At 40.0% G+C, this 122,533-nt stretch overlaps 5 protein-coding genes across 10 annotated transcripts; 2 read left to right on the forward strand and 3 right to left on the reverse strand.

Moving 5' to 3' along the window:
* Window positions 1-1,896: 1,896 nt before the first annotated feature.
* On the reverse strand, window positions 1,897-20,079 carry HSPA4 (heat shock protein family A (Hsp70) member 4). The gene is made up of 19 exons (XM_068960230.1): window positions 19,685-20,079; window positions 15,603-15,660; window positions 13,789-13,929; window positions 12,944-13,066; window positions 12,371-12,470; window positions 11,791-11,924; window positions 9,660-9,904; window positions 9,174-9,250; window positions 8,722-8,873; window positions 7,551-7,657; window positions 7,063-7,196; window positions 6,410-6,591; window positions 5,914-6,003; window positions 5,257-5,409; window positions 4,592-4,717; window positions 3,475-3,582; window positions 2,997-3,116; window positions 2,418-2,579; window positions 1,897-2,157 (listed from the first exon to the last, which is right to left on the reverse strand). The coding sequence occupies exons 1-19, from the start codon at window positions 19,789-19,791 to the stop codon at window positions 1,951-1,953; spliced, it is 2,526 nt and encodes an 841-aa protein (XP_068816331.1). The 5' UTR covers window positions 19,792-20,079; the 3' UTR covers window positions 1,897-1,950.
* A 15,677-nt stretch (window positions 20,080-35,756) lies between these two features.
* On the forward strand, window positions 35,757-50,592 carry ZCCHC10 (zinc finger CCHC-type containing 10). Its single transcript, XM_068959957.1, has 4 exons — window positions 35,757-35,969; window positions 40,487-40,648; window positions 45,077-45,118; window positions 48,751-50,592. Exons 1-4 carry the CDS (start codon window positions 35,824-35,826, stop codon window positions 49,016-49,018), a joined length of 618 nt encoding a protein of 205 aa, XP_068816058.1. The 5' UTR covers window positions 35,757-35,823; the 3' UTR covers window positions 49,019-50,592.
* A 4,697-nt stretch (window positions 50,593-55,289) lies between these two features.
* Window positions 55,290-114,053, forward strand: AFF4 (ALF transcription elongation factor 4). 6 transcript variants are annotated; one of them, XM_068959953.1, is made up of 23 exons: window positions 55,290-55,308; window positions 73,308-73,462; window positions 76,474-76,600; window positions 79,399-80,190; window positions 81,555-81,599; window positions 82,600-82,686; window positions 89,749-89,785; window positions 91,406-91,454; window positions 92,843-92,863; window positions 93,439-93,493; window positions 94,577-94,614; window positions 94,967-95,129; window positions 95,327-96,244; window positions 98,597-98,685; window positions 100,113-100,350; window positions 102,218-102,315; window positions 103,859-103,922; window positions 104,070-104,206; window positions 104,617-104,688; window positions 105,912-106,005; window positions 107,150-107,193; window positions 107,853-108,076; window positions 108,669-114,053. In XM_068959953.1, the coding sequence occupies exons 3-23, from the start codon at window positions 76,478-76,480 to the stop codon at window positions 108,785-108,787; spliced, it is 3,507 nt and encodes a 1,168-aa protein (XP_068816054.1). In that variant the 5' UTR covers window positions 55,290-55,308; window positions 73,308-73,462; window positions 76,474-76,477; the 3' UTR covers window positions 108,788-114,053. The 6 variants fall into 6 exon arrangements, with proteins under 6 accessions (XP_068816054.1, XP_068816056.1, XP_068816052.1 ...); XM_068959951.1 differs by lacking the exon at window positions 55,290-55,308 and adding an exon at window positions 55,574-55,722; XM_068959956.1 differs by lacking the exon at window positions 55,290-55,308 and adding an exon at window positions 55,574-55,722 and having other exon boundaries at window positions 107,856-108,076.
* Window positions 114,054-114,714: 661 nt separating this feature from the next.
* Window positions 114,715-118,214, reverse strand: LEAP2 (liver enriched antimicrobial peptide 2). The gene is made up of 4 exons (XM_009678910.2): window positions 118,028-118,214; window positions 116,592-116,768; window positions 116,023-116,162; window positions 114,715-115,004 (listed from the first exon to the last, which is right to left on the reverse strand). The coding sequence occupies exons 2-4, from the start codon at window positions 116,676-116,678 to the stop codon at window positions 114,968-114,970; spliced, it is 264 nt and encodes an 87-aa protein (XP_009677205.1). The 5' UTR covers window positions 116,679-116,768; window positions 118,028-118,214; the 3' UTR covers window positions 114,715-114,967.
* A 2,254-nt stretch (window positions 118,215-120,468) lies between these two features.
* UQCRQ (ubiquinol-cytochrome c reductase complex III subunit VII) lies at window positions 120,469-121,542 on the reverse strand. The gene is made up of 2 exons (XM_068959959.1): window positions 121,260-121,542; window positions 120,469-120,692 (listed from the first exon to the last, which is right to left on the reverse strand). The coding sequence occupies exons 1-2, from the start codon at window positions 121,411-121,413 to the stop codon at window positions 120,598-120,600; spliced, it is 249 nt and encodes an 82-aa protein (XP_068816060.1). The 5' UTR covers window positions 121,414-121,542; the 3' UTR covers window positions 120,469-120,597.
* Between the last annotated feature and the right edge of the window lie 991 nt (window positions 121,543-122,533).

Consider the following 122,533-nt stretch of genomic DNA (forward strand, 5'->3'; position numbering starts at 1 on the left):
TTTTTTGGTCACGGCATCAGCACGATTGAAGCACATTTCGCCACTCTGGAAGCACAGGCCGGGGCTCAGCCTGCCTTTAACAGCTGTGCCTTTTTTCTAACATAGCATTTCCTTTTTAATCACTAAGCTAGCCTGAAAAGCAGCCCAAAAAGGAAGAAATACTACCCTTTTCTTCCCTCAGGAGCTGGAAGTAAAGACATACCAAAAATAGTCGTAGCCTGTTTGCTAATCTTCAACTGTGGGTCACTTTATAGCTTTTAAACAATACTAAGATTTAGACCTACATCAAACTGGATAAGGGAAGGGAGAAGCCAGCACTGACATTGCAGGAGGGGAAGATCAGAAATGCTCAAATGGCAACAGAAACAGTCTCACCAGAGCAAAACTATTTCCATGCTCGAGGAGGATGCACTTGCTCAGACGGTCAAGATGAAGAACACCTCAAGTGTAAGTATTTACAAGTATAAAAGTTCAGACTACTCTGCAGAGTTCAGGGTTCGCACGCTAGGAGCACAAAGTGCCACCATGCTACCCATTTCCCCTTTGAAAAGCCCTTACCAGACAAGTAAGCTTAGCAAGTCAAAGAGCCCTTTCTCCCCAGAATCTATGAGCTCTTCTTCTATAAAAATGGTTTTGAATAAGCTTCCTCAGACCACAACTTCTCTTCACAGCAAGAAAAGTCTTCCTGCTGGGGGAAAACAAGCTCTTAGTTCTAGCAGAGCTGTAAGTCTTTGTACCTTCGATAGCAGAAGGACAAAGCTTTTACATCTACCCCAATACAAGTTTCTTTTCATTATAATCAACAGTTTAAAAAGGTAATCCAGTAGAATCCAGTGCATTTATTTCTTGTAATATCTGAAGGGGTGTTTCAACTTTGGATTTGAATACATACAAATTAACGGTTGCAAGTTTAATGACAATCAATACTAGAAGCAAATCACTGTATAAAGCTCATAGAAAAATGCCAAAATTGGTGGTGTTTTTTTTTGGTTGGAAAAAATACTAAGCATTCCAAATGAAGGCCTCGTGGAAGCAAGCATACCCCCCCCCCCCCAAAAAAAAAAAAAAAAGTTAGGAACTAGTCAGAGTCATCCATCAGTGTAGGCAGCTGGGATACAAGTCTTCATTCTGTCTACAAATAGCTATTTAACTAGAGACAAGTTTACATGGTCTGATCAGCTGGGGAGTTTGCCAGGAATACACATTTCCATATCTAAGAGCACATTCATAGTCTGATCTGTAAGAGTATACAGTTGCTATTCTACATATCAGATAAATGAATTTCATTGTGGGCTCACTGTCCATGATATGAGGACATCAGCTAATGAATACATGTACTGGTAATACTACCTATTACTTTGCATACCTCGTGTAGCAATTAATTGCTCAAGTGCAGATAAAATATTGTCAACTCAGCCCAGGTCAAAATAAATCTCAAGTAGTGTGTTAACAACAGAACAAGGGCTAGATTAAGATAAGCAAATGAAAGACTATACTCCAGGCTCCCAAAAGAGCAATCCCCCCCCCCCCCATTATCTCTTCACTTCCTTAATATTAATAGACACTAGGAACACTGTTGCTATAATCCACAAGAGAAAGTGAATGAAACAACTGTGGCAAGTTAGACTTTATAAGGTTTTCTGCTGTCTCACTTCTTTAGAACAAGACTGACTCAGCATGGAGATGATTAAAAACAGAGGATCAGCTTATGGCTGTTTCTGTAGGTCTAGTAAGAATACCCGAAACTTCTAAATACAATCATTATGGCATGAGATGCAGCTTATTTGACCAAGTAGTTAGCTATCTAGGTGTTCTGACATTGACCAAGCTTCTCCAGAAACTACTGAGAGCCCTGTGGTATTCACTGGCTTCAGTTTGTATTCAGAACATACAAAGTTGACAACTTAAAGCTTTATTGTAGTTTGCAGTAATATAAACAAGTTCTAAAATTTAGTCAATGTCCATTTCAGGAAGCTTCTTTTCTGTAGCTGTTGGGGCAGCTGCAGCAGTGCTCTCTTCAGCAGTCTGGGACCCACTGTTGGCATCTCCCTGGCCTTCTACTGGTCCGTTCAGTTCAGTTGGTTTCTGCTCCTCCTTTGGGAGTTCAACCTTGGGTTTTGGTTTTGTGACTATAGGATTACAAGTACTGGTCAATTCCTAGAAAACACAGGAACAAAAGTATTAGAGATGTTTCATCTATCAACAGTTGTACAGCTGTATCAACCTGCTGATCATATTCGCCTTTGACTATACCAGCTAGATGTTCCAATCTGAGTGTTGACGTTTGACCAATACATGTTTAACAGATTAATACCCAAGCACTGCCCTTGTACTACCAATTTGTCACCTCATAGCACAAAAGCAACTAGACTGTGAAATACTCTCAGAAATGTAGTAAAATACTTAGAAAGACTTACTTTAATCTTAGCTTGTATATCTTTAGCTTTTATAACTGGGTCCAAAGTAAGACTTCTCTTGTTTTGAAGATTGAGTTTGTTATTCATCCACTCCATGGCTTCATTTGCACTCTTCTCCACTTTTGCTACATCTGCTTCCTCTAGATGGTCATACTGTTCATCCTGAAACAGCCAAAGTAGTAGTAGCTGTGCAAATATTTGTTTTGCATATCTAAACTGCTTATTTCTTCATTCAAACTTTACCTTGAAAAATACTAAAAACAGCAGTTCCATTTACCCAGAAAGCTATTTTTGTTAGCAGAGCAGTTAAGCAGGTCTCCCACAGCTCTGTAATCAGACAGAGAACTGAAGTTCTACTCCTGCAGCAGTTTTCCCTCCATGAGGGAAACAAGATCTGATTAAAAGCGGACTATCAGATTTTCAAACTAACATCCATTTCTAAGACGGTAAACACTGAGAATTTAGAAACTAACCAGGAGGTTGCCACCAGCCTTCTGTTGAAAGGAGCTTATTTAAAAAAATTCCAAAACAGGTTTGCAACAATTCCTTGCATTTGCCAGAAATTAAGTGTGAAAATACCTTTGCTTTAAAGGCATGAACAATTTTCATGTACTGTTGAATTTGTTTCCCCAAGTCCTCAAATGCTTTTGGTCTTTCCTCAGATTCTTGAAATCTTGCCTGAATAGGCTGACCCAGAGTCTGAAACAAAGTATAACAGATATCAAAAAACAGCCAGCATCAAGTGGAAAAAAAAAAAAACAACAAACCAACCAACCAACCACACAGTCAGCCGCAAGTTCTGACAGTATAGACAAGCATTTCCAAGCTTTTTGGAAGTTGCATTCTTCCCTCCCCTTACAGGAAAAGGGGTCTCAGTCTCCTTCAGCCTGCTTTGTATTGTTACAAGCTTATTAGAAATTTGCTCCTTACATACTTAATAAGCAGGTTAATTAGTTTATCAGTGCTGATCTGGAACAGTAGCAACTAAGCTAGCTCCCCACTTGAATGAAGCTCTCTAGAATCAGTAAATTCCTACAGGAATTTAAGAACCACTTACCTTCAATTCTGTTAATTTATCAATGTAAATTTGTTTGGGTTGGTCTTCACCATCTTCATAAAGCCAATTTTCTGTATCTTCCAGCTTCAGTGTGAAACTACTTCTATCCTGAAGCAATCCATACAAGATAAATACTTAGTTCTATTGGATAATTCTATTAGATGGTATTAAATGATGCTGGGACTCTTACGAAAGGTTACATTTTTAGAGCGTGAAGAACTTTCTGCTTTTAATGACCAAAAAAAAAGTTTAAGACAGAACAATGTGTTCTTTCAGTCTAGCTTCCTGGGAAACTAGGCCTAAGAAAGAGCCATCTATGACACTGAGTCTTCAAATAAGCCTTCTGTCAGACAGTACAAGCCTACCTTACTGCTTTGCCTGTTTGCTTCATTACTATACGAGCAAGTCTGAGGATAGAGTGAAACCTATCTTTAGCAAAGGTGCCATGAATCTCACTTCACTTCTAATTTAGTTCTGACATAAGGTATCTAGGCACCAAAGACACCTTGCTGGCAAAGCTCTCCTAATAGTCAGTGAAGACTCTCCAGTCAGAGTTGAGAGGGTGATTCATCTGATTAAATGTAGTCATCTACTTTAGGATGATATTAACTACACACCAAGTTCATCCAGCACTCCAGGGAAAGCCAATTAGTAATAGTAAGCGTCCTTCCTTGTTCAAATACAGGCGCCACATCTAGTCAGATGAATCCCACCTAGTATTTTCCTAAGTTGGGTTGCTCTTTGAATTTTATCATAACCGGTCTAAGCACTGACAAAGTGGCAAAGTCAAACAGGTCTCCTCAAAAAGATTGCTCAAGTGCTCAGTCTCTTTCAGTAAGAAAAGGTATTCTCTGTTAACAACTTCAGCTGCTACAACTGTTTTGGGAAAGGACCCACCCACAATGTATCCTGGATACCATCCAATTTTACTTAGTCCACATTTGCAATGTTATCTTCATAACCAGATAGGTTAAAGAGATATTTTTTCAAATTTAAAGTTTGAAAGTATAGTCTAAGCATTTAACAAATCTATCTGACAAAGGTCAAAGGTCCACTAAAATATGACTATTCATTGCAACAAAAAGTATTAGAAGACAATCAAGCTAGTAATACTTACATCCTCGGTTACGAATTTCTCATAAATACCACAGAGTTTGTCTCTCATATCATACACATACTCCTCCACTGCATTCTTGGCATCATTCCTCTCCTTCTCTAGCTTATCCTGCATTATCATTTTACCCTGTGAACAAGTTCTCAAATTAGTCAACCAAAAAGCTAATTGTTTTATGTTTATGTACCAGGATACCTGGTACCTGATACCTTAGCTAAAAGGCTTAAATTTGGCTTAAGATTTTGGAAAAGAGTGATTTTAGAGAACCATTCTAAACAGAGAACATGAGTAAAAGCTAATTTCAGTTTGCTATTAGGTCTTTACTATGTTTCACCATCTGCCCCAGCTGAGGAATCGTCCACCGTAGTGGCCACCAAGCAGCTCGTAACTGCAACAAATTGTGGAAATAACCACCCCGTTAACTAGCTTTCTTGTGTTCTGCAGTTGCAAAGCACATCTTCAATGAAAAGTTACAGCATTCACTTAACAGGATAATACATTTGAGCTTTGTGGGATACTGCTGTCCACCTTGGAGGAAAAAATTGCTTGTGTTTCCTTTTCATCTTTCCTTGCCCACCCTTGACAATTAACCACGCTTAGTGAACAGCAGAGTTTCTGGAGCTCTGCTAATGACATTTTTGACTTAGGCAAACAAAGCATAAGTTTACCTCATTCTCAATGAATAAGTTCAGCATATCTTTCCCTATCTGCCACACCAACTGATTCTCAATGGGAAGGTCCACTGTAGTAGTCTTTACTTTAGCCTTCTTGGCTTGAGGTGGTTGATCCACTTTCTTGTCTTTTGCGTCAGCCTGAGAAGTCTGTGTTAAGGAAATATACTCAAAGTAAAAACAGCATCACCAGTCAGCTCAAGCTGAGTATTCAAGACTGATAATAAGGAAAGTATTAGTGAATTAGTGCACTGGTTCTTATGTCAACATCCTGACTATATACCACCGTTCTGACACCTAGCTGCCAAAAAGGTCAGGAATACACGCATCTTCTGGCCTTTTCTGAGCATGACTGCTACATTCATGAGGGTGCTGGTGTTTACAGTAGAAGACTTTTCCTCATATTTAAGTTATTGAAGACTAAATTATTTCTGCCATGAACAGGCGAGTTCGCCAATTTTATCAGGTATTAAGTCACTTGACAGGTCTGCACCAATTTATGCCATTTATGTATTTTTAAGCTCTACACAACACAAAGCATATTTAAATAAAAGTTTAGCTTCCAGAGCTATGACAAAGGCAGTGGATGGGCTCACACACTGTATGTTTTCTTTTATCCTTCAGATAGCAGTCTTTCAAATACAGTCACGTTACCTCCATTTCTTCAGACTCGGCCTTATTCTCAGACTGGGCCTGCTGCTGTTCTTCAGTCTTCTGTTGCTCCTCCTGGTCTACCTGCATTTTCTGAAATTCACAAAAAAAAATCCAATTTGCCACTTTCTTTAAACAAAGTATATGCAGATCACTGTTTCAATCCCTAGGCTGATCACTGTACTTGCATTTACTGCTTTTCAGATACAAAGAAACAGAATGAAAACTGAAGTAGTCTTAAGTGATAAATCGTAAGCTTCAGTCTTTGCTCAGACAATAACAGATCACTCCTAGCCTGATGAGGAATTTCATCTATATTTCAGTCCTAGTTTCAGAAGATACTTGAGTAGTGTACAGCGGTTGTACTTTTTTTTTGTTTTTTTAAGTTTATTCACATGCCTACCTAGTCCTTCCATAAGTTTCAAAACCTGACAAGAACTTGGCCAATTACACTTAACCATTAAAGCAATTTTCCATGTAGCAAACAAAAGTTTATTACCTCTTCCTCTTTTGCATGCTGGTCTGTTTCCATAGGTTCTTCATTCTCATCAGATTTATGAACTTCCACTAAAGATGCACTTGAAACACTGAAGATACCATGGATATTGACTCTAACTTTGACTTTCACTTTTGAGCTGGATCCATCTGTTTGAGGTGTGACCTTCTGAACCAAGAAGTGAGCTAAAAATATATATACACTGTTTTGATTAATGTAATCAGTGAACGTAAAGTAAATCCTGAATATTGCTATTGAACAGATCATTATAATGCATGCAGAGGATATTAAATCCTATTCAAAGGCAAACAGTTTGATTTTTCAGTAAATAATGCTAGGATGCACGGTTGTCAGGATTTTCCCATATCTAAAACACGTTGCAAAAGCTGGTGTTAATGGTATAACACTAATTGGTAAAAGACTGCACAATTTTGAGCGTGCCCCTTCTAGGCTCACTTAAACATTGGGATTCTCTTTATTTGGACTATCCGTACATAAACTTTATGTTACTCCCCTTTTACTGTAGACCCATGACTTAGGAAACCTGTCCTACAGCATTTGTGGTAGGTTGCACTTTCTAGACTATATAATTAGAAGTCCCAAGGGACATACAAGACTATTAATAATGTCTAAAAATACAGAATGGCCTTAACTACCTATAGCAGGATCTGGGTAAGGCAATTCCTTGGGAGAACTGTAGTACGCCTCAAGAGTAAAAGGTTCCTTTCTGTAGAACGTGAGGACCTTGGAAAATGGAGCAGCATGATTCTTGGGAAAGACCTCACAGTCACTGTAAGACAGAACAGAACACTTGTCTTCAGATGTTTAGTATGTCAGATGATACAAGATGAACACAGAACATTCCTAGATAAAGCTTTTCCTTAAGATACAGCAGTAAGTGAGAAAAAAAAAAAACCCAGTGTTTCCTAATCTATGTTCATAAGAACAGCAGCAATATAGAAAGTAAGACGTTCTTAACTGTTGCCCTTGTTTCGGCTTTTTACTGTCACTAACTTAAGACAATCAAACTATCAGAATTTGAATTTTTAAATGGGTATTGTTCCAACAACTCTATCTACTTATCTGCAGTTAGTTTTAAGCTGTACGTAACTACGCAGAAGTCTGAATACCAGCAACTTTTTACCTTAACCCTTCCTCTGCTGGTGAATTCCATCGTAACGAAATGGGATATGGTATCAAGTCTGTGATAGAAAATTCTCTCACTTTGAAAGCCGGGGATAAAATAGCACACTGAAAGAGCAGAAGTAATTTGTATTATAGAAACTGAAACTTTAGGTAAACAGTAATTCAATTCAACAAGCAGTTTTTTAGCTGTAGGTTTACTCTAGAGTAAAGGAGTCTAACAACTGATGGACTCAGGAACTGCACAGTAAGCATCAAAAGTTTATATGAACCCTTCCTTTCATGAAGCTGTAATCATCTGTTCACTCTGAATAGTGAAATGCACAAGTTCTAATCTAGAATCATTTTGTTGTTCCATTTGCTATGGTTAGGCTATTCACAGTTGCTTTTTGGTGCTAACACAGAAATAAGAAAACCCCAATTGAGTTTACTTTTAAGAGTAACATAGTACTAGTTGGGTTTTTTTGCATATCATTAAACAAAACTCCCTTTCCCAAGCAGATTCTAGCAGCTAGTTTGTATCACTGACTGAACAGAGCTCTAAGCACGTATTAAACATTTGAAAAAATAAAATAAGGTAACGAGCAAAATTAAGGTGCCTTCAAAAGATGTTACAGCTAAGAACTATGCAGAATATTTACCGCAGCTCAAGCCTTTACATCCATCATTCAGTGATTTGGATTCCAGGTCAGGACATAAGATTTCTATTAGCAAGCTTGTATGGCTTGGATTGATTCTAATGCTTTATCAATATTTCATTGTTATCCATGTCATTAGCAACTGCCATTGGACAAGTTTATCAGTAGTCCTATAATACCCTGTTTTACTGTTTAGCCTAGACAAAGGAGCCTGGAGGTAAAAGTCTCATCACATGAATGTTCTCAGACTACTAGTTTCCAGTTACAGTAGAAGCAGAGCACACACTTCACTGTAACAAATTATACTGATGCACTAATTTGGCTTAGACAAAGAGCACAAAGGAATTACTTGAAAGCTAGCCATTCCTATTCTTCCAACCACTTTCCTGAAGTTTATTCAAATCAGTTCTCTGATACACACGAGGTACTCTTCTCGTTACTTGATACTGTGGACTTCAGCTCAAACGTTAATGGATTTCAACAAGAGTATTCACAGCTAAAACACAGTGGCACTTTATTTTTCCCCCCCCTTACCTGCAGGGCACAGCCTCGTGCAACAGCCTCATCTGCATTCAACGTTGTACTGACTTCTTTGCCAAAAAATTTACTGATCTTCTCTTTTACAGCAGGGATTCTTGTGGTACCACCAACTATTTCTACTGCATAAATATCCTCCTTCTTTAACTCTAGGAAGGAGTCAGACATATTAGTTTTTATGGATTGAAGTTTTCAGTTTTAAGTGCACATGCTAACAATATATACCAGACCAAACATTAAGCTTGTTCTCCAATTTAAGATTCTGAACAATAAGGAATTCAGATCTTAGCTTGTGTGAAAAAGTTTAAGAAAGCTTGTAACTGCTAAGCAAGAAAAAGTTAACTGTACTAGTCAGTCTGCTAAAGTTTTGTCAACATCCAAGGAAAGTTTGCGCTAAGGATGGGTTTTCTCTTTTCTGCATACAGAGTACAGAATGCATATACACTTACTGGCTTGTTCCAGTACACTGCGAAGGGGTGGTTCTACTCTTGAAAGGAGACCATCACACATCTCTAAAAATTTGCTTCTGTTGGAGGAAGCCATAAATAAAGCTAGAGCCTACCATAAGTAAGTTAAAACTGCAAATACAACAGAGCACCAAAACAGGACGAGTGCAGTTTTAGCTACTGAGTACTGCAGTGCTTTCTCTCTCCAATCCTAGTTTTACATTTATGCAGCAATGTTCTCTCAAACTTGGCTCCAGTAGTCCAGGCATCCTTACAACACCCACTGCCCTTCCTCCAAAGTTAAGAGCACTAACCAGTTTCTAAACATCATCATTTTGAGCAGTACCCCCTCCACAAGTTCTTCTTACATTTCCCTCCCCCCTCTAGTCCTAAGCACCTCTATTTAATACCAAGTTTCTTTCCTGACTGAAGTGACTTAAATGAAGTGGATTCTAAAGTTTATCTTTATGAAAGAAGCATGAACATTACCTGTTCATTGTTCCAGAGACATCTATGTCATTCATGAAGCATTCTATGTTCATTGGGAGATCAGAGGCATTAGCACTCATCAATTTTTTCAGTTTTTCACATTCCTGGTACAGCCTCAACAATGCACGAATCTTTGACTTGATGTCTAGTTTATATTTCTTTCCAAATTCTTCACAAAAGTATTCAACTAACATCTCATCAAACTTCCTGCCTCCAAGTGTTGTGTCAAATGATGTAGCAAGAACCTTAAAAAAATTCAATTCTTCAGTAATAGCACAGTTTGACATTACTTCAGTGAAACCTATTAGTGGCTAATATCAAACCACTTCTTTCAACATACATTCTAGCTTTAAATCAAAGTTCCGTATAGAGGTATCACAACATTACTACAGAGGAAGAATTATATTGGAGCAGCCACAATAGGAAAAAAAAAAAAAGAAATCCCATAGAGAGAAGTTTTATTCTGTTCTTGCCATTCCCAGTAAGAAAGTGTCTTCTGATGAACCTTGTCTAGAATTCTAACCCATCCCCAAAGCTAGGTCCTACACCCATCTTTCACATATCACTGATAGTACTGGCAAGAATTAAAGCTATTCTCTTATATTTCAAGGCAACCTAAGTAGCAATTACCCCATGTTTACCAACATCTGATCTTTTATGTGAATGGCAACTACAGTAACAGTTATACAGAACCAAAAGGATATCTGACTTTTTGAAAAGCCTATGGAATTTAAACCCTGATTATCTTACGCCTTTTGTAGCTGGTGTTAGAGATAGGTTATGTTCAGAACACTGTTGGAGCAGAAGAACCAACTTTAGCCAATTCCAGTAGCTACATAAACCTCTCCTCACTTCATGAATGATTTTTTCTTCTGCAGTGTATATGCATTCCAGCTGCATGCTCCAATTCTTAACAATTTGCTATCCCAAATGCTAAAGAGTAACTTTGGGCACCTAGTATTCTAGTACTTAGAGAACTCTTAAAAAAAAAAGTTTAAGACGACTTGGCTAGGCTTAGCAACACAACCTGTTCAATAACGTGTTATAAGCAGACCACCAGTGTTTCCAAACTGCCTAGCCAGTGTCAGTTTGAATCATATCCCAGTTTAATATTTGATGCCTCATAAAGGATGAAACATGCTTACACTAAGCTAAAAATAAAACAAGAGAATAAGTGTGTTTAACTCTTGCAAATAGGTGTTCATTTTTGATGAAGAAATTATCTGTAAAGAAAATCTGTAGTCTATCTGAACTGACCCTCTTTCACCACATTACAAGTTTGATTTTTGTTAGAAGTCAGTGAAGTACCATATTATTCTCAATGCCTTTTCAGACTAGGTTTGGTTTCCACACTGCTTGTGGAGGACTAGATGGCAAGGCACTTAATGTTCAACACTGCACAGCAGCACTTCTATTATTCAATACTTCTATGGTTTCAATAAAGAGTTTTAAAAAAAATTTTGGGAAATAACCTAGGCTAAGTTTCCTCATAGGAGCAAACAGAACTACAACAAAACTAAGGTTTTCAGGACTTCTGCTTTCTCTTCATTTCACTAACTTAGTGTTTTAAATTTGTTTCTTCAGCTAATCAAATAAGAGAAATTACAGTTAGAATTTTTGCAGTTCTGGTAACTGGCAAAAAGCTAAACAAGCAATTCTAGTAGTTGCTGGAAAAGAACAGTACTCTGGCAACTTACGCTTAGAAATTTAATATAACTTCCTTAACTGCCTTTCATAGGTTAAAGTAATTAAGAATGCCTTAAGACTCTTACACGAGTACCATAGTGAGCGGTAAAACGTTTGTCTCTTATACCGTTCTAGGAATCCCTGCTTTAATGCCTTTTTCTGAGCAGCGTCCAGATAGAGGTCATAGTTTCTTTAATGGAGAATTATTAGTTTTCGCCACAAGTTTGCTGATTAAGGCATATTTGTTTCTTCTACATATCACTAAAGCTCTCCAGTTCTCAGCCCTACTTTTAAATCCAGACCAAATTGAAATCTAAAAAAATTAGAAATTGAGCTGCCCGTGCACACTCGTGTACAGATGGGCAAGCTTGCCTGTTGTAGTCCATGTACGTACTGATGAATATTTTTAATTATAATTGAAAGAGATGCATAAAAGGTTGTTTACTTTCAGTTTTCCTTTGTTGAATGCGCAAACAGAAACTTGATATGCAGAATGCCCCATATCCACAAAAACAACATTTCTTGGCTTCTCTTCTAAGGCAGGCAGGTCTTGCTTATAGATTCCATATGCAAGGGCAACTATATAGGAACACAAATGAGTCAAAGATATTTAGTGCATTCTTTTCTGGCACTTTTTTTCCTAAGCAGTAACTGGTACAACAGTAAAAACAGCATTAACATTTCATGTTATTTTTCCAGCTATAGAACTTGCTATCCTGTTAAAACAAAAGTCCCAATGTTAATGTGACATGGAAGACCACTAAACCATATTAGCCTCTCCTAGTCAGGAGAGTAGCTGCATGAAAACCAAGATATTCAAGAAACACCTTTATAAAAGACTTTGTAAAGCAATGGAAGAGAGACCGAGGCTTAAGAAACTTTATGAGCAGAAACTCCATTTCCAGTTTACAGCATTGCTCTAGCAGTAATTCCAGAGGGCACAAGTCAGTGACAGATTAAAAGCCCTTTTATCTAATGAAACTATAGAATTAAGAGACTAACAGGGAGGGAAAGGAAGGAACTACCTGCAGTTGTCTCATTTATTAGCCTCAGGCAGTTGAGACCAGCAATCTGTGTAGCATCCATCACAGATCTCCTTTCTGCATCTGTATAGAAACAGGGAACCTGCAAGACGATCAGAGTGCTGATATTAACTTTCAGAAGAGCTATCTATAGCAAACAGGCAAGTACATAGAGTCATTATAGAGCACAATTATTTTTTCTCCACAGGTACCCTATGTTTGATGTCCATTTTCAGTTGCAAGAGAGAAAAAGCAGAGGAGGTTCATGAAGAGAAGCAGTTACGTTTTTTTGAAAAATTCCTTTTCCCTCATTTTAGAGGTGGAAGCCACTCATTTTTAGAAGTGCAGAACAACAGTTATCAAATATGATTCGCTAATTAGCGGCAATTTAAGAGATTTTATCATTAGTGAAGTAAATCTAGTTTTCAGGAAGAGATTTGAGTAAGAGTCAGTTTTAAATAGAAAGGATATTAAACCTGAATATTCAGGTTTAATAGGAAAAATAATGCTATTATCAAGCTTTTCAAATTATGATACTAACCCAGTATAACCACTTACTCACTATCACATACTTACAGAAACAACACAGTCAACAACAGGCTTCTTAAGTGCATTCTCAGCAGTCTCTCTCAATTTTGTAAGGAGCATTCCTGTCACCTGTTCAATAGTAAAGTTTCTTTCTTCTTCCATATACATGACCTTAAATAAAAATTTTGTATACATATATCACATCACAATAAAAATCATGCGCAGCAAACGTAAGGAACACATGCAAGATAAATGATTTTGTAAGCCTGCTTCTAGGAAAACACACCTCTACACAGCTTCCGCTCCAACAGTTTAGTTTGTGTACAGCAGTTACAAAAAGCTGATCGATATAAACGCTGGAATATGCTTTTGAGAATTCACTTCTACAAAGCTTCTCTGGACACAAATTTCTCCAAAGCCTGAATGCTAGACAAGGCCTACCACAATCTTCCTCCCTACTGCTTTGCAATAAGCCATTAGTTATTCCTCAATTCCAAATCAGAAGTTCAACCATTGCTGGGGAAAACAAACAAATCCTTTTTTAACCATTTAAGCTGAAAGTACTAAGTTCATCTCTTACACCCCTGCAATGTCTGGACAGTAGCTAAATACACTTGTCAAGTAGCCATCTTCCAAATTCACCAGGGAGTGAAGGAAAATAGCATTGCTACAGCAAAGTTTGTGCAAGACTGGCTTTTCACGGAAGAACAGTTGTATAACTGTGCAAAATCAGTCTCTCGCTTAACGCAGACGGTCCCTCCAGGTGTTAGTAGCCTTATAACCCCCTATTTAAAACGTTTCTATTCACAAAAGAATGGAAGCAGAGTCAAAAGAGATAAAAGGGATCTTTACCAGTTTCTCCTCTGGTTCTTTTTCAATAATGCCAGACTTACCTTGATGCCAGTTGAGCCTGTTGGCAGCTGGACAAGTTCATACGCAAGGTTTGCTTTTTCAGCTTGAACAAAGGGATCTGAGAATGCACGACCATGAAATCTTTTAAAACTTTGTACTGTATTCTTTGCATTTGAAATAACCTAGAGAAAAAGAAATCTTTAATACAAGATGGCAGGGGAGCATCTGAATTTCAAACAGAAGACAACAGAAAGTTCTGTTCTCAGGCTTCCCTTGCCAGAAGATTTTGTCATTTGTATCTTAACAGTATTAGAGCAGCTGCTAAAAGGCAACTTCCTTCTAATCTCCTAGATAACCTACAGGTATTTGAGATTAAAATGCATACTTCAAAACAGAGCCAAGATTTTAATAAAAAACCCTAACAGCTAACATACAATTCACTTAGTATTATGTGCAGCACACCTTCTCAAAATTTTAGCAATATATCCTTCCCATTTCCTACTTTCCTAGCATCCTACCCTTCTACTGCCTTGCAGCCAGTAATTCAGCAGGTACAACAAGCATACTGATGTAAACACTACTTCAGGTCCATCAGATGGATGTGATTTAACATCAGTATGTTCACTGGTAACTGCTCAAAAATCTTGTCATGAATACATTTAGAATAAACAGGGCCCCAAGAGGTTTCTGTCAACTTGATTCAAGCAACAAAAGGTGGGTAGTCTTTCATTAAGAGCCGAGATCCACGCAAACGGAGAAATGAAAACTCACTCCAGTTTGTTTTCAAGTACCGCACATAAATTTAATTCTTTCATTTATATTACAGCAAGAAACATAGAAAAACCCCACACAATAATTGACAAAGCAGGAAAGCATTGTGCCATGTACTACTTACCTGTGATTCAGTTTCAGTCAAATGTCTATTTCCTAAATAACCTGGTTTTGATTTTCTCTAAGTTTATTTTGCAGGACATACCTCATCTCTACTGGATCTCTGTACCAATGAATTTCTTTAAGCTAAGCGGACACTCAGTTCCAGAAAAACATCTGCATTTAGTTCTAGCACAATTCTTCTGTTCTTGGATAACATAGCTGTGTCCAGTCATTTTTGTATTCTAGATACTGAATCTTCATACATCTCTAGGTATTTTAGGCTAAGAAAAAGCGAGTGTTTGAAAAGTCACTTCCTGCAGGGGACTTCAAAAGAAATTGTTTTATAGGTGTTTCATAGCAACACAAGATACAAGACAGCAGGACACACATGTCACAAACAGGACAAATCAGCTAAGCCTCCTTTTGGTCCTTAAATCATATTTACCTACGTATATAACAAACTCAATATATGAGCAAGAAAGCCCAAGGAAGATACTTAAGTTGTAATTCAACCCCAGAGAGTCGAGAAAGCTATATTTATGCTCCTTTTCCCCTGAAATTATGCATTTAATAGAACTCTATGGAAAGAGCTGTATGAAACCGCAAAATTGAACGCGGTCATAACGCATATAAACTGAGGCAAGCTAAGGTAGGACAAGACGCTATTGCTAAGATTTAGAATTTACATTTGCAGCATAAATAATGCTAGATTCACCAGATTAAGAGGGAAAAAAATGTTTTTTGTACATTTCATTACATACAACAGTAAGTTCCGAGACATTAATAACCCTTTTATCTCTATCCAAGATGACAAAGCAGCATTACAAGTTGAACAGCTGAATTAGGCTCAGCTGTTCATTACAGTTAAGGAAACACTAAGAAGCCAGCCTCAGAGATGTATGTAATCGTCACTGTTAAATTGTTACATTGTATAAGCCTGATTTTTGACAATTAGTTACTCTTACTAAAACCATACTCTCACCTGGCTTTTCGCTGCAGCACCAATTGAGCGATTCTTGGGTCCAAAGGCTATACATGATCTACAATGAGAAGAAAAATTTCCAGTCTAGCAAGTGATTGTTAAAACTGCACTGAACGTGAGCAGTCATGTGACTTCTTTTTGTTAAAACAGAGTTAATTAATATTAATTGGACAAAAAATATTTTAGCATCATTTGGTTCATGCACTTAAGGAAATGTAGTTCTTGAGGATTCTGATTTAAAAAGGCACTCATTTAAGTTTTAAGTTAGAACACTTACATGCTCCTCATTGTAGAGAAGAACTGAGATTTAAAGAACAACTTATTCACACTATTTTTGAAGTTTTACTTCTGAGAAATAATTGTGTAGACGTTTCATCTCAATAACCACCTGTATAGCTAAGGCAGTTAATCAGAGATACGTTGTTAGTTAATATGGGAAATGCTTTTGTTTTTGGTTTTTTCTTTTTTTCTTTTTTCTTTTTTTTTTTTTTTTAAGAAATACATGCAGGAAATCAAATGTTACTAAGAAAACCATTCCTGCTTATCGGTATCAAATGCTAATCAAGTTTTAGATTTAAAGCAAACCCTTCAATAGCACAAAGAAAACCAACAAAGACAGACTGGTGTTTATGGGCTTCATCTTCACTCATTGAAATAAAAATGTAGATTATGGAAAGAAAAATTATGCTTTACCCCAAGCTACTCCATGGTAGCTCACAGTTCAAAACAAAAAATATCCTTTTTGAAAGGGCTGCAGTCCCTACTAAGCCTCTCAATTTACATATTTAACAAAAAAAGGAGCTGTAAAACAAAATTCAGTCCAGCCCTTTTCCATCTTGCCTTCTAATCCAGATTCCTCCTACCACTGAAGTAAACTTACGTAAGCATATTTTAAACAACATAATTAAGTAGCTCTCCATGCAGCAGGTCAAGAAGCTGCTCTACAGTAGGGTTATGCCTTAGGACTACACAAAAAACAGATTTCAATGTAGCCTGCTGTTTGCAAATAATCAAACAGAAATTGCCAAAAACAGAATGGAAGGCCAGAGTGATATAATCACATTGTTTCTGTACCTACTCCTGATCTATTCGCCACTTACCAGATGAAAGCAAGGCCCACCCCTAAAGCATACCTTGCAATAGGACAAACACGGAGGAATAACTCTTACTTGTTAACTAACCCCTTCAACGGTTCTTTTAAAAAGAAAGTTCTATGCTACGCAGACCCCAAGGTCAAGACTAAGGAAACAGGAGCTGTAGAGTATAAGCAAAAAACATAATGAACACTTGTCAGAAAGTTATTCACCCTGGATTTTAGAAAGAAATTAAGACGTGAACAGTAACAGAAAAGTTCTGGTTTTCTCCTGGGCAAAGAAAACATTCAGCTACTTCACTGCTGAATTCACAGGCCATCAGTCCCAATTCACGAATTTTTAATTAGTATAGAACTCTTCAGCAGTGCCAGACTAACAACTCAAGGTAGAAATCTGTCTAGAGAGGCGGCTACAGCACAGCCATCAAAAATGCAGGCTTCTGTATTATAGTCTGGGAACAAAGACAAAAAACGTTAAGTGTATATATTCTTCTTAAGCATGCCTGCCACCTGCTCAGCTTCAGAAGACGTATGCTTCTCTGAGCTGAACAGCTGTACTGTACTTTGTTACATAGATGCTGAAGTCTCTCAAATAAAGGAGCACAAGAATTATCTATCAACCAAACCACCCCCTTAAAATTTTGTCTTTATTACAGAAATCACTAGATCTGTTAATCACACAATTATAAATACAACTGTTTATACCTTCTGCTTCCCTCTAGCAATAGCTTCAACAGATCTAAGGAAGCAGTTTCACATTATAGCGCAAGTGATCCAACTACCGGCAAGACAGGATGGTCCTACTCAGCTCCACTCCTTGCCTCTTCTCTCATCCCTTCTGCCAAGTCAACAAAGGCCCTCATCTAATCTTTGGGGAGTCATATAGGGAACGAGAGCAGCAGAAAGTTAACCGGTGAGGAGGAAGGGGAAGAGTTTTCACATTCCCTAAATCAGTTCACCATAGGAACCACCACTGTTAACCCACTAACTACAAATGAGGTATTACACAATGTAGTGGAAGCTGAATAATTAACATTTTACACAGAAACATATAAAAACAATGAAAGGTCATGAGAGGTCTAATGAAGCAGAAGTTAAGCATAATTTTGAACTTCCTTGACACGTGAACTGTTACCTGCAGACACTACTTTACATTTGCTCCTCCCACCCCTTTTCAGTTGCTTAGAAGACATCCTTCCTCCTGAAAGCAATTTTGGTCTACATAGAAAAACAACACTAATTTTGTAAGATCAGTTACAATTCCACTTAATCCAGACATCTTCATTCTTACGCAGATAAGGAAATTCTTAAGTTATATCAGCTAATCCTGTCTGAAACTTGCATCTCATCATACAAAGCACAAAGTAATGCTTAACCTTGACCATAAACCAATCCTTCAGAAAACATGTCAGGAAACCTTGCACGACTCCCCTAAGGGCTAATTTTACATAAATGCTACACTGACTTTTTAACCCAGGCCTTCCTCCTCTACTCGAGATGGGTATTTAAGCCATTAAGATTTTTTTAAGCACATTTGTACAATGACAGCATCATTTTCTACATTTATTCAATACAGCGTAGGGATTTATTTATATAGGTATTTTAGAACAGTACTCTGAGATTAAGTTCTGTTAGATATGCGCATTTCCAACACACTTTGATTTTTCTATTTGAATCAGATCAGCCTTTCACAATTAAATTACTTCCCCAAAAAATAACGTTAGAGCACAACTGTATAATATCCTTCAGTGAGTAAGACTTGTGCTCATACCTCAGATATATTAAGTAGAATCTCAACTCCCTGAACAACAGACATGTAGAGCTGTAAGAAAATTACTTTGAAATGCTTTAACTATTTTTCTAGCACAACTACCTATATCTTCAATATTGTGGAAAGTACTCATTTGAGAAACTAGTCCTCACTCTAGTACACAGTACTGAATTAAAAAATTCCATTCTCCATTTATTCATTGGTTAGAGACAACAAAAGGCAAACAGAGCTGAGGTATTATCTAGTGAGAAGCAAGGTCATTTTATGCTTCTGGACTTTTTAAACAGATATGAGAGAATAAAAAAAAAACCCAGACAATGCAGTTACCTCACCAAAATAGCTATTTATTTTAGTATGTGTTCAACACGAAGCAAATACTACAACATATTTAATACAAGTTGTAAGAGCACTTTTAAGACACAGTTTTCCAAACAGCTCATCTCTAGGTTTGATGCATTGCTAGCTCCCTTTCTACCTCTACAATTCATTCTCAAAACAGTTTTACCTCAGTTCCACCTCCCATTTTTTCTTAGGAAATTGCTTACTCAAGATAAACAACACACATTCCTCTTTGGAAATGGGTTGGGAGGTCTATTTACATAAGTAGAGTTAAATTCGACCGTAAATATTTTAAAACATAGCATGCTTCACGAGCAAATTCACCAGTGAGTTGCACTATTAGTCAGTCACTTTTCCAGGAAAAGGGGTTTCCAGTGTTACACTGCCTGTTACGTTTCTTTCCCCCACCCCAAGATCGAGTGGCCAGCTACAGCTGAGTTTTTTAAAAAGGTTCAATCAAAAATAAAGCTCGAGTTATCTGAGAATCAACACTGAAAAAGAGGGGGGGGAACCCCAGAGAAGCCATCAACTGAGGGAAAGGCTGCTGAGCAGCTCTGCTAAGCTCGGCCCCGGCGGCAGGCCAAGGAGCCGGCCCCGGCCTCCTCGCCGCGGAGCGCGGGCGCGCCAGAGCGCAGGCTGCGAGCCCAGCGGGAAGCAAGCTTCGCTCCCCGCAGCGCTCGGAGAGCCGGCCGCCTTCTCCGAGGGCCCCGCCTCTCCGGCCGCGAAAACGCGCCCCGCCTCGGGGGGACAGACGGCCCCGAGCGGGCTCCCCGGAGCCGCGCTCTCAACAAAGGAGGCGCGCCTGACAAACGGCCCCGCTTCCCCCGTCCTCCGGCCGGGCCCGCTCCGCCGCCCCCCGCTCCCGCCCGCCGCACTCACGGGGTGCTGCGGTCGCTGTACTCGTTGGCCACGGTCTCGATGCCGCCGGCGCGCGCCACGGCGACATAGCAGCTCTGGAAGCCCAGGTCGATGCCCACCACCGACATGCTGCGGCCGGGGAGGCGGCGGAGAGGGAACGGGCGGGCAGAGCCGGGCACCTGACGAGGGCGGCAGCGGCGGCGGCGGCTCGGCGCGTTTAAATGAGCGGCGGCGGCGGGGCGGCGGGCGGCGCTGCCTCCTCGCGGGGAGGGGGGCACTTCTCGAAGGATCCCGTCGGGCCGCCGCCGCGCGCGCGCGCGCCGGCGTATGGGGGGGGGCGCTCTCGCGAGACTGCCGCCGCGCGCGCGCGCGCGCTCCCGGCGCCCAGCCTATCGGAGCGCGCCGCCGCGCCAGGCGGTGGTCCCGCTGCGCAGCCGCGGAAGCCCCGGGGGCGGGGCTAGAGCGGGGCTCCGCCCATCCCTCCCGGCGGGAAGGTTCCTCACAGAGCGGCGGCGGCTTCGGGCTGCGCTGCCGCCCCGTTCCGGTCCGGTCCGGTCCGGCCCGGCGCGGCCTCCCCCGCCGGGTTCCGCCGAGCTCGGTCCTCCCCGCGGGTTGGGCTGCGATGCGGTTGCTCTCTGCCCGCCCGGAGCCCTCGGTTCCGCCTCGGCCCGACCCAGCGTCGCTGCCGCCGCCGCCGCCGCACCTAGACAGGCTGCGGTTCGGGCCGCGGCGCTCGGCTCGCAGGTACCAGCCTGGCAAGAGGCCGCCAGAACGCGAGCGGGCTCGGAGCTGCGGCCTGGTTACGGCAAGCCTCTGCCGAGCGTAAACGGTGCTGTAAAAGCCGCCGCCCGGGCCACAGCCTCGGGAGAGAATGAGCCGGGGCCCCTTGTCGCGGTGCTGAAGTGATGAGATGTCGCCACTTTATTTTGCCCTTAGGTTTTTTTTTTTTTTTAAGCTTTCCCGGCTGTCCGGTTTCTCACTTCCCTTGGCAGGCACAAGAATTGGAAATGCGTTTACTTTTTCCTTGCAGAAAATGCTTTTTCTGATGTAATCTCCTAAAACTGGAAGAAAACTGTGATAAAATCAAAACTTGGCAGCGCTTCAAAGGCCTTTTTGTTATTTCCTTTGGTTTTTCAGGTTTTATGTGTTAAGAAGGTTTTTCAAGGCTTTAAGCACAAATATAAAGCTGTTTCATTTAAACTTTTATTTTCTAAATTAAACACGAAATTATGATGTAATCACTTGACCATAACAGATGGAACTTGAAGAAAAAAAAAAAGTGCCATGAGAGCAAGAAAAAAAAATCATAATTTCTGGAAACATAAAGATTTTGCAGAACAGAAAGAAATGAGGACTAAATGCTTTCAGGGGAGTTGTCTTTTGCTGTTAGGATATTGTTATTTGGTGTCATTAGTTGGAGGCTCAGACTAGTTATATCCTGAGTTTCCCAAAATTATAGTGAAATCTTTCATCCTTTCCTATTTTAACAAGTTTAACAACAAGTACAAAAAAATAGATGGAGTTCTTGTTCATTAATATTTCATAGCTATCTAAAGGGTATATTGGTAGCACCTGTAAGTCATATGAAGGCTTTACATATCTGTCAACTTTTAGAGCAATAAATAGTTACCTGATTATTTACTATCTTTTCTTTGATACCCTCTGCAACATGAGACAGAAGGTCCACTGATTAAAAGAACACTACATTTAAAGCATACATATGCACACACAAAAGTATGTACTACTCATTAAACATTTTTCCATGTGGGAATTCCCAGATAAAACAGGAGCCTTCAATAGTTGAAACATAACTGGTCTGAATGATCCAGCCGGCATTTTGATTGTGTTGCTGAATTATGCCACGGTATTACAAAAATTGAAGGCTGGATTCATAGTTTGAGAATGTAGTTAAAATACGTTTTGGTCCCATCTGTGTTACAAATACAATTTAGCAAATAATTGTTTTATATCTGGTAGGATTTACAGTACGGTTGGTCTCTAATCAACACATACAATTTCAATATTAGTATATTTCTTCAGGGCTTGGGCCTGTATCCATATATTATGTTTTTAGATAGCTGCATCATGTTTTTCAGGGAACCACTGAGCACTTTGGGAGTACACTAGAGAAAAGGCCTTTTTAGGAATGAGGAATTGCAAAGCTCCAGGACATTCCATAGTTCCGGCGTTGGTCAGTGCTGGGCGGGTGGGCTCCAGCTGCAGTCAGGATGCTGGTGCAACAAGAGCTACCCAATATAACCGAAGATTAGGGAGAAAGATTCAACTAAGTGAGTCACGAGAACGGTAGATGAACTTTCCACTTGGGAAGGAAATCCAAAGAAGCTGCTGTCTAGTGTAGTGTGAAGGCTCTCGCCTAATGGGGCAGGACTGACGGTGGAAAGCTACTCAAACAGGAGGGGTATTGGACTGACTGCTCTAGTGGGACAACAAAAGAGATGCTACTCTTCAGGGAAGTAAGAAGGTAAAGGACAGTTAGGCTAAGGGGAAAGTTCAGGGAAGAGAGCACAATGGATAGGTTTATTCATCCTAACATCATTCTAATACTTATTTTACACCCATGAATATTGTGAAGCTTAACGTTTGGGAATGCTTTTTTAATTCTGAGATTAAAGGTGCTTGAAGTGTGGAAAGGTAATGTTATAAACAGTATGTTTCCAAATTCTCAGACCTATATTTACATCACTGCTCCTTGTTCTAATGATACAGAAAACACATGGCAGGGAAATTCAATATTAAAACCAGGAAGGACTCTTGCCCCAAAGACTGTGGAGTAGCCTGAGCTCCGAGTGTTTGTAATTCCTTGTAACAAGTTCAGTGACACCACTTTGGCAGCTGTAGGTGGGCCGGGAATTGCATCATGGTGCTAATGACAGAATAATAATGAAGTGTTTAACCTCAGATGTCCTTGAGTGAACAGTGAAATACCAGAGAACAAAACTGCCCCCCTGCTCTTTATGAAGACTATTGTATAATACGTACTCCAGGCACAGATAGAAGTAGGAATATTGTAGAGTTTCCTCTTTTTTTCACTTTCATTTTCAAAATGGGAGACCTTGCCAGCAAGGCACTGGGGAGCAATGACAGGTTCACGTCACAGGGAAGTCTATATCTAAGTACACGAAGCTATGACAGGCTCCCAACAGCTGTCTGTTGCATGTGATTTGCTGACCCTCTGCTAGGACACTGGGCTGGGACTTGGCCAGGAACAGAGCGTCAGAGAAGCAGATACTGCCCATGGGGATGGAAGTGGAGGAGAGAGAACCCACAAGCCCAAACAAAATGTTCTGATCGGCACATACAACCAACTGGGGAAAAAATAAATAAATCAACTCAAAATCAGATATGCCATTGCGTAGTAGTCTGAAATAGAATAGATTCTATGATTTTCCCTATCTTTTCTGAATGTTTTTCTTGTAAAAATAAGACTCTTAATGTATAAAACATGAGACAACTACAATAAATATTTCTAAGAAAGAATTAGGATTTGGTAACAGCTGAAAATTATATTATTTATACCGTAATACAACTCTTGTTATATATATTCTTTAAAAAGAATTTGTAATTTCTTATCTGATGAAGACTGTAAAATGGAATAGCAAACTACCAGTTGGGATAATTCAACTTACTGGATTTTACCCACAGTTTTCACAGTGCCTGATTTCTGAACGCTTGGTAAGCGGTAGTAACTCATTCTATATATGCTTTCTCCTGCTTTTTCCTTTTTTTTTTTTCATCTTATAACTGCTGACTAATCCTGTATGAATCCAGACTTTTTTTTTCTTTTGCCACAGATTTTTCATGTTCAACATCTTATGAAAACATAGTCCTTGCCGAGGGCACCTAGGACCCTACAGAAAATTATGCGGTCACTCGGCACCAAGGAATTTCTACTTAATTTGGGAAGTGTCCCCTTGGTGTTTCAGCATAGTAAAGCGGCTTGAAAGAAGCCATGCACATAGATGATCTCTGGGAAGAGCGCTGTGTGCCAGGTCACCGACTGTTAGGGGTGTGTTCCTTAGCTCCGTACCTTACAGCTTGGTGAGCATTGCGGAAAACATTCATTGTTCTGCTCCCATACGGTTCGCTTTCTCCCAAGGAGGATCGAGGTTGTGTGTTTGACCAGCTATACGCAGGTTGATAGGTTTTGCATTCGGAAAGCAATTGGAATAACAGAAACATCTTTGCCTTAGCTGAATCCAATTGCCAATAAAGATGTGCCCCCTGATATCAGACCTGGTTCAACATTTCCAGCCTTCAGTGTGACAAAGATAATTTTCCAAATAGGAGTTTAGAATAAACCACTATTGTCTACTAAATTTGTAACAGCCTGAAACAATCCCTATGAAACAGTTACAGTTACTCTCAGAGGAGAGATCTAAAGACAAATGATACTCAAAAGATAAGTCTTCATTTCTTTGTTGCTTATATTAGCATGGAAAAAAGAAACTGGGAACTGAAATGTCTGTGACGTTGTGGTGGGTAAAACGCATGGAGATTGAAGGAGAAGAGATACAAAGACAGAGAAAAGTAGGAGGAAAAAACAGAAATAAAGAAGAGCACGAACGAAAAATGACAGGAGTGATGGGCGGCCTGACTGGGAAGCACGTTCTTTGACTGCATTTCCATGCCATTTCCCCAGTACAATGATAAAGGACGGAAGAAAGAATTAACACAGGTTTAGTTGCCTTTCCTCTCCTCTCTGCTACGACTTTGATACCCTGTATCTGCAGTATTCTGATGCTGAATCTGAGGTAAGTTTGATTGCTGGCAAGACAAGGATGTGTGTGCCCGTCCTGGCGCAGCCCAATTGACTTTGCTGCTCTGCTTTTCCTAACCTGACCAACAGTTCTTAGATCCACTGCAAAGGCAGAAAACTTTGCTGGGACGCTGCAGATTATTCAGGAAGCATGCCTAAAACACACAAATTTGTTTCCATTAACTTCAAAGACTTGTTATGTCTAAAATGTTTGATGGTATCCCATACATTTATCATCTGTTTGAGTGTGCGCTGAAGTCGTTATATCCCTTTCTGTGTAAACTATTCATCATTCGCTTTTGAAACTGAGTTATTGCTGGACTAATATGTGAGTTGCCAGGAACTTGTGAGTCTTAAGTTTGTGGTTTTCAGCTTTGAATTAATAGAGGTATTTATTACATTTTCTCTGGCACCTAAGACTGCATAGTTCTGAACTACTGGAGAGATGTACTCTCAGGCTAAAGGTTTCATACCAAAAGGGGTTTACTCTTAGGGGTGAAATTTTACAGAGTATTTTAGATCATACCAAGAATGGAATGTTAACTGACTTTCCTCAGTAGTGTTGAATTTCACTGTTGTTTTGAGTTTATGCTTTTTCAGGTAGAGACACTGGTAGCCTTTTATTTAAGGTTTTCTGAGCTATTGGAAGCATAAGGGAAGAAGAAAGACAAAACTAAATGATTTTGTGATGTTGTTGATTCTGGAAGTCTACTAATCCTGGCTACTTTTGAGAATGAAGTATAAAACACAATTAACCTAAGAATCCAAGAGTCAACCTGTTTTGAATGTCCTCTTATAGAAGGAGGAACAGGAATCTACATTACCAGTAATGATCCTGTCTTTAATATTTTCCATAGATTTATATTTCTTATAAACTAATAGAGCTAGGAACAAATTTCGGCAAGAAAAAAAATTCCTTTTCTCTTGTCTCTATTCCTACACAATGGAGATAATGCTAGTGAGCTGCCTTGCAAAGCACTTTGAAGTATGTAAATGGGAAGCGCTAAAGATGAGCGAGTGATTGTTATATACAAATCCCGCATCCATACTTGATTTTCTTTATGCTATTACAAAAAATAAAATGAAAATGCACTATATTTTTAACTTATGAGAAGTTCATTTTATTGTTTCACGTAACTAAGATGGGAAAATATTTCAACTTAACAAATTAAACAATAGACTAACATCCAAGAAAACTACAGATAGATGGTATTTTTGGTGGATTGATGCACATATTTTGCTGCTTTTTTTGTATGATTAACTCGGAGAGAAAATTCTGTCATGTGATCTAATCGTTCCAGAGGATTTGGAGCATGAAGATCAAGACTAAATAATTCCACCGCAATGGAAATTATGGGGGGAAACCTGTGTGTTTATCATTGCTATTAGCAAGCTTTCTAGCACATTTTCACATTAGATTCACAGCACTGATACTTTTGTTTTTAATGGAAATCTATGGCGAGATGAAATGTCCCAGTACATTAAGAAATATTAAGGTCAACTTCAATTATGATGTGACTTAGCACCTTATCACATTAATTTAAGGAAGTAATTTCATAGCTTGCATCATGGCAGGCTTTGGCTCCTTCCAAATAAGTAATGTGCTTTTTCTTATGCATTTAAATACATAATCTGTGAATGCCTGTAAGACTGACCTATTCCATATTTGAACGTATTATATATTGCTACTCAATTGCTTATTCGTAAACTGATAAATAAGTGAATGCTTTTTGTTCTCTTCTGCTGTCCCAATAAGCAATCTAATTTTATTTTAAATCAAGGAGAAAAAACAGAAAAAGAATAATCATCAGAGCAAAGGGCTGGTAAAGATGCCAGGTTTGTCTCTCTCAAAATAGATGGCAACTATTTGGAGAATAAAACATCTCAGAAATTCTTAAACTATTGAAGATAATGTAAACAAAACAGCAAAAACATTAAAGTTTCACAACCACTTCATACGCTCAACTCTTTCAGAACTCAATTATTTATTCAATCAACTACTACTATATATAAGAAAACATGAGACAGAGAATGCATACAAACCATAATGGTAACATGCAGCCTGAAACTCGTCAGTATTTTCTGAAGAAGGAGCAATTTGCTGTTCATATACTGGATGCCATTTCACTGCTTTAAGCTGCAAGCAGGTTTTCTGTACAAGTACAGTGACAGACATTATGAATATATAGACCTCAAAAAACAGGTGTATAAATTCTTTTTTAACTAGTGAATGCATCTAGGTTAACCTGTATGCTAGGGATGATTTTGTCTGTTCCTCAGTCTACCCTCTTAGTGCCTTCACGTACTAGTTTACTTGATCTCCACCTTAGTCAGTCCCAATCTCAGTCTGCAGCTTCAAGACTTTGCTCAAATGTTTTCTTCCCGGGCATATCACAAGTAAATCTCTGCCTGGCAGATTAAGCATCCTCCTTTCTCTGTCATCTGTATGTTAAATAGACGTATCGTTTAAACAAAAACACAGGTATAGTGCAAATCTGCTGCTCTGGTATATCTCAGTGTAAGTCCCGTACCTTCAGACTTTGTTTACGATGGCATGTCTTGCAATGCATTAATGCAGGCCAAACGTGAAAATGAATATACGCTTAAAATAAGTCCTAGCTGTTATCTGTCACAGACTATTTTTTGGGCTGCTGTAAATAGTCATTGCATGTCATCTAATGTATGGTTCATAGTGCTATTCTGGGATATTCAAACCCAAATGGGCTTTGCAATCTCCTGAACTAAGGGTATCCGGAGTATCATGTTGCTCAGAACTCTAATGTGAATCATACCACATTTAACACAGTTCTCAGAAAATCACAGCTGTCTGTGGTATGAAAGGTTACTCTGGAGCCATTTTCACCCGTGCAGTCAGTTATCTCAATAATTTGCTGTGAAATAAACGTTGAAAAGATATTTTTCCCTCTTATTCTGGTTTCCATAGTTTTCCATCAAGCTTGGAAGATGATTAGATTTCATGTGTTTATGAATTAAACTATCACAGCTACTGAAGCATCAGAGCTGTGTAACTCCTGCTCACCAAAAAAAATCCAAAGCAACCAACCAAAAACTTCCCAAAGAAACATTAAAAACGAAAGCAAACAGAAAAAGGAGGAAAAAACTGATAAAAGAAAACTATGTTGGAAAGTGAAGGGCATTATAACAGTGATATCTAGGTCCAAGGAACACATGAATATTTCCTGAAACGTTTATTTGCTCCTTAATGTTGCTTATTATATGTATGTCATAGCTATATGATATAAAACTAGTTCACAATTTTGCATATATTTCCTAATGCTGGAAATCAGTACCTCAAAGCAGCCTGCCTGCATAACAGATTTTAAACATATAAGACACTTCTCAGGCCAGACTGGCATGTTCGGCCCATGCAACATGGCTCTGGAGTTCAGGACACTTTGTTCAGTCAGGTAGCAACTATTGTACTATATGCAAGTGTACATCGCTTCACAGAACGCAAGGCTTTAGGAGAGTAATATTAAAATTGTGATTAACTTTTTTGAGGTCACATAAAATTAGGAGGCATTATCAATGAAAAACTGCATAATCTTGATTGCAGTAATAAGAGCGAAATGAAATTCAATAGTGCAAAGAATAAGGTCAGGCAAAGAGCAAAAAAAATCTGTTATAAACTGGAAGCTCATCAGTAAGAAATAATGGAAAGGGAGAATGACTTGCAAATATCCTGGCTGATCAGAGGATGGCTATAGTTTGAAAGTAGGATGCAAACACGGAAAAGAAGCTATCTTCAGATGCAGTAGCGATTCCCAGCTAAGACAGGAAAGTGTTAGTCCTATTGTACATGGAATAATACTATGTTCAGTTCTTGTCACACACATTCAGAAACATTGAACAGACCCATAGCAGGAAACTGCCATCATCAGGGGAACGGACAGTCGGTCTTACAGGTGGAGATTGCCCCTATACTAGTAAAGTGAATACAAGAAGGGATACAGTCACTGTCAATAATTACAGTGGAGATTAAAAATAAGAAATTAAAGAACGATTGACAAGAACAAATGGATAAGCTGATCACTGATAAATTTAATTCAAACATTAAGGAGACCCTGGAGGCTTTGGAGCAATCAGGCTTTGGAAAGCCTTCTAAAGGGCTTTAAAGGGTTTTAAAGATTAAACAGACTAAAGGTGTGGATGGAATTATCACAGAATCACAGAATGGCCAAGGTTGGAAGGGACCTCTGGAGATCATCCAGTCCATGATAACTGGAAACTACAGCTGATAGGTCACTGTCAGCTCCCTAATCCCCAAACACACCAATCCTAAAAGACTGGGGTTGACTCTGCTGTCACTCCGTGCCATGCCCTTCCCCATAGCTCTTGCACTGCAACTGCTTCTACAATCAAGAATTTGGCTCCGAGCGGTTCATCACTGAAGGACCGAAGGACTGTGCCGAGGCATTTGAGGGAAGTTCAGCCCATATTTTCTCCATGCAGACTATCAACACACTTTTAAAATGTTTCAGTAGTTTGTGTGATGTGCACACACACCCAGCAGGAACTAACTTTATCCAGGTAACAGCCTTCCGCTCCCTTTCCGCTTGGTTTGGGCTGTAAGCAAGGAATTAAGGCCAGAACGTTCTGCGTCCCGTTATCGGCCACTGATCCTTTTCGCCTGCCACTGAGGTTTCTTTGTTTATTACTATTTGCTGGCTTTATTCCCAGGAAATACATACTTCTGAGTTTGTTTTAAGTTAATTTAATAAATTTCAATGATATGTTTAATGATGTAAGCTTCCACAAACTGCACAAATTACGTCCTTGCTACGTCGACATGCTTTACGCTCCAGTGGGAGACATTTATTATCTGTTGACACACAAAGATACTTAGAGTTCACTGAAATGTGAGCTGAGGATCTAAAAATATCGCAGAGTTTATAGGCTAGAGCGTGGAACACTCACCACACAGGCACTTTCGGAGGATACAGTCAGAACGACAACAATACACTTCCATAGCAACACTACACCGATTATATTCCCTCTAGAAAGGGGATGGTAGTTTCAAGTTCACAGAGAGTAAAGAATGGATTTGAAACCTTAAAACTGTAGAAAAGTGTATTCAAAATGGCAAGTGCTAAATGTATATTATGTTACATTTTCCAAATGGGAATACCAGAGTTCTCTGTTTAAAGAATTTTGTATTTTACTAGCCATTACTTTCTACTGTTGGTATCTAAAGTTAAGATGATGAATTAATTTAAAGGCATTGTAATAATAAAACCCTATTTTTCTATTTATTTCAATGGAACTGTGGTTGGACTTTCATTTAGAATAGCGATTTTGGGGGTGCCAGGATTTTTACAATAGCTGACCTAATGACGACTAATCTGATTTGAGGCTCGAGAAGCTTCCTTCATATAAATGTTAAATAACAGTTCCAATTTACATGCCTGTCTTTTTTCTTTCAGCTTTCTGTATTATCCTCTAATAGCCTGTTTATGTGGTGGATACCAAAGGAGTCTGATATTAGGCAAGCCTTGAATTTTAATACATGGAGCCAGGTTCTGTTCTTAGTTACCATTATAAATGCTGAGTATCTGCACCAATTTTACTAGAATAGACCTATGTCCGAACTAGTATAAATTCTGTGTGTATTTTGAGTCCTTTTATTTTGTCAGATCTTCCGTTACTTGTTAAATAGGTGAAACGGAAACTTTTCTGTCACTTGTTGCGACTCTCCTAGAGGAGGAAACCGTATTCACCATGCAAATATAATGTCTTAATATGTTCAGGAATTTAAACTGCAAGGAAAAATATGTAGTAGAAGGGAATGGAGTAGAGGGAATCTTACTTGGAGTCAGGGAGTTGTGAGTCAGGGAAACATAACGGATATTTTGAGTTTGTTCAGCATTATTTTATGCCAAGGAAGGGATTCTCATGACTTCTGCGTCTCACAAACAAATCACCTGAAATACCATGACAGATGGGATGTCACCTGCAGTTCCCTTACCCTACTGTGTTGAAATGTGCTGAGACTGAGGCCCCTTCATTGAAACCCGCCAGATGGCACAACAAGAAAAGAACATCATATAAATGCAGTATATGTATAACGCTGGCAAGAAATAGGAGTATCGTTCTTTATACCACTTCTAAGAAACCAGGAAGGTACTATTTTTGTGCTTAATGTTCACTATAGACAGCGTTTGCTTTATTGGCCATTTTGGATTTGTTCTTGTAATTAAAAGAAACATTGCGTTTTCTTCATTTTGGGTTGGCTTTTTTTTTTTAAGGAAAGCTCTCTAGATATAGATAATGTCTTCCATTAGGCCAACCTTTCTTTCCACTTGGTAAATATAGAAAAGCTTTGAGAAATCCCTCATTCGGGTTTCCTAAGTATTTGATTTAGTAACCCCAAGTGGATTCAGAACCAGCTGAAACGCAGAGCGGTCCAGCTGCGATGCAGACCCTTTGGTAAATCTCTTTCTATCAGGGTTCTGATATAAAGAAGCTCTACAGGCAGACATCCTTCCCCGCTCTTGGATTTCAGTCTAGATTTATACTGCTTGTGCAGCATTGTTTATTGGGAAGAATGAGGTTAGTATCTGGAAATTCAAACCACTAGAGGCCTTGGCAAAAGAATAACATCAGCGGAGGTTTTAATTAGAGAAATAAAACATTTCGATAAAATCACTTAATTTTTTCAGACATTTTATTTCATAAGTAATGTCAATGTTTTTCCTTTTTTTCTCCTCAATTAGGAAATGCTACGATTTTCCACAAAATTCTAAATGTCACTGGTGTTAGTCACTGGCATGCCGAAAAACATAGTATGTGTGTATGTAATGCCTTTTCCCAAGTCATGAGACTAAAATGGCTCTATTCCTTCAAAACAGCCAGAAATGGTTGAGTAGGCAATTATTTAACATTCCTGCAAAAGCCTGGCATGTTCCTGACCTCCTAGGTGGACGGGACTTGATTCTGCTCTGATTTACACCCATGTATTATAACTGGAAGTGGGAAAGACATTACTGCAAGTCAAAGTGACAGAAAATAGAACAAAAGACCATCCCATACCTCAGTCTGTGTCTACATTGTGACTATTTAGAAAACCTTAGCCAAATTCAAAAGAATTGGCTTTTGAACTAAAACTAGTAACATGGAGCTTCGCGTGAGCTTGTTTTCTCTGCAAAGAAGCAAAGCAAACTAGTCAACACTGACGTACTACCTTAACGTATTACCTTGTGTAAACTCAAAGTTAGGGAAGGTACAACAGAGTAGAGGCAATATATTGCAGACAGGGTGTGATTCAAGTCTATTTACTGTATTCCTTATCACTGAGGTTTTTTTCTGCCCTACAGTCTTGCCTGAATAAGGACCTTCTGTGTTTCTCTCTCCCTCTCTCTGCCTTTTATTTTTTACTCATGCTGAAAATGCTAACAGTTCTATAAACAGGAATATGGTAATCAGTGTGAATGTCTTTTTAATATCTATGTCCGCTTTGGATTGTGCTTTAATTTCTAATTTTTTCAGGAAGGAATATGTGATATGACTGGCTTCTCTTTGGATATTTTCTTAAAGAGAGCTTGGGAGGAGAATACAGAATTTTAAAACGTCAAGTAACATTGTCTCTAGTGCTCCTGGTTTGTCATTATTTTCGTTCAGCATTAGCACTATTAACTACTTGACTGTTAGTCATTTTGGAAGATTCATCACAGTTTTGGGTAACCGGGATTAGAAGACAGCAGCCTTGGCAATGGAGGTTTAACCATTTATTCATGACATAAGCTCTTCCTAAGCCGTGGAAAGGGAGGTATGTTGGTTCTGACTACATTTCTCCTGTTCGGTGTACAGTCCCTGAACAACTAACGTGACACCTTTTCTTCATAAGCAGTACGTTTGCACAGAAAAGTGCTGGGGTGAAACCGTAGCGTAAACAGTCTCTCTGATGGGCTGACACACAGCGGCTCAAAGTCTGTGTCACTGAAGCTTCAATGCTTTCCCCAGATTTGTCTCCTGTGTCGTCTGTGTACCTCCTCCCTCTGCTGTGTAGAGCGGGGCACATTTTGGAAAGTAATTTCCTTGCCCAGCATATTTAGAAACAGGTTAATGATACTGCAACTTTAAATAGCAACCTAATGTGCAAAGGCAGGATTTATGGGCACAGTCAGTTCATTGAGTAGCAGCAGCTCCCCTGAACCGTCCCCAGCCCTTGCGAGTGAGCCCAGGGCTGTGCAGTGACTCTGCACATTCAGTCTGGAGGGCGCTTGAAGTCACCTTCTCTGGTATGTTAATCAGTGCCCTGGTGAATTACCTCTGAACGGAAAGAGAGGCTGTGAGATCCTGTTTTGGGTTCAAAAAAGTCTGCAGTAACCTGCAGACTTTGTAGTCACAAGAATACTTTCACATTGCCTCAGGTAGAAATATTTTAAGTGGATTGTTTTAATAAAAGTTATATCTTTGAAGTCTCTGTATAAGGAAAAGCCTATCTACTCTATGGAGAATTTTTTGCTTCTGAAGTCAGAAACCTTGTTATACTGGCAAATTTAGGGAAATTTAGCTCTGCTGCATTAACACACAGGTACTAGGGACAATCTAAATGGTATTAAGTATAACATAGATGTTGTTATCAGTTTATAATTTACTCTAAGATTTTAAGTGATACTCAGGTAAAAAAAGGATCAACAGACAGGAATTTATTATAAAGCATAGATTATTATAAATACCTACTCTCAGCTATTTCGCTTTTCTGAGAACATGTCTTAGAACAGTCCTAAAACAGGAAATTCTTCTGTCTTACTTTCTCCAATAAAAGTGAGATGCCAGACATCAAGATTCAAATACTGCAGCCAAACTCTATGCTGCGGAGAACAATCATTTATAACATGCCAGGTATCACACATCAGAATTTAGCTAAGCTGTCAGATATGACTAATCACAGGTTATCACAGAGAATCATCAGAAACAGGACGATGATTAGATACCAGACAAAGTGCCAGATATAGAAGAAAATAGGATGCACAGAGTAACAGCCACTAACCTAAGACATTACAATTACAGTGTTTGGGGACAGGAACTACCATAATACTCAACAATTAGTCACACAGTAATTAGTTCTGGTGAGTTGAAGTCATTTACATCTAACAGAATCCCTCAGTAAAGATACTTACCTTTCCAGTGAGATATTTAATTGATGCCATTGAACTCAGCAGATGTTGTTGTTACCATCGCTGTGATTACCAGTATTACGTGTGACACGCAGCAGGAAGTTCTGGCTCTAGTATCTCCTGGCTGTGTCCTGATCTTGCACCATCAGAAGTGTAGGACCTCTCTGCCTCATGCCTGCTAATTCAAATAAGACCTGGGATACTCATCATGTTAAAGCATCAGATTTATCAGAAAAGTAGTAGCTTATAAATGTTGTGTTACCTGAAAGAATGATGCAGAAGCATATTGATTGTTGGTGGAACACTGTACAGGAGCGAAAACATAGCACAATCTTATTGCTATATTAAATATGACAGATAAATATATTTTTTCTTATATGTCTGTGACTTACTTTAAAATATAAACTTATATAGGCATGTGTTCTCACTTCTGTTACATTCCTATTTTCCCTCCCCACAAATTCTGTTGTGCAATGTTCCCACCCTTCTACCTTGACTTGAGATAAGCGTAAGCTTTTCTGAGCAAGGGCTGTCTTTTATTGTATTTCTACAGTTCCTAACAGAGTATGGTCCTGATCCAACTGGTACAGTTGGATTCTAATTAACTTAAGAAAATATAATGCATGTTTTTGTATTATATATTAAATGAATGCCACCGACTCACAGGAAGCACACTTTAAAAAGCTACATAGCTGATAATAAACCACTATAAATTGGTAGCAGTCCATAAATTTCAGCAAATGTAAAAGCCCAGTGGAACAGCTGTTTAACTAATGTCAGTCATCCATATGATATGATAGTGCTGAATGAATACTGAAAACGGCTAGATATGATGTGCTTCCAGGATACTAATGTTAGGAGAAATCCCAGCTCAGCATTAAAAAATCTGTTTCCTTGAGGATTTTTGTAATGCAGATCCATATATTATTTTAACACTGATCTCATGAGACAACGATAAGTTTCGATACAGCAATTAAGAGGCAAATATATTAAACCAAATTCCCTGCTTCCCTGAATTTAGGATAAGGGCTGCTCTACCTGGGCCAGCTGGCAAAGACTCCCACGGGGCTGCCTGCCAGCTCTGCACAGTCAGAAAGCTCAGCCACTGCTCTTCTTTTCTTCTGTCCCTTGACCTCTCCTCCTATGCCAGAGGCTGTAAGGAGGTGACGTAGGAGCCAAAAATAACAGCTGCTGTTGGCACAGCTGGGGGACTTCACCCTCTTGGGCTGAGTGGGGTGGAGGAAAGACATTTGCCTTATGATTCCTAGATATATCTGAACTGTATTTACCGTCAAACACAGAACACATTGACTCATGCAGGGTCAACATGACTTATCAGCATCTCCAGTCTCTGAAAAGTGATTCGTATTTAATGTATTATTGAGCCATGGTTATGCATCCACGTGTGTAGCAGAATTAATCTTTTCAGTTATTCTGAGACGTTCTTTTTCTATCAGTGCAGGGTATAGAAACCTGAGCTGCTACAAATGAATGTGCTGGTAAACGCTTGCAACGTTTTAGCAGTACTAATTGGTTAAACTGCTCCTTTCTGAGATCTAGCTCTTGCGAACGTTTCTTGGGCTCCTTCATGGTATAACCAGAGAGCTATTACGCTTTCAAACTTTTCACGTACCTAAAGGTTCTTGGGAACTCATAGCAGGCTACCTTTAGGTGTGCTGGACTGCTTATGTGAAGGAAGAAAAGTAAAATTGCCCAACTCTTGCAACAACAGACGGGCCAGCTCAGTGGCTCAAGAAATTTTTCAGCGGCACCATGTCACCGGCTCTGTGGTTAGCGTTAGGTGACGGGATGGCATCAGGGGCTCTGCGGTGGTGCTGGGTGACGGGATGGGGTCGCAGGCTCTACAGGCTCTGTGTGTTGGTGCTGGGTGACGGGACGGCGCCAGGGGCTCTGTGTTGGTGCTGGGTGACAGGATGGGGTCGCAGGCTCTGCAGCTGGTGCCCTCCGGTCATAGTGAGGGATGGGTTGTCTGCTGCTGGGTTTAGATATTTCAAATACACCCATCCTAAGAAAAAGAAAAGCTATTAACTGGGAGGCAGGTTCCTGGGGGCGATGAAGGGTGGAAGATGGCGGCGAGGCCCCGAGGCGGCGGTTGGCCGGGGCCGCCGGGGCCGGCACTTCCGGCATCCCGCGGGCACCATGACAACGCGGGAGGAGACGAGACGAGCGGAGCGGCGGTCCTCGCGGTGCGTCCTCTCTGGCCGCGGGATGCCTCGCTCTCCATGGCAGCGACGCCGTCCTACCCAATAGGGAGGGAGGAGGAGGAGGAGGCAGTGGCCCGGCATGCAGCGCGGCAGCCCGCCTCACTTCCCGCCCGGGCCGCTAAGATGGCGACTCCCATGCACCGACTCATCGCTCGGAGACAGGCGTGAGTGCGGCGGGCGGCCGAGAGGCGCCCCGAGGCGGGGGAGCGGCCGAGGGGCGGCTGCGGAGCCGGGGCGGGGGCTCTGGCCGTGGGTTCCCCGAGCGGGGGCCTCCCCTGCCCTCCCCCCGGCTGTGGGGCCCCCCGGCTCTCTTTTGGGGCAGTTTCGTGCAGAGCAGACGCCCTTCACGGGTGCCCCGCTGTTGGCAGCGTGGTGCTGCGGGTGGGTAAGGGAAACGCTCCCAAGTGAGGCTTGGCTCATCCTGTTAACCGGGCTGAGACTCTCTTCGTTTCGGAGCTGACAGGGTTAAGACCGTATATGGTGTTTTGGGCTCCCTGAACCTGAAGGGTCCCGTGTTTTTTGTAAGAGTTGCGGAATTAGTGATTTCTGGCTCCATCTTGCGCAAGGTGGAGGCTTTAGAGGGACTTGAGATAGCAAACATAAGCTTATGTTTGCTTTCTTGTTTAAAAACAAAACAAAAAACCAAAAATTGTGTGTGTCCTCTGCAGCAGAGTGCAGGAGGTTTTCTCCCTCTGTTGTAGGGAGTTATGGTGATTTAAAGAATTAATAAAATCATTACAGTGAAATGATCAAAAATGAAAGCAGGATTCCTGAAAAGGAAAGGCAATCTCCCCATTGACTAAAACTTTCCCTTTCGTTGCTGTTAACGCCAGTTAGCAACTATTTGGGAAAAGGCTGCCTTATGGGTTTAGCATGTCGTCCCTTTCAGTGAAGCGTATAAGACCTTGTGATGCAGGTAGGCACAGGTCTTATCGTGTCACTCTTGTCAGTCAGGTGTGGGGGGGACCAAATAATTTCTGGCTTCACATTATAATATGTTTAGTAAATTACTAAAAAAAAAACCCGGGGTGGGGAGGGGAGAAAGCAAGCACCCTTTACTCAGTTATGCTTATTGCTTTTGGGTGATTCTCTAAATATCGGGGAGATCTGATTGCCAAATGCTGAAATGAGGAAAAGCCAATGTTTTTTGATTACTGACATTAAGTAAAGCAGATGCCTGTGTTCTACTGCCGTGTTTTGAGTTTTTGGGTTTTTAGGGAGGGGGTTTGTTCTTAGGGATTTTTTTGGCTGATCATAGCATTAGAAACAATATGGATGGTTTTTGCTGCCTCTTTACTTTTTCATTAGCTAGTATAATTCGTTTCTTACTTTCCAATGGAAAATATACTTGGAATGTCAAAGTACTTGCAGAATACTTGTTTTTTTTAAGTTGCTATTTTATATTGGTCATAGAATGATTTCTTAGTGCGTGTTATTTCTCCATGTGCTTGATGAGAATTGCTGAGTTGTACGTCTGCCAAGACTTGCTTCTAGGTTGTGATAATTGATCTGTGTGAAAAGTTTGTTTTAGTCTTGAGCTTTTAATTACTGTTAAAACTTGTCAGTGTTGACACTGTCTTTACAAATCTGTAGTTCTTGAGCTATTTTGATCTGTTCTTCCTAATTATTAATAATTAATAAGTAATTATTACTTCCTGTAATTGCTTATTATATTGCTTTTAGGATTTTATCTTAACATTTTAGTTTGCATAGAATTGTCTACATCGGTCAGGTGAATAGCATTAAAGCCTTGGAAATGCTGAATTATATTATTGTTGCTTTGACTGCCCATTCTGTTCCTATGGTCTGGGCTGGCCTGAGATACAAAGCAACAAAACGTAAATGTTTTTCTATCTTGATTAAGAGGATGAGAGAGTTCTCGTTCTGCTCATGTGTAATGACTGCATCAGAGTCAGAAGTCCAAGGCAAGAATTACACCGGACGCTTTCCTAGTAAAGAAATAAGTTACCGGTTTTGTCCCAGTTTTCTTTGCAGTGGTTTAATACTAGCAAAAATCAAAATGTAAATGTAGTTTGTGTGTTTAAAAAAGTTTTTGTTGCAGTAGTTCACTTGTATTTGTCTTCTCAGTGTAAACTTTCCTACATGCTAAAGCTTGCTGCGTTCTTGTGTGAATGAATAATAGGTATATAAAAACAGTAACATGTTTTGAGCATACCTGACGAAGTGAAACATCGTGTTTCTGTCCTTAGTGTTAGGGTACAGCCTTAAACCTACCTGAATGTTATTTGGAAAGGAAAAGAAAAAGGGATGATTTTTGTGTGTGTGTGTGTGTATGAAACTTAAATCAATTTCCCTGCAGCACATGTGGTATACTTCATTTATTTTAAGAGCAGGCCCACAACTAAACATTTTTTAATTTTATGAAGCCTTTCAAAGCACCTGTTACATTATTTGTACTTTAACCTCTTCTTTCAAGGGTGCTGGAGTGTGAGGTGGTTAATGTTTGGGCATCCTTAGATGCACCCGGAGGAGCGCTGCTCATCAGCAGCAGTGTTTTAAGTATAGTTTGTAACCATTCAGGAATATTTTGCTTATGTTTGTCTAAGTACCACACTTACAGTCTGTTGCTTATCCCTTTGCTATCTAGAACCTCACTTGTTCTACAGTTTTATTTGTTGATTGAAATGAGCTAAAGTTCTGGTCTTTAAAAACCTTTTCTGTGTTTGTTTTTTGTTTAACATAAACAAGTGGACTTATGGTCTAAATGAGGTACTATTTTGTTTAAGGCAAAGTGCATCTTGCACAGTGTGACGGTTATTCAGATACTCTTTTGCAGGCATTCAGAAGAGTTTTGTGTATTGTTCAAGATGTCTTTTAGGACACAGGAAGAAGATGGAACTTAAACCATTCACAAGACCTTGTGTGTGGGTTTTGTTTTTGTTTTTTCCCCTCAGGACTAAAAGTGTTGTTTCCTGTTGAAGTCAGAGTTAATTGTGCAGAGTTGATTGCAAGTTTAATTAGTTCTTTAGTCCTGATTTACATCAATGTTTCTAAGGCTAGACTATGAAGCCAAATAAACTTGGCATTGAAAGCAGGATGGATGTTCATAACAGGACTAATCAAGATACAACACAGCTGTTACAAGGAGCTAGAGTTGAAGGAGACTGCAATTCATACGTTATCTTGAAGAGCAGCACTCCACCCCTTCTGAGGGCAGAGCGTTCACTATTGGTCTGTCACACTGCACTCTCTAAATACTAAATGTACAGTCGAGGAGCTTCCCCCTATCTGAGACAGAGCTGTTAATTTCAGATCGTTTAGATGGGCTGCCCTTGCGGAATGAATGTTTTGGTGTTGGAAAAATGGTAGAAGGTGGAAATAAATTACAGCAATTACAGCATTCGCAGTGAACGGAGCGGGAGCTGCAAAATCCTGATTTTAAAACTAGCTGTAAAATTGATCTGTGGTATGATCTTGAGTGAGTCGCTTGACCTCTGTGTGAGTTTCCTCATTTGTAAAGGAGGTGGGTGTCTGTGAGAACATAAAAAAAAAAAAAAAAAGTTTTTGCAGAACTTCAGAATGGTGTAAAGTATGTGCGGTGTTTTTTTTCTTTGTGTGTGTGTTTTGTAAGGCAGACCCCCTTGCCCCCTCCATATTCTGGCAAAGTATTGCATCACAGTATGAAAACTGAAATGTGGATGTAAAAATGCTTGCTAATACTTCGGATATTCGGATGGTAAAGATTGCTAAGTAAAGTCTTGCACGATACGCTTTTCACCAAGGAAGCAAGAACCTGATTGTTCTTACAATAAGCCTTCTGCCAGGCTTTAATAAATTTTATTAGAAGTCAGGTAATGCACTAATAGGAGCAGCTCTGTTTGACTTGCACAGAGTCCTAGATTCTTTGTGAGAATTTGACGGTGTTTTTGGCACCTGAGTGTTAATTTCTAGGAAATGGAAATGAAGCTGCCCAAACTTTGCAAACAGTGATGTAGAGCATCATTTCAATTGCTTATCTCAAGAAAATCCAGAAGCATGTGCAATTACTGGGTGATAACAAATTGTATGTAGCATGATAATTCCCAGTGGCTGTTGTGTGATTATATCCTATAATACTGAAAGCTGTGCCAATTGGGTTGACGAGAATGGGATGTTGCTGATGGGGTTAATCTTTGTTTGCTGACAGGGAACGCTCCTATTAAGCAACTTAAACATTTTGAAGAACGCTGAAGGTTTGGAAGGGAATGGGAAGTTATGGACTCTTAAGAGTGAGGGAAGATTGCAAGTTGGCTAGCCAGAAGCTTTTAGAAAAATGAAGTGAAATTGGGGCGTAGTGGATCAGTGTGTTGACCGCTGATATCGGTAATTCAACATTTGCTACTTCAGCAGAAGATGACTATGCTGAAGCTCTGCAATAGAGGAAGTATCTCTTTGTTTGCTTTGATAAACAGTTGATGTGAGAATATTTTAATAATTGGAGCTGCCTGTGTCTGGCAAAACTCAGTGTGTAACTGTAAACTTGTACCTCTCCAGTGTTTGATGTTACTGTTCTTGCCCTAATTTGGGAAACGTAATAGCTAACGCACTGCTGAACATCAGTCTGGTTTAATCATAACTACATATGCTCTTAAGAATCTGTATGCTAAAAAGTAATTCATATTTTTTCAATAGGTAGAACAGACTTGGAATCAGTCACTTAAGCAATTCTGCATTTTTATAGGGAGGCAAACAAGCAGCATGTAAGATGTCAAAAGTGTTTAGAGTTTGGACACTGGACGTATGAATGTACAGGGAAGAGAAAATATCTGCATAGACCTTCGAGGACAGCTCAATTGGCGAAAGTTCTTAAAGAAAAAGAAAAGCAACTGTTACTGCAACAAAGGTAAGACGGGCAGGATGAAAATTTCCAGTTTATAAATAAAAATGTGGGTTTGTATGTTGATGGGAAAGATAGTCTTGGACCACTCTGTCTTCTTTCAGGTTGTATGATACCTGTTGATATTAAAACTGTTGCATATGTCAGGCAGTACCTGTACACTCAGGTCCCACAAAATTAAGGGGCTGTTTGTTAACATCTGCCTGTCTAAAACAGGCCAACCTATAGACTTTATAGTGCATCTTGAAATGAAAAAGCGCACTAGGCTAAAGTTAAAATAGTTGGAGCCTTTATATTACGGAATACTGTTTCCTGAATTCCTCAGTTATGTGGCTTTACGTATTTATGTGGAAGTAAGAAAAGTTTGGTGTGAGGACTGTAAGCGTATTTAGAAAAAAAGTGATTCTTTCACTTTTGCTCAGATTTGCAGTTAGACTATGCAGACTTAAACCCTGGGTGCTGCCTGACAGTGGATCTATGCCAGGAGTGCGGTTCCTGTATATAGCTCATTATGAGGTGAAATGATTAAACTGGTGCATGAGAGGTGCATCATCAGGTATTCTCAGCTCTATATTTTTTCATTGAATTTACGTTCTTTCCCTTTTTGACATCTGAGAGTGGGGAAGATATCTGCAGTTAAACAGAAAAACCCAAGCAAACTTCTGCGTTAATGTGAAATGTGATTTCCTTTCCACTTTATTCTGTGGATAAACTTTAATTGTTTAACTTGGGAGAAGCATTAAACTTTTGTGCATTTAATCTGAAGTATTTTTGAAGAAGAACTGAAGTAATTTAACTGGAACTTCCAGAGCAAACATAGGAATACTTCACGTCATTTCTGAAATGACAATAGTGTGTGACCAGCACACTATTGGTGTGTTCCCCTGCACTGCTGCTGTAATAGTGAGACTGCTACTGGGTGTCTTGATGTGTTAAACACCATGCTGTGGTATTGAAAGCAATTCTACACAATGCTTCATCAAGCCAGCTGAAATCCAAAAGTACCACATGTTGAAAACATTACAGCTGCGGCTTCCTCTGTCAGTCGCTTATGACTTTGAGTCTTTGTTTCTGGGCCTGCAACTTGCTATGATGTCTCTGCGGAAGGGTGAAACTTTCTTTCGAATCCCAGCAGAGCTGTCTCTCTCTGGAGATAAACAAAGATTTCTGAACTTAAACAGAATCTAAGCAAAGATATCACCATTTTTAAAGATGGTGAAGTAGGGGAAGTGTGTGTGACTGACCCTGTGCTCTTAGCCTTTAAAAAAAGATTAAAGAAAATACCTTGGTACTAAAAAGGTAAAAACTTGGAATGAGGCTCCTCAAGCGATGAACCTCTGCCTATTTCGTACCTTGCAGAACTGTGGGTGAAAGTCACAGAAGGAAAGTTCACCCTAGTGTTCAGTGCGCCCACTTAAAATTGTACTTCTTTCTAAAGAAAAGAAGACAAAGTTGTACTATGAGAAATAGCTGTGAAGGATCTTGATAGGCTTGCCTGATCTCAGTATTCAAAATCTCTCACCTTTCATATGGGGATATGAGCTGTGTAAGTAGGAAATTTGCTTTTATTGGCTCTTTCCTAAGTTTTTGCTCTTCAAAAAAAGTTAAGTAGCATACCTATGGATGTAAAACCAATCTATATAGGACCTAAATGAAGTAATTCTGTTTCTAATTTTCTAGAACCATTTTGTATTGAATTATTTACCATAGTCTTGGAGTGGTAAGCAACACCAGTTGACAAAGAGAAAAGTAATATATCATACTAGTTTTCCATTAAATTCCTATTTGAGTTTTCCATTCAGCCCTTGCAGTAGCTGAAGAGGTTGCTACCTTAGCCCCACTGAGGGACAGTACCGTTCTCAGCCATTGCGGCGAAAATTGCTGAGGGTTGGGCAACACATCCTCTGTTGCTTGCAACATGCAGCTCAGTATGTTGGTTGTAGGTTGTTATTATTACCAGGATGTGAGCTGTGGAAGTGTTCACACCTCTTGCTCTGTCGTCTTGCTGGGGAAGGCAAATAGGTGGTAACCCCTGTCTGACTTCATCAGCTGTTGCAGCTGGGACAGGAATATGAATCAGACTGCTGAAATAATTACTTAAGAGGAAGAGCAGGACAGTCCATTAGCTTGGCTTAAGAGTATTGTTTGGTATATATAAATATTTTTAATGAATTCTGATCCAATGAGTAATTATGAAGTTAATCCGCTCCTCTAGGATAGGGTAGAGGATATCCTAGTATGAGGATAGGATAGAAAATGAGTATAGGATAAGAAATTGGGAGCGCTTAAACGCTAAAATATACTGCCTTTGAGGGCAGAATTTGGAACAGTTTTTCAGAGAATCAAGATTTTTAAGGCAAAGCTTGAGTTTAAGACTCAGTACAGGAAGAGAACAATGAAATAATCTACTTCTATCAAATTCTGCAGGGTAGAATGGGAGTATAGTTAACTGAGGATGAAAAAACTTGCTGCCTAGCCGTTGTGCCTAAATCTAAGTATAGGAGGATTTTATATAGGCGTTATAGGACTGTCCAATCCCTGTGCCCAATAGAGTTTTTCTGCCCTTAAATCAAGCAGTTAGACCACAATGTGAGGAATATGTGGTGTGGAAACTTACCTCATAAAAGGCTGCCTAAATATCCTTTAGACAAGAGCAGTTTTCAAACCTGGTTGAACTGGGCTGGATTCACACCGGTTACAGGGTCATAAGCTCTCTGAGGCTCATTAACTGTGCCTTGAGGCATCCAGTTCATTGGATACCAATATTACACTTTCGAGAATGGAGCTTATTCTTCACAGAAAGAATAACTTGAAGGAAGGCAAGGTGAGAGCATGCTTAATCCTTAGTGATATGACTATGTTGAAGCAGAACCAGAAAGCTTGAGTTTTATTCATGGTTCTGAGAGCACTGCAGGGAGTGCTTGACTAAGCACAGTGAAACGGGTTTGTTTGATCTGCAGGGACTGACCACTTTCGGTTGTCTGGTTCCATACAGTAGCTAACTCATTAATTTATGAATATGTTAAACACTAGAGGGTGGCAGAGACCTATACCGTGTTAGCCTGGGTTAGTCACCTACTCAATTAGGTCCTTTCTTCTGAAAGGTGTTTTGGGTTCTAACTCTATCTACCTTGTTATCTACCTATCGACCTTGTTCAGCCTCTTACCTGTGAAATAGCTGGTTACCTATGTTACCTATAATAAGGTTATATTATCTATATTATTACCTATATTACCTATATTAAGGCCTTATATGCCTTAATAATACAAATAGTAAGAAAATTCTGTAAAATGGGAGTGATAATAAATTGGTTCTAAGTTCAAAGAATCTTTCTCTTGCCTACAGAGGATATTTAGGGAGTGAGGAGAACTCTCCTCTATAATAATTTACCAGTTGTATGAAAATCTCATTTTGTTGACATACAAATGGCATTGAGGAACTTTCATTGAAATATAGTGCAGTTTACATTTAACGTTCTCTTCTTTTACCCTTTTCTGGAATCTTTACCAACACAGACTGCTTTATAATTTCTAAGTTAAAGTATACTTGTAGGCGCTCGCTTTTATTTCTGTGCGCTTAAGGTGGCTTCCAGTAATACTTTTTTCAAGTGAAATCTATCTTAGTTTGTGGAAGAACGTACAACTTCCTCACAAATCAGTGGCGTGTTAAGCATGTGCTAAGAATATGCTGTGGGACAACTTTAATCATACAGGTACATTCCAGGTTGAATTAAGTGCTGCGGCTAATGCACTTTCTGCAATGGATTAAGAAGAGGATGTGAGTGAATTTAAACCCAAAGATTGTTTTGTATATAAAACCAAAAAAAAAAAAAAAACCCTTCCAGATGTGAGAACTGGTAAAATCTCTTCAAGAAAGTGTTGTGTTTAGAAGCTTTCTTCTCCAGAGTTTGCCACTAAAACTTTGTGAGTGTATGAATACCTGAGAATCTGGAAGACAAATAGCTGGAAAGCATGAATAGAAGTAGACTGTTCTGTCTCTGTGGTACCTGAAAGACATACATTTAAAAAAGTCCTACAGACTGATTCAGTCTCTTAGACCTTTGTTTCAATCAATTCAGTTATTGCTGAATGGGGGTACATAGAAATTTTTTGCGTATTTCTTCCCCCCTGCTTTTCTCACCCCCAAATTGTGTTATCCCTTTAATATGAAGAGTAGAGAAGAGTAAAGTGTGTTTAATACAGAAAAGTAGGGGTGAATTGCAGACTTCTTTTCCTGGATTTGTAGGGATTGTCTTCCTTCTGGGTTGAGAAGAGGCTGAGATAGAGAGAGATGCCTAAGGAACCTTGGACAGTGCAGCTCTCTGTCAGTGGGATACCAGTTTTCTAATATTAAACTCAACTCCATTGTGCTGCTATTTATTTAATTTTCCTACCGCATTAATCAAAGCCATTGTTTTTCCCCCTCTTAATTAGCACTGGAGAAAGTACTGCAGAAAGGAAGACCAAGAAAAAAAGGTACGTGGGGAACGATAACAAATTGTGCAGCTATTTCAGTGTGTGATCTTGCACTCATTTTTGCAGTTGGCAATGTGGAAGGGGGTGCGTGGGGAAACTGAAAATGAACACTGCAAATGCAGATTTGATTTTACTGCTTTTAGTCTGTTACGGGCATTTGAATGACAGATATTTGAGTTTTTCCTCCCTGTCCAAAAGGTCTAAATTTGTTGTGTTTTGCTTTCTTCCTTACTGCTCACCCTCTCTATGATCTTGCTTTAATAGTAAAAAAAAAAAAAAAAAAAAAAAACTTGTTATTTCTGCCTCAAAGTTCATGAAGTGTACTTTAAACAATTGTGCAAGAACAGCATACTGTTTTCTAATCTGCGATTGCTCCACCTACCCATCTTGCTCTTCCTTTTGTTGTGCTCATTCCCTTCCCTTAACAGCTGTCTCCCTCAAAGTTTGTCTAGAGAATGAATTGAAGTATCTTTATAAAAAACAAACAAACAAAAAACCCCCACACACCTAGGAACTAAATCCTCCATTCCCCACCACCACCAAAAGAGAAGAAAATCCTAATTTGAACCAAGAACTTTTAACGCTATTCCCACTGTAAATGTGTAGTACTGTTAGCTCGGGAATCTACTTAAATATTTATTAGTAAAACCCTTTCAGGATCAGCTAGAACCCTGGTTGCAATATGTGTGCTAATCATGTCATGAGTTTTACCTTCAGGGGATGACTGTACAGTAATGGCATCATTGGCGTCTCTGCACTTAGTTGGCTGTCCCCCTGCTTTGTAAAAACAGTTTGCAAAAAATTTTTAAGAACTGGACCTTTTGTTTTTGTGTCAATCATTAAATAGGCCGGAGCAGTTTCTCTAAAACATGCCTTTATTTTAGGCTATTGCGTTGTGTGGCTTTACTAGAATACTTCCTGGCCAGGGTCTTAATTCTACTATCAGAGTAAGTTTTATCAAAGACTCCTTTCTCAATAGTGCTGCTTATGTTGGAATTACTGAGGACTAGTGAGATTGTAAATTATATGCACTTTAAACGATGTAATTCGGATGTCTGCCTTGCTCAGGTTTCTCATGCTGAAGTCCTCTATCTGGCATAATGATTCTCAGACTATTTGATTACTAACCCAATATAAAATGAAGGAGGAAAAAACCCCACAATTTATTTGTGGAGGATTTTGTTTGATTTTTTTTTTCTTAAAGTCTTTAACTTTTTTAGGTTTGATTTATTATCTTGTTTTTGTGCAAGCCTAGAATCCATCAATATACTTCATTTCCAGATTATATGCAACTTATATTTTTACTGTGATGCAGGAAGAATTAAATGCATAACACTCGGTAAAGCATTACTATTGCACATGCAAGTTCCAGACTGAAGAAATGCGAAAATTGAGATTCCAGCAGCAGTGAGCACTAACCTTTTGCATACTGTATGTTTGTTTTGATATAAACAGTAACAAGTAACCTACAGGCTTAACCAGAAAAACAGGAACAGGCAAAACTGCTGTTACAGTCTTGTACCTTAGGTGGCATAGAGCTTTCTTCTGGGTACATGTTAGCTTCATCATTCCTATATGGTGTACTTGGGTTCTTAATCGCAAGCCCCTTGATGCTTAAATCGCATCTGATTCTACCTGTCTGAAGAGTTAAAATCCTGTCCTAATTCATTTGTTCCCTGAGGCACCCAGCTGTGATTGTGCCCAGAACTGCAGCTTTAAGTACAGTGTTTAAAAACACCAGGGATTGTTGGATGATTCCGATAGAGTTAGAAAGGAGGAAGCCTCGGAGGAGGGTGGCAGAAAGCAGGCGTTCCAGAACGCAGCACTGGGTCCACAGTTGGTGCATGGAATCATGAGACATTCGGGAGCTTGTTTTGAGGAGAGTGAATGCTGGTCTGCTGAGAAACTTTGTGGGCTTCCAGTGGTGCAACAGACCCCAAAATCGGGGATCTACCAGTGTACAGCACCTGGAGTGTCATGCTATTTCATCTTGTCCCAATTACATAGGCAAATTTTATTTGTTCCACTGTCCATTTTTTTTTCTTTTGCAACTGCTAATTGGCCACATACTGCATCACCTTCTGAAAACAAGCATCTGTGTTTGTTTCTCTTGGAGAGCGATGGCTAGATCTATGAGAGAAGAATGTTAAGTGTTATGTTCTGATGGTGCTGTGAGTGGATCTCAGTGCATGGCCTGAATATTGGAGGCCCATGGACTGTTCCTATGGGATATGTGAAAGGTGGTTAGGAAGAGAAAGTTCAAAGTCCTGTTCTTGTTCAAGGCAGCCTCTGACTGATTCTTATCTCTATAAATGAGCCTGCACCTCTAATGAAACTGCTTTTGTTGAAACTACTGCTCTGTTTAGCAGTTCCCCCCACAAAGGCTAAATGCCCCTTTAAAACGCATTTCTACTAGTTTCATTATTTTATTTTTCTAATTGTGAGACTTTTTGCCAACAGTAAGCTTGTGTTTAACCAGCCTGTATGGATTTTTTTATTAAACAGACATTATGTCTGTACACACACAGATAACAGATGCCAGATGTATTGTAAAAACTTCAGTGGTTCATAGCTTAATACCTGCATCTAGATTTGTCAGTTGACATGAGTATGACTATTATAGCCTTAACCTACGCACTTCCTGAGTTATGTTTAACCAAATCCTCAAATAAAACAATTAAACTTTCTAATGGAAAGAAGAGTCTGCATTATTATAGCTAGCATTTTTGCACGCTGTCAGAGTGATATTCAGTTGACTTAGTTGGTGGGAAGGTAGGAATGAATTAGTACCTTTACACTTTGCTTGAAGAAAGATCTATGGGAGAATTTAATTGTATTTTCTTGGCGTTCATACTATATTGTTCATTCAAAGACCATAAAATTTCAGTAAAGGCTGCATCTTTTTAATGGGAAAGCTAGTAATTTTTTTACATTAGTATGAAAAAAACCTAAGTTGTAGAGCATGCAGAAATCCATGGCATATCTACTTTCCAATATTCACAATTCTGTCTTCTTACTGGGCTTCCCCAGGGACATCTACCCCTCCTTCCCCACCCTGAAAGCTTAGGCATCCTGTGATGGCAGGTAGGTTGGGTTCTCTTGCCATGAGTAATCTAAGAACAGTCTCTGAATACAATTCTAACATTTGTGAAGTCACTGATGAAAATTCCATCAACTTTAACATAGTCAAAATTTCACTCCTCATTACAGTGATGTGCCAGGGAACTGATCTTTAATTTTCCCCAAGGCTTTAGTGGTATATGACATTCATGTTTTTCCTGCAACTTTGTTCTTCTAGCTAGCTCTGTCAGCGAAGACAGCCGTTACTATGAATAAGACCCTGCCAACTTTCAAATTTAACTTTTTCCTGTAGTCCTGTTTTGGCTTTCACGTTGTCCAGGACAATTTACTTCACCTGCATGGTGTCACTCTGCCATTGCTGAAACAGAAAAAATGTCTTTGTTCAGAAAGGAAGGGGGAAGAAAAAAATGTTGGTTCTCCTTAAGATTGAGTCAGGCCTGGAAACTTTTAGCCCAAATAATTGATCTTTGAATTATACCAGAGTATGAAGAACACTCTCTAATGCTGTCTCTGGCCGGCCTGTTCTCATCTGTGTATTTGTTTTCTTTCAGATCTAAAAGTGTGACCAGTTCCAGCAGCAGTAGCAGTGCCAGTTCAGCTAGCGATTCCTCATCTGACAGTGAAGACTCCTCTACCTCTTCTTCTGATGAAGACAGTGACAGTGATGAGAGCTCCTCTACTTCCTCATCCTCTCCCTCTTCAAGTAGTACTTCCTCTTCTTCAGAGTTTGAAACAGATTCTAGTTCCTCCAGCAGTAGCAGCAGCAGCACAGACAGTAGCTCTGATGATGAACCACCAAAGAAAAAAAAGAAGAAATAGTGTGGTACAGTGTAGAACTGATGTTAGTGAATGAAAACATTCTTCAAAGATGTTTTGAACACGTTATTGCCAAACAGTTTAACTGGTCAACGTTTCTACGGCTAAAACTTTCTAAATGTTTTGCATAGTTGGTCATATGACATAAAAGGTATTAAATGGCATGTGAGACTTATTGAAAGAGTATTTTTGTGGTTAATCCTTTTATGGAAAATTTTACTTTTTTAGTTTAAAAAAAAATCTATCATCAGATTTGTTTATATGAGCTAAGGTCCAGTAACCCTGATGTTTACATGATGGAAAGCAAAAGCTTTTTGTTGCAGATCATGCTGTGCATCATATACTACAATTCTGGTTTTGGCAGTTTCACTTACATTTAGAAAACCCTCTAAACTGTTTAGAAGCAAAAGTTGTACACTGCTGGCTGTAGAGCACTGTCATTGTTGAAAGTGAATGCACAATGTTGCACACACGGGACTTCCATTTCACTGTTAACAAATGTATTATTTGCTGCTGAGCTTTTTTTCTGATGGCTTTTCCTGATGCTTCCAGGTTGAGTCTTAATTGCAACGTAAACTTTTAATAGTGCTCATTTGTTAATGATCAATATACTACTTGTCCTATGTACAAAGGCTTTAGTCTTCAACTTTGCCTGTATCCTTAGCTCATATATTTGTAATACTCTCGGAGACAAAGAATGTCTCTTGCAGCAGCCTCTGTGTGAGAAAGAGGAGCGGTGCATAGTGGAAGAATTATGACTGATGCTGCTTAGGAGTTTCATCTTTGTGCCTTTTTTGTAAACGTGTCCTAGTGAGAGAAGGGCTTGAGTGGGTGTTTTTCAATACTCAATTAGCTTTCCGTACAGAAGATGGCCAATAAAACTGGAGAGAGAGTAGTAACAAACAAAAACAGGCCCTGTTTTCACAGAGAGAGGAGAGAAAGGCTATTTTCACTGGATGCTCAGTAAGAAAAGGAGTCACCTTTAAATAGAGTTCCCAAAGGAAGATGTTTCTCTTTTGATATTTTTGCAAAAAAAAATTGTCGTGTAATGCAAGATTATCAATCCGTGTTGTTGGGCACATGGTGGCTGGCGTTATAGTCTGCAGTATTATCAGTCTGTTATTTCTATGTAACAAAGTGTACACGTGTCTGTGAAAATCCAGCATGGGAGAAGCAAGTTAGTGCAAAACAACAGCAACAACAAAATCCGAACATACTGCAGAACGTTTATTGCTGGTTGCAAAATGATCCTAATTTGCTCTTTTGGTGGATTTGAGCAGTTGGCAGTAGTGTTTTAATTAGTGATGCGGTCTCCTAAATTTCTTATTGTTGGAGTTCCCTTTTTTTGGGAGGGGGCATCACACGTGGAAGAATTCTTAAATATCCTGGTTTAGGTAAAATATAGTAACTAAACTATTTTTTATATTTTTATGGAAAAAGTAGTGTGTAGAATTACTTTTGAATAAACTGTGCTTATATTTAAATGTTTGAAAATATGTATGTTGTACGTTTTGGTCTGTAATCATTACTGTGTTTTACAGAACACTCCAGACTGTAAATAAAATTACTGGAAAATTGTTTAAGTCCTCTTGAGCGAATGTACCATTCAATGGGAAAAGTTAATAAATTATTAAACAGTGTTTGTTAAGCTCATACTTACTGCCAATCCAAACCAAAGTGATATAGTAGTAGTAATTAAGTGGAAAAAATAAAACCCTCTGGAAAATAGGACAACTTGTAGTGCAGTGTGTAGGGCCATCTCCTGCTGTTTCAGCAGATGGTGTGTGGTGTCTGAAGCAGCTGTGTCGGTAAGTTTGCTGTCATAGCTTCCCCCAGCGCAGGGCTGTGGCAGGAATGCGGACTGCTGGAAAGGGGTGTGGAGCCCGTCTGCGTGGAGGAGATCGCATACTGCGAAAACACGGGCTTTACTTTTGGTTGGTGTTCAGGAGCTGCGCAGCAGCAGTGCAGAGATAAAGGGGGATCGTGATGGGGAACGGTTGTTCAGAAGGGAGAGGATCGATTCTGAACCGTCTTTGCCATCCTATTAAGAACGTGTTGTATGTTAATTTATTTAGTGTTGCTGGGTTTTGTGTATAGATTTTTATTTTTTTTCTTTTTTTAAATCTGGCTTCGCACAGAAGTCTATTTCTTCTCCCATTAAGCTGTCTCTGCCAGGTAAAGTTTAAGATCCTTAAACAACTATTAAGTACTAAAGCAAGTCATTAAATTCAGAGGGTTGGTCTCTTCGTGCATCTGGCTACCTTTAGTATCTGCAGCCAGACAAATGGGGGTGTCCTTCATAAAGGCAAAGGGAAACACTTGCGTAATCTAGGTCCTGTCAGTAGGAGTTAGGATAAAATAACATAATTACAGATGAGGTTAAGGAAACCTTAATTTAATTTCTGGTCTGCTGTTGGCTCATGAGCTGAAACTCAAAGAGACAGCTTACTGCTTTCAGTGGAGCTGGTTTTGTCAAATACTGATCAAGTCAGTGACCAGCCATAAGCCCCTGCTTTTTTTGTGTTTTTTTTTTTTTTCTAAAGGCTTACTTTCAAATACAATAATTGAATTGAATTTGAATTTCCTTTTCTTTTTCATTTGTGCCTGCGTGTTCTTATTTTACAGAGATAAAAACACCAGCCTGGCAAGAGCCTTACCAGTTCATCTTTCACTAGATCGCATCTGGATTTCTTAGAGCAAGATGCTTCAATGACAGGTTTTTTTCAACAGGAAAGGTATTTCTTTAATTACTGTCTTCCAAAGCTCTAAGTACAAAAGATCACTAACTAGAAATTGTTAACGTTTACCAAGCAGTTACATGAGACTTGTGTGGCACTGAACAGGCTCAGTCTAATCCTTCCCCCCTAAGTAAAACTGCCTTTGCTAATTGAAGTGAAGCAATTGATGCAGTCTAGTAGAAAAACAGCCTCAGGAAAAGGCATCACATTTCAAGGAGAAACATTACTAACTGATGGGAGAGCAAAAGAAGGCAGAGACAACCTGATCTTCTAGTCTAGGCCTTTATTAAATTGAACATCTGTCAGAGCCAGAAGCAGGTTTTTGGGTGCCCTAAATGAAATCGCATTAGTCATTTATAGATTTTGGGTTTTTTTTAGGAAGGAGTCCTTAAAAAATAGAAATTTTGCTATCAAATGGATTTGCTTTATAAAGAAATGATTCAACATGCCTTGTCCTTATGGATTTAATTTGGTTTATGAAATTATGTTTATATATAATATATGCCTTTAACCAGACACTGGGAATATCAATTGTCTGATGCAGATCTTCACAGCCTGATTTTGTTAACTGAGATGTGCAAGTGTGTGATAATACAAAACATAACAGAATATGTTTGACTATCGAGAAGTGATGTATAAAAAATGTCACTGACAGAACATCTTTTTAAAAACAGTATAGAAATGTTAGAACAGTTTTTTTTTCTATTTTTATTTTCTGTTCCTCTGCAGTACAGTAGCGCTTTCTCAAATAAGCTGTCTGCTCCCTACTCGGTGATATAAAGTAGGGAAGTGAGATTAATTGTATGAAGAATCCTACAGAGCAAATGTATAGCTGCATTTAATTTCCAGATACGTAAGGGTTCCATCCCTATTTGATAATGTTTTGTAACAGTGCTGATAATATTTCAGTGTCATAATAAGCTTCAGATTTAGCCACCAGTTAAATACAGTTATGAGTTATTTCAGACTGGCTCTAGACTTAAAACGATTATTTTAGCTTTGTACAGCTTTTTTTTTTTTTTTTTCGAAGGGTCACTGAAATCACAGAGACGATATTTAATTTTAAGAGAAGATTTAGATTGTGGAGTTTAAATTGTATGTAAAAAAATCTGTTTCTTGGGCCATTCTGCAGCACTTTTCCCATATATCAAACAAATACAGAAGTGTTAATTGGTAGGCTGGCTTTTTTTTAAAACAAACCCAAAGTGCAACCCCATTTCAGTATGTTTCAAAATCAGTTATTTGTAACAAGTGTCCTTGCTTAAATTCAAAATTTTAAGTGTTAAGTTGTAGATCTTTCAAAAATAGCCTGTTTTGCAAACTGTTTTTTAAAAAAGACCAATTTTGGAAGCGCTTGCTGGGGTCAGATTTTGAGCCTTGGTGCCAGTTGGTGTTTGGAAAACACACTGCCAGCGTAAGGGGATTGTCAGTGTGGAATCTCCTGTGAAGGGACTTGCGCTTCCCTAAAATAAGTTTGCATGAATCTGAATTCTGCGTGGCTGTGCTCAGCTTTGCTTTTTTAGGTGATCCACAGGGGTGTTACGTAACGCATGTCAAAATGGCCACCAAAATGCTCCTCTGAGATGAAAAAATGAATTAGAAACAAACAGATAGTAAGTTGCACAAAAGAATAAGAGGGGTTTAAGAAAAGTTCTGCCCCATATGCTACACTCTCATCAGGGCTTCTTTTCTGGTACAGGCATGGTCTTTTACTTAGGTGTTTGTTTTGTTGGTTGTTTTTAAAGAGGATTTTAGGGCTTGTCTTACACAGGGAACTATCCTGAACTAGTATTCACAAAAATTGAATTCTGTTTCTGCATGTCTTAGCCCACTGTGCACAGTGTTGAGACTGTCTGTGCTTGGAATTATTTGGAATTATTGATCGCTACGTTTATCCCTGCTTACTTGAATTCATTTTCAAGTGTCAAATAATCCCTTAAAAGGTATTAGAAATATTGATTAATCAAAAAAAGGAAGGTTTATTTTTCCCTTGTGGTTCCAATAATGCAATGTATCTAGATAAATATTTAATCAATGAGACAGCTTACACATGAGAAGTTTCATTTTTAGAAACAGTGAAAACCCCAGTGTAGATCTGAAATGAATCTGAGCAGAGCAAGGGTCGGAAAGAACTGGCAAGCTGATGACTGAAAGGTAGAGAGAAAAGGTACAGACTTATACTGAGATCTCGTAATTATCTTGTATGACTAAAATGGAATTTTTATCCTAAAAGTTAAGAAAAATGGCACCTCTTTATGGTTCGGTTCTGAAAGTCCTTTCCTAAAAATAAACTGGATTTTTTTCACTGGCAGCATGTGACATCAAAAGAAAGCTCTATTTGATATCATGATTGTAGGGCAGTGAAGCAAGATACTACTGTGAATTTAGCCAAAGTCTAAACATGCAACTATATCTCAAACGAGAGTCATGAAGTTTAATGTATTTAAATTATTGAGTTTAATTTACTTAACTTTTCACTTATAATGCATCGTTGAGGACTGTCATTTCTGTATATGGAGGCACAGATCTTTGGGGGTGGCAGGTGGGAGGCAATAATCCACGCTTTGGATCCCTTCTTTCAATGCTTTGTTAAACAAGCTCATGCTTTGTTCAGTTTTTGAACAGATCTGACACCTTTCAGCATCCAGGCTAGGAAGCCTTTCTAGCAAAGGCCCTGCAGGGCTTGGGAAACGGTGAGTAATGGAAATGACGCGTCCTTCCACCTTGATGCCGTTCTTGCCGTAGCGTGACCAGTTCTTACGAGGTTGCTTAGAGATCTCGCTGGGAGACTGGAGAGGAGAAAAAAAGAAGGGGAAAAAAAAAAGTGCGTGTGGTTTTGCGAAAGGAAGACGGAAGGGCTGTAAATCCCCGCTGTTGGGGCCCAGCCGAGCGGAAGCTTTAGCTCGAGGCGTCCGCTCAGGGGCCGGGAAAGCTCCCCGGGCCGGTGGCTCCCCGCCGGCAGCTGCTGGTGGTGGCCCGGCGGCGGGTGGCCGCGGCAGTCGGGTTGCGTACCAAGAGGGAAATTTTTGGTCGTTTCAGTAATGGAAAGAAGCCTATATCGCTTGGGGGAAGGGGGATGACTAACAGCGCCTCTTTTCTGGCAGGGGCAGCTACTCCTCGCCGCGCCCGTGGGCGGCGCAGCGGCGGCGGCGGCAGAGACGGGCCCTGCCCGCGGCGGAGGGCTCCTCCTCGCCGGTTTGGGCAAGTCGGGCGGGCGGGACGAGGCCAAACCGCCCGGGAAGGAGGGGGGAGGAAAGGGCAGCAGCTGGACGCTCCCTCCGCCTCGGCCGCGCCGAGTTGAACCGGCCGGAGCGCGGCGGCCGCCGCCACCGCCCCCTCAGGGCCCCGCGGGCCGCTAACGGCCCCCCGCGGGGGGCGGGGCCTCGCCGCGGGGGGCGGGGCCTCGCTCCTGGGCGGGGCGCGTTGACGGAGCGCAGCGCCCCGCCCCGCGCGCGTCACGTGTTTTCTTCCCCCCCCCAACACCGCCGGAGGGGCCGGAGCGGGGCGGCGTCACGTGAGCGGCGGGGCGGGGCCGCGCGGCGCGGGGGCTGCCGGGTAAGGCGAGTGCCCGGCTGCGGGAGGAGGCCGGAGCGGGCGCGGGGTGCGGGGTGGGGGGGGCGGAGGGCTGCCCAGGCCCCGCCGAGGCCCACGTCGCGCGGCCCACCCCCACGCCGACCGCGCCGCGCCGCGCCTCGCCGCCAGCCCGGCCCCGGCCCGCGATGGAGCGCCGGGACCCCTGGGGAGCCGCCGGCCTCTCCCGCCCGTGAGCCGCGCCTCCTTCCTCCCCCGCCCCCCCCCCCCACACCAACCCCGGCTCCTTCCTCCCGGGGCCTCGCCGCCGCCGGGCCCGACCCAGCCCCCCCCCCTCCTCCTCCTGCCCCGGGGGGGCTCCCGCGGGCCTCCTCGTCCCCCTCTCCCCGGTGGCGGCAGCCAGGAAATGGTGCGGGCCTAGCGGAGCGGCGAACGGAGGTGAGACGCGGCCGGGGGTGGGGACGCGCCGGGCCGGGGCAGGGCCTCCCCCGCCGGTGCCGCGGGGGCGGGGAGGGGGGGGGATGCCGGTAGCGGCCCCGGCCGCCGCAGCCCCTGCCCCCCCCCCCTTGGTTCTCTGTGCCGCCTCACCTGCGCTGACTCCGTCCTGTCCCTCCCCCCCCCGCCGCCGCCCGGGTTCCGGTTTTGGGCAGGTTTGGATTGCCCGTTTCACGCTCAAATCTCGCCGCGGGTTGAAAGCAAGAGCGAGCTGCGGTGTTTCCGCCACGCACGTACTTCGGGAGTAACGTGCTGAGGCGAGTTGGCCACCCCTGCGCGAACGGGTGGGTGCGTGTCTGCCGCTCCGCGCCGGGCCCGCGCTGAGGTGTCCTGGCGTCCCCTCTCTCTTTAGAAAGCAAAACCCAAGCGGCAGCAGTTAAAATACATATTTGGGGTGGTTCTTGATGCTGCTGTAGCTAATCGGGGCAGCGCGTTGTCTTCTCTTAGCTGTTGAGTTTAATCCTTTTCCACTAATTGACGTCAGGGCTTTGTTCCTTCCACTTTGCTCTCTGCGTTTTAGGCACTGAGCCGCTCTTGGGGTGGATCAGGCAGGGCTGGGGGAGGCAGTCTCTGTTGCTTTGGTCGTACGAAATCGCTTTCTGTAGGTACTGCCAAAGGTCAGAAGAAGGGACGCTTTCAGGGTTACTGAGGCACAGTCACATCCCTCTTTTAAATGAGTAGATATTTGTTACATAAATCATCCATGATGAATATTGAATTATATTTTGTAATCAAAAGAGCAATCTCTTAATGTTTCTTGAACAGAGAGTGACAAGCTCCCCTCTTCAGTGAACAAAAAAATGCCTTGAGACTTGTAATACAGATACTCATGCTGTCAGTTCCTGCGCCTTTCATTCACTTATTGAAATGAAAAGGTGGTTAATTTTATATTTATACCCATACCTCAAATACGGCCTGAAGAACTGATAGACTAACGAAGAGAGAGTTCCGTTTAGCAAGTCTGGGCCCCTTTTTTATACAAGCCCATCTCCTTGGCTTATGGTTTTGTTGGTCACTTACTTGTGAAGACTATGATGGTTTTAAATGTTCACGTTTCCGCTGATGTCAGTTAGACGTCCCCGCTTGTTTCACTGCACTGAACAGGCACTTAACTCTCTATTGGTAGTCTTTGAAACTCACTTGTTCTGTTCAAGTGTCTAGTTTTATTTTTCACCATGTTTTTCAAGTCTCTTTTAGTTGCCAAACTTCTCATGAGTATGTTTCTGGTTCCTTGTATTTCTTTAAAACTTCTGAATACTTCCCTTAAGTCACTGAGATGGGTTGCTATACAGCCTGGGGGTGTTATTGTGAAACAGGGTCTGGTCAAGTGATTTGAAGGAAAGGTCGTAAACTTGATTTGTCATTTAGTATCTTCTCTGATGAGAGCAACGTTATTAAAATCACAGTGCTACTGTTGTATATTCTGCCTCAGTAAGGTGTGATAGGTGATCTACCTATATGTACACACACACACGCACACACCCTGTTACTCACATACAGTAGCCCTTAAAAGTGTATGGTTATTATACTTGAGATATGCAATAGCTTGTAGTGATAATTCTGCAGCTTTTGTTCTGTTTTTGTCACAAACAGGAAAGAAATTTTTCCTGTTAGACATTTTTAATATATTGGCGCTGTTAACATATCAGTATCGTTATTTGTTTATGATTTACTAGCCACTATGCAGCATGTTCATACCTTTATACAAGAGCAAATTCTCCCCTTTTGAACTGTTTTACCAATTGTAAAAGACCATAGTAAATTCCAACTCCATTCTCAGAAATGATTTCAGGTCCCTCATGTTTCCTATAAACATCCTTCCAGTTCTTATTTTATCACTTTTCTCTTATATCTTAAGCATTGTAAGAGAGACTGAGTGCCTAGGGTAGGTGTTTCTTTCTTTTTTTTTTTTTTCCCTCAACAGTTTTGTGCGAGAAACCACACAACAAGAGCAAACAAAAATATCACATTTGCATGTAGTTGCCTTGCATTCTTCCCAATTGTAATGATCTGAACTTAACTGAACTCGATAAAATTTTGGTGAAATATTACTTGGATATCTAGATTTTATCTTTAGTAAGCTAGAGTGTATGCACACTTATACGTAGTTATTGTCCAACTATTTAATGAAAGAGTTGCTACATATTTTTATCTGCAAAAGCTATACAGTTTGCATTGTTTGGGATTTTGTAAATAAATATGTTGCAGCAGAAATCTCTACTGACTTCGTAGTTGGTAGATAAAAAGTTGGCATGTGTGCATTAGTTCCTTCTTCCTTTTCTAGCTCATAGCTGCTGGCAAGGATGTTCTGCACTTTGTTTTCCACAGTGGTTGCTTCTGGATGTTAAATGTGACTAGAGACATATATGGCTTGTGCACTACGGACTGAGGGAACAATTTGCAACATCTTTTGGAGTGGACAGGGGACTCTGTGAGCAAATGATGGATGGTGAAATGCCTTCCCTATTCCATGTTTTCCGTGCTTACGACAGTTACCGTAATTGCTTCTCTTCCCCCTGTTCCTGTCCTTTCTGCTCGTCCTCTTGTTTTGTGTGTGTGTGTGTGTGTGTGTGTGTGGTTTTTTTTTTTAATGTTTACTACTCTTATTCTTTGCTCCAGGTCAACAGAAAGCTACATTGTTGGGGTAGAAATACTAACGAGTGATATAGGTGTCTGAGCCTAATCTTGAGAGTAAAGACTTGAAATCAGCAGCTGCCCTATAGGCAGATTTTGGCATTGTTGGGGATGTGAAAATACTTTCAAGAGGCCACCTTTGTCAGCAGCAAAGTATATGTAGACCTGGGAGGAAAGTTAGTCGCACGTATTTGGGGTCTACCTGCCTGAGGATGTGAATAAGCTTGAGGTTTTAGTGACTGTGAAGTGTCTTTTCTGCTGCAGTAATTGTTCTCAGCCACATAATTTTGGATTGTTACTCACATGTGGTTTGTTCTACAGGCATATTTCTCTTCTAGCGTGTTACTATAGTCTCGCAGGTACTTTCAGCATAGGCCAAGAAACAACTAAACCTGAGCCCACCGATCTTCTCTGTCGTTTGACTTCTATGTCTTCCTTGGACTTTGTATCAAGAAAGAAGCAGTGTTGTCTTTGCTGAAGTAGAGAATGTTCCAAGTTGTGGTGAGGTGAAGAGGGCCTATCTGGAAATGAGTCAGGAAACTTTAACAGATGACATGTAGTTAGAGCAGTGTAAAATGTGTGTAAAATATATTGCTAACTAACTGTATTAAAATAAGAAAATAACTAATTGCATTCATAGAGTTGCAAAACTAAAGATGAAAGAACCTATCTGGCAATTATTCTTCTCTTGCAGGATGGTTCCTTCTCTGCAGTTACTAATGACTAACAAGATGCACTTAACCTTGTGAAATGATAGGGCTTCTGTCACTACTTAGGAAATAAAACCGTACAGGCTAGTGCTTCTTTCTGTCATAAAGCTTTTCTCTTGAGTTTAGTTAGCCTGAATTTTTAAGGTAGTGCTGTTCTTATACTGTATATTTTTTCCTATGCTAATCCAGGTTTATTCTCATTGTAGACACTTACTTTAACTAGATGTACATGCTTGTACATACTCCTGTTGAATTATGCTTTCCCATCTCTAATTGTATCTGTTCTCTGAAATAAAAAAACTGATGTTGTCTGTGACTTTTATAGAGGTGCCTAGCACAGCACATAGCTGCCTCATAGCAAGACTTACTTCCTTGGTTTTGTGCCAACTTCGTACGTGCAGTCCAAAATTCTGTTTTCCCGTTTAGCTATAATGTCATTTGCCTCATGCACTCATGTCTGCTTTGGTGTCTGCTACCTCCCCAGGCTCTCTAATTCTTACTACTTTCCAAATTTCTTTCTCCAGCTCTGTGTTTCAAACCTCCCTTTTCCCTAATGTAATAAATTACATTTTTCTCATTTCTCTTCTGAAGTAGATTGTAGTTCTTCAAGTTGTTATGTCTCTTGTTCTTACTTGATTCATTAATTATTTTACTGATGAATGTAAAAACCCAATTCATTAATTGGCAGTAGTATCAGGTACCAACAGAAAAATAGGATCTTCTTATGCTTGGTACTGTACATGAATGAGATAAGTTCTTGCCTTGAAGCCTTGAACTAATTTTCTCCTGTTAGTAGCTCATTAAGGTGCAGCTTTGCTTGCACCTCTTCCTATTGAGATATGGTCCCCAGTCCCAAAAATACCTCAGTGGATACCTCACATCCCCTTTTATTGATCTCTGTTTATTAAAGTTCATCTTATATTTTATTCATGTCGTAACATTTATTGGTAACTTACTTAAATATTGAGCATATTGCTTGTCCATGTTTTATAATTAACCAAATACAGTGTGCTCTTACTAATAGTGAAATCTTGTAACGGTCATGTTTTTCAGGCCAGACTTCTTTCCCACCTCAAATTTCACACAGCTGGTAGTTCTGCTCCTCTGCAACTAAATAGCAGTCTCTTGCTATTTGTTTTCATTATTGTTTTGGGGGAATAAAGGCTAGACAACAGGCCAGAGGCATGGTGCTGTTCTCTTACATGTTGGTGCTGTGTGTATTTTCCTGTAAAGAACTGGTGTTTCCCCCATTATCTGTGGTTTTCAAAAGTAGCTTTAAGATGCTTGTCCCTTGGACTAGACTTTAAACTTTTCTTAGCTTTTAAATTTAGTGGTTTATTAGTGGAGGGACAGAAGGGAATTACTGAAAATGAGTGTGCTCCTTTGTAAACTCTTAATAATGGATCTGTTATGATTGGGAAGGGTGTCAGGGAATGTGTATTAAACTAAAGCAGATCCCTGAACTTAATGCTTTTAGAACTCGGTAACTTTTACTGTATATGGTGTTAAAAGTGGGAAGGCATCCAGGTTTCACTACGCTGTAACTTTGTAGTCTCCTGGAAACAGAAGTAAATACTTAGTATCTCACTATAATTTGATCATACATCATTGGCGTTGTTTGATGCCTACTTTAAGTGCTGTAAATGGTAGTGGTCACTACTAACCTTTCTAATAGATGGTGCTTTACTTAACTTTATTATAATAAGCACCATATGTTTCTTTCGCAGAATGGCCTCTTTTTGTAAACGGGTATCATCTATTGGAGCAATACTTGGCTCTTTCTAAATTAATGAAAACGAGAAGTGGAGACTAAAACATGCTTCTTGATTCTCTAAGTGACTTATTTTTATGCACTGCAACGAACAGGATAGCTGTGTCTGCATTTCAAGCAGAAATAATTTGTAACCTGTGCTATTTGATACCTGTTGCAGTTATGAACCAGTCATCAACCATATCTTAGGCCTCTCTTTTTCCCAATCTCACTATTTCCACCTTTACGCTGTCTGGATCCTGACTCCTCGTTCCCTGCCATTGCTTTTGCTGATCGTCCTGCAGTCAGCCCACGTCCTCATGCCTTCCCCCTGCTAGTCCATGTGCGTTGCCTCCTGCTGTCCTTCAGTCACTGTGATGTGACCATCATTTATGACACTTTCCCCCACTCGGGTGTTTTGGAACAGGTTGAGATATGGAAGTGCTGGGGAGGTTCTGTGGAGGAGCATCCTCAAGTGTGAGATTCCTCCTGCAGCAGAGTATTGTGCTGCTTTTATCTCTTCTCTCAGTCTGTTCACCCAGTGCTGCTTTGCTTTTCAAAATGAACACTTCTGATTTTAAGAAAAAAATTAAAATATATCTTTAGAGCCAAACATTGGGAAAATGGTGTTGCTAACCAACAGTTAAACGACCAGTTAAAAAGTACTCTTCAGACAGAAAAAAACTGTTTAAACTTGTCCTTAGCTCAGGTTCTTAGATTTCACAGAGGTAAAATTTAAACTACTCTGTATTATTGGAGACCTTCCTTAACAGCTTTCGTTCTTAAACCTGCTGAAATTTCAGGTTTTGAACACTGGGTCTCATTCCCAGTTTTTCACTCAAGTATGTTAGGTACATATGTTTTTTTTTTTTTTTTTTTGAGTTGAATTGCGATCTGTGATCAAGCTATAATGTGAGAAATGGCAGTGTGTTTCAAATGTAGAAGCCAATAATTAAATATGAGGAGAACTGAGAAGTTGCTGGGTCGCTCTTGTAGCCGCACGCGGCGCATAGATACTGAGGTTATAGGCACCTATCCATAGACAGACGCACACTAGTAGATAAATGTACAAACACCCTAAAGCCATATAAGGCAATGTTAGTTTAGCTGGTCCTCCAGCATCAGAAAATCTGGAAAGGAGTTGTGAAAGCTTTATTTACTGTAGCAGGCGTTTATATTGGGTGTTCCCCCTCCCTTTTGTTTTAGGGCTGCTTAGAAGAAATGAGAACAGTCAGAAAACGTAGAAGGCACTTTCCTTAGTGTTAGTGTGATCCTGTTGCAAGTATCTGTTTTAAATGAATAATTAATGTTTATACTGATAGTCTGGAATACTTTTATATAAATATATATTTCAAAATACCGAATAGATGTTTCAACATATGTGCCCATCTATGCTATCTTTACTATAAATGCTCAATAGCTGGCCATAACTGTCCGCCTCTGATTGCACATTCCCATATATTTTTTGTTTCTGCATTTAATTTAATTTCTAAAAGACGTTAAAGAGATTTCTGTGATAGAAGTGCTTAAATGGTTTTAAGCAGGCTTTGATGTGCACAAATCGTTAAAGTGAGTAGGATGAGGAGATAAGAGTCCACACTTCTCTTTGCATGGTTTGGCTGCAGAACAATTAATGGAGTATCTTTCCTGTAGGGGAGGGTAAAACAAACCAAAAAAGCCACCTCAGAATGGAAATTTAGTTTTTGTGTAATGTTATATATTTTGTGGATAGAGGAGTATAGGCCATAGTTTTTTGAAAAAGTCAGAAGAATCTGCCGATCTCCTTACCAGTGTCCCATTGCTATTAGCATAAATGTTTGCTTTTTTAGTGATAATCAAAACATTTTTTGGTCAGAGGCCAAACGTGAAAAATTGAGCCATTAGAAATTTCAGAAAAAATTGAACGTGAAAAGTGGCTTAAAGCACTTAATGGAGAAACACTTTGTAAATTTAATTTAGTAAGGAGTTCTGTGTTCTGGCATAAGTAAACGTAGTAACTTAGAGGAAGTTGCTTTGACTGAAAAAGGCTTGGAATTTGCAAAGCTGTCTTTAGTTTTTTTTTTTTTTTATTCTTGTAACTTTAAGGAATTTGAAATCTAAAGATTGGACAAAATAGTCTGTTTCATCTTATCTCTTCAATTTTTTTGACAGGCTGGTTGGCCCTGTGTGAAAAAGAGCTTGCTGATGGTTTTCTGTTTGTTTTTGGATTTTTTTTTAGTTTGTTTTATGGGGGAAACTGGTGGCAGGGAGGTTTAGTTTGTTTGTTTCTTTTAGATTTAACTTTAAACCTTCAAGGAGGCGCGTGGTTTATATTTGCCTCGCTGTTGCTGATGAGTAGCAATGATCCACACTGATTGTAAGTGCAAAGCAATACAGCTGCTGTTACCTGTTTGGTATCGTTTCCAAGTGACTGCTGAAATTTTGCAACCGCTATATTTAGTTATGTTCTTATGATGCTATTAGAATAAATTAGCATCGTGTTAAAACATTGATCTAACATGGTGAAAGCTATAGCGTAGATAGCCTTTGAAAGATAAAGGGTAGAAAGGCTTTTCTGAGAGCATAATTACTTCTGTAATATCAGCACTGATTATGTTCAGTGAGGGAAAAAATACAAGTAAGGAATTTCTACTGTGACACATTCTTAGGCAATAGTTACCAGAAATATGTTTTACTAGGAGAGAGTTTTAACAAGTAGTCTTCAGCTTAAATTGGTATATCACAAATAAGCTCCTAAGAAAACACTTTTCTTATTTTCTTCTTCTCCAGGTTCCTCTAATTGTTTTATTTGTTTTTTAAAAAAAAAAGTTGCGTTCTTTTATGGGCAAATGAAGCAAGATCTGCACTGAATTGACATTTAAAGATGTTTTCATAGGGTCCTCGTCACCTACCTAATTGGCCTAAAAAACTTGTGGTGGTGTTTTTTGGATAAATCATATTTCCACTTTATTGCCGACGCAGATGTATGTATGGGAGAACAGGCACGTTTTCTTACTAGCATGGATTTTGTCAAAGTAATGTTAAAACACTTCTTTCGGTCGTGATTTATTGACAAACTGAAAAACTATTGGTGGTCAAAAATTACTCTTTTAACATGGGTTTCACTTTAAAAGACGATAAGTAGAAAATTTGGATCTCCTTGACTGGTGTGAGGGAGCTTCTTACTAGCAGGAACATTATTTATGCAGTTGATGTTAACCCATTGTACAACTTAATATTTCAATTGATTATTTTTAAGTAAATGGTGAATCATACATTAAAAATGATTAATCCTAACTTGTATCATACTGCTTTTAGGTGGTAAGTAGAATGCAATTAGTCCACAAAAACAATAGAAGGTATGTAGTCTATGCCAGATGCCTAAGAAAGGCAGAACTGTTTAAGTGAACTAGTTTGTTTGCCCACCGTGTCCTTCAAGGTTTTAAAATGTGGAAATTTATCCCTTAGTATTAGTTATAAGGAGAAAACTTTTTTTTTTTAACCACTTCAGTGATCAGTTTTTATTTTCAACGTTGAAGGAATTAATACTTGGGCTGAATAACTTGGAAAGAGGTCAAGTAACAAAGGAGCGATACGCGCTGTATAAGGCTCTTCAGCACTCTGTAACCCTGATTTGGTTGCCTTGCTGCTAGCCTTTACTGTTCGATCATCTCCGTGAACACTTCAGCAGCAAAAATGCTGCTTATGCACTTTAAAGTAAATGATTATAAACTTACACATAGTTCATAATCATTTCAGATTGTTTTCGTAAGGTTCATTTTATAAAGTAAGTTTTAGCTCATTTTTCACTTCATTAAACTTAATCTTTATATTCATTGACTACCTGTTAAGAGGAATTATAGTGAAAGCCCCCACGAACGAGCGTTGCTCCATGAGATGAAGCTGCATGCCAACAGGCGAGAGGTAGGTGGTGCCGGCATTATTACCTGGCACGCAGAGATACAGACTCCCCGCCCAGGGCTTCTTTTCCGTGCTTGGAGCTCCTAGATGCCATGGTAATTAGTAGTTAATTAAGCCAGCATTTAGTAGGACTGCCTCCACTTTGCTTATCGCAGTATTTTGAAATCTTTGGGGATGAGAAGCATTTCTTGTCATGTGATTTCTGCAGCACTTGAAAGCAGTTTTATCTGTTAACTGATACCGAGTCAAGCCGTGGAATAAACTGGCACAAGTGAAAGCGTCTGCATGGACTCTAACGGGATGCTCTGAACTAATCTATTGCATCAAGTATTTTGAAATTCAACTGAATTTTGGCAAGTGTTTTTTTAAGGTTGCTTGTGTTTTTCTTTCATACTAGAAAAAGTTTAACTTCCTTTCTATTGGCAAGATTCATTGAGTCTCGCTGATTTTAAATTGTATTCATTCAAGCATTGTTTAACTTGTCTGCTCGTAATTAAAGCTACAACAAGCTGATTTACGAATTGATTTATGTTATGTTGTTATGATTGTCTGTTTTGCACTTTTCTTGTCTGTCAGTCTTTTAGCTCTGGTTGAAAATACGTTAAGAACAGCAGTTTGAAAACAGCTTGCACAATGCCTTTCCTAGTTTATCAAATGCAGAAGTTAAGCTTTCAGTGCCGGTAGAAGTTTACGTATGTTCTGTGGAAGATGCTTTATAACTTTTTTTTTTTATAATATGATGCAATATGAAGGGCTCCAAAGTGTCTCCGGATAGTGATAGCCACACGGCGCATCTGTGGCATAGCTGTGTATAGTTCTCGAATACCAGATGACCAGAGGTCTAGCGCGCAGGTGTCCCGCTGAGCCAGGCCTCTGCCGAAAGAGGAGTTGTGAGCTGCACAGATTTGTGGCTCAACTGTATTAGTGCTCTGGAGAGATGACTAAAAGGCACTTCACATGCCTTGTTTTCTAGCGTGTTCCCGGCTGCCCCGTCTAGGAAATGGGATACTTGTAAACAGAGCAGTAGCTTTTTCAGCAGCAGTAAGGTACATTCTGTCCGGTGGTTGTTTTTTGTGGCTCTGTTTCTTTTGCTGCTTAAATATGACAGCATTGTGAACAGGCTGACTTTCATTTTAAGGCCGCATCCAGAAAGATTGTTTAAAAAGTCACGATGTTAAGGAGCAGGGGCTTTTATTGGCTTATATTCTGAATTATGAGTTGTCAGCCTCGTATTGCAAATGGAGAGGAAAAAGACCATATATGAGACTTTTTTTTTTTCCTATAAATACTGAAGAGAAAGCTAAGATACAAGGGATGGTAAAAAGCCATAAGAACTTTGGAAAAAAATGTAAAACAAAACCAGGAAACCATGCTACGAGAGGAAAGGTGCCGAGGGAAGAGGGAGCGTTTTGCTGGTTCAGCAAGCTGTAGTGCCGCAGCGCGGGTCGGAGGAGCGCTGGCGCTCGCAGATGGCCCCGCCGCCCGAGGCCGCCGGCAGCCAGCCAGCAGGCTAGCTCAAGCTGCTGCAGAGCTATGATTTGATTAAAAGGGTTTGCATAGCTAAATTAATGTTTACCAACTGTGTTTCTGAAACACTTGATGCTATACTAAATGTTTTGATACTCGATGGTTGCAGAAATTTTACTGATTTTATCAGTAATCTAGTAACAGGAATTGTAAAATACAGAGAGCATTAATAGGTAGTAAGAAAGGTTAAAACTTTCCAACTTTTTTTTAAACTGGTGTCTTTTTGGAAGCAGTGCATGTTAAAGCTGTGGCTTTTCTGCTGAATTTCAGCTTAGCTCTGTAGATAGTTCTGGTCCCTTCCTGTTTACTTACAATATTTTTTTACTTTGTTGCAAATCTTGCAAACTCCATTTCTCTGTTAGGTTTTCCCTAAGTTTAATAAATGTGCTCTTTCCTTATCATCTTCAATATGCTTAAATTTAAAAAGAAGATTTAAGTTAAATTATCGGACAGTATCCCAAGTCTCAAAGTTGCCATGTCATTCAAGTGTTAACAGCTGTTTTTAGGCAGGTAGCAAGCGATAATAGATTTGGTAAACTTTTTGGACAGTTAGGGAATGAGAATTAAAATTCCTGTTCTCTGCATTTTCTGGTAGTCCAGATTCTGGATTTTGAAAAGGCCGTAAACTCATCCAGGTTTCAGAACGTAAAGCAATCCAACGTCCTGTAACTGTTGTATAAGAGCCAACAATCTCTGTCGATTTAAGATGTTACTTTCCTAAAGACACTTCCATGCTGACATGCATGAACTCAGTTGAGTTTTTGGTGCTTCCCCTCACTGCCTTTGGTTGTTCTTATAACAGTTTGGAAGCATAATTCACCTGTTGTGCTACTCGGCTGTTAGTAGTTGTGTAGCGTAGCTTGTGTGTTTTTGCTCGTGTTTCTGAATCGGGTTAAATCATATAGTGGTGAAGTTACTCAACGCTGGTTAGTCTGCCGAGCTGCTGCCCAGCATCCTCCTGCTCTGCGGAAGGCGCTCTACTAGCGTTACTTGTTAGAGGAAGCCCTGGGAGCTATTCCTATAGGGAAGGAGATAGTAGTCGCCTTTTTTGAAGATGGGCACACAGGTGCAGGGGGCTGGGAACCGTCGACTGATTTCAGGTTTTTGCTGCTGGAACTTTAAGAGGAAGAGCGTGTCATCAGTCATAACCATATTTCTTGTCAACTGCTGTAGACAAAGTCCACTTATAACACTCTGATGCAAAAAACCTGCAGGCAGTAATTTCATGAGGCGCTTCTATTTTTGTATGGTTGTTTATTCCTGCTCTCTAATGCTGATATTACTGTTTTGGGGGCTGTGGAGTATATCTGATCATAAATGCATCTATGTTAAAAATAAGCCTGCCCCCAAAATGCGTATTTTTAACCTGGCCAGATTTCCCTAATTGAGCTTGCTGCACAGCTGTACGAGCACAGCCAGGAGCGGTGCAGGACAGGGCTGAGCAGTTAGGGGTGGGAACTGTTTTGCGGCCTTCTGCCGGGGCAAAGGTGCTTGGACCCACACCCGTGCTACCCTTTACATTAGAAAATTGCCCTTTGTTTTAGGTGCCCAGGAAAGTCGGGCACAGGATGTATTAATAGCCCCAAAATATCTAATTACTGAGACTTGTGAAGATGTATCAAATGTAAGTTATGTTTAGAAAACAAGCTGTATTTGAAAGAGCAAGGGGAAGAGGCACAAAAAGCTGTCAGTATTTCTATAGCTTCAACGTGTGGAAGAGAACTTACTACTCTGAACAGTTACAAAAAGAACAAGTGGCTTATACGGTGGCTTAGTTTGTTATCTCAAAACCTGATGTGCATTTTAGTATGCTATCCAGCAGAATGCCTGAAACTTGGTTACAATACCAAGTTCAAGATAAATATGCCTCATGAGAAAGTGCAGACAGATGATCTTTGCACAAAACTGGAGGAAATGGCAGTTAAGCATAGGGAATTCATCTGAAAAATTTGTTCCCTCCCTGGTTTTTCGGTAGTTGTGTTAAAATAGGAGAAGGATGTGGGCCTTCAAATAAACATGATTTGTCCCTTTTACCTTATTACACTTGTAGTTGATGGGACTTGGTTAGAACATTATATACTGAGTCAAGTCTCATGCAAAACATCCTTACCAGAGAGCTTCTGCAGAGCGAATCCTTTCTTAATGGTGATGCCATAGAGTTCACAATACTCAAATGTAATGATGCCTTTTATGAAGGTAAATTAATGTGAGGAAGTCAAAACTATAATATTCAGATTAATGTTGGATGTCTGAATAACGATTGCTTAATAAAATTTAAACACCAATTGTCTTGGCTTCAAAGTTTAAACAGAAGAACATGTAGGCACAGGAATTCAGTTATTAAGTTTCTACCCAATTAAGCTGGAGAATATTGTTGGGAAACAGTATTAGAATATGCTTTGGTTAGCCTGTGTGGGCATGAAAAAATTGCATGTAAAAACTATTCGTGGTGTTGCATCTTTGCACTGTTACATCTTTGCACTGAGAATTTGAAAGGATGAGAAGAATGTTTTAATACAAAATTGAGTTGGGTTGAAGTATGCTGAATTGAGATTTGCGTGAGAAACTAAATTGTGGTCTCAGTGGATGGCAAAATTTCTCCTGAAGTGTAGGAGGACATTAGAAGCATAGCTTCAAAGGATATTAAGAAGAATATCATTGGCTTGGTTAAGAAACTCCTTTATAGCCCTCCAAATAGTTTCAGTATTGCAAGACAAAGCAAACAAAAATGTAAAAGCTAGGGAAGGCAGCGTTAAAATTCTGCCTCACTTGCAGCAAAAGTGAACTTTACTTCCCTCATTTGGCTCAGTTTCTGCTTAAGGATACCAAGAGTGTGTTGAGGCTCTTTTGTCTTACCAGAATAGGGGTCCTGACTTGGAATTGTGGTAGATGCAGACAATGACAGTTTTTGTAGATTATGGCTTTGTTATATCCCGGCGTTAAGGTCTTTGGCGCTCTCCTTTCTTTAGCGAGTCAGTCACGTCGTTATTCTGGAGTCATTCCTCTACGGGATCTGTCATCCCTGTGTCCAGTTGCTTTGTGGCAGGTAAAAGGACAGCTGATAGTTGAATCATCCCTTGCTCTGATATTTGGGTCCACTGAGAGAAGAAGAGAGCAGGGAATTTAGATTTCCATATTTTTCTAGCCCTTTCTGTAGAGACAGGAGAAAAAAGAGCATCTCAAGCTGATGGCCTGTGAGCAGCTGTACTCTCTAGGGAAGAAAAAAGCTGGGAACTTTGTTTCTGAGGGCCAGACAGATGTTGCCTCTGCCTGTCCATAAATGGGATAGAAGGGAGACAAATAGGCAGAACTGATAGCTTTAGGTCTGCCTTTTTTCAGAGGAGGTAGAGGGAAATTCCTCAGCGGTTCTTTGGGCGATAGCTACCAGCCTTGCAGAAGAGCTTGGGTAGTGCAGTGCAATCCGTTCATGGCTTTCCTTGCTGAACCAAGAATGAGCTGCAATAGCTGCTTTATTTTTAGCGCTTGTCCTTGATAGTGACACAAAAAAACCCTGATGCCAGTGTAAGTTTAATCTCGGAGATTTCAGACGTTTTTCCTACCCTGTAATGCTTTTGCACAAAAATATTAAGACCTTTTGAAGAATGGGTAGTTTTGGATCTCTTTAACTCTTGCATAAATTACATCAAGCTTGTCTTGCAAATTCTACTCGAATGTGAACAGTTTTAAGCTATTTCAATAGTATGTTTAGAAATAGACTTGAAGCTTGGTTTTAAATGAGCTATGTTGCAGCTGCTGAAGTTAGACGTTTTCTCCTTAATTTGGCTTTTAAAATGCAGTTGCCTAGGTGTTTACTTTTACCTTGGTCAAAATGTAATCCTTGCTTCTATATGCTGAATCTTGTATTCGATGAATAATCTACCCATTTCTCATCAGAACTTGTTTAATAAAACATGTAATGTGTATATAGCCCCTTGGATTCTAAAGAGCCCCTAAATCCTTTTTCAGTAGTTAGTCCTGAGTTATATCACTGTAATTCTTTTCATCCATCACTGAAGTGTGGTAGGTTCTTGAGTAAAACATGCTAGTTATCTGATACTTAAGTAATCTGATACAAATTTAGGGAATGAGCAGAGGAATCTAGGTGATAAAACTAAGGAGTAGGATGTAATTACTTGCATCTTCATTTGGCTGGGATGCTCAAATTAACAACCTGCTCTCACAAAAATTACACTGAAATTTTACTTGACTAACAGTGATGAAGGATTTGTTTCATGTTTTGTCTAAGAAGAAGTAGCAAGTCCAGGCTTAGTGCGCTTTGTTGGGGATTTCTGCAGTATTTCAGAGCTGATCTGGAAGGAGAGGTGCCCTATAGCAAACTGCTAGCTCTTCTCTCCATGGAAGTTCTCATCAAGTATTAACCTGACCTAGTCCAACCTTTTAAGGCTCTGCTACTCTTAAGTGAACTCTGAAGTGTTCATCTCCGTCTCTTGTAGTACCGACGATCTCGCTGTTGAACTTACAGAAGCGATCCCTGACATGAAGGGTGGGATAGATGAACACCCTCAACGTATATGTTTATATTAATGGTGATTCTCTAATGTGTATTTTTATTTTGTGTTACCTTTAGCTCAGGCCTTATAAGGAACCTTGCAAGGAGGGATATCTTACTATTAGAGATGGAGAGTTATGTTTAAAAACAAAACAAAACAAAACAACCCTACATTCTCATCAAAATATCTAAATGAGGTATGGCTCAGTTTTCTTATGTTCAGGCACATAAGTGATCTTACTCTGGGAGTCTGCCTAACCATGATTGATACTGAGTTATAATTTGAGAACGTTTTTGGTATACCAATCTTTACTTTTGTGAAGCAGATAAAGTTTGTAGTCGGAGCCATCCCAAAATAAATACCCCTTGACAAAGAATACAGTTACTATGTTAATCAGAGCTGACAGAAAACTTTAGCCCTTCTGTCAAGAGATGCAAAGGAGAGAAATAAAATAGAATGCTTTACTCTTTGGAGACTTTTTTCTGTTTCTTGTCATGTATAAAAATATTACTTGAATTTTCTATGAACTCTTCTTAGTTTTATTGCTTATTCCGATGTGTTGTAAAACTTTGTGAAGGCTACTTTCATTGTAGTGCTTTTAGCAAGATCTAGAATAGCTTAAATATTTTAAGTGTTTTTCGTCTCTCTACCAGTATGCACTAGCAGATTCAGTGTCCAGTTCATAGAAATAGTGTTCTGTATTTGTGACGTTCTGATTATCCACTAAACTTTACCTAGAGAAGCTTTGACATTTGTACTATTTTGTGCAAAGCTGTTTCATTGTGGTAGGAAAATGTTTTGCTTGTTTACTTGTTTTTATTTTTATTTTTATTTTTTTTACTTCTTAAAATAGGCAGCTGAAATTTCTGAAAGACCTACACTTTCACTCTTCTTTGATAAATATTAAATATAGTTCTTGGCAACCTCAGAACATATTCTGATTTTGAGCATGGGTTTTCTTTTGTCGTGGGATGATTATCTCTTAATTTCTCCCTTCTGAAGAGCTTTTTTTGTGGGTGCATTTGCATTAAAAGATGACAGACTAGCATTTTAGGATTGTGTATGTGATTTTTGTGGCAGGTTTAGTAAAGGTGCCATAGACAGTGCACAAACTAGGAGAATAGGTAATCCTCTAAATGTTGTTTGTCATTCATAGTAGAAGTCAGCAAAATATTTGAAATGGGTAACAGGTATCTTTGGGAAGTAATTAGATGGGGCATTGAGACAATTTTTTTTGTATTCTTAAATGCCTTCTGAAAGCGCATCGTTCCTGATTATGGGCAAAATTTCCACCCCCCCCAATGCATGGTGACAGTTGTCAGTACTTCAGGAAGCTGGGTGTGTCCTTCGTGAAGAACTAGCTTGTTGTATATTCTCTCTGAAGAGCGTTTATCATTCATGGCCAAATGTTGTCAAACAATGTGTGTGTTTCATCATAGTCGACCAGTACTGAATAAATGAACTGTTTGATTTCTCTTGCTTATGAAACCAATTCAGAAAGAAAAAAGCCCTTGAGTTCAAATGAGTATGTCTTGAAGGAAGTCAGGGTGTTGCAAACATGCTTTGAAGATCCCCTAATGCCTTGTTGAAAAGTTGTGGTTTTGGAGTACTTCTAGATGAGCTCTCTGTGGAGGATTCCTTTGGCGGCTGTTCACCTTTGATGGTTACCTGACCGTGTCTGAGAAGATTGAGCGATGCTGCTATTAGTGAGGGTGCCGGTGAACTTGTGCAAGGACAGTGTCTGATGCCTGATGTGGTTCAAGAGGGATGAGATAAGTAGGCTGTTAATCCTACGCCTGTACCCTGGGATAGGCCGAGATACTCTTTTCTTTATCGGTGCTGCTAGTAAAACTGGGTTTTTTTCCCTACTGCACAAAACAGGGAACATGGGCTCTGTCCCCATTTACGTCCCACAGAGCTCAAAAAAGCGGAGGTGAGAAGCTACTGCAGCAGGTAGGCAGAAGTAGCGCTACAATTTCATAATGCTGGTTGTGAAGTCCAAGATTATAATTGCTTGAGAGAACTCTGTGGCCAAAGTCATGCCCTCTTTGGGCTAAGGATGAACAGAAATACCAAACGGGGTTTAACAAGAAGATGAAAATTGTGTTTCTGGTATGGATGATTTGAGTGATGCTCAGCTAATTCATGTGTGACATACGTTTAGATCAGCAGTTAAAAACAGTTTCTTTGATTAAAGGATAGACGCAATGAATTTTGTACCACAAGTTTTTGTGAACTTCCTGTGTGAATTTCCTTCTTGCTGCTTCAGCTCTGTATTGGCCTGGAGAGGGGAGGCATGAGACTTGAATGAACGGAGTCCATTACACAGTGAGATCGCATGCTGCAGGGACGGTACAGAGTACGGCATGGCAAACTGTGTTCAAAAGTAATGACTCAAGCCGCCTAGAATTAGACTTTCTAAAAATGGCAGTATTACTCTGTGCTTTTTGGCCTGTTTTCTAATTTCTTTTAATTTTTGAACTTTTCTTTCCCCAGATGTGGAAGTTAAGGTGACTGTGGTCCTTGCTGCGGGGGCATTAGTTCTGTCTCCCTTAGCCTGGCTCTGCCCCTCCTAGGAGTTCCCACATTCGCTCAGGCCTCCAAGGAAGCGGGAAAGGGAAATTATAGCAGGATCCTGTTTATAGCAGCAGGTACAACTCAACAAGTTCTTCATCTTCTGCTTCCAGGCCTGGTGTTGCAGGGAGGGAGGAGCAGAGAAGAGTGCCGTCCTCTGGCCTGGGGCCGGGGTAGGGGTGGCAGGAGGTCAGCTGCGTGGGGCTGCTCTGGGCCCTTTTATCTCCTTGGGGGGAGTGTTAACCCCGGGCAGCGGGTGTGGGGGCGGCTCTGACGGCTTGGGCTTGCGGGGCCGCGGCAGGGTGAGCTGCCGAGCCAGCAGAGCTAGGCCCACGGGGCAGCGCGGACACGGGGCCCACCTGGAGCTGCTCCTCTCGGTGTGAGGTGAGGCTGGTATCGCCTCTTGTTTCAGAGCGGAAAGACTGAGGACTGGCGAAAAGCACTTAACTAGGGTCGCAGGTTTTCCCGTTTAACAGCAGATTAAAAGAATTGGTTATAATTACGAGCGATCTGGAAACTTTGTTTTCTGATTTCCTTTAGGCTAAAGTTAATCGGTAGCAATATTGATTTAGTAGACATGTGTTAGTCTTCTGCTTTTCAAAGTACTTCTACTACTTACCGTTCCTGAACGCAGGCAAATTGTGTTACGCTTCGTGGCTGTGGAAGATACCAGTTTGGAAAGTAGTCTGAAGTGCAGCGTTAAGAAAGCCCACCAAACCACCAGCCTGTTGACTTCATTTATTTGCATATTTGATGCTGGTGTGATTTTAATAACTTAGTACACAGTGCAGGCACGTAAAATGTCGCTGCATAGAGATGTCGAAGATTAGATAGAAACAAGTCTAATGTGGATCGCGTTCAAACTATTGGCTCTAGTAACCCCCCCGCCCCCATTCAGTTAAAAGGACTCCCTGTGAAGATACTTGTCTTTTATTGTACTACCCAAGGCTGGCAAGGAGTTGTAAAAAAAAAGTATCATCAGCTGGTTTAATATTTCTGACAAGTAATTTGCATTGACCTGGCTGTTGGGGGCCAGATTAACTCTGTTTTTACCCCAGCTCTGATCTCAAGTGGGTTTCTACTTCAGTGGTCCTTTCGTGTGATGATGTTACCAATGTTAGTTGTTTGTTTCCTTACTCCAAAGAGTAGTAGTAAATATTGATAAAATTTTGGAAGATGATGCTTAGCTCTGTAAAAGCTAATAGAGATCTTTTTATTAATATTTAATCCTCTATTTATAAGATGTAGATGTAAAAATTTTAATTAGAGCTATAAGCTTCTAAATACAGCTTCTCTGGCTGTATTTAATTGACAATGTTAGCATGCATACACAAATAAACTATTCTAAGATAGGTCAGAACACTTCTGCTCCCTGCCTAACGTTTTGCCCTGAATAGTAAAATGGCATAGATTCAAACTGCTCCAGGTGGTTTAAAGTGATCGATATCTACAATTAAATCTGATATTTGTCTCGGTGTTTAAATCTCATATTTATAAGCAATTGGGGTGCTTTCTGAAAAAGAATAAGTTTTTTAAGCCTTAAGCTTTTAAAACAAGCATGCATTTTGCTGTTATAGTTAAAATGAGCTAGGAAGTGTGCTTGCCAGATTCCAGTGTGCAACTTCCTGTCTCAATAGGCAGAATTAATGTTCACTTGCAGTTGCAATAGTTCAGCTGATTTTAGCATAACCGGAGAATGAAAAAGTCGTTTTCACATAAAAGTTAAAAGTTATATTCATAGGCTCGATATCAGCATCAAGTTGGATTATGCTAATACATGTACCTTATTTGCAATCCAAATACTGCAGGGAAACGCAGCAACCTGTCACCTTAAAAGAATCAACTATTTAAACTTATATTGGGGGTTTATTCTGCTTTTGGCATCTCCTTAAATCAGACTAGGAGACAAAATGAAGCCAAATGAATAAGAAATTGCAATAAAAGGTTAAAATAAATGATTTTAAGATGAGAGGGCTTATATTTAGAAAAATGAGCGATAGTTTGAAGTCTCGTTTAAAATGGAATAGCTGTTTTTGCATAGCTTTCAAATTAATGCTTTAGCAAACATGCTGAAAATAATCAGGCAGTTGTCTAAAATGAAATGAAATAATGACTTTCTGAGCAGATGGCTTTTTCAGTTCAGACTGCAAAGCGTGTGAAAAGACACCCATTTCTTTTCTGAAAGCACCTACCATACTTTCTGCAGATCAGTAAGGCAAATGTATGAATCTCTTGAGGTGAAGTTAGTGCCACCTGATTTATCATTGTACCTTAGTTATTCCTCTAAGTCCCAATCTGAGCTTTATCAAGCTCAAAGGGAGTCTTTTCTGACACTTATTTTTTCCTCATTACTACAATTTGACGTAAGGCTGCTAACTCAAGCAGCAAGACCAAAGTAAGTTTTGTAAGAGCGGAGACATCCAGTTTCTTAATCCACGTTTTTCAGTAGGAGAACACTGTGGTTTGAGGCAAAAGGTGCAATATTGCCTGAGCTTCACTGAAATACTGTTTTGAGTAAAATTTCATTTGGGAGTTGGGGAGGAAGGGAGACCTGGAAACAACATCAAAGCTTGAGGTTAGATTATGGTAGAGAAAGGGTGCCAAGAAAGGTGTATTAGGAACAAAAATAAAACCACATTTAAAGTAGAAGTCAGGTATTGAATGGGTGGAGGATAAGAGAGTAAAATTGGGAACATTTGGGGGTTATTGAAGAAAAAACAGATAATTTTAGAAGTGAATGGCAGATGGACTGCATGGGTTGAAACAGCCTAGTGATTCAAGCAGGTGAAATGATTTGAAATAGTTATTGGCCTGAGAACTTTATTGAATTTTTTTTTCCTGTTTTTTTTTTCCAATCACTGCATAAACTCTCAGTGATAGGAACAGAAGCTGTCTTTAGATTGTGGGTTACAGCTGTTCAATGTGCCAGAGGTTTTAAATGGGGCAACGTCCTCAATTTTGAGGAGGTATAGCCAGAATGGGGTTCTTAACTGAAATCATTCTTTTGGCAAAACAGGTAAAGCTGGCTGTGTGCTTTCATCCCTCCTTGTTTCCTTTCTGTGATCAACAATCTTGTTTTTATTTGTAGCAACATGAACCGTGAAGACCGGAATGTGCTGCGTATGAAAGAAAGGGAAAGGCGAAATCAAGAAATTCAACAGGGTGAAGAAGCCTTTCCACCTAACTCTCCTCTCTTTGCTGAACCATACAAAGTTGTGAGTTTATGCACTTTTTACTAATGCCGTTTTTATAGCAGAAATCATATGCAAATTCATATTTTAAATGTATTTTTATATGAACTTTTTTAGAGCCCAGCTCTTAAGTCAATGAGTATTTAAGCAGGGCTTGAAAGTAAGGCTGGACAGTAACTAACCAGTTCTATTAGCAGATTTAAAATAATGCTAATGAAGGAGGGGCTGCTTTGAAGGGAGTGAGAAAAGGGATGATGAAACCTTATAATTTTTTTGGCTTTCTTCTGCCTTTGCTGCAGTGGCTCAAAACACTTAAACTCTCCATTGTGTCATAGCTAATAGCTTTTTTGGGGTGCTTTAGCCTGCTGCTAAACCTTCTAACCTTCAATCAATGTAATCCAGACCTGGGTAAGTCCAGAAACAGGATATTTAAGCAGGAGGTTAATTTTAAATGCTGAAATGCCTAATGTAGTGAAATTATCAGCTTTTTAGTATAGTCAGGTTCCTTTCAGTTTTAACTAGTCTGTCCATAGTTTTTATCTGTTTTCTTAATTTGTTTTAGAAGAGTTGACTTTTCCAAATAATGATCTCTTACAGTTTTAAATCTGTGCTAGGTTTCCTCCTGGATTTGATTTGCTAAACAGCACTGAAAAAATAAACTAATTCTGGAATAGCAAAATAAGACACCATTTAGGATTTTCATGATGCAGTTCAAAACTGGTGTTGAAAGCCAGGTCATTCCCTTATCGCAGTTTTAGCTGATTTCCAAGAAGTAAAGCCTTAAGACTTTTGGACTTCTCTCCTGCAGACGGAAAGGTGTTTTTTTAGTGCCTATCCTCCTGTCACTTTACTGTGCTTGTACTGTGTCTGGTATTCAAATCCCACATGTATGAAATGAAAGCTTGTTGGGATGCAATAAACTTGATTTGGAAAACGGACTGGTTATAAGCAAGAACCCTTATAATGGTGTGGGCAACAAGAATTACACCAGTATAAATATCAATTAAAAAATTGCGTACCTAAGAGGAGTGGTTAAACTGACTTTATTTTACCGTTAATTAAAACTTTTTAGGACTAATACGTCACGTATCAAAGAAATAACCACAAACTTTGGGATGACGGTAGGCATCTACAATTTTTAAACCAACGTGTAAGAAAATTACAAAACCAGATTCTTCAAAGTGACGTGTCCATATATTTGAAGCCAATTACAGTTCTGTACATATCCCTGCCTCAAGGAAAAGAGAAAGTTTTGTCGGAGGGAGGGAGGGAGGGAGTTGCATTGTTATAGTTGGTTAGGGAGATTTTAGTTAATGTGACTATTTGACTGTGAGGGTTTCAACTGCAGGGATCTTCAGATCATTTATAATTAACTTATTCACTTATGTGACCGTTTGCTTTTGCCTGTTTCCTTCATATTCTGACTTGCGGGACTAAAATCTGTATTTGATAATTTAAATTTTATTAACAGCTTAATAATTTCAGAAGGTAAATATTAACTGGCCCTGAGTAAAAACAGTGAAATTAATTTGGCTTGCTTTCTGCAAGTTGTCAAAATAAATGTAGACTATTGCAAAGTATTTCTTTTTCCTTGCCTTCTATACAAGGGATTTTGTCTTTATTGTCTAAAGTTGGATGTCCTCCGACTGCCTGCTAAGATGATGGTGTTTAAAGTAAGGATCTCTGCGTAAAGGATCTTGTACAATGTGAAGCTGGGAGAGCTGTTTTGAAGGGGCGTGTATGTAGAAGTACATATGCAAAGTTATATTTTATTTGTTGATAGCAGTTCTTTCAGACAGTCCATGGTAATCTTTGATTAATAGGTAATGCTGACTTTCTGTTTTGTTTGCTTGCTTGTCCTGACTTTTGATGGGTGCCAATATATTAAGTAATATTTTTCTGTGAGGCTCTCTGTTGTTTTAAATATGTCTAGGTATATATATACTTTTTTTTTTTTTTATCTTCCCACATTGGAGAATGACTGTTTTTCTCAGCTATTTTGTAGACCAAAAGAAATATGAGAAAATGGCAGCTAGGCAAAGTTTCATTTGGTGTTAAACTTGATCAAAGATTTTAATAAAGCGTTAGTTGCTCGCTTCTTTGTTAGAAGCGAGCAGTTTTTGTCTAGTTGGTTTTTCAACCTTAAAAGATTCGGCGTGAAAAAGGAGAAAATATTGAATAAAGATCAATTTAAAAAAAAATTAAAAATGAGCAGATTTTGAAATTGAGAGCAAACACCAACTTGTATCTTGGGGAGTCAAAAAAGAAAAATAATTTAGTGCTACTGTTGACTGTTACAGCAGGTTTCTGTCATCAGAGGGAGTTTGGCAAATTGAATATGTCATCTTTTTGAGCTGGTATTAGTGCCTACCTGTGTGCACTATGGTCCCAGTTTTAGAATATTTGCCTGGGTCTCAGCAGTGGGGGATCTCTGTTCCTTACAGTGGCACTGGTATCATGTGCGACTGGGCATCAGTTCCTCTTCCTCAGCTGCGCAATAGCTTCTCAGGTAAACAGGGTAGTGAAGATGGGAAATGCTGATGTAGTTTTTCAGTTGTTTGAGATCAGCATAAGAAAAGGCTAAGGAAGACTGACTGAAGTGCATCTTTTCGTTATGGTTTAGGGGGTTAAATTATTGCTTAAAGAACAAACTAATAGTAGGAATTAGAAACAGTGGCAAAAAAGACATGGATGCTAACCATGATCTTAGCCCTGAAATTCAGATGAACTGCAACAGTTGTCAAGTCACGTTACTGAAAGTGAAGTTGTGTGGCTTTTCTAACTATATTTTGCATTTGCATTTTTTTACATGATTTTCACAGACCAGCAAAGAAGACAAACTGTCTAGTCGTATTCAGAGCATGCTTGGAAATTATGATGAAATGGAGGATCTTATAGGAGATAGATCGCTACAAAAGCTTGTTGTAATTCCCAAACCAACTGTACCATCAACACAAGATGAAAAATCAAACCAAAGTTTCTTTGGTGAACAGAGACATAATACTAGCTCACATCAGAGTAGCAAATGGACTCCTGTAGGACCAGCACCTAGCACTTCCTCGCAATCTCAGAAACGGTCCTCGGGTTTACAGAGCGGACACAGTAGTCAGCGTGGCAGTGGCAATAACACTAGCAGTAGTGGCCAGAGACATGACCGTGACTCATACAGTAGCAGCAGCAGCCGCAAAAAAAGCCAGCATGGATCAGAACACTCCAAATCCCGTTCTTCCAGCCCTGGAAAACCATCTGCTGTTTCTTCATTGAGCTCCAGCCATTCTAGATCTCATGGAAACGATCATCATAGCAAAGAACATCAACGTTCAAAATCTCCCCGGGATCCTGATGCCAGTTGGGACTCTCCCTCCCGTGTACCCTCCTTTTCAAGTGGACAACACTCTAATCAGTCTTTTCCACCTTCCCTCATGTCCAAGTCCAATTCAATGTTACAGAAACCTACTGCTTACGTAAGGCCGATGGATGGACAGGAATCCATGGAACCAAAGTTATCTTCTGAACACTACAGTAGTCAGACTCATAGCAGCAGCGTGAATGAGCTGAAGCCCAGCAGCAAAGCACACCTAACCAAGCTGAAAATACCTTCTCAACCACTAGATGTAAGTTGCTACCAGTTTCCTTTTTGTAAGTTGCTACCAGTTTCCCTTTTTTTTTTTTTTTTTTTTTTTTTAAACGCAAGCGTCCTCGGGCTGGAATTTTCAAACTTCTTTGAAATCCCAAACTCTAACTAAAATTTAGTTTTTAGTAAACAGCCTATTTTTGGTTGAAGTAAAACATCTTAAACTTCAGCAGTGAAAACCTGTGTTTTGAAAGGGAAGTGTACAAAAGTAAATGTAATTTTTTCCCTCTGCTGCTTCCAGGTGGATGTAATGACTTTTATTAAAGAAAGGTTAACTTTAGCCTAGGGACGCTAGTTTTCCTAGAGTATTTCTGTAGTCAGAAGTTAGTAAAATAGTAGGATATTCACAGAGGTGACAAGCTATACGTATATACCGTGGGCCATGTTATTATGTTAGACTAGTAATGCTATGTCTGCATATATCAAATTTTCTTATGAAGTGTGTTGCTGTACATGAGAATGCCTTCACCTAGGGAGAGTAAACCAAACCCAAAGCATAGCAAATTGAATAGGGCTCAGAATTTTTATCAAGTATGCTGGATACAAAATAGTATTGGTTTAATGACTTTTAGTAGTTTGGCGTTCTTGAATCGGTAAGGCATAGACCTAACTACTGTTTGCTTAGAATTAGTGTGCCTTTCTTAATAATAAATGTCATTGCATCTCCTATGAACTGCTTGAATGGTGGTAGCCAGAGAAAAGCATTTGTTCCTTGGACTGTAGTAAATAGCAAAATAAGGTCCAGGAAAACTGTAAGGAAAATCAGAAATAAATTATTTCCATATTGATAAAGACGTGATGTGCTAATGCTGACACAGTGAAAGTAACTTTGCTTCCTTTCTGCTTTTAGCAGTCAGGAGTGCAGAAGATTCATAGTTTCATAACTATTGCTTTCTCTGCAGTTTTTGCTTCCTAATACAGTTTATGTCATTACTGTGTGTTTACTGTCATGCATTTGAATTCTGATGTTATACAGTGGCTTCTTCCAGGAACTGACAGAAAGTTATGATTCTCCTTCCCCTCTTTCCAGAAGTTCTTAATAGCGCTGACTGCGTAAGATCACTTTAACAGTCAAGTGAAAAGGAAGAGATTATTGTGGCAGTTTTAGATATCTGATGTATTTGCTTTTCATAACTGGATATGACTCATATCATAAAAAATATGGATCTATCTGATATTAAAGCTAATGTTGCTGAAAAGAATTAGCAAGGTCTGTTTTTATCAGTATGTAGCCAGTATGAATCATGATAAGTACTGCAGTTTGTTTGCAACGGCTTTTAACCCCTGGGATCTTTTGAAGAAAATTTGCTTTACGAGACATTAATCCTGAGTTTTGTTTTGTAGGCATCAGCATCTGGTGATGTGAGTTGTGTGGATGAAATTTTAAAAGTAAGTTCTCTCTGCTTTTTGTTGATAGTGTATTTGTTGAAAATACAAACACTGCTAAGGAGGTGGAAAGTCCTCTGCCAAGGAAGAGTGCCATTTTAAATTGCCTCGACAGGCATTAGAGAGTTCTTCAGTTACTCCTCTAAGGGAGGTAGACTGGGGAAGAGTTTGCAAGATATAAACTGGTAGCAGAGTTGTGTGCGGGCTGGTCGCTGCATTGTTGTGTGTGCACCTGATCTCCTGGATACCCCCATAACATTCCTTTCCTTCTAGGCGGCTTCCCTTGTAGCCCAACCAAAATTAGCCATTTCTTGCACCAAAGTGCATTTCTTACAATCTAGTATCTTTTTGGATTACAACAATTTTTTGCTACCTCATGGCAAAACCTTCCCTTCTTTTCTACCTAGGTTATTTTCTCTAGTCTTGTTTTCCCTCATGTGATCACCTGATCGTATGTCTTTTATGATAAAAGAATGATCAGATTTCTCCTTGAATATTTCCACGTCTGGTCATTTGCTCAGACCCTCAGTTCTCCATATTCCTTGGAGATGCTCTGGGTGAATACAAGATATCTTCTCTTTCTTTCTTGCCTAAGGAATTTAATTTCTCCTAACTTCCCAAGCTCTATAGGCTTCCCTTTCCACAAGAAGGAAAGAAATATACCTCTTTCTACCCCTTTATCCTACATGCTCTCTTCACAGTCTCTGACTTCTACTGCAGTTTGTGCTCAGGCCAACCAGTTTTATTGATTTAGGCCTTTCTGCTTGCTTTGTTACTGTGTCTTAACTATCTGTTTTCATGGATAACAATTTAAGATTTAGATTCATGTGCAAAATCTTTGTTGTGCTTTGGGAAATTAAGATTTGAATCTAAGGTTTAGTGAAATGTGAACAATAAACTGAAAATTGAGATGTAGGGTTACCATTTGAATCAAGTTTGTAATTTTAAATCTTCGGTCTGCTTTAACTTTGTTAATGGTTTTTCTCTTTTGATCTGAGTATAGGAGATGACCCATTCTTGGCCTCCTCCACTGACTGCTATTCATACACCATGCAAAACAGAACCATCAAAATTTCCTTTTCCAACAAAGGTCAGTGCTATAGTCAAATACTGAATACCTTTAAACCAAGAGTAAGTCCTATTCAAAGATGAGGATTTTTGAACTTTTAAAATTCAATTCTGTGTAGTTATGCATTTATTTCAGTGATTTGTATCCCTTTATCTGGCTTTACAACATAATTTGTCAGCAATAGTCTTTTGAAGAATATAGTTGTAGTTGTTTTTCCTCTGTATCTCTGGTTTACACACAGCAATCTGCAAAGACATGTATAATAGATCTTTCCTTTTAAGCTTTTTTTTTTTTTCTTCCCCCTTAATTAATACCTCCTTCAGGGTATTTCTGAAGTTTGAAAATGCCACTGAGAGTTTTTCCCTACTAGGGAAATGTTATGTGCCAATTCTTGTAGAAGCAAGAAAGTGTTGTATTTACCTCTACCTCACAAAGTAATGGGGGCTGGCTTGTAAATGGTAGAAAATTTAAAATACACTTTTGTGCAAACTGGATTTTCTCATGATTTTGATGTCCATGAATACTTCTATTAAATTTTACATTTTCAATTACAAAACAGCCCCCAATTTTAAAATCAGACATTCTGCTGCAGAAGTTCTTTCAGATCATTTGTCCTGAAAGATCTCTTCCTAACTTCCACTATTTGTAATAACTGCTGAAATGTTTAAGCTCTGAACTCCACAAAGAAATCTGTCACTTTGCTGCTGTTGATGGCTTATATGTTTCTAGGAGACCTGCTTGAGCTGCTATCTTTGAGGAAAGAGGAGTTCTCATTCTCTCTCCTACCCTCTTGCTCTCCGCTATGTGCCCCCTCCCCTGGGGGCTGGCGCTGGCACTACTGGGACCTCTGTCAGCTGTTCTAACTCACTAAAAAGGCAAAAAAAAAAACTTAAGGTGGTGATGGGGAAAGAAAATAGTTTTTTCCTGCCAGGTTAGTGATTTACATAGTTCACAGAAGGGTCTCATGGTTGCCAGGGCTGACACAAGAAGGGCAGAAATACAGGAGGGGACTGAGCAGAGAACTATTGCAGCAGCTCAGCTGCCTGTAGAACTGCAGCCTAAAATTCTTCTCCGTAAGTAGCAGCAGATGTGTCTTAAGGTAACTTCACAATAGAAATCCCTCTTCCACAATGGCTGCCATTTTTCATGGAAGATATTTAAGTGGGAATGCTAAAGGCAACTGCGTGCAAATGAAGCCAGACTACTGTGAGCTAAGGTGCTTGTCTCAGATAGCTTTCAGTTAAGATGTCAACTTGGTAAATGACTTGGCTGCAATCCTCGGGAGGTAAGAGCTGGCCTTTATACCAACTGAGAACAGTTTTAGGTGACAGCTATTTTTAAAGAGCGCAGGCTGGCTTTGATTTTTTTTCTTTCCTTTCCTCAGAAGAATGTTGTTATCTATATGCAAAACAGAACATAAATTGTAAGAGAAATTTTCAGTTACAACATCAGACATAGTAGCGATCAAAAGAGCCTATTTCTGAAAGTGCTGATTGTAGGCTGGAGTGAAAAATGGGTTTTGACAAGTATGATCAGGAGGCAGATACTGTGTACACTGTATCCTGTTGTGATGTAAAGCAGCCAGAGTGTACTGATAAACTTGGCCTTCAAGTTAAAATGATTAGTATCAAATAATATATTTTTATCTTCAAATAGATACATCACTTCATTGCATGTAGTTGTACGTCACGTTTAAAAAAATGACATTCTTAGATAAGTTGATGTAAATTTTGATTACCTATTAGTAATGTATAGGATTCACCTTGGATCCAAAGTAAGTGACTACAAACTTAGTAGAGAAGGTTAAACTTGGGAGAAACGCAGTTCATGAAGGTACGATGATCCACAGTTGAAGCACGCTTACCTTAAATTGTTTCAACCCTTTTTTACCAAGGGAAAGAGATGTGCAAGAGTGAAGCAAAGACTGTATTTAAATAGCTAGAACTATTGTTTTAGGTTAGGTTAAGTAATTCTACTGTCACGACTGGAGGTTGCACGGGGTTATTTGGCAAATAAAGTTACCACTGTCTAGACTTACATTTGTTAAGCCCTTGACTGAGAAATAGTGACAACTTAACACGTCATAGCTGATGGACAAGGATTGCCCACTGTTGCCCAAATGTCCTAGCTGTTTAGCAATTGCAGCTTACGGTGTGGTGTTTTAAGGCAAACCAGGATTGGTGATTGTTTGCCTTAAAATGTAGCTCTGTAGTCTGCAGGATCTTGGAAGCTGTTGGGTAGGCAAGGTAGATAGGGTAGATGGCTGTGGGTAGCAACTTAGCAAATGCAGTTCAGTGTGAGATAGCTGACTCATTCAAGAATTCGTGTTTTGTTTCCTGTATCTACTGATTACCAGTAAAAGATTAAACTTTACAATATATTTTTTTCTCCAGAGTCAACACATCTCTAAAACGTATTGGGCCACTCTGCCCCTAACTTGACACGATTTCAGGCTGCCTGGAAGCTCAGCAAATGTGACTGCAAAAAATTATGCTGTCGATGTTTTAAAAGTTATCTTCACAGTCCTACAGGCTACCCTTTTTCTAATCACCGAGCATAGTTTGCTGCTGTCAGTTTCCTGCTTGATCCAAACTGCTCCCCAAAACAGAACAGTTTGGTGAAGTGCTTTAAGAAGCTTTTCTTGCTGAGATTTCTGATATAATCTGTCTAACAGATCTTCTTGTCATGTGAATGGTTCAACATAATCTTTTTGGCCCTCTTTCTTTTAATGTTAGGAAGCTTTTTAATTTGTTTGTATCTGAAAGTCAAAGTAAAGGAGCTCTAATAGATGAAGTAAGTATTGAATTATTGCTTATAACAATCTAGTTTGACAGGAAAGAAGAGTTTTGTTTTTACTATTTTTAACTGTTGGTTATAAGAAAATGTTTTCTTGTGAGCACTGGTGGTAATTTGCAGCAGGGTGGGAAGAGATTTACGTTTAATCCAGGTGATTCACCTAGATGAGCAGTTTGTTAATGCAGCTTTCTAAAAGGCTCCAGCTACATCTCCAGATTACTACTTGGCCAAAGGTCCCAGGAACCATGCTGTAAGTGCACATCTACAGAACTCTCACAGGCTGGTGACAAGTTAAATGGTTCAGGTCCTTGTATTTGCCTAGATATCCCAGAGCTACGGTCTGTCCTGATGTCATCACTTTCTGAGTTGTGTGTTGTTGTCTCAGTGCATCTTACTTGCTTCTCTCCTGTGAGTTGAAAACGCAGAACATATGGTACAGTTCTCAGATTTACTTTTGAAGGCATATCTAGAAACAAGTCTCATTGTCTAGTTTCTTAGTGTTATAGTAGTGGAATAAATAAATATTAATCTTACATGCATTACTTTTATTCAGTGTTTATTTGCTATGTTACCTAAAACTAGGAACTTGAAAATAATCCTTACCTTTTATTGTAAAGAAACAAAACCCAAATCTTTCCTCATCAGTGAAGACAGTTACTTCACTGCTTTGAATACTTATTCCTGAACCTTTGGGGAGGTGTTTTTCCTCTACATGGCAAGCACCCTGTGGGATTGGTATGAACTGCTTGATTCTTTGGGCTTTTGACTTAATTTGGGAAGAAGGAAGGTGTGCAGAAATGTACACTCATTTGTTTGTGATGTGGAGAGAAACTACATAAAATTCCATGATCTTGTTGATGTATGAACAAAAAAGGTAGGTTGTGGTTTTTTGAACCTATCAACCTGGATAGCATTTCTTCACCCAGCTTGCACAAAATTCCATTTATGGCTGCTCTGAGTCTTTTGATTCTTTGCCAGCTTTTTTATTCTGTGGCTGCACATCTTAGCCATGGAACTTTGTCAAATTCTCTCTCCACATCCAAAGCCTATAATTTCCTCTGCCTTCTCCCCTCTGTCATTCTTGGCAGCAGGTTCTTCTCAGAATTCCAGCGAGTCAGTGAGCCGTAGGCTTGTTTCGCCTGGGACCGGAGCAGAATGCAGAAAACAGATCAGCACAGTGCTTTACTTTAATCGAGTAGTACTGTTCTAGGAAAACTTGCTCTCTTTAGTGTTGTGTTCTGTTTACAAATAATATGCTGCAATGTTTCACAGCGTTCCTCTTGTGTGCAAGAGCTTGGCATGCTCTGCCTGTGCACGTTACATGGAGCTCTGTTTGGTGGCCAGTCGATTTTATTTATGAGACGGTTGGGATGAGATCACTTTCACTATGTGTAGATAGTGAATAGCATGCAGAGCCCCAAACTGCTGACTGGACCTCTCAGCCTTATTCTAAATTTATCTAATAATTACCAGGTAGTCTTTGAATTAGAAGATAAAACTTCATGAAAATAGGCCAGGGAAAGTTCTATGGATGCTATGAAAAAGCCTTAGGATTCTTGAGTCTTGATAAAAATGTTACCACCTTCCTAACACGCTATAATTTTGTCCTGTGTAATTTTTTTTTAAGCCGTGGGCTCACAGTCAAAAACTCCAGAGTAAAAATACTGGCATATTTATAAAATATATTTTAAAACTCAGCAGTTTCTTAAAGATGGAAGCTGTTAGTCTCCAAAGAAGCGGTATGTCGTCATTGGCGGGTTTGTTGCCTGCATACCGGTGCAGTGACCTACGGGGGGATCTCGGAAGAGGCGAATTCTGCCTCCGCGTTTGTCTGTCTGCCCCGTGCTGGCGTTACCACGAAGGCCAGTAGTCAGGTTTGTCGATCCATCGTTACTCATACAGAAACTTTTTTTCTGAGAAATAAAAATGAGACAACGGACCCGAGCTATCGGATGTTAAATAGAAATGGGTCCCGTTTGCCTCTGCCTGGACTGCCGCCAGACTGGTAACCTGCTGATGCGAGTTAGGGACCCTGCTACCATTCTGTCCGACTATCGAGTTATTTTTCTCTCCCCAGTTTTTGTGCCAGAGTGCAAACTGCAGTGCTGTTTCCTGCCTAACTGCCTGCGCTGCCTAGCCTCACCGGGCTGCTCTGGTTGGTTAGAAGGATTTCCTTCCTTTAAGTTGTTTTTAATTTCTTCTTTTGAACTAGCCCTCTAGAAGACACTGCTGTAAATGTCTCTGGAGTTGAAAGTATACTTTTCTTTCTTTCTTTCTTTTTTTTTTTTTTCTTTTAACTATGAGTTTCTTTAAGAAATATGTACTCGGAGATAAAACAGATGGCTAGGTACTTGGAAAAAGTTGCACGTGTAAACATAACACCTCATTAAAATGCAATTAACTGAAACAGTGCATTGTGCCTTTGAAATAGGAAGTAACTGAAGTGAGTAATTAGGCAGAGGCTTTCCGAAGAATTTGTGACATGTGTGTGCGTTAGCAAGAAGGGGGGCCGGTTCCCCATCCGGTGCCCCCCCAGCCCGGTTGCTCTCTGACGTGGTATTTGGCCACTGTATGATCTTTGCTTCCTTCTTGAATCATAGTCTATTGGTCTTATTGACCTAAATTGATTGGGCAAAAAGGAGACTGGGGAGTCACACTTGCACTCCTTGTGTCTATGTAAAAGATAAAAATCACCCATGTTTTAAAGGCAGTATAGGTGCTGCTTTCTGTTAAGTCGCAAGACAACTTCCTTCCGACTTCATCTCCACTTTGCACAGTAAACATGGGCTAATTTCATTTTTATTGTGCCTTCTCTTTGCTCAAGTAGTAAAGGTTAGAGGCATTTGAAACACCTTAAAATGAAAGTTCCTGGTAAACTGTCTGTTGTTGAAAGAAGTGGTATAGCCTGCTTTCTTGACCACTGAAGAAGAAATATTTGTTTAATGCACTATTTCAACAGCTTTCAATTTTGAAATAAAAAGTTAAAGGAAATTTAAAATATCTAAGCATGCTCCACTGTGCAGAGCTTTTGCGTGTTTAAAAAAATGTAAGCTTTTGCAAATTGTGTATATAACTGCTGCACTTTGGAGTTGGCTGTTTGGAGAGATTCATACCAAAAAAACTGCAACTCCTTGTTGAATTATTTTTCTGGTTTGCTGTTGGCAAAGGGAATGAGTGAAATATGTGTATAAAACTTCATGAGTTGAGTCAAGTATTTTCAATTTTTATTTATAGAGTCAGCATTTGTCCTCATTTTAAAACGAGGTCAGGCAGGAAGGTGCTATTTAAAAATGGCATTTTAGCTTAGAAGTCGGCTTTTGGTAACTTGGTAGCCTCTGCTTATTTGTTTGTTAAAACAATATTTTACTTTTTAAATAAATATGACTTTGTACTGCATTTTGGAAGACAGAATAGGGTTTTCTGGAACTGGAGTACTGAAGAGCTAAAATTCGCAAGTCTTGATCTTTCAAAGATAGATTTGTAGGTAATGGATTCGTAATATATCAAAGGAAATTACATATAGTTGTTTATTGGTTATTCTACAAGTGAATTGTTTGATTGCATGCATATTTGGCCTTATTTGGGGTAGCTGGGGAATAAAAATCATGTTCTGTTAGTGAGCTGTGCCTGCCCAGGACTCCGCGTGGAGCCGTGGTGACAGTGGGTGTCAGGCAAAGCTGTTCAGATTTTAAGTTTTACTGTCTCTTATGCTCTCTTGTAGCTGAGATTTGGGGGGTTTTGTTGTTGTTTTGTTTTTTACTAACAATAACTTCTCACAATACTAATTGCTTGTCCACCAAAATATTGTACAGGTATGAGAAAAAGATAAATGCCGAGAAAAGAAATTAAATGAAAATGCTTAAAAACTAACAAGAAAGCTTTTCCGTGCAGAAGGAAAATAAAGAAAAAAAAAACATAGTGAACAGCTTCTCTCTGTCTGTGCTGAACATACATAAAGGTAGGATTTGTGGAAGTTGCACAGGGATTTTATAGTTTCAGATGCCATGCAACGCAACAGCAGAAGAGTAGGGACAGATGAGCCAAGGAGGAGAATTGTAAAAGCCTTCTGAAAGCTACTCTTCCCCCTTCCTTGGTGTATCTTAGTGGTTGGTGAAAAGAGTTTGGACCCAGATAAAGAATCAGTCTTTTTTGTTGGTTTTGTTTTGTTTGTTTGTTTTTGAGGTTAGGTGCTATACTTTAAGTGGAAAAAATAGCTTGATTACAGCATGATTTTTGATGTGCTAAAATCCCTTTTGAAAAAACTTTTGTGATCTTTTATTCCCTTAGGACTCTCAACAGTCCAATTTTGGCGCTGGAGAACAGAGTAAGTATAATAAACTTCCTTTAAACCATGCTGAATGTTTTTGTTGTGATTTAGTGTTCTTGGTATCCCTTAGATAGATATCGGGCTTTTTGGAGAATGATATTTTCCAGACCGGTCGTAGGATGAAGTCTAAGTTAAGAATTTCCATACTTTCTCAAGTTTTAACCTGTAAAACAATTATTTGTTTTTCTTTCGTGTTGAGATCTTGAAAGTTATAACTGAGTTGCCAGGTTGTTACTATCCTCTAGAAAAAATACACATCTTTAACTTGTCATCTTTTCTAATTCTTGAAAAGATGCCTCCTTGGTTGATCTGATTGAAAATGGCTTTATGCTTAAAACAAACAAACAAACAAACAAAAGGCCCAACAAAAAAAACCCCACACCTTAAGAACAAACAACCAACAAAACAAAACAAAACAAAAACCTTAATCCCTGCTTGGGGACATGTTAGAAACTAAAAAAGTTCACATTTTAATAGAAAAGCGCATTGCATTTTCTGCTTTATGTTGTTCACGTTCACTTTGGGGATATAAAATCAAAAGAAAGAAGTGCTGAAGAGCTAGTATAGTAGTTTGCTTAGTATTATACTTAACGCTTCTTGTCCCGGAATGCATTTCCAAATTTTAAACAAAAGCAGTTCTTATTCCTCTTTTACTGTACTTGTATTTTGAATATTATTGAAATGAATAATTTAACACAGGTAACATACCTGATGAAACTGAAATAGATTTGTGCTGTTGCCTTCCAGAAGTCTTTTCGCTCTCTCCCTAAGTGATTAAACAGATTAAATAGTAAGAGCAGAATGGTTTATTTTTAGATATTCACAAGTAGCTTACTGTAAACACCTAATACAGTGGGGAATTAAGGAAACAAAGCTTAATTCCATAATACTAAACCATAGACTTGTAATATAGGAACAATGTATCTTTAGGTGTCTAAATAAAGAGGCAAGCTTAATCCAAACACAGAACCACTTTTCAACTCCTGTTCGAATTTTCTGGGAAACTTCTAACAGCCTCAGTTCTTGTTTCTCTTGTACTACGCTTAGCGACTGCCAGAAGTTCCCTTGAAAAAAAAAAAGGGGGGGGGTGGGGGGGAGGGAGGCAGGAAAAAAAACCCAAACAAAAAACGTGTATCATTATGTATTCCTGATTCAAGAATTGGTTTATGAGTTTGCTCTGTGGCTTTAAAGATTGCTCATCTGCTAAAAAGCTGAGTAGGGATGCTGAAACGAGCCTGAACTTGACAGGCTGATCTGTAGCCCGTAGCCTGCATGGAGATGGCAAGAGGCTGATCTTGATAGAAGCAAAACAATTGTTCACACCATTCAAAATAAATTCTTCATGCATTGGTTTTGACAGCAATGATTTAAATAATTTTGTAGATTTATGTTCTCTTCTTGATTAAAGTGCTTGCTGTGTTTAGCGTTTTGTCTCTGCACCCACTCACTTGTTGGGTCTGTGAGAGGTTGTACCTGGCTGCAGCGAGTTACTCGCCATTCTTCATTTTGCTCATCTAGGGCTGTTTGCCTCTGGCAGCTCTGGAGTGGTGTATATTCCTGGCTGGATCTTAATGCATTTTTTTTCTCTTTTTTTTTTTTTTCTTTCTTTCCATCTAGAAAGATACAATCCTTCATCAAAAACATCTAATGGTCATCAATCCAAATCGTAAGTGGCTATTCGGAAAGAATTCAGTTGTTTGAGAAAAGTTATCTGAAGATACTTTTTTTCTTTTTTAAATTAATAAGAGATTTGCAAAATAGCTGTTTCCCTGTTACTAGAAGGTGTCAGTTCTCACGCAGACTCTGTAACGTACTTCTCCTTGACTGACAGAAAAGGGGATCACGTTCTTTAAGCAACAGTTTGCTGGGGCGGTACACCGACCACGGCATGTTGGTGCGAGTAGCAAATACGCTGTGCCCTCTTTTGGCTCCTCTGTTTTCTCGTCGGTTCTCGGGATAGGCATGTGAGGCTCTGCCGAGGGATTGCCTCGGGAACTGGACGGCCCCCGGGCTGGAGGAGCGGGGACGAGGGGACGGGCTTCGTGTCAGAGGGGCGCGCGCCCGGGAGCTGCCCGCTGGGAGCAGCTCCTAGCTGTTGTGCGGAGAGATAGGGTGAGAAACTCTTTCACGTTTGGAGGAGATAGTAAACTACGTTTCTGGCAATCAGGTTAAATTTGAACTCAGTCTCCCAATTGACTAACGAGTTTTTTTAGTAGAGTACGCAAACCCAACGTACTTCTTCCATAGTACGATTGGCAGGAAAAAAAAGGTAGCCGGAAGATTCGTGGTGACCGTAGTCTGCTATCTTTCTCGTAGCTGAAAATCCGACATACGCTGCTCAAAGATCATTGCCAAACAAGTATGTCCGTGGCGATAAAGCTTTAGCACCTGGCTGTATGTTTAGTGAAAGTGGTTGTAGATCCTGAAAACTGACAACTGTAAGTTAAACGTTTGGTGTGATGTAATCGCAGAATGAAATTGGGTCTGCTCATCTGTATATGTGTTGCACTACTAAGATAAAAAAGCACATGACCAATGGAATAGGAATAGAAACACAGCAAAAACAAAAAACAAAAAATTGAAATATTATGGACTTACAGGCATTTTCCCAAAAATGTGCTGTTTGAGAAGATGCTTATATACAGCCAGTTCAGTAGGTGATAGACATAGAAGTTCACCATTTTGGTTTTGCTTTTGTCATAGCAGTACAGAGTCACCCATGGACTGTATGCTGTGCTATTTCTGTGCCTGGAGACTGTGAGAACATCTAAGAGCAAGACGGAGTGTTGGGCACTCATTGAATTAGGATGTATAGGAAGAAGGATGAGAAGATATTTACTGTGATGGTATAATTTTAAATAAAAAAGCGATTGTGCTCTGTGTGGAAAGTTTAGAGAAAAAAAGTATCTTTTGGAAAAGGATAGCAATAAATATAGTAGGACTTAGACCCTAGACGTCAGCGTTTCTTTTCAGATATTCAGTAGAACAGTCTTACTGTGAAACTTCTGCTCAGATGTGCTAGACTTTTAATCCTTTCTCATTTTCTCTCTCCAGATGTGAATCGAACCAGACAGAGTAAGATGTTTTATTTTTGTAATCAAAGGTGTTTTTTAATAAGCACAGAGGCCCCATACCATGCTACATGTTTTCAGTGCATTCATACATTTTCAGCATTGTGAAATAGTGTATGTATGTATTAATAGCATAAATAATAGAGTAATTGTAATTTCAAACAATATAGAAAAATTATGATTTAGCATAGTTGTGCTGTTCTCACAAGACAGGAAACAGTATTAGCCATTGGTGTCACCTTCCTTAACTCTATTGAAAACAGTATTCTTGGTCGTTGTGTGTAAGAAGGTGAAAATACATGTTTTATCTCCTCCTGCATTAGGAAAAAGTGTCAAATTTCCTTGCTAAAATTAATGGAATGGACTACTGAGTCAAAATATTAAAATCCTTATTCCTCTCTAAAGAATGGCTTAACTCACCGTTCTTAAATGTTAAATGTTTTGGAATGGTATCCTGTGGATTTCACCCACGCAGCCTACTCGGTAGCGTAAACAATAGCATGTTGGAATATAGATGGATGCTTTGAAAGTAATTAAAGTGTGTGGAAAAACTTGTCTCACTTTCTCCCTTTTTCTTAGTATGTTGAAAGATGACTTAAAACTTAGCAGTAGTGAAGACAGCGATGGAGAGCAGGTATGTTCCTTAAATATCAAAGTTTCAGGAAAAACGTAGTGCATACATTCACTGTTGAGTACCTCAGCAGTGTTCAGTACTGCAACAGCAAACTGCGGAGCAAAACTCCAAGAGGAAATTTATGACTAAGAAATTAGAATCAAATAGCAAGGGTTTAGATGAACTTCAGGTACGCCAAAACATAGTTTGTAATTATCTGTGTTGTGGAAACAACACATTTGTGTCTGGACACTCTGTTCACGTTTCAAATGGACTTTCAATGAACATGGTGTGGAAACACAATGTACTTTAAAAAGTATGTAGTGGCCTTCCATTTAAGGATAGTACCCTTCATATTCTGCCATGCTGGCTAAAGATCATGTGGTATGGTCTCTGAGCACTAGTAACATGGGACTGAGATTGTGATGATGAGGGCTACTGCGTGTATGTTTTACTGCCAGTCATTTCCTCTAACTGGAGGTATTAGCGGCACCTTTATTTTCATGGAGAAGTCTGTTTTTCCTCTTTGTCGATATTAACTTTCTGCAGCATGTCCCAGAATTGGCATTCAGAATGCTAAATTAAAAATACTTGTAGGGTCTGTGCTACCAAGCAGTAGTCCATATTCTTCTTTTTTTCCCCCTTTCTTTCTTTCTTTCTTTCTTTCTTTTTTTTTTTTTATTCTGTTCTCGGTTCAAGTGCCTGATTTTTCATGTGGAAAACTTTGAGATAGTGCACTTAGTTGGTTAAATAATAGTACTCTGGGCACATTGGAGAATTTTGAATTGTCTGATTCAAAAAGATGGAAACATAGTGTTATGGAGCAGAGGAAATAGGAACTTTTAGAGCTCTAGTCAGAGTATATAGGACTCAGAAAATAGCAGATTTGTGGTGAAAACTTGGGGAAGATAACTCTGATTTATTTTTCTTTCTGTACCAGAAAAATACTGACGTTTGTAAATGGCTGCAAAGTACTGAGTTGAGGTGCTATTCAAGCTAAATATTTTAAAATCTAAAAGCTCTAAATTGACGCTTTGCTACTTAATGGTATATACAGTTTTAAAGTAACTTCTAGAAGCTTCATGTTCTTTTTCTTAATTACAGGACTGTGATAAGACAGTGCCAAGGAGCACACCTGGAAGGTAGGCATTCCTGGTGGATTGCAGCATAGAAAACAAAGTGATGCTATTTAGTCAGCACTCTTAACTTGATCTCATTGCTAAAATCCGTGTTTGTCTTGTGTTTTAAACCGAAAGGGATTAAAAGTTTATCACTGATTAAATAGCATATTCCCTACAAATTATACTAACCCATTGGGGAAGGGGGAAAAATCAGAAAGGCCACTTCCAGGGTAGTTACTGTGTTCCGTTATGTTGACTTTTCTAGTAAGTTTTAATTAAAATATTAGATTTTATTTCTGCTACTGGAAGGACTTACAAGATGTATTTGTGCCTTGGGTAGTGTTTGTTTATTTTTCTTTATTTTTGTTTTCAGTAATTCTGAACCTTCACAGCATAACAGTGAAGGAGCAGATAATTCTAGGGATGATTCGAGCAGCCACAGTGGATCTGAAAGCAGTTCAGGATCTGACTCTGAAAGTGAAAGCAGTTCCAGTGATAGTGAAGCTAATGAACCATCACAGAGTGCATCCCCCGAGGTAGGGTCTGAGATGAAGAAAAAGTGAGAACTGTTATTCATAGCGTGTTCCGCGAGCTGCGTTTCATTCATTATTGCTCTCAGGTGTTTTGGTGTGCCTCTTGCTTTGCCATGCGTGTATAGCTGTCCTGGGGAAAAGGTAGAAATGTGAAATATTTGTATCTAATGCTGTTTTTTTTTTTTTGTATTTGATTTTAGCCAGAGCCACCACCAACAAACAAGTGGCAACTGGATAACTGGTTGAACAAAGTTAATCCACATAAAGTGTCACCAGCTTCTTCTGTGGACAGCAATATCCCATCCTCACAAGGCTACAAAAAAGAGGGACGGGACCAGGGGGCAGGAAGCGGATATACTGATCAAAGCGGATCCAAGGATTCGATTTCTTCTACACCAGGGCGAGATTCCAAACCCACCCAAAAGGGCTCGGAGAGCAGTCGTGGCAGGCAGAAATCACCTGCCCAGAGTGACAGCTCCACACAGAGGAGGACTGTAGGTAAAAAGCAGCCCAAGAAGGCGGAAAAAACATCTGTTGAAGAGCCTAGAGGGGGTCTTAAAATAGAAAGTGAAACACCAGTAGACATGGCAACAAATATACCTTCAAATAGGCATAAGGCAGCCACAAAAGGTTCCAGAAAACCTAACATAAAGAAAGAGCCCAAATCTTCCCCTCGGCCTACAACAGAGAAGAAGAAATATAAGGCTTCAAGCAAATCTGCCCAGAAATCCAGGGAATTCATAGAAACAGATACCTCATCCTCTGATTCAGATGAAAATGAGAGCCTGCCTCCTTCATCACAAACACCCAAATACTCTGAGAGCAATAGGACTCCTGTTAAATCTTCCATGGAGGAGGATGACAGCTTTTTTCGGCAAAGAATGTTCTCTCCTATGGAAGAGAAAGAACTTCTTTCACCACTCAGTGATCCTGATGAAAGGTACCCACTTATTGTGAAGATTGACCTGAGCCTCTTATCCAGAATACCAGGGAAGCCTTACAAGGATGCTGATGCACCCAAAGCAGAAAAGAAAAATGTGCCAGAGAAGCACGCAAGAGAATCTCAGAAGCAGCCATCTGACAAGAGTTCTACAAAAGGCAAAAGGAAACATAAGCAGGTGATCAGTTTTGTAGACAAAAGTTTATCTCAGCCCCTTAGTGGATTGCTGCTGAGGTAAATTGTATAGCCCAGAAACCCAGATCATGCCTCAATGCAGTGACTCCTCTGAGCAGTTTAGAAGATGATTCTGTTTAGCTATTTTGTGTAGCCCAGAATGATAATTCCTGTGCCGTTATAATAAGGATGAGTAGGATTTTCTTTTGGAGCGAAGAGGGGAAAGCAGAGGGAGTGCCTGTAGGAGTGCTAGCACTGCAGCCGGAGCTCGTGGAAGCAGCCCAGCTCCTGCAGCTCTATTGTATTCCAGCCTACAGCAGTGTTAAGCCAGGTTGAGTCCTACAGTCCTGCCCTGTCATGCCTTCACTTGATCTGCTGCTAGTCCCTGTTGCACTGCAGGCCAGCTCAGGGAGCAGATCCAGCTGAAATCTCACCTGGCCAAAAAAAAATCAGTTTTCAGCTGGATCAGGGCCCTGAAGCAGCAACTCATGCAATTGCATGAGAGCTAGTGCCAGAACAAGGGATGGGGCAGAAATGGCACGGGGACATGGCAACAGAAACACAACCTTAGAGGTGCTTTACTGGGAACAGAGATATTTCTTCATAATATTTTATATTCTCAAATCTTTTTTTAAAAGAGTTAATATTTTCAACTATGAAAAAAGCAGGAATCCCTGAAGGCAGTAAAACGGACGGGGATTAATGGGGGAGCTGAATAGTAATAATAGTGCTAGGGAGAAAAGTTGACGAGTAGTAGTTGGTAGTGTGATTGTTAAACTGCCTTCAGAAAGGCTGAATAGAAAATACACAATTCATATATGGAGCAAACCTCTGTGGACTCAGTGATGCAAGGAGTTTTGATAAATTTCTGATTTCTGTGAAATGAGATGAGGACTACGAAGCCATGCTTCAGGGATTTAAAAAGTGTTCATGCTAATCTGGATTTTGTTCCTAAATTTTAGTTTTGGCAGGGATTTGGCCGTGGTTGTAAGATAAGTTTTTGTTGTCGAGGATTGGGTGACATCATTCAGAGGGTCATTTGACTCCAGAGGAGATAGAACATAGTTTTAGTTAATCCAGTTTTTGTACTGAGCAATGTAAGTAAACTGGATCGCTTTCTGGGAGTTGGTATAGTCTAGGAGACTTGACGTGTAACTGCAAACAAGGGTTTCTTCTATGCTATTCCTAGCTAAAATTCCTTTTTGCCTCTGGGTATGGAAATTAAGCAAGAAAGTATGGGCTTTTTAAATAAAAACAGAAATAACGGACCAGTAGGAACAATGGTTAATTCTTTTTTTGTGAGTGTTACTGTATAACTCCTAATATTCATGGGAACGCGCTCTCGTGCTCCGATGGCTCTGAATACGGTGGCTTCTATTTCTTTGACCAATTACACCTTTCCATTCACATTTGGAGTTACAGCATTAAAGCTCCTGTGCTCTTACATCTGAAACAGAAGGCTTTGGTAAGACCAATTAAATTTAGGCTTTCTCCCAGGACATAGTCTGGTGTTTAATCAGTCTGAACCCTCAGATTGCTTGGATGCTTATTGGTGCAGTCCGCAGAAGATGCAGGCCTGTTCATGAAGCAACTAAAGAGGAAACGCTCTTTCCTCCACCCTCTGGTTTTCAGATGTGTGGGTGCTGCGTAAAGTTATGCAGCGCTGTCACCGCTTAATTTCTAAACATTATTTGCTAATGTGTTTCCTTGATCATGCCGTGCAGGGTTGCATTATCAGTGTAGCAGAAAGGAAACCTTTTGGTTTTGAATCAACCTGGGTTATGTTACCAGATGACTTGTGGTATGAGGCCCTATTTTCCATTTAATTTATTGTGTTTCCACTTCCAGTGCACGTTGAAAACAGTTTAGAAATTCACCTTCAAAACACTGTGACTTTAGCATTAAATTTATATTAAAGATCTAATCTTCAACATCTCTGAACTCACCTTTTTAGTCTTGCAGTCTCTTTACCTCTTGTGGCATTTGTAAGACAGTAGCTCTGTAGGGCTTCCCAACATAAAATTTGTCTCCCGATTTCTTACTGAAGCCTTGGGCAGATTTGTCTGGTGTCTCATGGTGATATGTTTGCTTTAAAGTGAACAATCTGTTTGCCGCTTTTATGCAGTTTGGCCGTTTACAAGCCACGCTTAGCTTTTCATTATGTTCCAAGATCAGGATCTGGTCCGCTATTTGATATGGACTAGGGAATGTTTCTATGGTCTGTACAGATATTATTCTGCACTCTGCAAAAAGCCTACCAAATTCATTTTGTTAAATGTTAAACATTACCCCACTCAGTGAAGCTGTAAACATAGTAGAAGTTTGCCTGGATGTATTTCTTGTTTGCTTTATTCAGAATGAGGATGAAAACAGAGCCAGTGAAAGCAAGAAAACGAAACTGGAAGAAAAAGCTTCATCAGGACACAAGACTTCTAGCAGCAGGGAGTGAGTATCTTTAGGAATCATAGCTATATTTTCAGTGTTGTGGGCTCAGTGTGGTCAAGGAGAAGATGAATGTCCACCTCCTCCTTCCCATCCCAAGTATCTCCTCGTTTTTAATCAACAGGTAGAGTTTTATTACTGCTTATTGAAGACTGTTTTACTTCAAAGTTTCCACCAGTAATTGGTGGAAATGCATTTCCAGAACCAAAAACGCTATCCAAGGATGGTTGTTTTATTTAACAAAAGTAACATAAGCCCTAGTGAGAAGAGTTGGTGTGCTATGGAAAATAAGCCTCTCCAGTTTCTTCTCTGATTTTCTAAAAACCTGCACTTTTTAATTAACCCAATCTGGTGATTCTCCATTCAGCAAGTATGTAAACTGAGAAAAAATTACATGACTGACATTGTTTGGGAAGCTGATGGGGTTAAGATCTGGATCCATCCATTTAGCCTCAAATTTGCTTGACAGATGAGCCAAAGAAAAATATGAGTGACACAAATGCAAAATAATACAGAACTGGCTAAATAGTAAGATTGTTTAGTACCCTTTTACCCTTGTATGTTCCTGCTCTCATTTTGCATGCTTTTTGTAATAATTATTATGCTTCTGTTTGACTTATCTTTTGGTCAGTGTTAATTCACAGGAAGGTTCAAGTTTTTCTCTCCTGCATTCTCAAACTCTTTGCTATTCCAGACCAAGCAAATGAAAGTACAATTTTTTTCATGGAAAGGGTTGCAGCATGTCAGATCCTAGAAATCGTGCTTGCTCGTTCTGAATTAAATTCTTTCTTACTATATGTTGGAAGATGGTTCAGATTTCCAAAGCAAGTGTAAAACAAGTGGATGGGTTTCTGTCTTGATTCTTTTTTTTTTTCTCCTCATTCCTAATACTTGCTTGGTTGCTAGTGCATTCATCAGAAGGGCACTTAATTAAATGAAACAAAATAGTTTAAAAAAAATGTTATATGTAAATACTTATTCCAAGTACCTTTGCTCTGTCAAGTGGGAAGCCAGCAATAGCCAATAGCAGTCCTAAGCAGTCAAGGTAAGAGAGTATACTAGAAGGCTAAGTTGAGATAGTTTCCCAGTTTCTTGGGTTCCAGAGAACACTTATCTGGACCATCTTTCTTCTGAGCTGTCAGGCTGACTAGTCTGCAATAGGCAGGCTGGCGCGAATATTGACATTAATTTCTTATGCTGTGGTTAGCTTTTTTTTTTAAGAATTGTTGTAGGGATGTGGTTTTATGGTTAGAACTTGTCTACTGCATTTTCAGGTCAGAACAAATAAAACGAGTTTAATCTGGCTTTGTAAAATCTAGTCACTGAGATAATTATTCTCTTTCTCTTCCTCCAAATCTGATTTACTAGCTCTAATAAAATCTTGCTTTTTTTTTTTTTTGAAAAAAACTGAATTTATTCATTTTGTCCAGGTCTTCAAAGCCAAGTGCTGTTAAAGAGAAGGATTTACTGCCTTCTCCTGCTGCCCCAGTCCTTCAGAAAGATTCCAAGCAAGAACATGGGTCTCGAAAAAGGACAGTCAGTCAGTCGTCATCCTTAAAGTCTAGCAGCAATGTTAATAAGGAGAGTAACAGTGGTAGTAAAAGCAACTCATCTTCTAAACAAAAGAAGACAGAGGGGAAGGGCTCTAGCAGTGCTAAAGAAGCCAAGGTAAAATGTTTATTCTGTAAATACTTTGTTTGTTTCTTTGATTTGCAGTTTGAGGGGCTCAGTGTGATCTAAACAATAATTTGTAGTTCAAATTAAAATGGGATTAGTTTTGGATGTGCGTTTCTTCATGTCATAGTGCTTAAATACCTTGCAAGTCAATAAATTAGAAAATAACTGGGGAGAGATTGTGGAATACTAATGTTTAACCCTACCGAATGCTTATGCTAACTAGTGAAATGTGATTATCTGTAATCAAAGGAATATTAGTGTTTATTAACCGATTAATCTGTTTGTAAGAAATGTCACTAGAAAGCTGTTTACACAAAAGTAAATGGAATAATGAGGTCACTCTTCTGTTATTAGAGCAGATACTAGTCTTGTCCTGATTTTAAGGAGAGCGGTAACCTGGTCCATGATTCAGTGGCAGGACTTCTCCGTGAAGCTGTAGCTCTAACTTTATGACGTGCTGGGACCGGGAGTCTCAGAAAGTGTCTTTTAACTCCAGCTTAGAAACGTAAGGAGTTCTTTGTGGTTGGAGGGGAGAAAACATGGTTATAAAGATAATGCAGAAAGCATTTTTAAAGAAATTTAGCTTAAGAAGATACGTAGATGGTGGATTTAAAAAACGTTACAGGGATGGTACTCTTAGGTCACTAACTTTTCATGTTGTGCCTTTTCATGAGCATATAAACATTTATTACTGGACAGAGGTTAGCAAAGGAGGACATCTAAGAGTTTAAAGTGTATTATCAAACACCTAAGATGAACGTTTTCTATCGTATAACTAGTTGTTGGAGCATAATATGTTTAACTTGGATGGATTTCACTTTGTCTTTGTGATTCCAAAGTATATATAAAGGGGTTGGTGTCATCTTGCTCTGAGTGCTCTGCAGGAAAAGCCCGAAGCCTACTATGTAGGATGTGGTTGTGCTTTGCAGCAGTTCAGTCATCTGCAAAACTCACTAGTTGGATCTACAATCTATGAAACTTTAGAAGCATAGTCTAAAAATGATCAAGAAGGATAATGGATTTGGGGGAGAATTAAAGCAACAAGTAGACCTCGTCAATGTCAGAAAGTAACTTAGCCATTGAGGCGGAGTTAGTGAAATATCTGAACTAGGAGGCGTGCTGTATTGCTTTAGATGCCAATATCGTGAGGTTTTACAAGCCTGGCAGGGTTGCCTGTATCGGTGTCTGTATAAGACCCTTTCAGGAAGCCTACAGATAGTGAATTTACATTACAAACTGCTGCTCTGGCCTTTCTTATTCATCAGCATAGGACCATCCCTAAGCCAGTTGTTACTTTGTGTGATCTTGATGTTTTTATACTTAAGTTATGCTTTGTCACCCCTTTCTTCAAGTAATATACTCTTCATGTCTTCCATTGAAAGTTCTGCTGTTGTTTCTATGTTGTCATAATAGACAGTACAGTATCCTTCTGTAATATCTTCTGAAATATTAGCCTTTTCAAGGCAAAGGCACTCAGCAAAGCGTAAGACTGGAAAAACAGGACTTAGCCAGAAATAACAACATGGGAGCTTCAAGGGGGATTCAGAAACACAGCTAGGAAACCTTGGCTGCATTCTTTCCTCTAATGGAGATCTTTCGGTGGATTAGAGCTAGATGCTTGGTTATAGCTTATGTATTTTCCTCTGTACCAGCGTGCATTGAGAGCACTACTGAGATGAAAGACTTCTGGAAGCTATGTTGTTGTCTATGGTGAATGGCAGCTAAAGCAGCTGCAAGACTGACTTTATTGCATGTAACGTGTGATGTTAGGGGAGAAGCTTATACAACAAATACTTTTCTTGAAAAAAAAAATTAACTATTGGTTAAATTTATTATTTGGCAACAATTTTCCTTTCAGGAAAAGATTCTGAACAATTCATCAAACTGTCCTCCTGTGTCTACTCCATCAACGGAAAGTTCAAAGTCACGAAGAGCAAAACTTGTTTTTGATGACAGGTGAGAAGAGTAGAATGTGCCCCACTTGTACCTCTCTCTTCACAGGGACTTTAATCTCATAGCACAGCCGGGTCCACGTGGACAAGAGATGTCTCTTTGCCTCACAAAAGATGTTAAATACAATCTTATGCTCTGCAGAGCTGCATGTTGTTCCCGTAGCGATGTGCTTGTCCGACAGCTCCATGCATCATTTACTTGGCAAACAGCACAGTCCTTGCGAAGAAACTAGCTTGCCTTGTGCATTGCTGCAGGGTGTGAAAAGACCAAGCAGAGGACTTAAATAGAACAGGGTTGCTCTGGTTTTTGAAGTGCTGATGGGCCTATTTCACCCTGCCAGGATGTTGCTGCTACCTGTCTACCTATGTTCTTAAGCAGAACAGGCTTCTTCTAGAGTCAGTAGCTGTTGTCCTTCGTTATGGAGAGGAGCATCTGATTTTGGTATTGCTAACTCACAGGTGATTTAATCCAGCACTGTCAAAGAAAATCTCTTCCAAAGAACATAAAACAAATACTTAATACAAATATTTTGCTGTCTTGTACAGACGTCAGGTTTCACTTTTACTAATTAATTCAAACCTTAACACAATTCTTTCTCTTAAAGCATTTCCCTTTAATTTGTCTTTAAACTCTAGGGATAAAATGATGGTCATGCCAGTAAGCAAAAGTAACTCCTGGTTAAGAACTGTTTGGAAATGGGAAACGTAGTTGGTCAGTGGTCTTTCTCCCAATAGTTACTCCTGAACAAAAGCGAAGTCAAGTGAGTTTGAGTGGGGTACACTATCGATCGTTTAGCACAAAAAATAGGTTGCAGAGATTTGTCATTTTGTATTGTAATTAGAATTTTATATTCTAATTATATTTACAGTGATATGTACTTTTATGTTATAATTTTTGAGAGCAAGAACAGTGTATTTTGAAGGCAGTTAACTGTTAAAAATGCTGATTTTGAGTATCTTTAATTCTTAGCCTAGTAAAATAGGATGGATGGGAGAATTTATTTTGAACTTTAGTCAATGAACTTGTAGGTATTGCATTAATATATCGAAATGTGTAATTACACTTTTGTGAGTACCTACTGCTAATCAAGTCATGAGAGTCATTTACAGTTGATTGTCTTGGGTGGCTAAGCATTAGCAATTAACTTCTGAATGAATCTCTATCATTATTATTATTATTATTATTTTAAAGTGTTTCACATTCACAGTAATGCCAGCCCTGGAGGCACTGGATTAATTTGTCCGAAAATTTGTTGTGTTGTTTTTCTTTCCTCCCTTGCTGTTGGTTAATTATTTGGTTTACTTGACTATCAAATGCAGTAAATTTACCCAAATCTTTATCAGTTTCCTTGAAATATTCTTTTGAATTACCTGAAACAAGACAACTAAATTTAACTATTAAACAAGATTTATCATACTGTAGTTCCTGTAACTTGAGGTAGAAGGGAAAAAAAATAAAAATAAAAAAGATTAAGAGAACTAAATCATAAAAGGAAATGCAGCAGCGGTGGTGCCAAGTCCATGAATTTCTGTGTCTTATGTTGCAGGACTTACTCGGCTGATCATTATTTACAAGAAGCAAAGAAGTTAAAGCATAATGCAGATGCATTGGTAAGTACATCTCCAATATTTATCCAATGTTTGCATGTTATACTGGATTTTGTTTACAGCTTTTGCTATTTTGCTACCCTTCGGTACTGAAGCTTTCTTGTATTTCTCTCTACTTTTTGTTCTTAAGAATTTTTTCATTCTCCTCAGTCTGACAGGTTTGAGAAAGCTGTGTACTACCTAGATGCTGTAGTGTCGTTCATTGAGTGTGGGAATGCACTGGAGAAAAACGCTCAGGAATCCAAGTCCCCGTTCCCTATGTATTCAGAAACTGTGGAATTAATCAAGTAAGCATTGTAAAGCATATACAAAATTCAAGGGATTGGGAAAGATTTTTGGAAAGTAGAGTTTATGGATTTTTACTAAGTTTTGCCACTAATTTTTGAAATCTCTTATCATGAGTAAAACTGGTTCATTTCCCATTTCCTTTCCGTTGCAGGGGCTTAAAGTGATTTCACAAAGTTTGAGATCCTTTCATTTAAGGTTCTTGAGGTCTTTCTAGAAAGTGTCAACACATGAAAAGCAAAATTATTCCAATTATTATCTCATTAGCATGTTGTTTGAGGTCTGAGAAAGATTCCTGAAATGGTGAAGACAATTGAAACTAGAAAATTGTGAGAACTTCTGTGTATGATGGTGATTAATAAAAGATAGCGTAATGCTTTAGTTTTTGTTTACGTGAGGTTTTTGCTTGTAGATACACTATGAAACTGAAGAATTACTTGGCACCAGATGCTACGGCTGCAGATAAAAGGCTAGCAGTGCTCTGGTATGTATATTCTGGTATAAACACAATGTGCCAATTAGATTATCTCAGTTAAATGCTCTATTACACTGAGTTCTCAGGTGTTTCTGAATCAAATATATGAGTGTTCCTTTTAGCTATGTGTAAGGAAGGTTGATACTATATATCTGATCACTGTAAATTGGGGAAGAGGAATGATGATAACTGGGGACAGGTCTTGGAACTATTAAGGAGATTACTTAATCTTTCTCTCACTTTGTCCGTTTTTCCTAATGTTATGTTGGTTAGTGCTTTTATTTTAGAATATGATTTCACTGGTGTAATATCTATTGCAGTGTTGATGTAAGAAGCTTGTTACAAAAGTGGCTAGAAGGTCTTTTGACCTTTTATCCTCTTTGTGTGTTGGTAAAATTATGACTGAGCAAGTTACCTGTGGCTCTCCATTTTCTGTCTTTTAAAATTATAATATTTAGAAATAATTGGTTACTCCTGAATTAGATAAGTATTCAGCTGATGTTGGGCTGCTACTTTGATGATCTAAACCTTTCAGAAAGCATCATGATTGCTTTAACTACCAGGCTGTTTTCTGTTTTGTTTCTGTTTGTTTTGTTTAAAGAAATAGAAATGTCATCACACATTGGTATTCGTTTGAACGAATTTATAGCTGTGATTTGAACCTTTTTCTCAGAAAGATGCACTTGAAACTAAACTGCATTCTTAAATCTGAATGGAGTAACAGCAGAAAGGATGAGGGTCTTAAAGGGTCTACTGTGTGTTCACCCACTGATAGTTCAAAATTTGGATTTACATCTAAAGACTTGTCACTGCCCTTCTAGATTATAGAAACCACTGTAGCAGGTAGTGGACCAAATCCAATTCAGTGTCAGGTGGAAAAGAAAGGGAAGGACATGGAGAATACAGTAGACTCGGCGTGACACGAGTGAAGAGTAAATGAAGCTCTTGTCTAGGAAGTAACTTAGTGTTGTCTCCTGAGTTCAGAGTTAGGCTAGTTAGATCAGCAAAATCACTGATGGTGATAGTTTCAGCCTAAGGCACAAAGCTACATACTTGCTTCCTTGACAAGTTAAAAGTTGTTACGGATTTTTGAAAAGATTACAGCTAGAGAGTTGGATTTTCAGAGCTGGGAGAGAAAGCTTTACATACACAGTTACTAGATTTTTGAACTTCACTGAGTAGTGGTTACCGTGACTTAATTGTAAATGTTTTGCTCTTCTGTTTTTGGTCAGTCTTCGGTGCCAATCTCTTCTATACCTAAGGCTTTTCAAACTAAAGAAGGAAAGTGCATTGAAATATTCTAAAACTTTGACTGAGCATCTTAAGGTAATTGCATTTATATTTTATTATAATATTAAAAACTATTAAAGTTGACGCTCCACATCACTCAGAATTCCTTTATCCAATTTTCACACTGCGGTATATAAACATCGGGTATATACCTCATTTGAAACTGGGACCTTGCAAGTTTACTCAGGCTGAGTAGTTTAAAGGTGGGAAGAGACAGCATGACTGTACTGTTGTAACCCTGCTGGTCCTAGCATGATAATTCTCCTTTCGTTATTTGATCTATCTTTTGTCTACCATAAGAAATGAATAACTTAGGCTTGAAGGGGAATTAAAAACACTTTTCTTGCTGCAGGTATAACAAAGCTGAACCTTTACTTTCATGTTAAAGCTTAAGGGAATTCAATGTCTGGGGTACGTTATGTGGCTGCAGCTGTCCAACCTTTGCAAAAGCTGGCAACAGAGTCAACTTCTAATTCACAACCGCAGTAATCTTTCTGAATTTTTCTTTTTTTGCAGTGGGCCATTCAGATTTTTTTCTGTGAATCTATTTAAATTCCTTTACAACTGATTTAAAAGTGCTGTCAGGGAAAGGAGACCGAGAGACCTTCTTTGAATTTATTTATTTGAATCCAAGATGCTGCTGATGAGGAAACCAGTCATTATACTTCTGTAACATTGCTCAGTTCTGAATCTTGACTGAGACTTTCAAAGGAACGGTTGAGAGTAGGTAGCTAATGCCGTTGGGTTTTTCTGAAAATTTCAGCTCTCAGTACTGAGGGAAAACAAGTTTCTAAAACGCCCAGTTCTCTGAGTTTTGGCAGACACCTTTAAATTGTTCGATGCCAGTAACAACAGAGATTTCTTCCCGTTAACGGGCTGAAAAAATTAAATGTTGTCCTAAGTGACAACAGGATCTAGCATAAATGGTTAGAACAAAGAGCTACTTAAATCCTACACGTCTTTATTGACCTGTTTAGTATTGCTAAGCTAATAACTTATTCTGTGTCTTAGCTATTATATTTTCCCAAATTAGAAAGTACTTTGATTCATGTTATTCAGAATTTCGGTTATTTAAAAAAAAAAAAAAAAAGCCACAAAAACTCATTTATTTAACACTACTGTTCATAACCAGTTAAATGTAAACATAAATTGGATAATGGATTTATTTTTCCCCAAACAGAATTCCTATAACAATTCTCAAGCACCATCACCTGGCATGGGAAGGTAAGTAGCGAAAACTGTTACCTATTTCTCAACTTGTAGTTAGCTTTCTACATAAATTGTGTGCCTGAGGTGGTCAAAGAGTAGCTTTTCATTCATTAGAAAGGTGGGGGTTGTTAGCTAATCCCTGATCTAGGTTTTAATTCAGTTGTTCATGTAATTATTCTGATAAAAGGTTCAGAGGACTGCTGCTTATGATAATGCTCCGAAGAAAGTTTGTCAGGCAACTTCTGTTGCAAAAAAGGGTGTGTGGCATTGACACACGCGTCACCTATCTCAGGGAGTTTTGTTGTTTTATATACCGCTTTTTCCCCTCAGAGCAATAGACTTAAAAGTGCTGCAGGCCCAAATGACTGCAGGCACTTACAGGGTTCTCTGTTCCATGGGATGGCAATTTACTTCCACTATTTAAAGCCTAAGATTGGACCTTTGGTAGATTAGTCTATCAAATTTCAAAATTTCGGGAGGATCTTTAACAGTTGGGAGCTCGTGCATTTCATTTGTTGCAGGGCAAATCCTGACTTTTTGTTGCAGGAGTGGTTTAGCATTTCACATTCCGAGAGGTGGAAAGAGAGGTCTTGGAGAGTATTGATCTTACAGCATGATACATCTGAAGTACATAAGTACACATTTTACAATTCTAATATTTTTCTTTCGATAAGCAGCAAGCCTGTTGGTATGCCATCTCCAGTCTCTCCAAAGCTGTCTCCAGGGAATTCAGGAAATTACTCTTCCGGGGCAGCCAACCCTTCAGGGAGTGGGTCTTCAGTGACGATCCCCCAGAGGATCCATCAGATGGCAGCCAGCTATGTCCAAGTTACGTCCAACTTCCTCTACGCCACTGAAATCTGGGACCAAGCCGAACAGCTGTCTAAAGAACAGAAAGGTAAGATTTAGCACAGGCGGGTTATAAAATCAGGTGTGCCAAACTGCACTGAAATGCTAATAGTTTTTGAATTTTGGAGTTATAGTTAACAGTGTACAGGATTTATAAGTGGGTGCTCTGCGAAAACGAAAGTTATACCTTCGTTTACAGTGACTACCTGGGCTGGTCATGAAGGTGGTGGTGGAGATGCAATGTTTCTTTACTGGTTATGCATGGAAAAAAAAAAAAAAGAAACTTTGTTACGTATCCTGCAAGTGTTCAGTGTACTAAGATGAACTTGGTATGCTTCCATTTCTGAAATTCTTTTCTTAAGGGAATATACACATTTGAGGGAGAATGTCAAGAAAGCTTTACAACAGTATAACCTTATTCTAATTATTCTTAACCAATCTGCTGCTGCAAAAGGGTTTGGTTTGGTTTGGTTTTTTTCTTCTTCAGTTCTTCCATCGTTCTGCCATCTTGCATTTCTTCCATCTATCTTAACCTGGAAGACTTGTGCTGAAAGGTTGAGTTTTGTAGCGTGATATTTTCTGCAGAGCAGACAAGGTGAAAGAACATGTGCAGAGTTTAATCTGTGTTTTTGTTGTTTTAGAGTTCTTTGCTGAACTGGATAAAGTTATGGGCCCTCTGGTTTTTAATTCAAGCATCATGACAGACCTAGTGCGTTACACCCGTCAGGGATTACATTGGTTGCGCCTGGATGCCAAGTGATATTTTGAACTGAAGGAATGGAAAATAGAACATGTTTTTCTCGCTGCCTCTGATTTATCTCCACAACACTGTGTCATGTCAATAAGGAAGACTGCCATAACACATTGCTTAGTTGACACTAAGAGCAAGGAATGCTTTCACGTCTCCCATTCCTCATTTGTGTTTTGTGTTTTAATCCCAAATCATCTGGTTAATGGACTTCTTCAGTATTCCCGTTTTTAAGTTATTTAAATATTTTAAAATTTGCTACATATAAAGGTGTAGTTTTGTTGATCTATCATGGATAGATCATTGGAATTCCAGTCATAACGCATAACTAGTCAGTTTAAATCCTATTTATTTTAATTCTTTTTTAATTTTGGAAAGCCCAATTTTGGGCAGTTTTAGCTATTTTTTCCCTGAATTTACCCTTTCAAGTACTTAGTAGAAATTAAACGTAGACACTTTATTTAAGTACTTTGTGAGCTTTGTTATTCTGTAATGTCTTGTGGTGGTAGAGCCTGTACAAGAAAATAGGATTGATAGGTTCTCAAGGGTAGGGACACCATACTTCTCATGCCTAATGCCTACGAGTCAACTAATACATGACAACTACAGATTGCAGAATTTGTACTAAATAGAAAAGTTCCAGGTATTCTTCTACGTATTAAGATACTTCATTTAAATGAATTATAAAGAAATTTATATGGAAAAATATTTAATTGGATCTGACTAGGGTTGTCTTCAAGGCAGTTTCAAAGCATCAATTAACACTATAACAATCACAAAACATTACAGTAATTTGCATTTAATGTTTTATCAAAGTAATGATGTAGGAATGAACTGCAGTCTGATCCGTGCAGTGCATACAGGAAAGGTTTCTGAAATGGACAATCTTGTGCTTTTTTTGTATCTCTTCATTTAAAATAAGGTGTTTTTTTTTTTCCTTGCTTATCATTATTTTGATACTTACAAGATCAGTCAACTTTATGGTTAAAAAACCAACAATAGTTGAATTCCTACCAGAACTGTCCTTTATATCTTTTCCATTGACTAGAAACCAGGAATCTTGAGTAGAAATTGAGGTCCATTTTTTCCTTTTAGGGTCTGATAGTTAATGGACACTACAGCTTGACAGTGCAACAGCCATTGTGGGGTGGGGAGCACACCTGCTATTACAGGGAAATTGTCTAACTGTTCAGATGCCGAACAGAATGGATTTACAGCTTGTATTTACCCCATGCTAATGAAGGTCCCATTAATGCTTGATATGTTTGACGGAGCAGGATATTCCTTGTAGAGGAATCGACTTGGTGCCACAGAAATGGTTCGTGGAGTTGCGATTGACTGCTCTTAAAACATGCAAACCAAAGTACCTTTCCACATAAGGTGCTTGTCTGAGTAAAAGGTTTAAAACGCTACTGCTTTCAGTATTGCTTAGTGCCCCTAACATGTCTGGTGTGCCTTATGCCTTACTTTTAGATGAAGATTTTATGAACTGTTTACAAGATGTTTTACAGCAGGACCAGGTATACTGTATGCAGTGGTCTTCTGCAGTACTTTGGTAAAATTCCATTTCCTTTTTAAAAGTACTAGTGTCTGTCATACGAGCTGACTCCTTATTGCAGTGATCTCCTTTTAGAGAGTCAAACTCTGAATACGTTGGAGTGAGATTGTGGAATGCTGCTTTGTTTTATCTCCCATTTAACCCTTTATTCTGTACCAGATATGAACGTGCATGTTCAGGAAAATTATTGCACTAAATTTTTGTGTAGTTGTAGTTAAGTGCCAAAATGCTGGCGACCTCGAAAGAAGGAATAGAATTCTACGCTCCTTAGTACTGCAGTATGTCCTATGGGCTTTAAGAGTTTAGGAGTTTTGCAAATTAGTAACCTACTAAAAGGTAGCTGCATATTCGTAGAGCTTCCTTTGCGTTCCGACTTGTTTTGTACTTCCAGAAAAGCTTTGCTACATACAAATTGATACGTAGTTAACAGACCTGTGACTTTTTTCATTATAGCTGAACTTACTTCACTGTTCAGGTCTGTGGGAGCATCCTTTCTATTGAATCACTGTGCAAGATCACGTTTCTTTTAGTGTTTGCTGTTTGAGACAGAACTCTGTACCCTCCAACTCTGCATCTTGGTTAATGGGACACTGTCGGCTATTTTTTCTTTAATACTCTAAAGTGCCTAGCACACTTTTGACGCTATATGAAAATACCTTCTTAGAAGTTGCATTCATAGTTTATTTTTTGTGTAGTGCTGCACTAGCCAGCATGGCTGTTTTTTGGCTTACTCCTTTGTGCACAGGTACCATTACTGTAAGCAGGAATGGTCTCATCTCTGGGAATTTTTTTTCCTTAACTAGAGTCCCCACAAATACCTTTTGGTGTCACACAGAATTGGTCTCCTAAAAAGGTATCGCTTATCCCTAGATCAGTGGAGCTTAAAAAAGAAATTGTCTTCAAGTGACCAGAAGACTTCTTACAGTCTTAAAAACATGGACCTGAACTGGTTGAAAGTGTCCCACCTGAACAGTATACTTTATAATAAAGTATCCTCCAGAGTGCTGTCCCAGGTTTCTTACCTGTGTGGGAGATATGCAGTGGTCTTCTTAATTGAGAAGAAATGCCTTACTCAGCTGTGGCTATTTCAAAGATAAATTTAAATTTGTCAGTTCCAAAAGCATATCTAACTTGGGATTTACCACTGTTACAGAGAGAAAAGTTATGTACTTTGTCAGATTTCATAGCTAAGACAAAATGCAGATACTTAATAAGCTTCCAGCTCTGTCAAGACGCAGGCTAACAGTCTAAACCTGTCCTTGTTTTACTTCCAAACAGCAGCAGTGAAACACGTGTCACTTGAGCACTAACGCAGGTTGCACGAGTGACTAACGATGAGGGAATGCCTAACTCCTGGCTTCCGAAACGATTCCCGAGGTGATTGTATATTAAATACATATCAGCGTTGTCATTTTAATTCCCTCACTGAATGCAGCCCCAGTTGGTGAATCTTAAAAATGGCTTAATCAGACTAGGCTTGCTCAGATATCAATATTATTCGAATTTGCTGTCAAACTTGCAGGTTCCTAGGTGATAAGGTGCAACCATTTATAGTTATAAATAAATCTTCAGGACACCAGAGTAAAACAGCCCAAGACTTTTATTTTGATTTGAAACTATTAGCCATAAAGCAGAGCATATGGATGGCTCTTCTTGGCTTTTGATGGCAGTATGCAATTTGTATTGTATGTGTCTTTTAATATATATGTATATATATATGAACTCAGTCTGTCCAAAGTATATGTTATACTTGTTTTTAGATTATGGTGCAACTGACTATATTGATATATTATTTATTGAGTGCTGAATCACCATCTTACTGGTGATAAATCTTGCATATTATACAGGAGTGCAATGTATATTCCTTTAGATTGCTGAGGCTTGATTGCTGTGATAACAAAAAATGCCCTGAAAAGTATTTATGAACGGCCCCAACATACAGAGAGTCAGTACTTTATGAAAATAATGTAGTGCTTGCCTGGGGCAAGTAAAATAAAGCCGTAGGCAGATAATTATGTAGTTTGCCAAAATGGGAAACTAGTGGAAAGAGAGACTACCTTTGCTGTATTTAATGTTTCATTTACCTAACAGATATTTACTGTCACTGCAGTGTTTATATTAAGGCAGATACAAAAGGGCCTGAGCAAGTCAAGTTTGAATTGCCCATTGGGGAGTGAGCAACTTCCAAATTATTAGATTCCTGACAAATATTGTGGTCAGGATTTAAATTGCTTTGTCTAATGAATCAGTGTTCCGGAAAACTGTGTATTTCCGAGCAACAAAGTTAATGCTAGATATCTGTAAATGTAAAGAGTAGCCAAAGCTTTTTGCTAGCCAACTCAGACCAACGCAGAGCTATTCCAGGAGACAGATTTCCCAAGCGTGGCAGTTACGTGAGCTCAAGCAATCAGGGAATCGTGTTGTATGTCTGACTCCATTAGTTTTGAAGGAATTGGTCTCCGATGCCACTTGAAAATAGCGGTGTTGGGGTGGGGGGAGGCAGGGAGGGGAGGGTTAGCTCTAAAGTAAAGCAGCTGCTGCCTCAGCGTGAGCGCGGCGGGGCGACAGCTCTGCCCTGCGGCGGAGCCCTCCCCGAGGCAGCGTTCGCTCTTCGCTCGCAGCCGGTGCTCGCCTGGGTTGCGGTTGAATACGCTGCGCTGAGCAACGTGAAACGCTGCGTTACAGCGTAGTTTCGATAGGCTATCTTTATGTAAATGCTTTACCTATTTTAATTTCATCTGGAAACTGGGTAGAAACGTATCCATTCCTGTTGTAACTCTCCCCGTTTGCTAAGGGAGCCGAGGCGGGCGAACGGGACCGCGGGGTTCCCGCCCGTCCGGTTTTACGTGCGGCCCTGAGGAACGATGCAGTCGGGCGCGCAGTACTTCTGCAGCCTTTGGTTTTGGCTGCATTGGCATTATACATCTGAAAACTCAACTCTAAGGACCAGGCATGACTTTTGCAAGCACAGTTACTGACATTTGTATCTGGTCCCCCTTTTAAATTGTTTTAAGAAATTTTGTATATGGAGGATAAAGTGCTTATATATTTATTAAAAATCCTTTATCTTATTTGAAATTATTATTTGGTGAAGAAGGGTTTTTCTTTTGGGGAGGGTTTGTGGGTGGGGGAAGGTAACTTTTAAGCTGTCACTTATAAATGAAGCCCTTAATAATCACACAGAAAGGTACTGTTAGTAACTAATGGGATGTCTCTGTTTTATGCTTTGTACATGACAAGTCCATGTGTTACATTTTGTTTCTATCAAAATATTTAGGCATCTGTCTTCAACCAAAACCTAAAAAAAAAAACCACAACTGTGATTTTATTTGTTGCAATACATTTGAAATTTCAAAGGGTACTTTGGGGCTCAAAATTAGGATTTCTAAGTCAGTATGTGCATTTCACGTAATAAAGCTGTTAATGGTGAGCAAAGTATTATATACTAACTAGATTTTTTCCACATCTGTATAGTATATTCTATGTATTTTGTGGTATTGAGATTATAGAAAGTTTAGTGTCTGAAACATGCGTTTAATGTGTATTTTTAAACAAATTTATGGCAATTAAAATATTTGGAGAAAAGGGTATCACATTTCAATTTGTAAAGATCTTTTTAACTACTGTGTCATTAAAATGCTTTGTACAATGCAAAACTGTAACTGGAGAAACTAAGTTTAATAAATATCAAATAGATTTTTCTGTATTAAATTTTAAAAACACTGTGCTCGTATCTCTCAGATGGGCTTTCTCCTCAGTGGTATTGCATTTTTTAAGCAGGCTTTTCGGGTCCTAATGCTCTATGTCTGACAAAGACAAATAGCATTCAGCATTGAGGCGTCCCAGGCCTGTTAACGCTTGTCTAATCTGAAGTGGCTCGGTTTCTGCCAGTCCTCCTAGTTAACATGCCTCTCCTCAAAATCGGATTTCGATCAAATTGTTTTAAAATAATAAGCGTTTCAGTGAAAAAAAGTCACCGTATGAATTTTACTTAAGCAAATTTGAGTAGAAGTAATTAAAAGTAATTAAACGTTTTTCCTTTCCAGCTTCCCCTGATATATTTGGAATAGTGAAAGCGCTGTCAGTATCGTTTTCAGTTTATTCCCTCTTTTCTTTCTAAGAGGCCCTTATGCGAAGCACTGTTAAGATGTGGAAGGTGACAGTCAGTGAGATGGAGGCACGGCCTGCCTCACGCCCTTGCCAGGTTGAGGGATAAATGTCTAAAGTCCAGTCAGCGATACGCACTTCTCTTTGAAATGTCTGATGTGAACTCGCATACACGTTGCTAACAGGACGCAAGGAAAACCAAGGTTATTTGCCGAATATAAATTTTTAATTCGCACTTACAAAAATATGAACAGTTACAAAAACAAAGCGAGCATGAGGTGCAGAATCCTTTTATTGAGGTTGGCAAAAGAGTCATCCTGAAGTGTGTGCTGCAGAGACCCAGCTTGAGTTCGTACATGCTCTCAAGCTCTTTTTGAAGTCCTTCTATCAGTTGATATCACAGTGTTAAATATACTTAATTGGTTGATTCAGTGTCCTAGCTTTGGAACAGTCAATAATAAATATTGCGCGAGTAGAGCGGAGCAGGGTCAGCAGTAACAGTGACGGATGTTCTTAATAGCAACAGGTCACTCAGAGGCTGTTCTAAGGAAACAGCGGTTCTTCCTGAAAAAGGAAAGAGCATCAGGCACCGAAGGCGCAAGCCTGGCTGTTGTGTAGGGCTCAGACAGGTGGGTATATGCTTATCAGTGCACATCTTACTCAGCTGCTACAGCAGAGCTCCTCCTCAGCGCATGTAGCAGCACACGTTGTATTCAGCTCCTTTTCACTTGGTTCAGTTTGCCTTGATTCATTTTCTGCTCTTTACATAGTAACTCCAAAATCCTTGTGACCCAGGGCTATATAGTCAGGCTGTGTTGTACAACTCATACGCAATGGAAATCCCTTTCTGTCTCTTACAACTGCTGTTACAGTTCACCCAGGATAATCAGCAGACAAATTGATATCTCTGCATGTACAATAGCAGCTTAGCTGCCATTTTTGGTTATAGGTAAATATAACAGGAAATGGTATTTATTCTACCCTTTTTCCAATTGCTTTCTGGTATGAATACAACAGGTGCCACACAATCAGCTTTTAGTCACTAAATAGTAATTTGGTTAGCTGATCATTTTTTGTTTATACCTAGTTGGACAATTTGCTTGTCTAACGTCCCTGAGGACTAATGAATATTTGATTTTGATATTTTAGTGCGCTCAAACTATGAATTTAAGTAGTCACCTAAAGTGATTACTTTAGGGTGAGATACTCCTTTTAAATAATACATGCTTTAAAATGAACAGTGTTGGCTTTAAGAAGGATTAAATTTAAGGCTTCTAAGTAGTTACTTGAAAGCTATCCAGAATCCTATATTCTCTTTTGAAAAGCTAGGTTATTTAGGGTTGCAGTGGAAAGGACTAAGGCTGGTGATCAAGGGCCCTTGGACTCTGCTCTGTGCACTGTTTGCGTTGCTTACAAAAGAGGTCTAAATTTGTTGCTCCATCCCTTCCTCCAGCTATCTTTCTCCAGATCAGAATTAGTTCCACATCTGGACTGGGTGTCAGGAAAAGGGTACGCACTTCCTCTGCATAATACAGTATCAAGTGTCCCAGGCCTTAACACAGATGAGGATTAGTGAAGCTACCTGCATAGCATTGTAATGCATTCACTGTTATCCCTGCAGGAGGCACCAATGGGTCTGAGCGTGACCCCTCTCCAGAAGGGCGTCATCCGCCTCTGTCGTGTTCGCTGAGGCTGCGGCTGGCGCAAGGAAGCGCAGTGTGTCTGAAACAGAGTTGAAGTGCAACGGTCAGGAACGTGCGGCAGCTGTCAGCAGCTCATTCCGATGCTGAGCTCAGTAATCTTAAAAACTCTCAGCAAAGGACTTTAAATCTTTCTCCTTGCTCTCGGATCATAGCAGTCTCAAAGTATGATTGCTTGTATTTTAACCCTAAAAAAATATAAGTTAAATGTAGAAATTAACTAAGTTTTTTAGCCTTCTCGGGAGGCCCGGCAGCATTACTTGGTGATTTATGTCTCAGAGTAAGCCAGTGTTCGCTAGGCGGTTACTCTACTTCTTCAGGACTGCTGGCCCTTATGGAAGAGCTCTGCTGTCACCTCTAACTCCTGCCAGTTATTCTCGTTTGTGAAAATCATAACCCTTTTTATTAACTGCCTGACCACTTCAATTAGCACTTTAGTTATCTGACTTACCTGGCTGAGCAGCAACGAACAGAGTAAAAAAACAGCCATGGCTTTCAAACAGTGCATCTTCACAGTATGGGCGGCCGCTTCGAGCATAGGACCAGTCTTGGGCGGAGGAGGTCCCAAATAAAACTTAGGAGCTTCAGCTTGATTTTTATAGGCTTCATTCTCTTATCGTTGCCTCAGCTGTCAGTCATCACAGGGACAAAGTTCATTTCAGAGCACGGAAGAATTACCAAGTTAGCATCTACTAAAGTGATCTGGTTCAAGGCCTATCTAGCTAGCTAATGATTTACTTTCCTTCCACTCGTACTTTGTCGAGTCAGCTTACCAGATGTGCCAACTGCTCCTTTTTTAAAACCTAACATGTTACCAGAACTGCATTGTGTATGTGCATGCAAGATGGCAGGTGGCCCATAGTATTATGGTAAAGATCAAAAGCCATAACCTTATTTAACTTTTGTGACGCTTGCAGTATATGCAGCTTTGAGTTTGTCAGCTCAAAGAAGACTAGAAGAACCGTAGAAGACTGCGGTTTCTTTACAGGAGCCTTCTCTGGTGTAGTCTGCCTTTGTATCTTGCAGTGCAGCTCATGATTCTGAAAGAAGCCAGCAACAACTCCCATTGAAGTGGACAGGCAGTTTGTAATTTGCTTTGAGCTCTTAGTATTTATTTCCAGGTCGAAAAGATAAGAGACTGCAGCAGTCAAGGGAAAAAGAAGTTGAAATGATTTTTCTATTACTTCTTATCTAAAATCCTCTCATCTTGGAAACATAAAAGGACAAGCGTGAGAAGCAGATATCTAAGATCAGTAGCCTGAAAATGCATTCCTTGCTTGCACTCGTTCCTCCTTGTGTGCGCTGACTCCCAAATTGGTCTGACTCCCAACTGTTCCCCTGTAGGCTACTTCTCTCCAGTGAAAGACGGCTGAGATTGCAGAAAATATCATAATAAAGAGAATATCGGTTATTCCTGTCAAGTACTATGTGTAGGTTGCACAGCACACTTTAAGTTCCTTCAAAGAGAAAGCTACTGCATAAAATAATAAACTGTGATTTAGCTCAACTGTAAATACAAATCTGGATACTAGAAGCTACGATTTTCTGTGATTGCTTAATAAGGACGAATAAGTGCCAGCGTGGAAGACAAGTTACTTAGATTAAGATAATGCTGTGTTGTCAGATTTCCTGCCTACCAGGTGATTGATTACCCCTTAGCCCAAATTTCACTGGGATTAAATAAAAGCCCTTTGCAGCATATTGTCTACAACATACTACTGGAAGATTTGTTCCTTCCCTTGGGTTTGTCCCATATTCTTTCCTCTTCCCCGTTTATCTTTCTTCCTGTGAACAAGAATCAGAACCCTTCTGTATTTCCCATTCCCGCATCTTAGGCGGAGAAGAAAATGAGGTAGTAATCATGGCAGATCAAATAGCTGAACTTACAAGTTTCTTTTGCAGTTGGCTGTGAATTTCTCAGTTGTTTAATCCTCGGAGTCATTTCCTTCTGTACATGCATCTAAGTTCTAATTTCTGCAGTTTCCACTAGGCACTATCATAGAACAGAGATGGGCAACTGTAATCTTGACTTCACCGGTGGAGCACAGGATTTGAAAAGGCAGCTGTAGTGTCAGTTCTGATAGTAGTGCCCTCTGCGAGTCATTGTTTCTCATCCTTTTTTTTCTTTTTGGCTAGGTAACGCTAGCTCTGTGAAGATGTGGCAAAAGCTTAGTTGTTAAGTTGCTGGGAAAATCTGGCCTCCTAGGTTACTAATAGCATCAGTTTGCTGTTGCACATCCCTTTCAGGAAACCAGTTTCTAGGCCAGGAAGCAGCAGTCTGTTTACTCTGTGCAAGAAAGTAAGAAGCTGTAATTATGCTTTGTTTCCATGTGTGCTAATCCAGCACATCCTGGCTGTCGTATGTGCAAAGCAGGTCGAAAGCAACAGCGGAGATGTAGCTTCTAAAAATTTTGCCAGAAGTTGTTGTTCTCTCTGTTGCCACCGTAACATTTTGCAAAGGGAGAACAGAACTGACTGAAAATTTTTCAAACACTTTCAGATTCTAAAATACCCACCAGTCAATCTTGCAAATGACACATGTCCAGCAGGAGCCATTGCTGCTACCGTTCAGAGAAATTCCAGGTTTTGCATCCTGCCCCCTGCCCAGCAGGCTGGAGCTGGCAGCAGAAGCCAGCTCAGCAGTATTGCGACACTGCCTGTGGGAGCTAGGCAGGAGCGGGCCCATCCTGCCTGCTGCCTCACCGCTGCGATTGCGCTGGGGTGGGATGGTCAGCTAGAGCCCAGGACAGCGGAGCTGCTGCGCTGCTGTAGGTGAACTGCCACCAGCGTCAGTCCATCTGAACATGCCGCGTTGTTTACACAAGTCTAGCAGCTGGTTCACAGATAGTTCAGCTGTCTGTGCACAGGGGCAGAGACCTCATACGAAAGCCTGGGATGAGCTGCTCGCTTTCAACAGAATTGCTGAGACGGAATCATTTTAAAAGAAGTATTTACTGAAGCCACCACTGTAACAGTTTACACGTGCTATCATCTGGGCTCCAAATCAGCTGCTGTGGCTGCTTATTGTGCCTGTATTAGTAGGATTCAGTAAGAGTTTTGAAATAAGTGTGCCTCCAGATCTTTTTGCCAAGTCACAATTGTAATAACCAGTTGAATGCTGCCTTCTTGCTTGAGCTGCCAAGAACATATCAGTAATCTTAAAGAGCTAAATTTGAGTATATAATATTTTCTGGCACCACTTGCAGCACTGGATGTCTGTTTCATGTAGCACTGGTTAGCCTGTTTATGCTAACCTCCCACCATACTTAGAGTAAACACAAAAGCAGCAGGAGCATCCATAGGACTGCATTTAGATCAGGCTAAGCATTCAAATATAAGATTTCCATACGCGCCCACCCCCAACTTCCTGCAGCTTTGTCTACGTGACAGCCCCATGAGCCCGGGATACATTGACAGAGAGAACCTTCACTCCCTCTCTGTGGATAAAATATGCCATGCGCAAATCTCCACTACCAGCTGGGGAACAGCATGACAGGGAGATAAACATGTTACCTTGCTTGATGCAAGAGCTTAAAGATAGTCAGCTCAAGACAGAAAGGGAAAAAAAAAAAAGATAAAGGAACTAGCCCAGAGTTCTGGACTTTTGAACAGCAAAGCTTTTTTATGTGCTTAGAGCCACTGGTTCAATTTCCTAGTCACATATTACAAAAAAAAAAAAAAAAAGAAAATAGAGAACACTAGTAATAGATTAGTGGAAAGCTCATTTGGCAAAAGGAAAACTTACCAAAAATAATTGTTTTACACAAAGTTATTTAAATCATTTTCAGATGCTAGAACAACCAATTCTCCTGGTAGTTTGCAAAAAGAAACTTTTAATCCAGCTTGTTACAACACTCAGACATCAGAATTGCAGTTAAGCATCTGATTAACATTAATAAATACACTATTCAAGTAACTGTCTAAGAGGGTCAATGTTCACATTCTATTCAGAGCCATCAGCCAGTTCATGCTATTCTTGGTCAATATCAGATAGACTATTTGTTTTTCCACAGAGATCAAGGCTAGAATATGTCCTATTTAAAGGAAAGAGGAAAAAGAAATGATCAGCAATGGAATGATAATGGGCTCAGTGAGCTTATCTCTGAGCCATTACTTCAAATTATCTATAGCTGAAGACAGCCCTCGCTACGCTAGTTATACTGAGAGATGTTTCAAAGAAGCACAAGCCAAAAAGGCTGGAAATGCTCTGAACTGAAAGGTTTGAGCGTACAGAATTTTAGCCCAACTGTCACTCTGTACAGAGTGAACCAGACCAATGTTTGATGCCATTCACCTTAAACATTTCCAGACACTAATTGCACGCAAAGTCAGCAAACAGAGTTAGAGTTTATTAGACAGGACTTATCTCCCTGTTAATACCCTTTTTTAGTCACGTGAACACACTCTGTAACAAGAAGGTGATAATACAGGGAGGCAGCATCTCCACAATAACTTGTTTACTGGTCGTTTTCATAGTCAGCAGGGTTCTTCCTCTTCAGTCTCTCAAACTCTTGCATCCCCCAGGAGTAAAGGAGATAGGCTCCCATAAAGGCTGAAAAGAAAAGAAAAATTAGAAGCTGCACTGCACCAACCAGCAGAGGGGCCCGAGTTAGCGGCCTTTACGCCGCTCCTGGGACGAGGGAACGCTATGCGAGGTGCTCCAGCTGCCGGCGGCGGGCGCCCTTGGCAGCCCCTCGGTGTCCTTGGAAGCTGCAGGCGCCCTGCCAGCCCCGGCCATCTCCTGTCCCCGAAACCGCGGGGCCCAGGGAAATGGGGGGGCTTATCCCCCCCGGGCCGGGCCCCAGGCGGCTCCTGACGGCCCCCCCCCACCCCGGGCCCCAGGCGGCTCCTGACGGCCCCCCCCCCCGGGCCGGGCCCCAGGCGGCTCCTGACGGCCCCCCCCACCCCGGGCCCCAGGCGGCTCCTGACGGCCGCCCCCCACCCCGGGCCCCAGGCGGCTCCTGACGGCCGCCCCCCCCACCGGGCCGGGCCCCAGGCGGCTCCTGACGGCCCCCCCCACCCCGGGCCCCAGGCGGCTCCTGACGGCCGCCCCCCACCCCGGGCCGGGCTCCTGACGGCCCCCCGCCCCCGTTGCCCTCCGCGGTCCAGCCGCACTCACGGGGCACGACCTTGAAGACCTGGGAGCTGAAGCGGCGCCACACGTTGGGCAGCCCGTGCGAGAGGACGTTGGAGAAGGCGCGCTGCTCGAAGGGCGACAGGCTGTAGGTGATGACGTGCCGCACCCGCGCCAGGTTCCCGAAGTGGATGCCCATGGCTCGGCCTCGGCCTCCTCGGCACCACCACCACCCCGCCGCCCGCTCCGGTCACCTTGCTGCCGGCCGCCCCGCTGCCGCTGCCGCTGCCGCCTCCGCTGCCGCCGCTTCCGCTTCCGGGGCGCGCGCTGCCCGCAGGGCGCCGCCGGCAGCCGTTGGCGCCGCGCGCCCGCCCCGCCCCGGCCGCTGCCCCAGCGCGCGCGGGAGCCCAACGGTCGGTCCTCAGCCAGCCCGTCCCGTCACGCCGTCAGCCAGTGGCCCGTCAGCCTCTCAGCCTGCCCCCCCCCCCCGTCAGCCTGTGCCCCGTCAGCGTGTTCCCCCGGCAACCGGTGACCTGTCAGCCTGTGGCCTGTCAGTCTGTGTCCCTGTCAGCCTGTGTCCCTGTCAGCCCGTGGCCTGTCAGCCTCTGTCCTGTCAGTCGGTGCCCTGTCAGCCTATGTCCCTGTCAGCCTCTGTCCCCATCAGCCTGTGCCCCTGTCAGCCTGTGTTCCTGTTAGCCTCTGTCCCATCAGCCTGTCAGCCTGTGTCCCTGTCAGCCTGTGAGCCTGTGTCGGTCAGCCTGTGCCCCATCAGCCTGTGTCCCTGTCAGCCCATGCCCTGTCAGCCCGTGCCCCTATCAGCCTGTCAGCCTGTGCTCCTGTCAGCCTGTGCCCCATCAGCCTGTGCCCCTATCAGCCTGTGTCCCATCAGCCTGTGTCCCCGTCAGCCCATGCCCTGTCAGCCTGTGCCCCTATCAGCCTGTCAGCCTGTGCTCCTGTCAGCCTGTGCCCCATCAGCCTGTGCCCCTATCAGCCTGTGTCCCATCAGCCTGTGTCCCCGTCAGCCCATGCCCTGTCAGCCCGTGCCCCTATCAGCCTGTCAGCCTGTGCTCCTGTCAGCCTGTGCCCCATCAGCCTGTGTCCTGTCACTCTGTGCCCCTGTTGGCTTGTCAGCCTGTGCCCCTGTCAGCCCATGTCCCATCAGCCTGTCCCTCTGTCAGTCAGCCTAATGGTCGATCCTCAGTCAGCCTGTCCCCCTATCAGGCAGCCCAACCACCATTCTGTCCATTAGTCCTCAACCAGGCCATCAGTCTGTCCGTCTGTCAGCCAATCTGTCAACCAGTCTGTCAGTCAGCCAGGCA

Source organism: Struthio camelus, chromosome 13 (assembly GCF_040807025.1).
Source record: "Struthio camelus isolate bStrCam1 chromosome 13, bStrCam1.hap1, whole genome shotgun sequence".
NCBI classification, from domain to species: domain Eukaryota; kingdom Metazoa; phylum Chordata; class Aves; order Struthioniformes; family Struthionidae; genus Struthio; species Struthio camelus.

What these genes read in the sequence shown, in the direction of transcription:
- AFF4 (XM_068959953.1), top strand. Translation starts at nt 76,478, where the DNA reads ATGAACCGTGAAGACCGGAATGTGCTGCGTATGAAAGAAAGGGAAAGG. An exon ending in AAACTTGTTTTTGATGACAG is followed by an intron (nt 102,316 to 103,858) that starts GTGAGAAGAGTA and finishes CTTATGTTGCAG; the next exon opens with GACTTACTCGGCTGATCATT. An exon ending in AAAAGGCTAGCAGTGCTCTG is followed by an intron (nt 104,689 to 105,911) that starts GTATGTATATTC and finishes GTTTTTGGTCAG; the next exon opens with TCTTCGGTGCCAATCTCTTC.
- ZCCHC10 (XM_068959957.1), top strand. Translation starts at nt 35,824, where the DNA reads ATGGCAGCGACGCCGTCCTACCCAATAGGGAGGGAGGAGGAGGAGGAG. An exon ending in CTCATCGCTCGGAGACAGGC is followed by an intron (nt 35,970 to 40,486) that starts GTGAGTGCGGCG and finishes GCATTTTTATAG; the next exon opens with GGAGGCAAACAAGCAGCATG. An exon ending in CAACTGTTACTGCAACAAAG is followed by an intron (nt 40,649 to 45,076) that starts GTAAGACGGGCA and finishes CCTCTTAATTAG; the next exon opens with CACTGGAGAAAGTACTGCAG.
- UQCRQ (XM_068959959.1), bottom strand. Translation starts at nt 121,413, where the DNA reads ATGGGCATCCACTTCGGGAACCTGGCGCGGGTGCGGCACGTCATCACC. An exon ending in GGTCTTCAAGGTCGTGCCCC is followed by an intron (nt 120,693 to 121,259) that starts GTGAGTGCGGCT and finishes TTTTCTTTTCAG; the next exon opens with CCTTTATGGGAGCCTATCTC.
- LEAP2 (XM_009678910.2), bottom strand. Translation starts at nt 116,678, where the DNA reads ATGCTCGAAGCGGCCGCCCATACTGTGAAGATGCACTGTTTGAAAGCC. An exon ending in GTTCGTTGCTGCTCAGCCAG is followed by an intron (nt 116,163 to 116,591) that starts GTAAGTCAGATA and finishes ACTCTGTTTCAG; the next exon opens with ACACACTGCGCTTCCTTGCG. An exon ending in TGCATTACAATGCTATGCAG is followed by an intron (nt 115,005 to 116,022) that starts GTAGCTTCACTA and finishes TTCCTTTTTCAG; the next exon opens with GAAGAACCGCTGTTTCCTTA.
- HSPA4 (XM_068960230.1), bottom strand. Translation starts at nt 19,791, where the DNA reads ATGTCGGTGGTGGGCATCGACCTGGGCTTCCAGAGCTGCTATGTCGCC. An exon ending in TCAACAAAGGAAAACTGAAA is followed by an intron (nt 9,905 to 11,790) that starts GTAAACAACCTT and finishes AATTTTTTTAAG; the next exon opens with GTTCTTGCTACATCATTTGA. An exon ending in ATATACAAGCTAAGATTAAA is followed by an intron (nt 2,158 to 2,417) that starts GTAAGTCTTTCT and finishes TGTGTTTTCTAG; the next exon opens with GAATTGACCAGTACTTGTAA.